The sequence below is a fragment of the Nelumbo nucifera genome, chromosome 7 (genome assembly GCF_055504915.1).
Source record: "Nelumbo nucifera cultivar China Antique chromosome 7, China Antique-T2T, whole genome shotgun sequence".
NCBI lineage: Eukaryota > Viridiplantae > Streptophyta > Magnoliopsida > Proteales > Nelumbonaceae > Nelumbo > Nelumbo nucifera.
This window is the reverse complement of record NC_142655.1, coordinates 10,852,120-10,996,298: the sequence shown is the minus strand read 5'-3', so window position 1 is coordinate 10,996,298 and position 144,179 is coordinate 10,852,120. Positions and strand designations below refer to the sequence as shown.

Genomic DNA, 144,179 nt, shown 5'->3' with positions numbered 1-144,179 from the left:
AACTCCCTAGGAACCCAATACAGGTTTGCTCATCCCAGAATATGTTTAGCCTCGACCAAGTAGTGATCTAATTTTCAAGGGCCACCATCCTTTTCTCCTAAACATTAAATTTCATTTATAGTCTCCTTCAATGGTTAGATTAAATACCCAGTTCTAGCAATGCAGATACCAGTGAGGCGTTTGTGGAGTTAGCAGACCCAATCGGTTGTGGAAATATTTGGATGGGATGGGAAAGAATGGGATGGTATGAGATGTGAAATTTTCACTTTTCATTGTTTGGTTACATAAGAGAAAATAGTGGAAATTTTCTTTTTTCCATATTTGTTTTGAGGGAAGAAAACAAGTTTAATTGAGAAAGATAGAGGAGAGGAAGAAAACAAGTATGATCGGGGAAGATAGATTTGAACCCCTCCCTCAAATCTCTATATTACCCCCAAAGTCAAGAGTTCACATCTGCACCGCACAAGGGAGCGCCCCACAACGTCCCACAGCACATCCCCACCATGTTTTGGGAACATCATCAGGAGATGTTCCATCCCCACCATGTATTGGGAACATCATCAGGAGATGTTCCCAATACACGACAGGGATGTGCTGTGGAACATTGTGGGGCACAAATCTGAACTCAAAGTCAATAGCTGCAAAAAGAAAATGCGATAAAAATGTTAGATATAGGAACCTAATGACTAAATGTTAGATCTGGTTGACAAAAATGTTATACAGATGGAAATCCGCTTAGTTTTACAGTTAGTTTAACGACAAAGAACGTTTTGACTAAATGTTGCGAGAATAGGAGTCTGGAATACGAATCGGATTGGGCCATTTCGATTCTACCTGTTTGGTTGGGCAGAATCAGAAATTCATTCCTATTCCTGCTGGAATGGTATTCTCCCATTTGAGAAAATGGTCATTCCCTCCCCCTCCCTTGGGAATGAAAGTTTTACAGATGAAAATGTCAGACCTAAGAACCTAATGACCAAATCTGCAAATTTTACAGATCTAACAAAGTATGTCGTTTTTAGTTTTACAGATAGAAATCCCACACACATCAATGACAAAGAACGACATGGACACACCAATCAACCAGATTTTACCGACGGGTAGACATGGGAAAAATGAAAACAAAAGGAAATGGAGGTCTCCAGAGAATAATGGAGTTTCACTCCAGTCAAACATTTGCCAAAGACATTGAAGAAAACAATTGGGTCTCCACCCATTGAGGGTAGGGGTGTCAATTGGATTAGATTTGGTCCAATCCAAATCGGTCCAATGTAAGTCTATTATAAATGGACCAGGTCCAATCCAATCCAATGAATGTTTTGGACCAATTTAGACAGTCCAATTCAATGTCTGGACCGTTCAATCTGTTCAAATTCATTTTGATTTAGATTGGTTTCAATGCAAACCCGGTCCGTTGACACATATATTCTTATCTTATATCAATAGACCAGATATTGGCTTAATCCAACCCAATCCAATATAAATTTGTTACAGACGGACCAGGTCCAATCCAATCTAATAAATATTTTGGACCGAATTGGTCCAATCCAATATGTCTTGTTGGTCCGTCCAATCTGTCCAAATTAATTTTGGACTGGACGGGGTCCAATCCAAAACCGATCCATTGGCACCCTTAATTGGAAACAAAAGGATGGGGGAAAAGGAAGAATGGGACAAAAAAAACAAAATAGCAAGTAAGCAAAGTAGAAGATGGATCTGGTCTTGCCTTTGAAAATCATCGGAGATCCAACCATTGGGATGGGTAGAGGTCGAAGAAGAAGAGGCTCTCTATTCTGACAAGACCCGAAATATTTTCTCAGCAGAGTTTTCTCACCAGGGTCACACTGTTTTTGTGTGATCCTGCCTACTTGATTATGGAATCCCTAGTCCCACATTTTTTCCATCCCATCCCCTATCTCCCTCAAAACAAATAAAAAAAAAAAAAAAGACATTTTTGAAATATTCCCTTTTTCCCATCCCCATCCCACAAACTAAACACAGTCACACAGCCTTAGAGACCTTGGGGAGGAGAACAGAAAGTTGATCACATTCCTCTACAGGTCACAAACAGAAATACCTTGAGACAGATCAGAGCTGGTGACCCACAAGTCGCATCTGTGATTAATATGGGAGAGTAAGTCTTCCAGAGATATGGCTTTATTATGAGAAAAAAATACGATTGTTCCTCTCTTCCCAGATGTCCCACATTCTATTTTTTACTTTTCAAATATCAGAATTCAGATTTAAGCTCTATTTCTTTTTCTGCTTTGAACTTTAAGTGAAATTATGGGCAACATCTTTGCAAATTGAGAAACAAAACCAAGGAGCGTTACCAAAGCAGATGGTGTTTAAATACACAAACAACTTACCAAAATGACGACCCTATCGTACATATGATAATCACCAATTGAAGAATAGAGAATAAACATGCAGATACTAATCAACCTACATTTTAAGGGTTGCATAATAATTTATAGTCATATGCATGGTAGGTCAGTCTGAGCTAGGAGTGTCAGTGGATCAGTTTTGGGTTGGACCTGTCCTAATCAAAATCAATTTGAATGGATTAGATCATTGGATGGATCAATAAGACATTGAATTGGACCAGTACAGATGAACCAATATCGTATATGGAATTCGATTGAACCTGATCAATTTTTTATGGATTTCTATTGGACTGGGTCAGATTGAACTAATATCCGGTCTATTGACATAAGATAAAAGTACAGGTGCCAATGGACCAGGTTTGGATTGGGCCCAATCTAAATTAAAACCAATTTGAACAGTTTGGGCGATCCAGACTCTGAATTGGACGGTCCAGAATAGTCCAAAGTATTCAACAGATGGACTGGACCTTGTCCATCTGTAATGGACCAACATCCAGTCCCTTGACAGCCCTAGTCTGAACCAGTAGAGCAGCCAGATTAAGTGATCAACAAAATAATCACTTTAAACCCCTTTACTTGTCAGGTTTCAGCCAAGAGCCTCTTGTACATGGCAAAACAAGGCCCTTTCTCATCCTCTTTTCTTTAAAAGGCTCCTTGCTGTAACTCTTATCAAATTCTGATGATCAGATTGCATATCTTCTCACAGACCATATATCTTATGCGGAGTATCTTGTGGCTTAACCAACTGACCCAGTAGATAGTAGGATATGGGGTATGGGTTCTAAAATTGTGAAAATATGTGATCCATAATGCCCCCCTCCTATAACTCTAAGATTGTCATCTTGGATTGAGACCATCAATCTTAATTTGACAAAGAAACTGCTTTTCCAATAGGGCTTAAGAGGCTGTAGTGATTGATTCAAAAAAGAAACTTGCGCTGAATGTGCACACATAAACACATCAACCCACGCCAGTCTTAACATGGCAGAGAACTGTATAGCAATAAGATATGGAAACTGTTGAATTGAAACAGAAAAAAATTTACAATAATACATAGATGGGCCCATTAATAGCATGTTAATTTATGGCATGCTCTCTATTTTCAATGGCTTTCATGTCACTCTCCAAATTATCATCATTAACAAAAATATCCCAATTCTTGTATTCCCTCTCATAATCCTCCCTGTATCTTGTCAGTAACCGATGGTTCTAATGAACATAAACCAAAGAATCTGCACGATTTGAATTCAGCTTGTTCCTCTTAACATTATGGATATACCAGAAAGTACTCAATTCCCTCTCTACATAAGAGGTTCTCACACTCTGGGACAAAACTCTAATCGCCAAATTGTAAAGCTCAGAGGTGGTCACACCATATAAATTCCACCATGATAGTGCAGCCATTGTCTCTCTATCTTCAATTGCTTGAGAACAAGCAAATGCACCCCTACCACTAACAAAATCACTAAGTTGCTGACGGACCATAAAAGCTTCCTTTGAATCACCAACAGCTCTATCCAGTGCATCCAAGTAAGCCTTCTGGATATCAGGATCAGCATGAGGCTTCTTCCTTTTTCCTCCCCCAGGAGCTGAACTTATTAGCCAAGACTCTGAATAATAATAAGGTGTAAGGACATATGCAAGACTATGTAAAGGAAGATTTGTCTTGTCCCATCGTGTCATAGCAAGATTTTCAACAGCTTGATACATCTCAGAGTTATCAGACAATGCCTCTTTATGCAGTCCAACATGGACATCATCCTTGGATAAATTTCCCCAACAACAGCCTTATCTGAGTCACAAAAGCAAATCATCTCCCAAATTGGCCTTGTGAATGCCAAAATAGCCTCAACCTTCTTCCAAAAGCCATCATTCAAAATAGTTTCTTTTACCTCTTCATGTTCCAAATTTGACTTTGACCAACCCTTTTGGAGAGTCTCCCGTTCCCCACTGGATACCATGTTGACTAAAGTATTTTTCACATGAATAATATGCTCAAACAACATAAAATGATATCCAAATCTTGTCAGACTTGCCTTCTTTATTTTAAAAACATCTAAAGCTGAGAATGTATGAAAAATGTATAAAGCTGAACTATGGTTCCTTGTGTATTTTTTCATTCCCTTCACCTTTTTATAAATTTCACCAACAAAAGTCAAGCTTGGATGCATTGACTTTACAATATCTTTCACCAAAAGGGTTAAAGTATGAGCCATGCAACCAGACCAGAAAATATGAGGATGTCTCATCTCAATGATTTTCCCTGCATCCCTACATGCAGGCATGTTATCAGTCAAGATTTGCACAACATTATGTGCACCAACAATTCCAATGGCATCATGTAAAACTTGAGCTATAAATTCACCAGAGTTCTCTTCTCTAGAACAATCAATTCCACTAATATAAATTGCCCTACCTCCTGAGACAGCAATTACATTTGCTAAAGATTGGTTCTTGGTGTTTTGTTCAGCCATTTGAAACAATTGAAACCCCATATGTTGGCCATTGCTTCTTTATGGACATTAAAGCCTGTTCAATTTTAGCTTTCTCTTTGTCAAGCAGTGTAGTCCTAATCTTTTCTGCACAAGGTGGCTTATATCCTTTAGGTGCTTCATTAATACCCTTTACCATATCAACCCAAAATGGTGATTTTGCCACATTCAGAGGAATGCCATTCCCATAGAAGAATCTTGCAACTAACTCATCCAGTTCATCTACAGGAGATTCTTCAAAGACATCTAGGGTGTTATTCTCTTTTTCTATCATACTAGTAGCTGTCTTGCACATCAGCTGAACCATAAAAATATTTGAACTAGACCTTCTATGTTTGCAACGTCCAAAAATTCTCTTGTCTGCTTCTTCCTCTTTTTTTCATTTTTTCTTTCTCTTCCTTCTTTACCTTTGGACAAAATATCATTCCCTGGGATTTTTGCCCAGGCAGCAATCCCATGAAGTGTGCTCTAATACGAGAATATGTTCCAGTGTAAGGTTCATATCTGCACCCAAAATTACAAGTCCACTTGCAAGCATGTCCATCTCTTTTATCTCCAATGAATGTTACGTATTTCTTGAGAGGTGTGGCTGTTAACTCTACATTCTCATCATCAATTTCTTTACTTTCAGCTATTCCATCTCCAGAGGAAACCCTTGTGACTATCTCATCAATTTCATCTTCAGAAGATGTTTTAGATGTATCAGAAACCTTCCCTTTTTCTGCAATTTCATTTCTACTCAAATTACTTATCACTGAACCAACACCAATATTCTGAATGGGAACTTTAAGTGAACGACCTCCAAAAATTTTCTTAGCTTCTTCTTCTTCTCTCTTCATCTTCTCCCTGTCTGCCTTCTTTACCTTAGGGCAAAGTACTATTCCTTGTGATTTTTGTCCAGGTAATCAAGTATGCTCTAGTACGAGAATATGTTCCAGTTTAAGGTTCAGATCTACACCCAAAATTACATATCCACTTGCAAGCTCCCTCCTTCCTATGTCCAACAAATGTTACATACTTTTTGAGGGGGGTAGAAGTTTGCTCTGGAGGCTCATCTTCAATATCTTCATTGTCAACAAATGGAGTCTCCACCAGTACAACCATTCCATCACCTTTATCCATTTTCATCCTTTGGGAGAGGGGGAGGATGAAGAAATTAGAACAAAGAATCAAATGAATTTAAGGACAGTTCTTATATACACAAACTGATCAAAGTGCAAGACAAATAATCAAACAAAACCGAGGTATCAAAACAGAACATGTTTTTTTTCCTTTTTTGTTTTTATCAAAACAGAACATGTTCAAGCAAAACTGTGGATACTTGAACTAAAATCCATTAAGAGTAACACATAAAACTGCATATGAAAAACCACATACAAGAAGAAACTTTATTTTAGTTTATGAAGCTAAAGTTTCCATGAGGCAATATATTACCTGAATCAAGGTGAATGAGAGAAAAGGTATTCTGCTTTTCTCTATCAGTAAGGTCAGAATATTATATTAATAACAAAGTACAAAAAGAAGACAAGAAGAATAGACAACAGAAACAGAAACAGTACAAAAACACTCACAATGAGTAAATTAAATTCCTTGGTCCAGCAAAACAAAAGCCCCAAAATAAGACACTTTTGTCAAATACCAACCCCACCTCAGGCCAAAGGAATACCCAGAACATTAACATATCCCCTAATCCAACAGAACAAGGTGTTCCCTCTGGCAGTTGAGGATAAAAATCAATTATATACAAGTGTGATATATCCCATTAAATAGGCTGGCTACACACCACCTATCCCTTCTCTTACATAAGCATCTATGTGCAAAAGAAGTTTCTGCCTATTTGCCCCTATTTTTGCCAAGGCATCCACCATTCCATTTGCTGTCCTTTGAACCCACTTAGCATGATACATTGTTTGGATGGATTTTCATGATCTAGATTTTATGTTTTTTTATACTAAAATAGCATGGATTTGTTTTAGAAATTTCCATGCATTAATTGAACGGATGGGATCTATTGGTAAATGTTTGGATGCTCATGATTAATTCATTGCTCTTAAGAGACCACATTGTTAGCATGGATTCTTGGGTTAATTTATCTGGATGGCCCAGATTGCTTGAAACCTCAGTACATTACTTGGATGGTTGAGATTAAATCACTGATCTTAAGAGACCACTTGAATGGTCAAGATCATTGGATTGATCTGGTACATCAGTTACATGACCTGGATTTGGTACAACACTTGAAGGATAGAGATCACTTCACTGATATTAGTACACCATATCAAGGGACCATATATTTAGTTTAATCTACCACTAGCGGGGTGGCCCCTGCATTGCAGGGGCTAATGAGTATAGAAAAAATAAATCTTAAAATATGAGATTTTTTGCTTTGGAAGGGCTACAAGAAGAGTTGGTTGAAAGGTAAATATTAACTAAACGTAGAAACATATGAAAACCTTTAACTACAAATTGGACAAATTGACCAATATGAGTAATATTTAAATAAGCAAATTGAACTAAATATTAACCAAATGAGTCATTGAACAACATGTTAAAGGTGTTTGTCATCTTGTTCGAGAAAGAGTGCATGGTAAAGACATTAGCACTCTCCGTGTCAACTTGGGGGATCAGCTTGCTGACCTATTCACAGTCCATAAATCTACCTCTGGCTTACTTTAGGATTATATAACATGAACTGACCAGCTTGAGGGGGATTGTGGAATTGATATGGCAGGTCCACTAATCCCACAATCTCCTCTTCCTTCTTTTCTGGTTTTCTCCTCTTCTTCTCTACTTCTATGCTAGATGCAGGTCAGATTATTCAAGTAGAATATCAAGTAAACAAATTTTTAGAAAATAAACCAAAAAGAAAAGGACAACCTTCTTAATTTGACTCAAGCATAACAGTAGAGTCCTAGAGTTCAAAATGAGAAACAGAAAGAAGGGGTAGAAAGATCTCCAAATCTTATTGAATACGCTATGATTTCTTAATCAAGGTATCCAAGTTATAGATAGAAGGGAAGAACATCTATAAACACATAATATTGAAGTTACGGTTATAGGAAATTACATAATGCTTTGACAGAGTAAGAATGCAACAAATGTTAAGACAAAGAACCAGGACAAAGACAGAGGAATGTTATTAATAGTTATATATTATACATACCTTGCTTTGAGAAGCAAAAGAATTGTAAAAACTTCTAGACTATTGTAGCCACAATCAACAAAATCTCCCTGCCAAGGATTTAGGAAGACTTAAAGTCTACATAAATAAGTGCATAATAACACGTGACACAAACAAGTTAGAAAATCAGAGTTAATAGAAGCAAGCATTTAAAGATTACCATAAATATGTAATTTGTCTCTGGTACATGACATCCCGTCTGAAAGAGTTTCATTAGATCATGAACTGGCCATGAATGTCACCACAAACAGTAACTGGGCTATTAACCGGTTGGACATTTGACTCCTCAATTAAGATCTTTTTCACCTACAAAGGGCATCATTCATATGTCAACATATAAAGGACACACCCAAGAATAACACAGGAATATTAGAAAAACAAGTAATAAAATGTCATGATAAAGAATAATGATAGACTGTACATAAGGCTGTATTTGGTAAGAGTGCAAATGCAGAATGGAAACGGATTTGCACTCTGGTTCAGTGTTGCAGGTGAATGGTAAGAGTATGTTTTTGTACTGACGATGAAAGTAAATTTCTATTTTTTTCAACTGTTTTTGCATTCAAAATGGGAACGAATTGGAAGAAAACTTTGCGCTCAAAGTTCACCAAATGTAAAATAGGCTGGCTTCTATCACAACCAAACATGACACTGTAAATTTATCAGTGCAAAACCAAACCAAGTTTGCATCCTTCTATTTGAACAAATTTGCATTCATCCAATAATATTCACTGCTTAAACTCTTACCAAACACAGCCTAATATACCCAGCAATAACCCTTCCACAAAATGACAGAGAGGGTGAGAGACCAAAGGAACTCTCAAGCAAAGCAACCATGATAATAAGGAAACTGAAACAACTAAGAATTTAAGAAGGTATTTGCCAATATGAACAATTATGAATTAAATTGATGTCTGAAATAGAACCATTAAAAATAGGTGAAGACAATTTTGGACCTGGCCCTGAGCTCCAAGAACAAAAGAAAAAATCAATGCAGGATAAACTTCCATGCATTTCTCCAGAGTTACATAACCAAAAATAGGAATCATTGATTAGTAGTTTCCTAAGTTAGCTGATGAAAGTTAAGCACTATTTTACAATTGTTGTACCATTCAAGATTGTGCAAAAACAGATGATATATTTTAATTATTCTAGAAGATACAATCTTCCATATACTTCATGCCACGGAGACACGCTCTCTGCTTTCAAGAGCATCTATTGCCACTATTAATAGTCTTTTGAAAAGACCACCAAGCTCCAATATTAGCAATAGGAAATCAATTAAGGTTTTGCTTTTGCCTACCACGTCAAGAACGTGATAACACTTTATTATCATCGCTTTAAAAAACGACCCAGAAACTGAACTATTCTGGTCACCGGTTTCTGGGTCAACGGTTTGACTGTCCAGTTTGAATGCATGGCCCCGTTCTAACAAATAAATTAAAAAGTAAAAAAAATAATTAAACATGAAAATAGTCAAAAACCGTTGAACAGAATAATTAATCAATGAAAAACAAAGGATGAAAATGTATGTAAAAAAACAAAAGATGGCAATGTATGTAATTACCCTTTTATCATGGATAGATAAAGTAAAAAGTAATTTTTCTTTGGGTTAGACTTTAGGTTTATTAGGCAATGTTGTCAACATGGTTTTTAAAAACGAACCGGTCAGGGGTCCGGTTACCGGTTCAAACGGTCTGACTGTTCGACCCAAACGGCCAACCCATTCTGACATTAAAAAAAAAAAAAAAATGGAATACAGTCAAAACGGTTTGAACGGTTAACTGGCCAGTTCAGCGGTTTGCTGACCAAAATCAACGGTTTTGGGGGGAAAAGCGGGTTTGGGGGAAAACGGAACCGGTCAGGTGACCGGTTCCCAGTTTTTCCGGTCCGACCATCTGGTCCGGTCTGATTTTGAAAACCATGGTTGTCAAAGGAGATTAAACAAGATTGATGCAACGAATCCTTGGTATAAAGTAAGAATAACTCACAATCTTTTATTAGGACCAATAAGGTTTATGAAATTGTGCTTTCAAAGTTACAACAAACAACCAGGTCCATTTCAAAGCATCTGGAAATTGCATTCGGCATTTTTCTTGTCAACATTGAAACATATCTTAACATGTCATAGTCCCAAAAATTTTCTACTGTAAATCTCATGTCATCCTTTTTTGTCTATTTACTTATATTTAATATTGAAAATGTCTAAGCATCATTATCAACAAAAAGATGCCCATTTGGGTCTCGGGTGTCCTATTTGAAATACTTTCATTCAACTTGTCAAGAATATTTCTCCTTTGTTAATGCCATTTATTTAGAGGTGTAAAGTGGGCCGTGCCGTGATAGCCCGAGGGCCACCACGGGCTATGCCGTCCTCCCCGGTGAAAATTTTGGGGGTCGGCCCGGCACGGCCCACAGCCCAGGCCCAGGCGGGCCCGTGCCATGCCGCAGGCCGGGCTGACCCGTGGGCCAAGCCTTGGCCCAAGCCAGGCCATGGACCGGGCCAAAGCTATTTTTTTCTTATTTATTTAAAAAAAATGAAAAGAAACTTAAAATTTTAATTTTATATGAATTTTGATGTATACAATTGCTTATATATACAATAATTAAATAAGTTAGTATAATAAAATTGAAAAAAATGTTTATTTTATTAATATATTATATACTATATATTATTATATAATTATAATTTATATAATATATTATATTATATATATATAATATATATATAAATAGCATATATAAAATATATATAAATAGCATATATGGGCTGTGCTGGCACAAGGGCCGCGGGCGGCACGGCCTGCTTGATCATGCTGTGCCGTGCTGGCACGTGGACTTCAAACCCCAGGCCCAGCACGGCACGGACCATCGTGCCGGGCCTGGCACGACCCGTGTGCCATGCCAGGCCGGTCCAAAATCGTGGATTTACACCTCTACATTTATTTGAACCTGGAAATCTATTACTCTACAGTACAGCACACCCATGACCTATCATCAGATATTTTAAGATGCTGATGTGTTTGTGGGAGTGGGGCCAAATTCTATGACCATATGACATGTGGCAAGTTAAGGGAGTAGGGAGGTCAGTTCCAATTCCAGTCCCATATATAACGACTCGCATGCATCGATCTATCAAACAAACCATCAACCATCTCAAGGATTCAGTTGCAGTGACCAACAACTAATAAACCCAGACGGCCAGAACCCCACCAACTGAAGAGAAGTAGAGAACAAAAATTCAAGATCCAAGGATTGGTCAAGAGAAACAAACCGATCTCAAACAAGATTTATTTGTCTGAGAATGATGCCAGGAAAGGAGAAGAGCTTGTGTCTTTGCAAGCTGAATGTCGAGAAGACGTCTCTTCTGCTGCTGCTGCTACCACCCATCAAATCCCCACGTTCTGAAAACGATGGCTGGTCTGCTTTGTGTTCTTTATCTCCTTCCTCCTTCCTCCGCCTCTCGTTCATTCGTCCACCAATTTGCGCGAGAATTGAGGGCAGACCAGACCAGACAGTGATGGGGCCGCCTGCAGACCTAACCAACTACCTTCCTGTTGACGCTTTATCTCCCTTTCTTTGTGTTTTATCATCTTCCTCATGTGGATGTGGGGAGCCCGAGCTCCGGAGAGAAGAGTGAGAGAAAGATAGAATGAGGCGAGAGAGACTCTCTGAGTTTGAGCGTGACAGGCTTCAACTTTCCGCCATGCTTCCTGCTCCCTCTTAAATGCACCTCATCATCACTATCACCTCGTTTCTCTCGAGTCCCGATCCAACGGGTCCAGTCTCTCCACGTCGCTTGCCGATTAAAATTAGTTCTGCATGTCACGCATGGAAGCTGGAAACGACGTCGGCACGAAAGCCAACGTCAGTGGTCAAGACTCCTGCTCTCTCTCTCTACTCTACCACCATTCTTCATCAACCCAGAGAAAGACATTCAGATTCAGTCATACGCAATAAGGAGAGAAGATGTGTCATTACTCTCTCTTTCTTTCTTTGTTATTGTTGTTTATTGGTTTCACTCAGTGAAAGAAATGAATGTAACCGAAAGATATCCTCACCCAACTGAAACCAAACCAGAAAGTTCGTTTCTGGTTCCTCATTTCACCATAATGACCAACCTGCCCTTAGTCTTTGAGTGGGGCGCATACCTGAGTGAGGCGCATCGCAGTCTCTAGAGCAGAGAGACGGTGATCGAAGGAGCCGATAATAACGATCATGTTGTCTGTAATGGTCTAGCTCTTCTAGAGTGCCTCTTTGGTCTGGCTCTTCTAGAGTGTTTCTCTCATGAAGGCCGCTCGCTTTCTTAGGGTTTCTATGGGCAGAGGAACACCCATCTCATCTCTATCTTTCTCCTCCTCCTCTTCTTCTTCTTCTTGTATCAAGACTCCATTGCTTTGAGCCGATGAAAACTATGAGATCTACGAGGCAGCATGGCCAGGCCAGGATCGTCGGCTTTTGCTTCTCCACACCGTTGGAAGGTTTTGCCGCAGTAGCTTTCTGAGCGTGAAGAAGAGGATGGAGAAGGCGGGGTTTCAGAGCTAATGGCACGCGTGTCATAATCTGGATGGTGTATAATCTGTATTGGCACGTACGTGGGAGCTTGTTGGTGATATACAATCTGAAAGATTTAATCATTTTATTTTTTATTTAATATTGATTTATAAAAAATAATTATTGTTAATTGAATATGAATAAATATTTTTTAATAAATTTAATCTTATTAATAATTATCTTAGCGGGATTCGTGCGATGCATGGAATTTATTAAGCAAAATAATAGAATGCATCATATACTAAAATATTCTTACAGTTTCATGGATTTACTAAAAATCTACTATATATTAGCATTTTACTAAAATACCACTTATAATTTGTAATTGATTTAATCAATCTTTCGTTATATGATAGTGGAAAATGATAGTATTCATTTAAATAAATTTAATCAAAAGAAAATATAAATAAAAATACCATTTTGCCTTTAATAAAAATACTATCTTGACTCCATTGGTTATATTTGGCCAATTTTGTTTTTTGTATAAAAAAATGTTGAGGGTATTTTTGGAATAAAAAATTATGGACTTAATAGTAAAACAAACACTTCTTAATGAAAGGTTGATTAAGTAAATAAATTGTAAAATATATAGAATATTTTAGTAAAATAAAAACTATAAGGTAGGTTTAAGTAAATATGTAAAACTATAAGGTGTGTTCTAGTAAATGATCCTAATATAAACACATAAGAGTTTACAATTGTTTTATATTTTCAACTTTTTAAATAATTAATAATTATTCATATTTTATATACTACTTTTAATAATTTTGTTTATAATACAAAAATAATAATAATTAATTTTAATTAGGTTTATTCATCAAACTTATGAAACCGACCAACTTGATCAACTCGACCCTAGTTGGTCGGTTTTCTAATATTTTATATCGATTTTGGTTCAAAAAAATCTCAATTTGACCAATTTGGATCAGTTTCACTTTGGCCATTTGTAAACCGACCAAAATCGAACGACCTAACCATGGATATATATTAATATTTTTATATTTTAAATATAACTTTTAATATAAAAAAGTGAGAAATTTCCCATACATATTAGTATAAAATGTTTCATTTCATAAATCTAATTTTTAAATTTATTTTCTAATAATTGTCATGAGTGAGGTGGTTAGTCTACATTTGGGAGTCTCCTTGAAGGATAAAAGAAAGGTGAGTGTAGGAGGTGGCTAAAGGCTAAGGCAAATGAGGTGATAGAACTATTATCTCATTATAAATTGGACCCCTATTTATAGGGAGAGATCCCAAGGTCCCAAAAGGAATGAGCAAAAAGTGTTTGGTTCCCATTAGGAAAGATAATCTTGGATTTGGTGTCAATTGTTAGGAAACACTGTTAGGGTTTCGCCACATGTCTTATAAGATATCTTAAGGACGAACTTTCCTTTTGTCTGAGAATTCTCATAATACACATGTGCTACTTCCTTTCATGACCCTTTTAAAAATACATGGCATGGGTGATGTTACTATTTAGCTTGCACACTCTCATTAGGCTCACAAGGTGTCCCATCACGTGTGTTATTTAACGACACACGTGTTTCTATTATTTGTTTCTGATCTGCAGTGAGTCTGTGCTCATCGCGATTATGTGATGATTTAAAACTCATCGCAAGTCCGCGTGGGTCTGAAGCCCATCACAGTTCTGCGATGGATTTAAACTCATCACAAGTCTGCATTGGTCCAAAGTTTATCACAACCTGTTTCGGCTATGAATTCATCACAGATGTGTGATGAGTTATGAACTCATTGCAGATGTGCGATGAGTTATGGACTCATTACAGGCATTCGATAGTATTAGTTTGACACCTCCTCTGTTTTGATGGTTTAAGTGACCACCATGTACCTACAATTGCACTGTAATTTTTAAAATTAAATTTAATTTTTAAGTTTAAATCTTTTGAACCGATTTACCTTTTGTGAAAACTGACCCAAAAACCGATACAACTTGAGTGGGTCGGTTTTCACAAAAGGTCAGTCGGCTTTAACTGACGGCTAGTTTGAACCAACTCATTAACACTCATAATTTTAGCTAAATTAATAGTTTTATCTCCGAAAAAAATAACAGTAGTTTAATCTCCAATAATTATTAAAAATTTATAGTGAAAACACACAATTATTGAAAATATATTGATAATGAAAAAAATACAATAATTACAAAAAAACAATAAGTACTAAAAATATATTAACTTAGTCAATAAATAGTATGATCTCAAATAATAGATTAATTTTTAATAAACATTAATTAATCAATAAGTTATAACAAAAATTTAATAAATACAATAAGTACAATAAATTAAATTTAAAAAAATCAATAATAGAAGTTTAATTTCCAATAATTATTTAAAGTTTTCTGTTAAATAACAAAACAAAATAAATTAATACATAATCATTGAAAATACATTTATCACAAAAAACAATAAATAATTACTGAAATACAATAAATATTAATTTTAGTATATGTAATTATATAATAAATATAGATTAAGAGTTTAAAATTTTTATTAATAAATATTAATGTTTTTGAAAGTTATTTTCTCGAATTATTACTTGATAGAAGTGAAATTAATTATTTACAATATTATGTAAAATATTAAATTATTATTATTTTAAATATTATGTTATAATTACTTTTCTACTTTTTTATTTTTTTAAACTTATTACATAATTTCTCTATTTTAACTATTTAAAATCTAGTTATGTTAAATATTTTGTTATTTAAAATACTTAGTTATTTAAATACTTAAATAATATGTAAAATATTAAATATTTATTGAATTTAATTATCCATAAAATTATAATTTATACTATTATTAAATAATTTCATATTAACTTTGTAATATATTAAATTATTAGTATTTTCAATATTAAGTTATAATTACTTTTCTACTTAGAATATTTTTTTTAAATTTATTACATAATTTTGTTATTTTAACTATTTAAAATCTAATTATGATAAATATTTAAATAATCTATAAAATATTTAAAAATTTTAGTTATTTCAATTTCATTTATTTAAAGCTATTACATATTAATAAATATTTGAAAAACATTTAAATTGATAATCCAGAAAAATATAATTTAAATTGTTAGTACATAATTTCATGATATATTTTGTAAAAATATAAAATTATTTTTTGTCTTTTTAATAAATATCTTAAATTATTATATGATTTTGTTAGAATATTTAAATAATTCTTTTATTTTTTAATCCAAACTTTATTTAGATAGATATAGATAAAAAGTAGGGGAGAGGATAAATAGGAATTAGAGATAATTTAGGAGAGAAACTCTATATTAAATTAGATATAATTTTGGAGATAAATAAGAATTAGTGATAATTTTGGAGAAAGTGGGGGAGGTAGTTGAGGAGAAATTTTAGGATAAGAGATTATTTAGGTTTTGGGAAAGTGCATCTCATTCATTGTTTAATCTAATCAAGATAAGGAATGATTACTGTTTTATATTTTTAAAACAAAAGAAAATACAAAAAATGGAGAAAATAGATAAATAACTTCTCTCGAAATGCTGACATGGCAGGACCAGTTTTAATAACTTCCATGCCTATATAAAGTTGAAATTAACCCGATGGGGAGCATTGGGAACAGCGGTGCAGGTCAATGGGGCTACCCGGTAGGAAATCACAAACAACCTACGCCTACCCGATCTCATATGGGACTTTTTATGAGAAGGGGTTCGAGGGATCGGGATTCAGAAGGGACAAGTAGGATGAAGGCAACTACTCCCAACATGGTTTTCAAAACCGGACCGGACAAGACGGATGGACCGGAAAAACCGAAAACGATCAGGTGACCAGTTCCGTTTTACCTCAGAACCGTTATTACGCCAAAAACAATTGATTTGGTCAACAAACCGCTGACCCGGGCATTCGAACCGTTCAACGGTTTGGCCATTTTTTTAATTTTTAAAACCTTTTTATTTTTTTGTCAGAACGGGTCGTCTGTTTAGTTCAAACAGTCGAACCATTCGACCCGGGAACCAGACCCCTGACTGGTTCGTTGTTCAGTTCAGTTTTAAAAACCTTGACTCCCAAAAGGAGAATGGTCAAATGGAGCTCAAGAAAGAGGGGGAGCCAAGTTCGTAGGGAAACAAACATCTTCACGCAGATGTCCATCCTACCAGTACAGCTGAGTGTTCAACGCCTAGGCAACCTTCGGGAGAGGGACATGGATGAGTGGTGGAAACAGAGAAAGATCTATCCTCAGAAGAGTCTAAACTAGAGGAGATCCCCCCATTGGCGATAATCGAAAAAAGGGAGATGCTCACTCTATTGATGCTACCTCCGGCTGAAAACTCTAGTAAATAGGTATGTAATGCTCAAAGGGGAAGGAAGGGACAAAAGAGGGTGGGAAAGGAGGTGGATGAAGGGAATTCAAAAGGGGAGGAAGGAGGCGAGACCAACCTCCTCATGGGTAAATTCAAAATTGCTAGGGCTGGGAAATTTCTAGGAATTTCGATAGAAAGAATGGAAGAAGAAACCATTAAATTTTTGGAGGAGATAGAGAAGAAAGTTATGTTTGAGAGAGGAAGAATGAATGCGAAAAAAGGAGGAAGTTCAATGAACAAAAACAAGGAAATATTTTGTCTGTCTTGGGGTTTAAATAATAGGGCAGGCAAAGGGGAGGGCGTGGTAAGGGGAGGGGGGAAAAAGGTTAGGAGGAAAGGGAAGGGAAGGGGTTTAGGGAGTTCATTGTGTTATTAGATTATTGAATTTAAAATTTTGTCTTGGAATGTGAGGGGCTTGGGATCGGGGAGAAGAAGAATGGTAGTGTGTAATTTGTTGAAAAGGTGGAATTTAGATGTGGTGTTCCTTCAAGAATCGAAGTTGGAAGTGGTGGAGGCAACAATAATTAGAAGTATTTGGGGCCAAGGGGAAGTTAAATGGTTAAGAAAATAGGCAAGAGGAACTATGGGGGGCCTAATAACAATGTGGGATCGATCAAGGTGCAAGTTGGTTGATTATCATGTTGGGGCTTTTTTAGTGCCGGTGGTGTTAGAAATGGACGGAGGGGTAAGGGGCTTATTCATTAATGTTTGTGGACCCTCAAAAGAAGCGGAGAGAAGTAGACTTTGGGAGGATCTGGTTGGCCAAGAGGTTCTTCTGCCCTACCCTGGGTGCTGGGAGGTGACTTTAATGTCACCAGATTTTTAGAGGAGAGAAATGGGGGCAAAAGAGGGGTAAGGGAGATGAAGAGGTTTGCTGATTTTGTCAACCAACACGATCTATTGGATTTACCATTGTCTGGGGCTTGGTTCACTTGGACGAACAACTAAGAATCTCCAACATTGGTTAAGTTGGACAGATTTTTGGTAAATACGGAGTGGGAATCTTTGTTCCAAAATTTAATCAAGGAGGCTTTGCCTAGACCATTCTCAGATCACTCACCTATTCAGCTCTGGTATGGTGTATTTGGTCATAGAAAATCTCCATTTAAGTTGGAACATGCCTGGTTTGAGGAAGAAGACTTTTTCCCCTTCCTAAAAAGTAAAAACTACTTGGATGGATACTCAAGTAGAGGGAACAAGTTCTTATGTCTTAGCCAAGAAATTGGGAGCTTTAAAAGAGGCAATAAAAACCTGGAAGGAAGAGAGGTGGAAAAAATCAGAGGCAGAAAAGAAAAGTTGTCTAGAGGTTGTTAAAGAAATTGATTCAGCTGAAGAGAAAGGTCCCATCTCTCAGGTAGAAAAGATTAAGAGGCAGGAAGCTAAATTACTTTTGGATAAATTGGCCTATAGAGATGAGTTGAAGTGGAGGCAAAGGGCAAAGGTGAAATGGCTTAAGGTTGGGGATAAAAATTCAAGTTTTTTTCATAAGATGGCAAAGGCAAGATCTAGAATAAACACAATTGAAAGGCTAGAGTTTGAGGGGGTAAGTGAAGAAACTGGGCCAGGGTTAAAGAAATTGGTAATTGATTTCTTCTCAGGTTTGTTTAAAGAATAGTGCAAAAGAAGATTGTTGCCTATGGGATTAAATTAAAAAAAAAAAGTCTCTGAAGTGCAAAAGAGTCTGTTAGAGGCTACTTTCTTGGAAGAGGAAATCTGGCAAGTAAAAAAAACCTTAAAGAAATCCCCCACTGCTATTCCATAGAAGCTGTTGGTATGTGATAAAGGATGATGTGATGCAGATTTTCCAAGATTTTGAATGCATCTCTGGAAAGGAGTCTGAAATATGAATGAAACATTCATCTCCTTGGCTCCGAAGATTGAGTAGTTTCTACAAAATTCTAGCCAAAGTATCAGTGGAGAGAATTAAAAAGGTCCCTGCTGATGTTATTTCTTAAACTAAGTTTGTGTTTGTTCCAAGAAGCCAAATGTTGGATATTGTCTTGGTGGCAAATGAAATAATTGATTCTATGCAAAGAGAGGGTTCTTCGGGTGTGATCTATAAGTTGGATTTGGAAAAGGCCTATGACAGTGTTAATTGGAGATGTTTGGACTTTGTTCTAAAGAGGAGAATTTTGGTCAGAAATGGGGGAATTGGATAAAAGTCTGTATTACCTCTTCTAAATTTTCTTTTATGGTTAATGGACAGTCAATGGGTTTCTTCAAAAGCTCGAAGGGACTTTGGCAAGGAGACCCTCTCCCCCCCTATTATTCATGTGTAATGGAAATTTCCACTATTTTCATCAAGTCAGTAGGGGATGAGAAACTATGGAAATGGTTTGAGGTGACTCCAGGTGGGGAAAGGGTGCAAGTTTTACAATTTGCAGATGATACAGGTGTGTTTACCAAAAAATAAAGGAGGATTGGGTATAAAAAAAGTAAGGAACTTCAACACTGCTCTACTTGGGAAATGGATCTGGAGGATTGGAATGGAAAGAAAAGAATGGTGGAGGACTCTAATGGCAGCCAAATACAATACTGACAGTGGGGATTGGATCACTAGCTCTTCTTTCAATTCTCTTGGTTGTTCAATTTGGAAAAAAAAAATCCTGGACATTCTTCATGTCTTTAGCAAAGGATTGAGACCCAAGTTGGGGAAAAGGGGATAGATTGCTTTTTTGGAAGGATCCTTGGTGTGGGAAATCCGCTCTCTCAGATCAATTCCCACAACTTTTCCAGATTGCAGAACCCCAAGATGTGTTTATTTGGGAGTGTTATGAAATTAATGAAGGCTCTGTGATCTGGTGCCCTTTCTTCAGAAGGAATTTTCAAGATGGAGATTGAAAGCTTCATCGAGCTTCTGGAGCTGATTTCCCTTCAGCCCCTGGATATACTTGTGGAGGATAATTGGGTATGGAGTTGGAGTTCGGATGGCCAATTCTCTGCCAGATCTTTTGTTAGGCATTTGTCTAACCTCAGTCCAGCGAATTTTTCGGCTGCTGAAGTTTGGAATTCTATAGCCCCCTCAAAGGTTAATGCTTTAGTTTGGGCTGCATCTTTAGACAGATGTTTAACTAAAACACATTTGTTAAAAGGAGGTAATGCAGATCTAGGAATTAGTTTGTGTGCTATGTGGGCAAAAACAAGAAGACAGAAGCCATCTGTTCATCCACTACCTTGTCTCAACAAAAATATGGAATCACCTTCTTTCAGCACTGGGTATTAGCTGGGTCATGCCAAGCACTGTGAAGGAGCTGTTGAATAGCTGGGAGCTGCAGGGACTGTCAAAGCTTGCAAGAAACATCTGGAGACCATTCCGGCTGTTGTTATTAGCTCTATATGGACAGAGTGAAACAAAAGGATTTTCTATAACACATGCAAAGATTCAGAAGATCTTATTACTTTTGTCTTTGGAAAACTCCTGTCTTGGGTCTCGGATGTCAAGGGGATTCAGACCACCCAATTAGAGGCTAGGTTGGGTTCTGGGAATTTCTGGAATTTGTAATGGCTTGAAATCCATGTTGTTTCGACCCAAAAGATAATATTGGGGGGACCCTCTTGTATTATTGTCTCTGAATTAATAAAATTTTGCTGGAAACTTTACAGGTTCAGAGCATTGACTATAACCAAGATGACCAATGGATTTGGACTTGGTCCAATGAGGGTAGTTTCTTAGTAAAATCAATGGCCTATAGACTCAGCAGTGGAGTAGCAGTGGGGGATTTTCCTTCTAAGCAGGTTTGGAATTCAATTAGTCCCTCAAAAGTGAATTTCCTTGTCTGGACCATGGCCTTAAATAAATTCCTGTCCAGAACTAACCTAGAAAGAAGAGGCTTGCAGATCCCTGATAATTCTTGTTTTGTGAAACACATCAAGAGTCTACGAACCATCTCTGCATTCACTGCCCGATTGCTGCCTAGGTGTGGAACCACTTCTTGAAGGTTGTGGGGATATGTTGGGTCATGCCAAAAACTGTTAAGGATATGTCTGTAGCTGGAAGATCAGTAAAATGAAGAAAAGAGGGAAGCTGGTCTGGACTTCTATCCCGGCAGCAGTGCTCTAGGCTATTTCGTCTAAGATAAACAAAAGCATCTTTAATCATAAAGTGAGAAGGCCAGAGGAAATAGGACAGGTGGTCGTTAGTAAATTGATATCCTAGATTTCAGTTACCCCAGAATTCAAACATGTAAATGTAGCTCAGTTCAGTCAATTTGGTGTTTGTAATGGGGGGCGGGGGGTCCCCAGGCCTGCTGTGTTGTTGGCATGTTTCTGTTTGTATTCTCAAAGTTTATTCTAATAAATTTACCTTACCTTTTCCAATATATATATATATATATACAATGGTGGGGGGAGGTAAACTCTCTTAACTCTCCCCCAAAGAGAAAATTACAATTTAACCCAAAACACATGACTTCTTCCCACCCCTTGTTTGGCCACTGCGTCTGCAAATGAATTGGCACATCCTTTGACCCACTGTAGACGCATTTCTGTTCCCTGAGTCCCTCTTTCAACCACTTTAACCTAGACCTCTGCCTCCAATAGACTTCCTCCCTCCTAACTACCTTTTCCCAATCTTTCCTCGGGGCCTCTCTTCTACTTCTACTACCTTCACTATCCAAATTCCCATTCTACTACTTAACATCTACTGCCTCCAATTCCTAAATTAACTTGTTTCTTCTTCAATGAAAGCTTTGAATTCCTCCTTGCCCTAGATTTTTAACTTTCTTTTTAGATACTTCACCTTTTGCAAGAAACAAAGCCCAACCCAACCTTCTACCTTACATTCCTCCCACCACCTGGCTATGTTTGTCTTAAAATCCTTATGGAGAGTCCACACCTTCTCCATCTTGAAAGGGGTTTTTCCTCCACTTAAAACTTCAATTTGTAGAGCAATCGACCAATGATTTGGAGTCCATCTAGGCTTGATTTCCTTGAATAAATTTGGGAAATGCTCCTCCTAATCTGTAGATAACAAGAATCTATCAAGTCTACAAGACTACAACTAATTACATTTTCCTGCAAGTTAGATCCGGTATATTTCCCATTGTGGAGGGGAAGGTCTTGAAGATTGTGCCTTGGAATAAACCTTGAAAAATCTCTCATGCTTCTAGTTATCTACCAACTATTAGAGATCTCATGATGGTACATTATAACATTGAAGTCTTCTCCAATACACCAAGGGAAGTCTTCAAATTCATGAGGGGAGTCTAATTCATCCCATAATCTTGCTCTGTCAGAAGGGGAATGGGCCCATACACCCCTATTAAAATCTAGGTCAATCCATCTGAGATATTTTTAAACAAAACTAGTATAGAGAATTCTCCAATATAGACTTATGTACCTGACACCTCTTCCCTCCAAGGCCCAATCTATTAAGATTCCTCCCACTATTACATTGGCAGCAAAGCTGCCCACTTTTTTCCCCATACCCTCCAAATAGCTTTTAATAATTTCCTGTCCACCAATGCTTTCTTGATTTCCTGGAGAATGATTATGTCTAGATTTTCCCTCTTAAGGGTTTCTTTCAATTCCCTTCCCAAGCCCCTAAGACCCTGTTTGGCAACGTTCCGCAAGAGTGTTTCTCCTGTTCCCGGCATTCTCACGAAACAGAAACGCGTTTAGCAAAATAAAAATGAGAGAAATGAGCCATTCCCTCGTGAGAACAACACATTCTTTGGGAGTGACAAATCAACACTCTCCAAGAACACATTCCTAGAGAATATGCAGTTCTCACATCGTCCTTCAAATTTACAAACACATATGCCTTGGTTGCAATGTGAGATCAAGGGCATTTTAGACATTTTTCCCAACCTAATAAACTCCACCCTAATGGCTTTCCTCTTCCTTTGACTTCTCTCTACCGTCGCACAACCAAGGAGCAATAAGCGTTGGATTTTTGGCGAACGATTTGGGACTTCAGTGAGCACTCGATTTTGCTCATTGTCGACAGTGAACGGTGAAGGTAAACACTCTTGTTTTGCACTATTTTTGCTTATTGTCAACAGTAAACCCTGCTTTGCTTGTCTTCCTTATCATTATTTTTTCTTTGTTACTGGATACCCTATTTTGCCTCTCATTGGATTTTCCTCCCTACTAGTATTATTTCAAGGTGAACGTTGCAACAACTCTTTGACGTCTGCTTACCGACAACTATCATTTACACGGGTATGGTTTATTCTCCCAACTTCCTAACAATCTGAGCTTCCATCTACCCTAAAATTCCTAATGATATGAGCTTCCATCTACTCCTTTTCCCAACTCCCAACCTGGGTTGCGTGAAATGAAACCAGGTTGGTTTTTGTAACTCTAACTACTTCCTTATTTTTATCAATAATAGAAACTTTATTAAGATTTATGAAGCTTTAGGTACAATAAGGGGGAGATAAAAAGTCTTAGCTCCCCATCAACAAATTACAATGATAGAAGATTAAAAATTAGCCCAAAAAATAGCCTCCCTATTCACCCCTTGCTTGGCGAACCCATCTGCAAAAGAATTAGCAGTCCTTTTGACCCAACTGTATTGTATCTCAATGCCCCTACATAGCCATAAAATTTTTTTCTTTTCATTATTGTAACTCCACAAGCCACTGTCCTCTTTCTTCAACCAGCTAATCACCACGTTTGAATCACCTTCCAAAATCAGTCGACTGGTATTTAGTTCCCTTGTTCTTTGAACCCCCTTCCATGGCTGCAAGGATTTCAGCCCTAAGAGAGTTTCCTTCTCCAATAGGGCCAGGGAAACTCTAACTACTTCCTAACGATCTGAAATTCTGTCTACCCTAAAATTCCTAAAGATCTGAGCTTTCGTATACTCCTTTTCCCAACTCCCAACCTAGGTTCCCCCTAGAATTGATCTTGTAGTTCAGTGTTCTTATTGAATATCCATAATTATTCATTGTTTTATAGCTCAAGTCAAATATAATTAGAAAATGAACACTTATGAATCATGTGACTTGAGACTCACAATGGCACTTGTTTTTTGTTAATTTTAGGCTTAATGACTTGCAACAATGCAAAATATGTTGATAGATTTGCAGAATTAATATTAAGAAATACTTGTGCTATTCCAATGTTGTTTCTATTTCTATAGAACAGAAATCTGTTCCCAAGGAACAAATTGCCAAACACCTTAGTTATTCTTGAAGAGCAAGAAACAAAATTCCTGTTCCAGAAGAGGAATTTCCTCAAGAATAGAAACAGATGGGAGCATTGCCAAACAAGGCCTAACATTCTGGCTTAGGATCTTCATTGAGACTCTGATAGACACTTTCCCTTACCTGTTCTAATCCCTGCACCTGTGGATGACTCCACAACTTGGTCTACAAATCCCCATTGTAATCTTTCCAATTCCCTGTTGGTTCCCGTCTTTTTCTCCATCCATGCCTTGGTCACAAGGCTCCTACTACCATTTCTTTTGGGATCGTCCTCTTCTCTACTATCTTTCCCATCTCTATTCAAGTACACTATTCCCAATTTCCTAGCTAACTCATCCTGGTCCGCCTTTCCTGGGTCAGCACTTCCATTTAGCATCATCTTAGTCTTTTCACTGCTTAACCTCTGTAACTTTCCACCTCCCTAACTATAAAAGAGCAAAAAGGAACTCACCTTGGATTGGGATAGTAGTTCACTTGAACCTAGAACACAAGGAGAAGAGGTTTCAGGGAGAAAAACAGAACTCAAAGAATTAGAAAAACTATAACCAAGCCTAGAGGAAATAGAGAGAGTAGAGCCTAGATTCGAACTCTAGATTCACCAACTGCATCGGGTATAGGATTTCAACACTGCCCCAGTCCTCTCTCCCTTCACCTCATATGTGCCTCCTTTGTAAGGCAAGCTGTGAAACTGTTGATCATCTACTAATCTCTTCTAATTTTTTGAGCAACATTTTTTATTTGTAGTAGTGAAAGTTTTATTGATAAATATGAGCAAATGAAGTATGTATAGTATGTAAAGTGTCACTTATGAATAGGCTGCACACTACCCTATCCCATTAACTTGTTATAATATTTATGTTACAAGTGTGCCCAGTACAATTCTTCCCTATTAAACCTTTCTTTGGTTAGCATATCTGCCAGCCTAATTGCTAAACTTCTCTTTATCAGCAACAGAAAAATTCTTTTATTAATTTAGGAAGAAAATTTACAATATGCGTAGCCTTAGCTACCCTCTATTGACCCCATGCTTAGCAAAATGATCAGCTAAACTATTTGCTGATCTAGGTGCCCTCTGCACATTCACCTGCATGTCTTTTGAGAATCTTTTAAACTTCTTAATCTTATTTCTGAAATACCATGGAGTTTCAACGTTATCTTTCAGCCAGCTGATAATCGCCTTCGAATCTCCTTCAATCAACTTCTTGATCCTTATTTCCCATGCCTTTTGGACCCCAAAAACAGCAGCCTTTAGTTCTGCATCCATTGAGTCCCCTTGCCCTATGGGCCTAGAAAACAAGAACACCAATTTTCCTTCACTATTTCTTATCACCCCTCCCATTCCAGCAGCCCCCGGATTACCAAAACAGCTCCCGTCAAAATTCAACTTGAAAAAAACATCACTTGGAGGTTTCCAGATTGCCATTTGCTTCTTCTTAGCTGAGGATGATGCAGCAATTGTGCCCCATTGTCTTAAAATATCATCAAATGTGAAGTCTAGAAACAATTTAATTGTCTTCACCCAATGTGTCACCTTTACCATTAAACTTTCAATCAGAGCCTATTTACTTCTTTTCTCCTGATCAAAAATTCTCTTATTCCTTTCTTCCCACAATGTCCAGAACTCCAAATCACTGCAGCTCTTGTGCACTTCCAGTAGCCTAGTTGCTAAACTTTGGGTCCACCGAAAGCTTACCACCCTTGACCCTTCCATTTGCAAGCTTATGCCTAATCTTCCTCATGAGGTATCTATGTTTCCATACCATGTCCATTTTATTCTTTAGCTAGCCTAATACTATCCTAGAATCTCCTTTCAATAAAATATTCTCCATATTAAGTTTGTTGGCCATCCTCAGCCCTGCAGTACCGCATTTGAGTCATCTCTCAAGGAATCACCATGGACTAAAAGAGTTTTTGAGCAACATTTAGGAACGTTTCTCTTTTTGATACTAGGTAATCCCCCTGGGGGGGGGGGCACCGTTGCATTATTTCAATCAACTTTCTTTTCTCCAAGAAAGGGGAAATTCTATGGATGTGTATGAGAGCAGCTATCATGTGGACAATATGGAAAGAATAGAGTGCTAGGGTTTTCTTGATGGTCTATAATGTTTTTAAAGTTGGAGTGTAATGAGATACAGATGGAAGGGTGATGAGCTCCTGTCAGTGGAGGTTATGGATCCTTGCAACTTGAGTGAAGTGGAGAAAGGACAATGAGCTCCATAGGGAAGTTACAGAGGAGTCGCAGAGTAAGAGAGTTTCTTGATGAAGTCCACAAGAGGGAGTATGCTCCAAAGAACTATGGCATCAAGGAGTCTAGATCCAAGAGAATGTGTTGAGTTATTAGTCCCCCTCATTAGGTGTCCGTGTAGACGCATATCCCTCCAGGGTGTCACAAAAATCATGCTTGATTTGAGAATCTTCTTGTTAGAAAAGTGTCTTTATTGGTTATACCAGGTCAGCATAGGTGGTTGCAGGAGGGGCATGAGCAAGGTTCAAATTTTCAACAATACGGCCCAAGCCAAATATTAACACTTTTGATATTTTAACTTTAAAACATTAAAATACATGACGTGATAGGTCAATTGTCACTTTGTTAGATAAAATATAAAATAATAGAGAGAGAGAGAGAGAAATTTTGCTTAGCCAAACTCTCGATACACAACTTCAACCTTGGGCGTGAAGAACCTCGATACCAAACAGAGTTTCTTTCTTGAGTCCTTACATGTCCTGCCACATGTCACCCCCTTATGGCATTTCTTTGCTTGTTAGGATATTCATAAAGGTTTGCTTTACAGACTTTTTGGAGCAAGAACAACTGCTTCGCAAGGCTTTGGCAACTCAGGTTAACATTTCACAAGGTATTTTTGTCAACCAATGGTGTTAGGGCATGTCCATGCCCTTAAAAATAGATATCAAACAAAGGATTCTCTGGTAGGATTAACTAAAACAAGAAGTATTCATTGGATGAAAACCATGAGGAAACTTTCTGAATTTTCCATAGACGATATTCAAAATAGATGGTCAACAATTGCACCAACCTCAGTGGGAAGGGCACACCTTGGACATCCCTCCCCATGGAACATGATCAAGATATATTTTGATGAGTGTCTTGGGAACAATAGTGAATCAGGTAAAGGGGTGCATTTAAAGATGCTAGTGGAGAAATCAAATTGGCATTCTCCAGGACAATAGGACACAGCAATTCCATTCAAGCAGAATTACAATCTGTGCTTCAAGGACTGAAATGGGCACATTCTTCTTGACTTAGGGATATTATGGTAGAAGACGATAAAACCATTATATCTTGGTTGGAAGGTGAGTTGGTTGGACCATGGAGATTTCTACTAGATTCCCAAATCTGCTAATACACTAAAGTTAGCAAAATTATTGTATGCAATATCTATTAGGAGAATAGATGGATAAGTATGTGTAGCTCCATGTGTGTATGTGTGTATGTTTTGATCTCTAAAAGAAATTACTTTTCATTAAAATAATGTTAAATCATTACGTAAGAGACTGGAGCTTTCATCCAACAACCCTATCATGTATAAAGTCCATTACAATTTTGCCTAAACCAGTAGTTCCCTATGGACTCCTTGCTTTGCTAGGACATCAACCAGCTCATTTGCCATTCTCTTCACCCATCTGAAAGTAGCTTCCACCTCTGTAGCCAATCTTCTCATCTCCCTTATAGCTTACCTAAACATCCAGGCACCCAAATTATTGTAGCTCCGTGTATTTGCACATCATAAAGAGAGTATGGAAATCCTATATCACTTACTTTCCCAGAAACTTGAAGAGAGTGCCTTATGTGGTACTCACTTTGGCAGGACAGGTGAAGTTAAATCATCTATTCTTTGTGGATGATATTCTGTTGCTTTGGAAATGTTCCAGACACAAAATGGATTGTATTAAAGAGCAACTTGAACTTCAGCAAATGGTCAGGGCAGGTTATAAACTTCCAGAAGTCTGCTATCTATTTTAGCAAAAACACTCACAAGGTTGAGGCGCAGCTTCTTACTTGGGTCATTGGGTGTCAAAGTTATTTATGATAAGTGAAAAATATCTGGAAGGTTTATCACTTTGTTGGCAGATCCAAAGTCAAAGATTGGAGGATAATGGTGGAAATAAAGAAAAAGTTAGACAGTTAGAAGCTCAATTTACTGTCCCGAGCTAGCATAATTGTTCTCATAAAATCTTCAATGGAGCCAGTGCCTCTCTCTATCACATGAAATCCAATCAGCTCCCTAAGGAGATTTGCAAGCAAATGGGTGCTATTTGTAGGGATTTTTGGTGGGATAGCACTCATGGTGCAAAGAAGATCCATTAAAAACCATGGAATAGTATGCTTAAATCAAAGGAGGTGATCTTGGTTTCTATGCAGCAGAGAGCAAAAATAAAGCATTAATTGCAAAGTTATGATGGAGGTTTCTATCAGAAAGAGAATCTCTTTGTGCAAGGATCATTGAAGCTAAATATTTGAGGGATAATAATGTTTGGCACTTGAATACAAGTCCTGGTATTTCTACTATTTGAGCAGGTATGCTTCAATGTAGAAACTTGCTTCATGGGAGAGTGCACTGGTTAACTGGAGACAACTGGAGTGTTGACACCTATAATGACCCCTGGTGTGACTGTGGGATTTTTCTCAATGGGAGATATGATGCCCAAGCTCATTATGGTAAGGTTGCCCAATTAATAGCACACCTCAATGCAGTGGTAGATGGATGCTCTGAATGAAGTGTTCAATTTGAGGAATGTAGAGGTGATCTCTAACACAAAACTCCGCCAGTGTAAGCTTCCATACTCTACCGGTCCCAAGCCCGAAAAAAGGAGGGTTGTGTCAGGTTGGCAGCCAGCACCAAAACTTTTGCCAAACCCTCATGAATATGGATCATGATTTGTCTTTTCGTGCTCATGCTAGGGCGTTCTCCAGAAGCGGCGCATTGTAGCCTAACCTAAGTGTAGTGTTAAGTGGGCAAAGGTTTGCTAGAATGGTCCCTATTAGTGACCCGCCACAGCAAAGCCCAACTGTGGTGTCAAATAGGCAAGGGTTCCTACATCATTCTGGACAGGAGCAAGCAAAAAAATCTAGTCCAAGAAACATGGTTTCGTTTAGCCGCTTGGAATGTAAGAACATTAACATGAAAAACTATGGAATTAGTAGACACTATGAAGAGGAGAAAGGTTAATGTTGCATGCCTACGATAAACTAAATGGAAGGGTAAAAAAGGTAAAGAAATTGATGGTTACAAATTATAGTATACAAGGAGAGGTGAATAATAGAAATAGTTTAGTGATAATAGTAGATAAAGATTTAAAAAATGAAATTGTAAATTTGGGAAGGAAGTCATTAATAGTAATTATTAATTAATACTTATGAACCTCAAGTGGGTTTAGAAGAAAACATTAAAAGACGATTTTGGGAAAACTTGAAAGGATTAGTCCAATAAATTACAAATGAAATGAATATTTTTATAGGAAGAGACTTAAATGGGCATGTAGGAAAAATAAGTATGTGATATGATATTTACATGGAGGATATGGATTTGGGGAAAGGAATGAAATACAAGATTTTCTAGAGGTTATGATATGGAAATTTTAAACACATTTTTTAAAAAGAAGGATGGACACTTAATAACATTTAAAAGTGGATCAAATATAAGTCAAATAGATTTTTTCCTTACTAGGAGAATAGAACGAATGATGTATAAAGATTGCAAAGTTATTCCGGGAAAAAGCTTAACAACACAACATAGATTAGTGGTGGTAAATGTGTGCATTAGAAAATAGAATAGAAATAGGGAAAGGAAAAGTACTAAAGAAACAACATAAAGAAAGTAGCAAATGAGGTCTTAAGAAAATTTAAAGGGAAAAGTACTAAAGAAACTTGGTGGTGGAATGAAGAGGTTCATAATACAATCGGATTAAAATGAGGATGTTACAAAGAATGTCAAAAATCTAAAAATGCAGAAAATTGGAGAAAACATAAAACCATAAGAATGGAAGTAAAAAAGAAAGTGAATGAAGCTAAATGCAGGGCTTATGATGAGCTTTACCATAAATTAGGCACTAAAAAGGGAGAAAATGAATGTATAAACTAGCAAAGCTAAGAGAAAGGAAAGATAGAGATGTAAACCATGTTAAGTGCATTGAAGACGAAAATCAAAGAATCCTGGTAAAAGATAAAGAAATCAAACAAAGATAAAAAAATAAAAAAAAAACTATTTTGAAAAACCATTAAATGAACATTAAGGAGAGGGTGTTGATAGAGGAGAGGTTAGCAATACTAATAATGTTAAAACTAATACACACTTTCGTAGAGTTAGAACTATTGAAGTAAAAGAGGCATTAAATAAATGAAGAAGGGAAAGGCATTGATGGGATTTCATTAAGTGTGGAAAGGTATGAGAGAGGTAGGTTTGTTATGGCTAACTAAGCTATTTAATAAAATAGTAAAAGAAAAGAGGATGCCTAATGAATGAAGAAATAGTAGTGTGGCGCCTATATTTAAGAATAAATGTGATATACAAAGTCGTAATAATTATTGAGATATTAAACTCATGAGTCACACTATGAAACCTTGTGAGTGAATAATTAAATAAAGATTACAATTTGAAACAAATGTATCAGAGAACAAATTTGTCTTTATGCCAAGGAGGTAAACTATGAAAGTTATATTTCTTCCGAGATGATTAATAGAAAAGTTTAGAGAGATGAAGAAAGATCATCATATGGTGTTCATTGATCTAGAGAAGGCTTATGATAGAGTTCCTAGAGAGATAATAATGATGGATCTTAGAAAAGAAAGGGTTCAAAATACTGAAATAGGTATATAGACCTAATCACCTAATTAAGGATATGTATGAGGATGCAACAACCAATGTTAGAACAACGGTGGAAAAAAGGTTCCTTATTGCAGGTTGTTTGCTGATGGCATTGTCTTAATTGATGAAACTAACGAATGATTAAATGCAAAACTAAGTGTATGGATACATGTCGTAGAAACAAGAGGTTTGAAAATAAGTAGGACTAAAACAAAGTATACAACATGTAAATTTAGTAATAATAGGAGTGTAAATTAGGACACACTTAGGATTGGAGACCAGACCAAGAGCCCAAGACATAGCTCAATGTGACCATTTTTTGTGCCTTCTTCCAATAACTCATAACAAGAGATTGAGGAGGATGTCACCCAAAGAATTAAAGCAAGTTGGGAAAAATGCTTGTGGTTAGACAATCAAGGAACACCACTTAGATTAAAAGGAGAATTCTATAAAACAGGCGTTAGACAATCAAAAAACAACATGTACAAAAAATGCTTGTGGTTAGAAATGAGAATACTAAGATGGATGAGTGGAAAAACTATAAAGAATAGGATCAAGAATGAGACCACATGTAGAAACCTAAACTAAGATGGTTTGGTTACATGCATAGAAGACTACCGACATCTCCAATTAGAAAAAACCATTTGTTACAAGTGGAAGGGGCTAAAAGAGTTAGGGGTAGACTAAAAAGGGCATGTGTAGTAGTAAAAAATGATATAAGCACTAATAATTTAACAACAGATATGGTTTTAAAAAGTGTGGCAAAACAGGATTCATGTAGCTAATCCCATATAGTTTAGGGTAAGGCAAGGACGATGATGCTGATGACGATGACGATAACAACAACAATGATGATGATGAGTTGATATCTAACATAAGGCTTTCTAAGACTGGTGCTAATACTAATTACTTGCTGGTGTGGACACCAACTCCACATGGTAAATATACAACTATGACGGGTTTAAAAGTTAATTATGTTTGCATACATAGAATGGTCCAAATAATTCAAAGTTGGGTGGTGGAGAGTTATCGTGGAAACAACTTTGGAAAATGAGGCTGCATCCTCCATCTTTGAAGTTGTTCTTGTATTGGTGTGTGAATAATAACATACCAACAAGAGAAGCTATCGTTCAAAACCACTATCTAGTTGATAATGTTTGTTTAGTCTGGTACTATGTTGAGGGAGAATCCATTAAGCATTTTCTTTGGGTGTGCCCAGGTTTGAAAGTTGTATGGTCTAGGTCCTACCTCGATGTTCATACTAATAATTGAATCTTATGAGACATTGTACAAATTCTAATTCATTGGTGGAAAATGGATAAGTCTCTTAATCATTAAGATGGTCACCTCCTTCTCAAAAGTAGAGTTATATTACAGCATATTTGTAGAGCAAGGAATTAGTTCCGAGTCCAGATTTGACGGTGTGCCTTTTGATCCCCAAAGAATTATCATCAAGGCACATGCATCGATTGAGTTTCTACACTCAAGTCTTGAGGCTCAAAGTTCTATGGTGTTGCATGAGTCATCTCGAAGGGGTGTGGGTGTTAGATGGATTACACCCCCTGATGGTGGAGTGGGGTGAAGATTGATGTAGATGCTGCTCTAGGTTTGTCTACTGCAGGTATGGACCTTGTGGTTCATGACCATGTTGGAAGATTCCTATTTGCACAAGCTATTCCCATTCCTCTTTGTTCAACAGCCATGGCTAAGGCTTCTCCCTTCTATGGAGGCATTTGTTTTGCTTTTGAGCTTCAATTCTTATCTAGTATTGAAGGTGAGTCAGGTGACACAAGATCAATAGATGATCTTCTATTGGTAGATGCAATTGAACCACCATGGGGGCTTCATCATGTGATAGTCAACTACAAAAGTCTATAAACTCACCTTCCAACTTGCTCAATGTCCTATGTTCCTAAGCAAGCTATAAGTACATGTAGATCATCATCGCAGAGGTTGTGACAAGGACCATGATAACACAAAGGTAACCATGATAGCAACTGCAATGAGCACTATATCCATCACCAGAGATATCGCAAAGTGCAATAGCAAAACCCTGCAACTGTATGGAACCGCACAAGAATTGCAACAACACCTACGATGTCACCCACAAAATAGAATTGTGGTTGCCAACAAGTTTATACAAGCCTGACAATAAAGCACGCCATGCGGGTAAGTGCGATGACACTATTACCAACTAGTCACGCGATCACTGAAAGGATTACACCTTCAACAGTTAACACGTGATTACAAGTAAGCCTAAAGGGTTGTAGCTATAAGTGTGCCTTGTTGTTTTCTTGTCTCCCTTTATAGCCTCACCCATTCATTTATAAAAAGTGGAGGCACGAAAGCCTCTACATGAGATCATCTCAAGAGTACTAAGAGAGCTCTTACCTCCTTACTTTCTTTACCGGTATCCTTACCCCCTATACCGAGACCCTCCTCCTTCCCTCACACTCCCAATCATCTTTTTGTCTTTTAGGAAGACCATCATCTGTTGCCTTACCACCCAACCTACACAAGCAAATACTGCTACTCATTTAGTTGCTAAAGTTGTGTTACCACCCAACCAACAAGTTTATACGAGCCAAGCCAAATATCTAGCTATTCGAGCTCAGCTCGCCAATAAACTATGAGGCTCAAGCTTGATTCGAGATAGAGACTTAAGCTCAAATTTGGCTCGAGTTACCCGTAATATGTGGAAGTATCGAAGTAATTTCATAGAGTCATTCGGTTTGAATGCTACATTAAGAACATAAGCCAGATGAGAAGAGATATATTTTACATCCCAGAGGGGCTATAATTTATTCAAATGAACGATTTGAACACCTATTGATTCTAACAACTGATTGCAGAGTTGATCATTGCTCAGCTATAAGAATATATAATATAAAAAAAATTATTTGACATGTAAGAAATTAAGAATTACAAAAACTAGTTATTATTATATTAAAAAATAAAAATAGTATATATATTACATTTTTATTTTTATATTTATTACATATATATGTATATGTATATGTATGTACATATGTACATATTTATTTTTATATGTATATATATATATGTAAAAGCTCGATTAGGCTCGCAAGCCGAGCTTTATTGGGCTCAAGCTTGGCTCGAAACTTGATTTAGGCCGAACCAAATCGAGTTTTTCACGAGCCAAGCTCAAAAAGCTCAACTCGCGTGGCAACTCAAAAGTTGGAATAAGTTACAAAACTAGTCAAATTATAAAATATTAATTACTTATATACTAAAATGTACTTAGAAAGCAAGAGTCGTATCAATTCAATGTCAAATTTGCAGCAATTCCTTAAGTAAAAGATTCCACATTCACACTCCATTAAATCAAAGCAACATAGAAGGGAATCAATAACACGAGAAATTGTTCATCCTGAAAAGAATGCAAGGGAGCTTACAGTATGATATCATATTATCTTCCCATGGAGATCAGTGAGCTCTCCATGCAAGTGTGCTTGCTTGTTTCAAACCAAAATATTGGATTTCAATGGAACTGGACCATGTTGTCGTGCCAATGCTTCTCTACAAAACATCAAATTTTGAAAAGAAATATTTTTATAATCAAATTTTAAAAAATGTAAAAAATGAAGCAGGAAAAAAATAAATTTCTATCTTACGAGACTACCCTCATCTGCAATGATAAGTTCCATATAACACACCATCTCCCTAAAAACTCGCCATTATAACAAAATTAAAAGAGGAAAAAGATGAAGAAAAAAAGATATAAAAGAACCTTTAGAAAGAACCAGGGCTCCTTTTGTCGAAGCACGAGCTAGTTATCGACGAATGTGATCATCTCAGAAGTCGGGTTCACCCACTAGCAAAATATACAAAACCCTAACCCTAGCCAAACCAAACACGGAGCAGGCGGGATCCGCTGGAATACGGAGGGTTCCGAGTAAGACGAATATGCCTCAACCACGCTTCAGAGTGATGCTTTGAGAGCGTTTGGTTCGTACCTAGTTCCTTCAGACTCTTTAGTGCGCCCGCCTCTAGCTGAGCCCAGATAGGCCTATCCATCATTCACACAAATTCCACCCACACTTTATCATTTCGAATATTGTGTGTTTGAACTCGCCATAATTTTTTGGCATGTTTATACAAGCTTATGTTGCCATGTTAAAATTGACTAACTTGCCATTAGCTATGCCACTTCCACCCCGGCAGGTGTGCCCATGTTGGTACCATGGTGTTGCTTAAGAGAGACCGAATATGCTCCTCACACCGACCTTACACGCACATCTTACCATTTATTGGGAACATCTCCCATACTTATAAGTTATTATTCACGGGAGATGTTCCTAATGCATGGTTGATATGCCTGTGATGCACCCATGTGTGAGGAGCGTTTCTCAATTTTGCTTGAGACCAAATCTGCACCTCACACTGACCTCACATGAACATCCTACCATGCATCGGAAACATCTCCTGTATTTGTAAGTTATTATTCACGGGAGATGTTCCCAATCCACGGTGGATGTGCCTGTGAGGTTCCCCTGTGTGAGGAGTAGGTCTCGTTCCGTGTTGCTTTCGGTTTTACTTCCACGTAAGTATTACGTAGACAATTTGACTTGTAATAATGCATAAAAAGCACATTCGGTTAGAGAGTTTGGCTTCAGTCAGGGCAAAGCCTGTTTGAGTAGCCTTTACTGCCTTGCATTGAGAATATCTCCCAATGACCCATAGCTATACAATACCACATCACCATATCAAAATTTAAATTGACTTCTTCAATATCAGTCGCTCAAATTCTAATGCTGAAGAGTTCATAAGAGTGAATGTGCCAACTAGCCTACTCGTAAATTTTCTATTTGGTTGTAGTTGAGACTTGAGATTGCATCTCGCCTTCACTTGAGTTGTGGGTAGTCTAGGGGTACAGGGCAAGGTTGACCCCTTATTGTGTAGCTCATTGCTTAGGGGGGCAAAAGGATTTATAAGAGTATTAGAATTAGGGCATGTTCGTCTGCTTTAAAGTCTGACATTTGATAGTACAATAATTACATTAAGAAATATATTGGTATTTGTGAATTTTTCTTTCCTCTGAACTCTAAATGCAAAGAATGTTGTTCTAAATTATAATTCCTAAAAATTATCAAATATCCATTTTGACCCCATATATGAGAGTTTTTGTTTGCCTTTTTGGGGGTATCATTGAAAAACAAAAAGTTGTATAATTGCACTTTAAGAGATAAGAGGAAACAAACAACAATTTTTCTCTTAAAGTTAAAAGATTCCTCTTAAGAGATAAGAGTTAAGAGGAAATGAGCATGCCCTTAATCACTCGAAAGCTGATCAGATCATAGGTCAAACTGGTTTGGATTAGCACCTTAACAAAAGGGGCATAAGACTTAACATAGGCATGAGAAAGCTTATCCCTTAAATAACCATTAGCAAAATGAATACCAAGGATTTTATTTGCATATAACTCAATAAATATATTCATAGTCAAGTCTCCCATCTAGTTACAAGTGTTATGGTTAGGGATGGAAACGAATCGAGCTTTTCATGAGCTATTTGAGCTCGACTCGTGAAAATATCGATTTGGCTTGGTTTAAACCGAGTTTAAGCCCAATATATATAGGCTCATTTGTTAATTGGGCCAAGCTCGGCTCATGTGGTTCATGATATATATATATATATATATAATTTTTACTATATACATACATGCTTATATAACAACAATTTTTTATATATAAAATAAAAAATTGTATGTAAAATAAAAAAATATTTTATTTGTAGAATTTTTATTTTTTATAGGAAGCTTGACTCGTAATCAAGCTTAAGTCGAGTCGAGCTAACTGAGCTCAAACTTGCGAGGTTTTGAGTCAAGTCGAATTTGAACTCAAATCTCTAGCTCGAATTGAGCTTGAGCCTAGCATTGTTTTGGCAAGTTAAGCTCGAATAGCCAGGTATTTAGCTCAACTCAACTCAAATCCACCCTTAGTTATTGTTAATTAGCATACTAAAACACAGAAAGGGTCATTAATACAAAATCTAGGCCCCATTACTCCAAAATCTTCAACTAAGTCTATGTTTGGTTTGAAGGAAAATGTAGGAAAACGAAGGGAAATATCGGGAAATCTATGCGAAGTTTATAAATGGTTCCCAAAATTTCCTTTCATTTCCATACTTTTTCCTTCAAACCAAACACAGTCTAAAGGAATCCACAATTCACCCTAAAAGGATATAACACTCTCCATTATTAACTCTCTACAAATACTTTTTTGGGTAAAACTCTAACAAATACCTTTAAGAAGCAATTTTTAACTTTGCATGAATGATCTTCCAACGATTAAATGTAGGTTGTGTTTGGTTTGAAGAAAATGGTAGGAAATGAAGGGAAACTTATATAAACTTACCTTTCCCTTCAAACCAGACACAACTCGTGGATCACCCCGTGGAAAATTCAAATGGAGCTAAAAACGCAGGTTATTATTATGTATAGTCATTATGATGCCATAACAATATCTATCTTAGATATGAAATATGTGTGTAGCCAATACAAGAAAATTGAGCTTTAGCAATGGTTAAAATTGTCGCCAACAGTAAGAAAATTGTTTCCAAATGTTTTACGTACAATTAAAGTGATTGTTTCTAGTGATGCCATTATTAAAAGTTTTTGACAACAATCAAGTGTTGCAAAGTATTTTTTAGGAATAATTGGTTTATTTGTTCGCAACAATCTATTTCGATTATTGCCAAAAAAAAATTGTTTTAACATCAATTAATGAAAATTGTTACCTATATGACTTTTTACTAATAAGTAATATGTCGCCTAACATTACCATAGACAACAATCAGGATAATTGTTATCAATTGTAAATTTGCAACTGTTAAACAATTATTTCTAATAATCATCTTAAGCAACAACAATTGTAGATTATTGTTGAATAAGCAACAATCAAGTAATCGTTGCCCCAGAGTTCTATATACAATAATTATGTTAGTTGTTGTCAATTTACAGTTAACACCAACTAAACAATTATTTGTTATAATATTTTAGATAATAATCATTGCAAATGGTTGTTTTATTACCAACAATAAAATAATTATCGTCATAAAATTCCATACACAACAATCAAGTTTATTATTGCCAAATCTACATTAGCAACAATTGAATTCTTGTTTATTATAAATGTTTTAGGCAATAACTCTTATAGACCATTGTTAAATATGTAACAATCAAGCAATTGTAGTCAAATGTGAAAAAAAATAATTTATTACAATCAGTGACAATCATTGATTAAATTGTTGTTTATTATAAGTATTTTAGGCAATAACTCTTACAAATTGTTGTTAAATAGGTAACAATCAAACAATTGTTGTCAAATGTAAAAAAATAGCAATTTATTACAAATGCTAACAACCATTGATTGTGGTCAATAATCATTTTGATTATTGCTGTTAATTTAATAAACTATTACAAATATTATAATAGCTATTGTTAAAAGACCAATTAACTGTAAAATATTAATATATGATACTCATTAATGTATTTTCTATTAAAATGAATGATATTAAGAAAGACAAAAGTTACATCCCATGTGTGATGTATATACAACCATTTGTTCAAAATATATTATAATTTCCTAATTGCTTTCATATAAATAATACAATTAACATTTATAAATTTGATTCAATTTCTCCATCCACGTATCTGAATTCATGCATTGTGTTTAAAAATAATGGTAGCTAGTTGGTTGAAATACCACTTACATTGTACCAGATGATTGTTTTAATTAATACTTGGAATGTTAACTATTAATATAAAAGATCATACATGAACTGTCCATAATATATTAACCAAGGGGCTATACAATTCCATTAACCAAACTACACACCCCCCTTATGAGGGTGGGATTCAACCCCACATCTCCACTACAATATTTTTCTTAAATGTTGCAAATTTATTCTATAAAATATATCTTTGATCATATACTTATAGATAACATGCCATGGTCACTTATTGAACATTATTTTTTTACTTGGAGATATGTTGCATTTGGATCACATGTAAATCAAAATCAAGTTTCACTTTCACCAACTGATATATTGGAGAACAAATGACTAAATAATAAATATTAAAACTAGCTTTATTACCAATCTAAAAGAAAAAAAACGAAAAACAAAACAAAAAAAAAGTAACAAACTTTTAGTAAACTGAAAATTTCCACAATATTCAAATTTGTGAGTTGGTCGTCTCTTTGTAGATAAGAAGCATATCAAAATGAAGATATTATTCCATTTGATAATATATAAAACAGGAATTCAGAGCATCTTTTGAGACTAAAGTGGACACATTTGTATCCTTAAAATAAACTACCAAATATATTAAAATTTATGTGAAGAGAAATAGAGAATAGAGAGGTGATGCCATTTAACAAAGAGAGAGATAGATAGAGTGAGAGAGAGTAGCAACATTAGACTTGATCAATGAAATTAAACAAAAGAAAACAACTAACACCTTGTCAAGACATTTATTGAGCTTGCCTCAAGGACAGGTTTATCAATAGATTTTTGCACAACAGAATTGACAATGGCTTTTGGTACCTAGATGACATCCTTGCATTGTAGTTGAATTAATAGGAAAAAATAAATACATTTCTAATAACTTAGGTTCTTCTTAGGTGTTGTTTAGAGCAATGTCGTAAGAAAAAAACATATATGAATTGGAACCTAACAAGTGTCTAGAAGTCAGCACAATATGTTTGAAACTTTAGGTAAAAAATAGTTTTATAAGGGCTTAAGTGGTTGAACTGCCTGACATATTGCTTTGCCTTTTAGTGGGTGAAAGAATAAAAAAAGAAAATTGTGCAAGGGTATAGTAATCTATTCAACTTCAGCTTCAGCTTCAACCATTGAAGAACCCACAAACTCCTTAAAAACTTATTCACTAAAAGACGAACAATAAGCTTTTTTAGCAAGCTTTTTTAGCAAGCCATTTTAAATAGTATCAAATAGTAAGTATTGGATTTTCACAATAGAGGTTTTTTTTTTTACTCGAGAAATAACTAGGTGGTTGGCCATTCTTTCCTCATTTGCTCAACATATCTCCCACTTTATGTTGTTATAATATAATTATATGCAATTAAGGTCATAATGCAATTTCAAAAAACTACTTTTACCATTAATCTTGTTTAATAAGTGAAATGCTAAATATCAATGCCCACTTGCACTTGCATAGTTTTCTTATTTCAAAAAAAATGAGGGCCTATGTGAAGTGAACTTCAAAGACTAAAATTCATAAAATTCAGACCTTTATGACAAACTCCACATAAAGACATAAGAAAGTTCTATTTCTTACTCGGTGTCTTTTAAACAATGCTAGTCACTAAGTAATGCAAAATAATATTAATCTTTAGTGAGAATTTTGACTTAAAATTCTAAAATACCCCAAAAAATTCAACTTTTCATCATTGTGGCTCCTATCAATAACTCTACTAACATGCTTAATTATTTATACAATAATAATGCCATTGTGGTTCCTATCAAATTTTCATTATCTATAGACTAAACTAATTAAATGAAAAAAGTCAAAGGAGATTGGATCTACCCTTTATGCATAAAATTTTATATTCTAATGTTAGGAAAACAACCCAATATAAGTTTAACGAAGTTGTAAATCATTTGCAAAATATATAGTAATGGTCTAAGAGTTGGGGTAGGGTGGGGGCTTCACTCCCTATCACCATCCCCATCCTTGTCCCCACCAAGAAAATCTTCATCCCCATTCTGATGCTTCAAGGAGACCAGGTACCTAGCAATGATGGAGAAAATTTCCATCCCTACTAAGATCACTCGACGTTCTTCTAAAAATGGAGGTGTAGGATCAAAATCCACAAAACCATAAGCTCTCCTTTGTAAAGTTAAGGGTAAATTACACATGTGTAACATATGCTTTGGAGTAGTGGTAAACAGGTAACCCAAACTTTCAAGTGCAACACTTAAATACCCCTAAACATTTAGAAATAAACACCCTAGTCTAATATCATTAACCCATGTTATAATATGCAATAAATTTATCAAAATGCCCAATATATATAGCTTTAACTAAAGCAACTACAATTAGTGTTTTCAACCTGTTAGTGGTAGGGGCGGAGCCATCTATATTGGGGGGGCGCTTTTATTAAAGCCATTATTTATACAGTTACTTAATAAAGGATGGGCCAAATTTGTAATAAAGTAGGTCCTTCCCCACCCCTCAAAAAGAAAAACTTTAACTAAAATATAAAGGATCACTTTCAAAGGCTCCTCCAACTCCCAAAGTTCAAAAAGATATTTATTTCAACCTTACTAGAATTATTTTCCCCAAACCCTATCTAGGGGTGAGCATTGTTATTGAATTAACCAAACATTATTATTTATAACATATAATTCTATATTAATGCTGAGTTTGGAAAGAATACAAATGCAAATATGTACTATGCAAATGCATACAAAATAATGCAAAATATAAGGTTTTGCACTCTATATATTTGCACTTGTACTCCTTCCAAACTGAGCCTAAAGAAATTGTTTTAATCAAAGACCAAATTGAAAATTTTAGTTTTGGTTATTTTGGTTTTTCATTAGTCCAGCTTATTTGGTTTGGTTTTTAACCGAATAAGCCCATTGCTCACCCCTAAACCCAACGTTGACTTGGCCAGTTAGACCATTCGAACTATCACTGACCATAATTTTGGGTTCGATTCTCCTAAAACCTTGACTTTGGTAAAAAAATGTTGACTTGGTAAAAAACTATCCAAGTCGGGCAATTAGACCATTTACTTGTTCGACCTAGTGACTAGGTCACAAGTTGCACACTAAATGTGTATGAAAACTTCCAAATGCCATAATTTGCGTAAATGTTTGAAGGAACCTTGCCCTGCTATTTTCACAAAAACTTAAATTTGTGACTTCCTCTTCTTTTTCTTTTGGTATCACCATCGTTGATGTCATCATCCTTGGTGAGTTTAACTGGGGTTGAGTTAGCCCATACCACCTTAAACTCTAGTTAAGTTTAACTTGGGTTGAGTTAGGCCATACCACCTTAAAAAATAGTTGGTGAGTTTAAGTTAGGGTTAGGATTGAAGAATATGAACTTAACTTTGGGTTGGTTAGGGTTAAGGTGTTAGGCAACCTAGCCTAACCCAAATTGAGTATGTCTTCATGGTTGTATGTAATCATATAAACATTTATATATATACATGCATCTATATGCACATGGATGCATTATCTATATCTGGATCAACAAATTAAAAGTAACCATTTGTTTGGTTAGAAGAAAAAAATATGGAAAGGTGGGTTCCCTTTCCTTCCCCTACATTTTTTCTTTCAAACGAAGCACAACCCAAATGAACACCTTTGGATAGGAATATGAGGTGAAGTTTTCTCATAGTTTTTATATGGGGATATTAGGTTGAGTTGTATCTTTCTTTATATTAAGGGAATAGGGAAGAATACTTATCATTGCTACTGTAGTAAATGCTGCCATCACAAGTAAAGTGCAAACACCTTACTACACCTTTTCATCCTCTTGTGTTTTGCAAACTTGCTACGCCTTGCTCGCTTATTAGTGGGGGGTAAACTGATCAACCGGTAAATTGACCAATATCCCCATGCTCATTTGTTGCTATTTTGGAACCTATAGTAACCAAAGATACCAAAGAGTATCAGTTAAGTACTGATACCCTCCAAAAAGGTGGGTAAGTAACTTACCCATGAACCAATAATGCTCTCTCCTTCCCCCTCTCTCTTGGGTAACTTGTATCGCACAAGAACGCTGGAACCTGGGAAAGTGTTCTTAGGTAAAACTTGTCCGGGTAAACGTACTTACCCAGGTAAGTAAAAATGAACGGGGCCTTAGAGTCATTGAGATGCCAATTATCTCTACTCATGTTGCTGACACTTTCCTTCCCCTCCCTTCACTATCTTACCAGAGATGGTAATTTGGCCCATTCTCATTGGGGCTCTAACTCATAATTAGGGTGGGTTTTTGCCCGCTAATTGGGTTTGGGGCAGGTTTTAGACAACCCCAAAAACTTTGGTGAGTAGGGATATGTTTACAAGTAGGAATTGTCGGAGTGGGGCAAGACAAATTCGGGGTCCCTATTCCACATGGGGACAAAGATGGGATTGTGATATCTAGTCTTGTTGGTATATGGGGATGGAGACGAGGTGGGATGTTTGAGTTCGGGGTTGGGGATGGGGTATGTAAAACCCGATCTTTCCATGCCTCTTGCCATTCCTATATCTTACACTTCCTTCTCAATCTCAATTTCAAACTCCTTTGTTTTGTTTCTCAACCACCTTACTATTATTACTTAATATTTAATTTATTTTCATTTGTTTGAATTGTGACATACGAATGGTTTGAATAGGCTATTAATTTAACCATCTAAGTCAATAGGTTTGCAATAAAGTCAACGATACTTTGCATATCACCCAACTTGGGGCAAAACAAACTAGAAATCCTAACTAGGTGATGGATTGAACATTCTAACTAATTGTTAAAAAATTGCACATCCTATGGTTCCATCTCTAGGGGTGATCGTTTCATTCCGGCCTACACAAAGCCCAACCTAGCAAATTTCAATTTCAAGCTTGGGCCTAATACTTCAAGCCTGACCTAACACACATATATTTAAATATATGTATCATGTATATATGTTAATCTATGTAATGTTATATATTTTATATATAAATATTATAGTACGACATACGACACTTATAATAGGTAGGAAAAAATTCTTAAACTACCCATAAGGTTTAGGAAATTGACTAATTATACCTTTGCTATTTAAGTATTGTCTTAAAGTACCCCTATTGTTTTTGACAATTGTCGCATAGCTCCCTTCTTGTTAAGTCTCCGTTAATGATTGTTTATACGTGACTTCACCCTTTTAGCAAAGATCATTGTATTCTCCACTCAAACCAGCACTGCTAACCTTCCATCGTCCTCCTCTTAGACCTCTCTTCTCTAGTTTTCACTCCCAAACTGATGTGCACAACAACCTATGAAAGGGGGTTGAGACAATCAACTGAACTCGCTGCTGCAACATCTCATGGGTAGCTCGAAGGGGTTTTTGGCGTGGTGTGGCTGTGAAGGGGTTGTCACCGGTGATACCAATGATCAAACCTTCTTGCGCCCTTGTATTGTGAAGGGGTCTTCGGTGTGAGTGGATTGCAACAACAGATCTGGATCCAGAGGAGGTGTGGTTTTTGGATGACAAGGAATAAGATCACCTACAAGGGGTTTTGAGAATCGTCGTTTGTATTGCCTCTACGGGGGAACCGCCGTTGCTCAGCAAGCTATGTTCATTTGCCCGTGGTTCGAAATGTTCATCTCTCGCTATGTTCCTCTATAGTTCCAGTGGCTTTCCTATGGCATCAGGGAAGGTAATGAGAAGAAGAGGGACCTCGCTTTGGTTGCCTCAGTTGTCGACTTCGACATGGCCACAACCACATCTACTACCCGAGCCTCTAGTTTCGTGGAAGGAGTAGTTTACTTGATTTTAAAAAAAAATAGAGATGGAAAAACTCCATTGGCGTAATGGGAAAAGCTATGAAGCAAAAAAAAAAAAAAGGTCAGTCCTTCAAGTTGCAATACCTTCACCAGGTTGTCTCTCAGGGATGTTAGTGTTTCCATCGTTGCAGTCATGACGGTAGCTGCAAGGAACCCATATTTGAAATATGAGAGATACTCAAATATGCGGTTACTCAATGCACATAGCCGGTGGTAGTTGCAACAACGATTCCGTCAGTTGATGTTTAACACCAGATTGGGCATATTCAATGGCCAGTCCATCGGTAGATTCTTGAGTGAAAATCTTTTTTCCTTCAAGTCCTCGATCTCATTGGAAACAAGCTCACTGGAAAGATTTCTTATGATCTACCTTTCTGTCGTTGCCATTATCAGTCACAACAGAAGCATGTAGGCTTAGAGTGAGTCATTTCTTAAGGTTTCCTTTCTCTTCGAGTTTTGGTTGTTCTTTCTTGTTGTTGTGATTTCCTAAGGTTTTCTTTCTCTTCGAGTTTCGATTGTCTTCTTTATTGTTGTTGTGATTTTCCATATGATCTGATTTGGTTTTGTGTTTTCTTGGTCTGACTTTGCATTGATAGACGTTTACCTTGAGTGATGATTTTACTCAATTGGATGACTATCACCCAGTCTGAAGGTGGCTACCATCGTCTCTCTGGCAACCAAGCGAGAGAGTCGAAGGAATACATATTCTAAGAAGATGACACTGAAAGGAAACGAAACAAAGCTAAGACACACTCCCTTTATGCCTTTCAACCGTCTTTTCCAAATCCAGTGATTGCAAATAATCTCTAATGTGTCCTTTTTCTAGCTTATTTACCTTGAAGCGTAAGCAGGTCTAGCATTGGACTCCTAAGTCCTGATTTGACAGTAAGGCTGAGAAAGCCAATGTTGTAGAGAAGAAACTTCCTAAGAAGAATGATGGGAAAAATAGTCTTTTTAATCATTCTATTAACAGACACTGACGATAAGAAAGATTTAGTCAATTGTTAGAAAAACAAGGGTACTTTAAGACAATACTGAAAACAATAAGAGTATAATTAGTCAATTTCCTAAACCTTAAGGATAGTTTAAGAAAATATATAATATTATATATTTAATAATGCATTAAATAATTGTATATTTTGATGCCATTCAATATAAAATATTATATAATTGTAATACATTATAGATAAAAGATATTGGATCAGAATCAAGTCCAGCCCAGCCTAGGTTATAGCCCTTATCATAGTGTTAAGCCCGGCTCGGGCTGGCCTGGCCTGGCCCGACCCATGATCATCCCCACCCCTCTCCCAAACACATTTCTTGACTCTTGCCTCCCTTCCTAGTTACCTCACCTCCCTTTTATTTGTGACGGCTGAACTGTTGTCATGCTTGGTTGAACCGGCTTCCTGTCATTCAGTAAAGGTAGCGGGTCGACCACCAGTCTAGGTTTATACAGACATTTCCCATTCCGCTCGCGCCCCCGCTCCCGCTCCCGCTCCCGCTCTTACACGCTTTGCTCCCATGTATTGCACAGAACTACCCTTAAAACCTTGAACAAGGCATTACGGAAGAAAGCCCTCGTTACATTAAAACCCTTAATTTCAACCGCACAGCCGCGTCGATACCCCTAAAGGTTCGAATACCCTACACCGTAAATCGGACGACATTTCAACCCGCCGGAGAGAGCTTTGCCACGTGGACCTATTACATTCGCCACCGCACACTTCCGGCAACCTTTAATCGGACTAACGGCAGACTAAATCTAGAGAGAGAAACTAGAGAGAGAGTGTATATAACACGTATCTCCAAACAAAAATAATAAAAGAAATGAAAAACAAATCCCCTGCATCCTCTTGATATCATCTCTCTCTCTCTCTCTCTCTCTCTCTCTCTCCGTTTCATTTCGTGGACATCGTCGACCGGAAAATCGAATCGTCCCATCGGAGACTCTGAATCGGTTACTCTCTTACCATCCGGCTCAGGTTAGCCGCCACCCCTGTACTAATATTTCAAAATATTTCGTCCGAACCCGAAAATCATTTTTTAATCTCCGTCGGTTCTTGAGTTCCCGACGGCCGTCTCTTCCGTTAACGTGTGCACGATTATTAACCTGCGCACACCTTCTTTCTATTCATCTTCTGCGATTATTTCATCTAGTTATCGTGTATCCGGAGGTAAGTTTATCTGATGCTCTATTGGTTATTCTAGTTGTCTGATTATCTCCATTTCCAGTTAAATTTCTCGGCGATTTGAGGTCTCTAATGGTGGATTTAGGGTTTTCTCGAGTTTAAGGTTGGGCGATGGGAGTTCAATAGGGTTTTTGGCGGTCGATTATATCTGCTTTTGTTTTATGGTGACCGATCCGCTGTTTCCTCTATTGGTCTGCTTTGTTTTGGTTGTTCACTAGCATTGATCACTTTTCAAGGTTTCTGGATCGGATTCGATTTGATTTGAGATGTTTTTGGAGTTTGAATTGAATTGTCGGGTGGAGTGTGTGTGGAAATTGTGTGTTGCCATGCCGAAAAATTCTAGCTGCTTTCCAGACTTCATTTGAACTCTCGTAGATACTTATTGTGGCGATGGTTGGATGACTAGAATAACTTTCGATTCCATCAACTCCTTGCCACCTGACTTTTGTTGCTCTTTCCTCGAGTTTCTGTCATTCTCGCTGTCTTGGCGTTCCAAATGACAAAGCATCATATGTAACTTCAGTTTATTGTCATTACTTTTTTAATGCTTTTAGTTGGGTAGAGTATTTTTTTGTTGCAATTCCAGAGAGAATTCCCGTAAAAACGGTTGTGGATTGAACTGTAAATAGTCTTCATTCAATGTCTGGCTGTTCATGTGTTTTTGCTGAATGAAGTTTGAATGAGCAAGAGTTGCTTGTTTCCTTCATTCCCACTCCAATTGCTTGATTTTGTGTTGTTATTTGAGCATGTCTAATAGTTGACATGGTCTGCTTGTTCTTCATGCTTTTTTTGAAGAAAAATATGACAGTTTTATAGCAAATCTATTTTGTTGTTTCCATGGATTACTTGTCACATTCTGCTTGTATTGGCTTTGCAGCACAGACTTTTTCAGACTATGAGTTTGACATACATTTAGTTCCATGTAAAAAAGAGATGGCATTCTTTAGAAATTACTCAAATGGGAAAGATTCACGCACTGTCCTGGATGATAAAGGCCATGATCACAGTGTTGAAAGAGTTAATAATTCAGTAGGTGATGAAGATTTGGATGCAAGTTCAAGCGAGAAGGATGGTGAGTTGAAGATGGAGGAACACTACCAGAGTGAGGATGAACCAGATGATACCAATAGGCCACGGGATGATAGATCTGGTGAGAATGGAATTGCCGGACAAAAACAGAATTTTCAGCCATCAGGAAGAAGAAATGCTGTGGTTGGAAAATGGGGTTCTTCTTTTTGGAAGGACTGTCAGCCCATGTCTCCTCGGGAAGGATCTGAATCAGTGCAGGATTCTAAGGACATGGATTCTGATTATAAGAATGAGGAGGGATCTGATCATCATTCCTCAGATGAGAAGGAAGATAGGTCGGAGTCAGAAGATTATGAGGGTCAGAAAGAGGTTCAACTTCAGCGAGGTCATACTGATGTCCCCACAGATGAGATGTTGTCTGATGATTATTATGAGCAGGATGGAGAAGAGCAGAGTGATTCTTTACATTACAGAGAACTCAACCGGTCAACCACTTCAAGTTTTAGGCCACAATCCACACCTGTTGCTGTCAATAATAATGTGTCAAGGAGTTCAAAGGCTGCAAATGCTCATAAATATGACAATGATGATGATATTGATTATGAAGATGAGGATGAGGATGAGGATGATGAAGATGGTACTTTTTTTTGATGTTAATTACTTAACTTTCTAGACTATGATTGAAATTCTAAAGTTCAAGAAAGCTTTAATAATTTGTCGGCTTTTTCAGCATTATGATATAACAAATATTAATTTTTTGATTGCAGAAGATGATCCAGATGATGAAGATTTTGATCCTGATTATGGAGGCACAAGCAGCCGCAAAAGGAACAAGGTTAAGTTGTGATGTTTTTTTTTTTCCCTGTATCACACTACCATCATACATTTCAGTTGTCATCACAGCTTCTGAAAACCATGCATAAATAAAAATTGTGAAATCATGGGGGTTGGTTTACAACCTTATTATTGGTATCTCATTACGATCACTTGAAAATATTTTTGGGGAGAATTGTAAAAAACACAAGTTTTTGGCCAGGCATCAGAAAGAATTTAATATAAAGGAACAATCACACATGTACATTTTATAACTTGGTCATTACAAATAGAAGGAACCATTTGTAGTAAGTTAGTTTGGACTTGGTTTAACTCATTTAATTGCCTTGATTTCTAGATTTAACACCTCATTCTCACAGAATAACCTACACTTTTTTTTCTTATTTTCTTTGTTGGCACTGTTCTTTCTGTTTGGTGTTTTCTCCTTGTTCCTCTTGTCCTCTCCCTTGTGTTTAATAGTATTTTTTGGTTAATCATGATTAGGGATTAAAATTTTGGTTTTCTGTTTAACATGCATTACTTCTCCCCATTTTCTGTCCTCCCTAATTATTGAAATGTGTAGAATGCTGAATTCATATTACCTATAAAGTATTCCAAGTTTAATGGACATGGGGGGGGGGCTTGATTGGTCTTTGTCACCTACTGATTACATCAAGTTGAACTTTGATGGGTGCACTCTTGGTGATTCTATGAACTTGAGATCTATACCATTGTCCTACATGGAATAGCTTTTTTTATTATTTATTGGGAGTGTTTGACTTGGTTGTGTATCTTGTGTTGCATGAGTATGGAGGCAGGTGTCTGAATCCAACATGTTTGGGGAAAGTTCCATTAGTTAGTAGCCTTCTGAAGCTCAAGATTCGTGTATGCATGAAACAAACTATAGTTATAATTCAAAAAAAAATCTTTCCATCTAGGTGTAGAAAACTTGTAGCAGTGATGTGTGGTGGCTGTTGATTTATGTCTCACTTGTAGGAATCGTATGCAGAAGTGTAGGAATCCATGGTATGCTGGAGTCCAATGCATGTTCAGCATGGATAACTAATTCATATATAGGATTCATGCAATACTTGTCTATTGGTTCTCTATATTTGCTTATTGATTGGCATGTAGGTTATAGTTGTCATTTGTCAATGTGCCAAGAAATGGGTAGGCGACAAGATGTCCACCTAGGCATTACCTAAATGATGGTTTTCCATAAAAAACTTGGCTAGTTTAAGGTTCTCACCTATACTTTAAATCATTGGTTTTTGGTAACAAGTATTAAATAATAAAAGTGGTGTAACATTATTCATAAAAAAAGTGGTATAACATGAAAGGATCAACCGTTAGAAGTAGAAAACAAGAGGATGGAGTCTCAATTTTGTTGATGCCAGAGAAAGATACAAAGAGAATGCAATTTTGTTAGTGTAAACTGGAGAATGGCCTAATGGGAGAATAAGTTAAAAAAAGGCATAGAGTGTCGAATATGGCAGTGAAACAAATGGGTGGAGAGACAGTATGTTCATGTGTATGTTAATACTTAATACTAGAGAAAGTGGGAAAAAAATAAAGGGCCAGAGCCCTTATTCTGCCATGTATATAGAGTGGAATGAAACTCTGTTTGGTTCACAGATTTTTTTTTTCTTTGAGAAGAAATTAACTTTATTCAAAGAGAGAAAAGGTTCACAGAGATATATAGAGAAGGAAGTAGAAGATGCCTCTTATGAAATATCCTGATGAAAACTGGTAGCTAAAGTATTCATAGAAAAAGCTAGTAGTTGAAGTATTTATTTATTGATGTTTTTTAAACCATTTTATTTCATTTCGTGTTAGTTTTGGATGGTTTGTTCACTAACTATAGTTTCTGGTTATAGGTATTTAATTTTGGATACTGAATGATGAGCCTTGCTACTTCACTCTGTGCTTTCATGCTTCTGAATTCCAATCGTAAACAGCAGATTGAATACTGGCACACTAACCATATGCCAGGTTTTGTCTTTTTTTTAATGATGACAGGATAAAGAGTGGGATAGCTATGACTCAGACGAGGATGACTTTAATGAGGACGACCTTGATATCTCAGATGAAGATGATGCAGATTATATGGGGAAACCCAAGCGCAGGGGAGGATATAAAGGTGGACGTAATTTGAAGTCTGCCAGGGAACAGAAGCCTTCTGCTGCACATAATCGTCAAAGAAGAAGAAGAATGTCTTTTGATGATGATGAATCATCAGCAAAAGACACAGAAGATGACAGTGATGAGGACTTCAAAGGTAGAACAAAGAGGGGTGCACATCTCCGTAAGAACAATGGTGGTCAATCCACAATCTCTGCAAATGCTGGTGTGCGCAGTAGTGAGCTTCGCACTTCAAGTAGGTCAGTGCGGAAAGTATCATATGTTGAAAGTGAAGAAAGTGAAGAAATTGATGAAGGAAAGACCAAAAAACCCCAAAAGGTCTGTACCATTAACCATGTCCATGATAATGTTTCATTGCAACTATTGATGTATAACAAACCTTTTACATGCTATGTGTTGAAATATGCGTCCATATGGATTGGAAATTCTGGAGAATTACAGAAAATAAATTTGAATTTCAAACTTTCAGTTGTGTAAAGTATGTCTATATGGCAGAAGTAAGATATCTTTTGAGTTTAAATTTTCAGATCCATGTTTCTTCTGTTTGGTGGAATGAGATATTTAATGGCTGAATAAAGAACTGACCTTTTGTAAATCCAAAATGTGGTTCATGTTCTTTTATACCTTCAGTGTTCAATTCCTGGAAGTGAAAGCTTTACCGCAATTCACATGGGTTAGTTAACATGGGTCAGCCTGCTCTTACTTTTTTCCGCCAAGTTTGTGCTAGATGACTTGCACAGTATAAAAATCTCCAATTGATGCATTTCAGCTACTCAATACTGTTGAATCTTCTTGATTTGGTTACTAATAAATGCTCAATACCATGGCCCTAGTGCCAAGAATATTAATCACTTGGCTCACAGTCACTCTAATTCTGCACCTTCATCATTTCCATGTGGGGCTATTTAACCATTCTATTCATTCATTACTAATATCTTATGAAATGAAGGTTTCAGGAAGGCTATTATTGTTACTACCTTCTACCATTATATGTATTTTGCCTTTTAGTTTACAAACTTCACCACATATTAATGTATGACTCCTAGTTACTTAAACATGCTTAGATGCCCATATTGGCAAATTATGTTATTGACATTGTTACTCTAGTTTGCATGTCAATTTCCAAATTCCTATTGTATTCTATCTATTATTTCAGTTTGCCCCAATCTACCCACTTGTTTTGTAAACAAAAATAAATATTTAAAGGGCGTGCGAAAGCAAATATTTCTGTAAGGAACTTATTGGTTCCTTGAACTTGGCAAACATGAATGCTGGAAAAAGTCAAAAACATAGATAAGGAAGAAGGAAGCATGTTATTTTTTTGAGATGGACTTGCTGTATCAAAGGATTGGATTTTGTAAAATAACATGTTCTATTATGTTCATTTCATTTTCAATGTTCATGTTCCTCATGCTATCTCTAAATCAGAGTCCTTTTTAGTAGGGCTGTGAATGGATCGAATTCAAATTGGATATACCTAGATCCATATCTAATCCATTAATTCCATTGGATTCAGATTATTTGTCAGATTGGATTAGGATATTTGCATACCTTTGATAAATTAAATTAGCAGATATTACCACAATATATATTAAAATGAACTAGTAACATATTAAATGCAAAATTAGACCAATTTTATTAATGGATACATACTTAAATGTATCAAATTTGTTTTGCCTTAATTGAATTGGATTCAGATTAGAATTTGAATTTGGAAAAAACAGATAATTTACTACTTATATAAAAAAAAGTACAGTTTACAACCCTATGCTTTTTTATTGATCAGATTTACAACCCTATACTTGTTACAAATATCTTTTTCATTTCTGTACATTATGATATATTACTCTTTCTCTAACAGGAGGACCTTGAAGAGGATGATAGTGACTCAATTGAGAAGGTACTGTGGCACCAACCAAAGGGCATGGCTGAAGAAGCCTTGAGGAACAACAAATCGATAGAGCCTACTATTTTGAACCACTTGTCAGACTCTGAAATTGATTGGAATGAGATGGAGTTTCTTATAAAATGGAAAGGGCAGTCATATTTACACTGCCAGTGGAAATCATTTTTTGATCTAAAAAATGTAAGTCATTAGATCATTTTGGGGGTAGCATTTGGATATAAGCTCAAGAATTTACTATAATGTATTCTTTCTCACATTGTCATTTTTTGGTGTTGAATATGTTATTGACTCTTTTTGTAAACTCTCAGGTTAGTGGATTTAAGAAGGTTTTAAATTATACAAAAAGGGCAATGGAAGAATGGAGTTATAGAAGCACACTGTCACGAGAGGAGGTAATATACACTTATTTCCTTCTTTCTTGGTGAGTGATGGATAATTGACATGCTTTAATTTTATAATCTATTAAGACTCCCTTTCTACTTTGAGATTTATCTAACAATAAATTTACATATTACTTGTCCTAACTGTATCTTGTCTTCTTCCAATTGTTTCGTATTTGTGATACAACTTTTGTAATTATTAAGTACTTAAATTTATTGGCGAGTTCAATTCCAAAGTAGGTAAAAATTGAAAATTCTGTTGGTCAATTGGGTTTCTCTCAATAAGTTAATTTGACAGCCATACCGGTTGAGTTATAGTGGCCCCATCTTTTCAGGATAATCAGTAATAGGAGACACCTTCCAGGAAGTTATATCTGGGAACTCAGAACTTTTCAGCTTTCAACAGACGGAGCAGAACATCTTTGTCTTCTGTGACTAAAATAATGACATGGAAATATGTAATATGTACATTTCCAGACAACTTCATGATGAGAGTTGAAGGCTATCCAGTTTGATACATCTTTAGTTATATGACTGCCTTTTGAACCAAAGAACATGCTTCCCATATGGTTGGTACAAATACCAAAAAGGTAAAATAGGGGATATTTGTTGGCAGAAAATGTTGGACGTTATGTTCATGGCCTATTTTCTCATGGAATGCTTATGGTGTGTAGACAACCATACAATGAACATGGACTAAGATACTTCAGTTATCAAAAAAAGGACTACAATTTAAATAGCCCTCTTAGTTTTTCGTCCATGTTCTTGGAACATTTTTATCCATTGTGATTTTCTAGAGTACTATAAACCTGAATAAATGAATTTAAAAGTTCTTTTTGATATGTAATAAGTATTGTCTTAATGGAAAAAGGGTTATCTCACTCTAAAACTGATATATTCTAAGGGTACATCCTTGAGACATGATTTAACACTTGTACAAAAATGTAAGAAATTGATGATAGTCTTTTTCAACTAGATGAAAATAATGGGCTATAATCAAAATAAGAGAAGAAAAATGATAGTAGGGGAAAAAGTTCCTCGTGGCTATCACTCAACCACTACGATTGGAGTTGCTCTCTGAATGAAGATAGAACCCTGAACCCCACAACTCCTCCCCCCCGCAAATATACATTAACTGGGTTCTTGTCTTGGAAGTTACCTTAACTAACTCATCAATGGTACCATCTTGTGTATTCCGTACCAAGGTTCAAAATATTGTTATGTATCGGCCAATATGTATCGTATCGGGGCCTTCCTGATACGCCCCTACAGGGGGTGTATCGGGTCAGGCCATGGTTCAGAGGGTACCCGGGACTTAAACCGGCCCCTCTGTACCGGTTTTGAAAAAAAAATAAAACATAAAAAAGAGCACCGATACAGGTGTATCGGCCTGTATCGATATTTAGAACCTTGTTCTGTACAATTTTGATACTTTTCTAGACCATACTTCACAGTTTCAAAAAATAAAGTTAGTTTTCAATGGGAAATATAGCAATTTCCATAATATCTCATGTCAATACCTATGGAAATAGAATTATGTCATGGGAGTATTGGGAAATATGTCAACATTTTAAAACATGATTACATGCTTTATGCTTATTTAGCGTCAATACATTAAATATGTAGACCCAAAACAGCTGGTTCCTCTATACTCCTTTTCTACCAATGCATCTTCCTTGATTTGATGATATCTGCAGCCAAATAAAAGTCATTCTTAGTTGTCTAACCAGATGCTTCACCTCCATTACAATGTCTCAGCAAGCATGTCTCTCTTTGAAAACTGTATGCTTTAAGTGAAGAAAGAGCTGGCAAATCAGGGCCTCTATCACTTTCCATTGTTCAAAGTTATATATATGAATACATTAATAAACCATTTACTTTTGACTTTCAAGTTGACTCACTAGATTTGCAAGTTTACTCAAACGGGTGGCTTACTTGGGGGGTTTTCACCAATATGTATTATTTTGTTTTTTAAAACAAAAAACAACTGCCATGTCAGTACACCCTTTTAGAGGATGATAGTTGGGGTCCAAGTGTCCAACATGCCATTTGCAAGGACTGTGCTTCTTGTGCAATGGAATCCACCAAGGTATTACCAACAGGGGGGGGGTCTGTACTGTAGATATTCTGTGGATTACTTGGTTCTGAAACACACCATACCCATTTGGCGTTCTTTTAGGAGTGTGGCATGTTTAAAATCCATTGAAACACAAAACATTGCAATTTTTCTTCTATGCCGAAATCTTGTGGATCAGTGTGAACCATGGTCAATTTGGATGATTACTATACGTAATGTAATAAATGACTGAAATATTTTAGTATTTAAAATTTTGCTAATAGTACATCCACACCAAGTGCAGAACACCTTATGGAGTGTGATGTGGTCCAAACCATGTAATTTGAATCACTCAACAGTAGGGCCCAGTAGATCTAAGATACCTTATCCGTGCCACAGTGCAGAACACCTTATGGAGTGTGATGTGGTTCAAACCATGTGATTTCAATCACTCAACAGTAGGGCCCAGTAGATGCAATCATCCAGACGCACCACACCTTATTAGAGTACACACTACTGAACAAACTGAATTTTAATGGATGCAGCACTGGAACCAGGGTGATCAGGTATAGGTGGAGTGTGTGGGGAGATGAAAATAGGAAAATACTTGCAGTGTACTTTGGACTGGCCAACTTTGGGAGCTCTTTTTGAAATGGAAGCTTTGGGAATTCTACAAGGGCATAAGTACCAGCTGTGCTGCAAGGATTAAGAGCTGGAATCACTATAGATTTAAAAAATGTAATACTGGAAGGGGACTCAAGGTAGTGGTAGGCCAGATGAGAGACAGCAATCATGGACTATGGAAGTATGAATGCATTGTAAGGGAGGCAGGAAATTGGCACAGGAGATGGAACCTATTTTTTTCTAAGATTTTGACAAACAATTTGGCTGATGCCTTGTCCTAGCATGGAGCAAATACAGGACACTTATTTTTATTTTTATTTTTGTTGAGGGGTGGGCTCAAATGTAGTGAAAATAACATATCAGGTGTGTAGGCTGCTTGCTATGCTAGTTCACAAAAGGATGCTTGGCATATTGTATATTTCTTGTTCTTTTTATAAAATCTAATAAAGTCTAATAGTTACACACAAAAAATTAATCTTTTGATTTTTTAACACTGCCTTCACAAGTAATTAGAGAGAAAAACAGCTCTGAGACCCTAACTAATTAGAGACCCTAATCCTTCATTGGTCAGTCCTATGAATGCCATAGGGAAAGGACTATGCCAGTTGAGATTAGAGCTTTTAGTTGGGAGGTATTTCATAACAAACACTTTTGTGAATCCCCAATGGAGAATGCCCTTCTGGAATCTATCACCTTGTGTGTGCTCCCTGTGCAAAGCTAATGAGCACATACTTTCCACCTGCTGTCTCCTGAAACTTGGTGTTTGCTATATTGGAAGAATTCCCTCTGCCTTTGCTTGCAAATGGTCTCCTCTAGGTGATTTGAGAAGTTTATTTCAGACATCTTTCTTCGCACCACCAAGGAAGAGAGGCAAGATTATGTGGAGATGCACTTGAATTGGCATTATCATATGTTTCTTCCTGTGTTGAATAGGGAGAAAAACTTTCCAAAGATTTTACCCTGTGAGCCACCCTAGTAGTAATGCATTCAATTATTGCTTCTATGTTTCTATCCTTTTACTTAAAAGACATCCAAGTCTGGATGTCTAGTCTTGAGGGATCCAAAAATGCCTCATCGAGGTCTTGCAGAAGCCTAAGTACATTTGGAATCTCTGAATCTCTAAAACCCCTTCTAAAACCCAAGTTCCAATCAAAGCCATTTTGAGGAACTGAGGGAATTGCAAATTTTGAGACAGTTTCCCCTTTATAAGCAGACAAAGCATATAGAAAGGGAAATTGGTCTTAAGGAAGAATGCCCAACCCACTCATGCTCCCAAAGTTTGACACTGTTACCATAACGAACATCATGCCTGATGCAAGGGAGGATGAAATGGGTAGCCTTCCATGGAGAGGCCCACAAAACCTTAGTAGATAATCCAGCATCTTGTTTGTTGTCCATCTGCCCATAAATACTTGTTACCACTTTGTGATACAGTTTGCCCCCATCTTCAGGCAACCTCCACAAGCACTTCCTCAACCATGTACTATGTCTATTGTAGTCATTTGGTAGTAACTAGTAAGGGAATGTTTCACATATGTACTAAATAAATTTGGTTGTTTTGGTAATTTTTATTCTCAACTCCAACTTATGTCTCTATGTTTCCATCAGGTTGAGGTTCATGACGTGAACAAGGAGATGGACTTGGATCTGATAAAGCAACATAGTCAGGTTTTTGATTTCTTTCATTCTATTTTCAGTTCACTGCTTTCTTTCTATCCTATACTTCCTCTTTCAACTTCTTAATAATTTGTTGACTATGAAATGAAATTACCAGGTGGAAAGAATATTTTCCGACAGAATCAGTAAGGGTGGGTCGGATGATGTGATGCCAGAATATCTAGTCAAGTGGCGAGGACTTTCATATGCAGAAGCAACCTGGTACATTTTTCTGTTGTAGCATGCATAGGTCTTTGTGTGTGTGTGTGTAGGTATGCATGGATGTTTGCATTACTTTCTTTGGTTAGTTGTGCAACATTGTCTTTCGTGCTTTGTTGTGGTTGGGCATTTCTTTAAGAGCAGATACTCTGATGATTATGATGGTTACTGTTATGATGTTTCAGGGAAAAGGATGTAGATATTGCATTTGCTCAAGATGCAATTGATGAATACAAGGTAATATATTCTAATGGGTTCCTGTAATACTTATCACATGCCCTCTCCCAAAAGATCTTGTATATAAAATTAGGCCCTTGCATCAGAAGTCAGCTTAGTGAAGGTTGTAGGAGATTGTCCACACTATGTGATGTTAATGCTTAATAGTCCACAAAAAGTCTCAGATCTTATTTACCACATGCATATTTTATAGGAAGTACCACAAGAAATGGTCATCACTGTAATACAACGTTTTAAAATGTGGAGGCGTGATGCGAGGCGTTCCACTACCTAGAGGCGTGAGGTGTAGTTCAGAATGCAAGAGGCGTAAGCCTCCTTAAGAGGAGGGGGGTTAGGAGGAGGAAGGGGAGGAGGATGAAGAGGAAGGGGGATCTCATTTTTTCTTTATTTTTAATAAAAATCTTTTATATTAAAAAGAATAAAGATGCATAACATTAGTTGAAGGGGGGGGGGTCTTGTCGAAGCGGAGGGCCCCCCAGCCGAAGGGGCAGGGGGCAAACCAATTTCTTTCCCCTTATCTTTTATTCTCTTCCCTTTCCTTTTCTTTTCTTTCCTTTTCTCTTTTTTTCTTTCTCTTTCTTTTTCTTTCCCTTCCCTTTCTTTTCTTTTCCTTTCCTTTCCTTTCCTTTTATTTCTTTTTTTTTCTGCATTTTTATATAAGATGTGCATGCGGCGTACGCCTCTAGCATGCCTCATGAAGAAAGCGCATGATTTGAGGCGTATGCCTCAGAGGTATCAGCGCTTCTGGCATACACCTCAGGGCGTTTTGGGAGCACCTCGCCTGGAGGCGCTCCTCCAGGCGTACGCCTCCCACGCCTTTTAAAACACTGCTGTAATAGAATCTCATATTTAAACATTGCATGGGAAGTGTTGTTTCTCTTCAAATTTTTTGGATGCCCTATTTGCTAGCTCTAATTCCTTCTCCCCTTCCCCAGCCAATGTATTTCACAAATCCCTTGTTGATTTGTTAAAGAAATGCAACCTTTTACATTTTGAGGGATGGTTTTGTATTAAATTCTTTTATTTGATATATTTTATTACATCTAAACTATACATGTGAAACCTAAATATTCACTATTTTATCAATTTTTTTTTTTGCGAGAATGTATTGTATTACATTGCAAGTTATAAATTGGGATCATGTACAACAAGATGCTATACTCAAGGGCAAAACAAAAGCTGCCCCTGCAGCACTAACCCTCAAAGCCCTGATTTACAAAAAAATTTCCTTGTACAGAAAAAGAAGTAAAAACTTTCTTTAGACATGCCACTCCCAGCTAGATTATCTTCCACTGCATTGTATCTTGATAGCAGTTGAATGACATGTTTATTTTAGCAGCCAAGTTTTAGTTCTCTTTGACATTTTTTTTTGAAAAAGGTAAGGCAAATATTTATTAAGATGGAACCAGATTACAGAATACAATAGGCCCCTCAAAACAACAAACCAGAGGCCAATAACCCAGGAATACATTACAAGTTAAACATCACCATCTATCAGCTGGGCTCCCAAAACCCTTGGTTGAACCCCTTTCACAGAAGCAGTCCAGGAGACTAAATTCCCAAAAGTAAAGGAAATTAGTTGATCCACTTCCCTGTGTTTGTTCTGGAAGATTCTGCTGTTTCTTTCAGCCCAAATGGTACTAATTACTGCTGCAGGAATGGAGGACCAAACACTTTTTGCTACCTTGGACAGTCGTTTTTGTTCCCAACACCATAAGAGGTCAAGAAGAGTCGCTGGCATAACCCAATGGAGATGCCAGGAGGACAAGAAGTGGTTCCAGATTGTAGTGGAAATAGAGCACTACAGAAATAAGTGGTTACTATCTTCCACTTGATTGCAGAACACACAAGACAGGTCCTGGAGCTGGACTCCTCACCAGATTCTTTTTGGTGAGATGCTTATTCAAAGCCACAACCCAGAGCAAGGCATTTAGCTTTGAAGGGACAACCGGATTCTAGACTTTTTCAGCAGGAAAATCAGCTTGAAGACCACTTTCAAGGTTCCTGGCAAATGAGTTAACAGAGAACAAACCATCACTATTCCAATTCCAGTTCCAGGTGTCATCTTCAAGCAAGTTCAGGTTCTGGTTGGACAACAACCCCAGCAGATTTGACACAAGGTCCAGTTCCCAATTCTGAAAATGTCTTCTGAAAGAAGGGCACCAAACATAGATGTTGTCTTGGACCTCACAGCAGTCAGCCACCATGATATCTTGATTCTCTTCAATTTGGTACAACTGAGGAAACATCTCTGCTAAAGACATGTTACAGCACCAGATATCCTTCCAAAAGCTTACCCTTTGTCCATTTCCCAGCTTAACTGAAAGACCCTTACTTATCAGAGGGAAAACTTCCATGGTTTTCTTCCAGATGGAGCACCCCAGAGAGGTCATAGAAGTAGTGGTCACCCAATCCCCACTGTCTGTGTTCTATTTCCCAGAAGAGCCTTGTTAAAGACCTTCAATTTCCTAACCCCCAGACCTTCTTTTTGTTTAGGGGCACAAAACCTGATCCCAGCTGACCAAGTGAATCTTCTTCTCTTCCCACCATTTCCATAGGAAGTCTCTCTGCAGTTTTTCCACTTTTTGGGCCACTTTCCTTGGCATTGGGAAAAGAGACAGAAAGTAGGAGGACAGATTTATAAGGAACTTTTTAGAAGTATAATCCTACCACCTAAAGAGAGAGATTTTGTTTTCCAGGAAGCCAACTTCCTTTGACCTATTTAAGCACCAAGTATCATCAGAGTAGTGGACATTTAACAAACTAAGTGCGAAGGAAAATATACAAGAACATTCTATTCACTGTCATGAATACTCCTCCAAGCTCCAACCTTGAATTTTCAGAATACCTAGAGAATGGCACAAACATTAAGTTTGATGAAACTGGTCGTTGGTGGATCCTACTGATGATTTTTTTTTGATAATTGAATTAGATTTTTTTATCAAAAGAAGGAAACTGATTCAAATACCCCAAGGGGGGGGGCGAGGTGTAGCTATACCCTTGTGCAACTATATCTCAAAATTGGAAATTACAACACAACCCAAAAAAGAGAATTCCTAAAAGCTGCTTGTTTTGCTAAGAACTCTGCCATTGCTTTAGCCGACCTGCTTACCCATTGTATCCTAGTTGTCACATGCCTTGCTAGCCACTTGACTTCCTTTAGTAGGTCGCCATAGTGCCAAGTAACAGAATCCGTATCCGACATCCACCCCACCACCACATTAGAATTGCCCTCTACAATTGGACTGTTTACACCAAGTTGATTTGCAACCTGAATTCCTTGTACGACAACTAGCAACTCAGCCCTAGTAGAATCTCCTTTACCTATTGGCCTTGAAAACAATGACAAGATAAAGCCTTCTTCATTTCCTAGAACTCCACCTACTCTTGACAAACCAGGATCACCCTGACTGCTCCCATCAAAATTCAACTTTCTAATCCCTTCCAATGGTGGATTCTAATCTACAAAGGACTTGTTTCTTCTAGTACAACTATTGAGCACTACCAACCAATTCCTCCATGGGTCATTGAAAGTGAAAAATTGAAAGGACTTCAGGGTTTTCAGCCAATGTATTACCCTTGTTAGAATGCCCCCCTTTAGTTTTGATAAACTTCTTTCATTCTTTTGGAAAATTTTGGTATTCCTCTCTTCACAAATAGCCCATAAAGTAGCTGCTCTAATACTCTTCCGCATGATTCTCCTCCCTTTTGTGGGCTAAACAAAAGTGGCCGGATCATTTAGTAGACTAATTTCTGTTGGCAAATTCCTCCTGCACCCAAACGAAGCAAAAATCCAACTTCAAATAACTACAACAACCAGGTAGGAAATTAATAAATGGTAATAGATCTTACTATTAGCTTTGCAAAGAAGATACTTGTTAGGGGACAAACACAAGAAATGTTGCCTCTTTTGCAGGTTTTTCAAAGCGTTAATCTTTCCATAAAAAAATTTCCCAACAAAAAACAACAATTTTAGGGGGAATCGACCTAATCTAGACTTCCTTAACAAGGAAAATGCAAGGAGTTGATTGAGAAAAGAAGGATCTAAAAAAAAAAAAAAGAACAGCAACCCTTCGGAATCGGTGATCCAATCCTTTTATATGGTTTAGAAGGGCCCTGACAGAAAATTGCCAAGAAAAAGTAAGAGCTTAGAAACACTAACAGCCTTGTCATCCCTCAAACCTCTTAGGAAGCCAAAATTCCAATTCAAAGACAAAGGGAGAAGAGGAGGTGAAAGGAAGTTAAAAACAACCACTTTCTTATACAAAGAAATGGAATAAAGAGAGGGAAAAAGATCCTTGAGAGGTTGGTTGCCCACCCAAGTGTCTTTACAAAAAAAGCATTGAGTCACCAGAACAAACACCCTACCTAACAAAATTGAGGAATTAAGGAAGAATGCCATGAATTGCTTTCTAGTGAGTTGCCAAAGTATCCTGACGAGAAATACTAACATCCCAACCATTTTCCAGAACACCCTGTATGCTTGCTACTATCTCATGCTACAACGTCTCTCTCTCTCCAATAGCCATCTCCGTAACCACTTCCCTAATAAGGCTGCATTCCTATGGACTATGTTCCCTAATCCCAAACGACCTTCCTCTTTACTTCAACATACTAAATCCCACCTAATTAGATGGTCCCATTTCTCTTCGATTCCCAAAGAAAGTCCTAATCAACTTTTTACTTCTTAGCTTCCCTAGGGGTAACCCTAAAAACCGAATGGAAGTAAACAAGGAGGTTAGCTGGTGTAGCTTTTATCAATGTGAGTAGGTGACCTACCACCTCCCCTTCCACCCAAAGAAATGTAACTTTTCTTCCACAACACTAGTCCTTTTTTTTCAAATCTTTCTACCACTAGGTCCCAAAATCGGCTCTCCTTTGGGTTAGCACCTAGGGGAAGGCCTAAGTAAGTCAAAGGCCAAGGGAGTTGCATGTGCTTGAATGAATGTTGTTTGCTGACCATGTATTTCTTTCCAGGTTAGAAAATTGAAGACAAGTTTGTTTCTGTTTATCTTTGACAATGTTGATGAAGCAAGTGAGACTTTGGAACAAGAACAAAATCTGGTTTGCTTTCCCAAGCTTAGGCTTGGGAGATGGAGTCCATTGGTTGTAGTAGTTTGAGATTTGGGATCATCGAGTCTAGTATATATCAACATTTACAGTATTCCATTGCACGATTAGTGTTTTCAAACATTCAAAGCAATGGGAGATGCTTGTGTTTTCAAATGTTCAGATCGGTCGGTAACTTGGTCGAAGTGCGTGAGATTCATTTGGTACCTTTGTTCTTGTTTGATGGATAAGAGGGGGTGGAGATTGGGCAGAGGGGTAGGGTGGAGGAGAGTGAGCTTGCTAAAGATGATCATTAGAGAGTTGCAAAAAGTGAATATGTGTCTGAAAAAGGTATAGCCAATGTTGTAGAAAGTTGGACTTGTTTAGAGGACCAAGTTGTCATCAGATTATTCTTCTTCTTTTGAGGAAGTGGTGGTTGGTAAGTTATGTATAGATTTGGAGCGTTGGAGGAAGGTTGAGGAAAGAGATGAGGTTGTTGTGAAAAGGTAGTTCCTAAGAAGACTTGTGGCTCAAGCCACACATCATTCACGCCACTAAAGTTTCTCTTGTTCGATGTGTGGTTTGATTGGAGCAGGGCCCACAAAAATTTATAAGAGGGTGTATTTTAGAAAAGGGGGGAAGACAAAAACATTGACATCAATGGTTTCAAATGGGGTAGGGTCTCTTGACACCTTTAGTTTAGACTCTAGTTTGGTGAATTTATCTCAAGAGAAGAAGAAAAAATGGGGATTGGGATGAAAGTACGAGGGAATTGGTTGGTAGGACCTTTGTTGAAGAAGTGAAGAAGGAACAATGCTTGGCTATCGAGAAAATTGTTGAGAAAAATATTGAGGTGGGCAAAAGTCTTAGTTTGTTCTTCGGATGGGGAGGCATTTACTAGAAAGCCATTGATTGAGTTTGAGAGGAGGGAAGAGAGTGTAATAGGGGAAGGAGGAGAAGTCTGGAATGAGGCTGTTGATGGACAGGAGGAAATGCTTGAGGGGGAGGAAGTGGTGGTGTGTGTTCGTTGTGTCTTTGTTTTGTTTTGTTGGAGTCAAGTGCCAGCCCTTGGTTCAGGGGTGTGGTGTCGAAGGTTGACGGTTTGTGGGAGGTCAGTGTTGTTTTGTATGTTAGGAGCTCTTTTTGTTTTTTGTGGCTGCTTGATGTAGTTCAGTTGGTGTTCTTTTTCTCTCCAGTGATAGCTTGTCACCTTTCTCTTGTATTCTCTTTTTTCTCTTAATAAATTTTCTTTTATTATAAAAAAGGTCAGAGGTAACTCTTGGCAAAGCTCTAGCAACCAAATCTCTCTAATGACTTTCCAAGCCTTAATTGAAGAGAAATCTATGTAGTTTTGAACAAATGGGAACTTCCTGGAAGTTAGATTGTGTGAAATTAGCTTGCAGCAAGGGGATTTCCTTTAACTCACATGTATTAATAATGTCATTGAACTACCTCATCGTAGTAGTTCTGGAATGATGAGGATTGTTTGATTCATTACAAAATCTAATCACATCAAAATCTCCGCCCAAGCTCCAAGGACCTTCTCACAGACCTTGAATTCCAAATGGTTCCTCCCACATCTCATATGTTAGGTCCATAAATTTTAGTTAATACCCGGATGAATCCGTCCAAATTTCTGAATTTTAAGTAAATTGAAAAGCCACCTATTAATTCTTCAATTGGTTCTAAAACATCATCATTTCTCCATAATGTAACCAGCCTCCCTGAAGCTCCCCAGGAAGGGGGTGAAGTTCAACTCACTCGTGTAGTCATCTTGCTCTCCACACACTTCTCACCTATCTTCTATCTAGTTCAGCTAGCTTAGTTTCTTGCAACATCACTATATCTAGTCTAGTGTTTTAAAAGCGAAAGGCGCAAAAAAGGTGCAAGGGCCATTTTGCGCCTAAGGCGCAAGGCAAGGCACACGCCTTTTTGAGCCAAGGCGCACAATTTAAAAAAAAAGCTAAAAAATAAAAAAATTCAAAAAATTATAGAACATAATATTAATAAAAATATAAACTTAAGTTTTAAAATAAATGTTTTAAAAAACCTGTTATCTAAAGTTAAAATACATAAGCATAATATGTGAAGCATATTCAAATGAGAATTTAAAAATGAAATCAAACATATAAAACATTTTCAAGCATATAAAACCCACAATCTCTTTTTTTTTTCTCAATTGCATCAAGTAGCTAATGTGACATATTACATTCCTAATTCTACGAGCCGCCTTTGTGCTACACCCCTCAAGGCACGCCCAAACAAGTCCATGTTAGTGTCTTAAAATCTGAGTTTTCACACAAAAAATAATGATTTTATAGTTTTAATTGCTTTTAAGACCATAACATGGACTTGTTTGGGCTTGCCTCGAGGGGCGTGGCACGGGGGTCCGGGGGCGGAGCCCCCAGCCCAGCCGCTAGACTCAAAAAAAGGAAAAAGCGGCAAATTTTTAAAAGGCACAAGGCGCATCAGGCGTGCGCCTTTTGAATGGACTGCGCCTTGGACCTGGGCGAGGTGCCTACCCTAAAATGCAGTGCGCCTAGGCACGCCTTTTAAATCACTGATCTAGTTTTTCTCTTTTGAGCAAATCCTTGATAGCCCTTCTTTTCCTAGCACTTCCTAAGCCCCTCACACTCCAACTGATACTTTCATTGGGAAAAACTAAATAGTGACCCACCTTTATCAACACTAGCTCCTAGCCTCCTACTTAAGCACCTTCTTCATCTCACCTCTTCTACTAGATTCAATATCTCACCTCTTCTTTTCTCCCCCACTCTTCTTGACACGCTTATGATTCCTCGAAATTTTAACTTGGTTGACATCTGTCATAATGTTATTATAGGCAGAGATTTGAAGTGTTCTTGGAACAAAACTGGACCTAATTTGAGATTGAATAGTGAATATGGTTGAAACTGTGTTGAAATTTGATATTTCATTCTGAACAAGACAAAATTTAAAATTCAACATAAAGAGAACTTAAAATTGGCAACCCGATTTGAATTTTACTTGTCACTGATTTTAACACTGACACTAGCAATTTCCTGCATCTTCGCCTATAATTGTTACAGATATTGGTACCTTTGCTAAATGATATTGGCATATACAAGCAGTTACTATTTAAATAAATACATGGCTTCAAAAGCAATTGAATAAATACATGAAAAAATATTATTTTCATGGAGTTTTTTTTTTCCGATTTGTTTTAGAATATAATAGAATATTGTTATTTATCAAATAAAAAAATATAATAGAGCATTGTTATAATAGAACTGTATCTCTGCAGATCATTGATCCTATTCATAAAGTGAAGTTCTCTTCTGTGAGTTGTAGGCTGTATGTGTTTATAGCATTACATTCATTTAGAACTTAATCATCATCATCTAAGCCTTGTCCCAATTATATGGGACTATGGTAGTGATATTCATAAAAAAAACTATATAGGACAATGATCTGCAGAGAAATGATTCAGATTAGAAGTTACTTGTTTATTTTAGGTCCTTCTGTTCTCTTGGGGTTATCATTTGTTTGTGTCATTTGGTTTTGGTGTTATCATTTCTTTAATTTTGTGTCATATGCATAATAAATGGGCCATAAACTCAATTTATTAAATATATTATTATAGTAGTGCATGAAGGCTTCACAATTTATGAATAATTGTACCATGTCAAGGTTTCTGATATTCTTTTTATGAGCAGGCTCGGGAGGCTGCAATGACTGTCCAGGGAAAGATGGTTGATTTCCAAAGGAAGAAGATCAAAGGTCTGTATTTTGTGCCTCAACTTTGATTATCTCTCATTTCAGAAATGTCTTTAAAAGCTAGATCTTATATGTGTATGGAGTTCACAAGAAATGTCAACCAATGGTAAAGTTATGTTGTTCAAAATGTCTGTTAAGGTGTCTTGGCAATTCTAGGTGACGGGGGAGTGCCTAGCTGCCTAGGTGACAAGAATTTTATAATATAACAAACTAAATTTTAGGTTAGTTCCCTATTTTATATACCAGTGAGCATGCATAATAATTTTAAAATTAGCAATTTTCTTTATTAAGAACATTAAATTTCGTTCAAAACATGGCAAATCATCATATGTAAAAGACAAATAGTATTTTAGACAATGCAAGTTATTTTTTATTGTTACAAGACAATCCTTATTTTTGAATATAATACACGTTTTCTTTTGTAAACAACAGTGTTTTAATTAATATTGATTTCAATACTTTTAAAAATAATGCTAATATAATTTTTTTAAAAGAAGGTAAAAAAATAATGCAACAATTTGAGAATAAATACTAATATAATAACTATTTTAATAGAGTATTTTCATGCCAAATTAGCAACTAAAGAATGCAATAATTTTGTATAAAATTTTAAGATAGAAAGTAAGCTAAAGAGAAAAAAGGGGTGGTTCTGTTGTATTTAATGTAAGACGGGATGTATTTGGTGAGATCTTGGGGCTGGATAGTTAGAGCTTGCTGTTAAGTAGCATATCATTTGAGAATTAATACTTGTGAGCTTCAGAGGAAGTGAACTGAATGGTGTTTGTTGAGGAACATATCATTTGAAAATTACTACTTGTGAGCTTCTTCATAAGAAGAGAGTTGTATGGTGTTTATCTCCTCAATGTGTGCTCTTTGCTTCACATGTGAGTAGAGAGTACTTATCACGTGCAAATCTCCTGCCATTTTGTTAGTGGAATTAGGGAATGGTTTTTGCCCTTTTTGGCTGCAGGTGAATGGACTCTTCCTCTAGATGTGGTTAGCTTCTTTCATCCTAATTTTTTCCACTTTACTAAGAGGGAGGATGCTTTGGTGATGTATGAGAGCAGCATGCCTATGATCCATTTGTGAGGAAAGGAATCAATAACTTCTTAATGGCAAGGCAAGGTCCACTGGTCCTTAAGTGATATTATAGAAACCTCCACAATTAAGGTAGCTCGTTGGGTGGAGACAATCAGTCTCTTTGATCTCTTCTTTGTAGAAGCCATCATTGGAAGTTGCTTTTGGGTGGCAAAATTTTCAGCTGTTAGGTTGCAGATCTTTTTATTTTGGGCACCTCCTGAAGATGGCAGGGTAAAATTGAATTTTGATGGGTGTAATAGCCTAATAGGGGCAATTAGGGATCACTAGGCATTGGTGGGATTTTTAGGGATTGTAAAAAGGGTTCATATTGATCATCTTTTCAGGACAGGTTTGCAGCATTGTGAGGGCTTCACCAATGAAAAAAATTATAACATAGAGATAGAAGGGGATTAAGCAGTAGTGATTAAAAGCTATGGGAAGAGGAGAATCCCGTGACATGAGTGTCATGAAGGAGATGAAATTGTTGAAAAATGATAGGGTTGCAAATGTGAAATGAACACAAAGATTAGCAAATGAGATGGCTGATGCTTTGGCAAAAGAAGGGGTAAAACGAAGGGAGTTGTTTTGTGGGAGGGTGGAATGTTGTTGTAATAACAACTTATATAGCATACAGTTTGTTTGGTGGTGTCCTCAGCTATCATAATTGTGGATACTGGGTGTATTTGTAATTTTTTTCATTTTTCTAATATATTTATTTGATGTTATCTATCAATTGTGGATTTCTTAAAAACGGGAGAACATGCCTTCCCTCTATTTTGGTTGAATCGTTCTAATATTTTTATTTATTTATTTATTATTATTGTTATTATTTTTTTTTTGATTTCTCTGTCCTTAATCATTGTAATGCAGGCCTAAAATGGTGAAATGAAAATTAATTGGTTGCACAGTTTTTTTGATGTATTTCTTTTTGAGAACTATCATCTTCTGGCTCAAAACATTTAATCTCTGTGAACATCCTTTTTTAGTCTGGTAGCAGATATCTCTGTTCACCTTCTGGCTCAAAACACTTAATCTCTGTCAACATCCTTTTAAGGAAATATCTGCCATACAAATACAAAATGACAGATGGAAATATTGTAATAATTCTATGAATGGTGGAAAGTGGAAACATTGTGAAATATGTGGAAATATACAATTATATGTTGTGAAATGTTAAAAGAAGCATAGACTCTTTTATCTATTGACCAAAAAACTTGGGTTAATAGTTAAAATAATATGCTATGAAGATGTCTTATAGAATTTAGTTAAAACTATATGGAGTAAGTTTAAGCAAAGCTTAAATTGATAAAAAGTGTAAATGATTCTTATAGGTCAACCAAATGATCAGTTACACAGTGATCATTTCCATTTTGTTGGCAGTATTGCTGCTCCACATATCTATAGTATTGTTGCCAAATCATGTTATAGTACCGCCTCATGTGCTCGACATAGTGCTGGTGGTTTACATTGGGGAATATGTTGGTTCCCGTAATATATCATGTTGATACCAATGGAAATTGGAAATATGTCGTGGAATTAGGAAATATTTGGACATTGTAAGCCAGAATCTTATTGAGGTAGGCAGATCGGATGAAGAAACAATTTTCAAAGGAATGAGTTTGCACCAGGTTAGATTCATAGGAAACTCCTGATTTTCTTTCCTAGTCATCCTGTTATAAAAGGAGCTCACATTGTTCTTCCCACCCAGCCAAACTCTTTTATCCTCAGTAGTATGGTCATTATGGGTACTATAAAGCTTTTTCAATAAACGAGCAAAACGATTAATCTCCCAGTCATTTAAAGCTTTTCTAAAGATGGGTTCCAGACACAATTTCTATCGGAAATCTGCACATACTCTGCTACTTTTGCTTCCACACCAGGGAAATCATCTTTCAAAAGACTACCTCCACACCAGCAATCCTTCCAGAACTTGACCTTGGTTCCTTTCCCCACTTCAAAACTGATTTCCATACTGAAAAGACTCCAACTTTTCTCTATCCCTTTCCAAATCCAAACCGAGCATCCATATGACTGATTTGCTTCACTTGGACCCCAACTCCCACTTCTTAGGCCATATTTTCTTTTATTATTTTTCTGCACAGGCTGTTTTATGTCTAACCAAATCTCCAATACCATTTGCTGAGGAGAGCAATGTTCAAATCTCTTAAATTTCTGATTTCTAACCCTCCATTTTTCTTATGCTTGCATACCCTTCCCCAGTATACTAGATGAATTTTCTTAGCCTCCTCCCAGCCCTTCCATAAGGACTTCCTTAGTTTCTTTTCTATGGAGGTTGACATCTCAGCTGGAATTGGGCACATGGACAGTAAGTAGACCAGGACAGAAGTCAACACACTTTTAATTAATGTGAATTTACCCCCTTTTGATAAGTATTTGGACTTCCATGATACCAACTTCCATCCCACCTTCTCTACTATAAACTCCCAAATAAATTTTACAATGCATTTTGCCTCTAGAGGCATGCCCAGATATTTGATAGGCAGATTCTCCACCTTGAAACCCCAACAGTCTGAAAGCTTTTTTATTTGCCTGCCTGTTTTGCTATCAGGGACTGGATCTCTGTGAATAATATCTGCTGTGTTTTTTCTGCTTTTGCCAGTGGTCCTTATTAGCAAGAGTTATGATCGGTTAGGATCTTACAAATACTGTTATACATACATGTAAATAACATACAAAGAATAATGAATAGCACTGTTGTTCCAATTGTAAATTTTGTTGCATTATTTTTTTACCATAATACATTTTTTTTGATAATTATTTTTTACCATAATACATTCTGCTATTACTTAATGAACTTGTAAAATCATTATGGGATATTGAAAAATAAAAGAAATTGGAAGAAACTTACAACGTTATGAGTGAACGAGTGTCAAATACCACATTGTTGCCTTTGTTATTTGTCATTTGGACATTGCTGAACTTTCAATATTTTGCTAACTCCATTTCTTTCATCTTTTGAATTTTGCCTGGTTTTCCATTTTTTTTTTGTATTTTCTCATTACTGTTAAATCATTCAGACATTGACTTTATGTAACTTTTGAAAACAATTTTGCTCTTTAGCTAGTTTGCGGAAGCTTGATGAACAACCAGAATGGTTGAAAGGGGGAAATCTTCGTGATTATCAGCTTGAGGGCTTGAATTTTCTTGTTAACAGGTAAATTGGACTTCTTTTAGTCCAATCTTATTACCATGAAATTTATGTTCGTTGATTCTGCACCCTTGGCAATATTCTAATTGATGGCCTTTTCATGTCACAGTTGGAGAAATGATACAAATGTTATTCTGGCTGATGAGATGGGTCTTGGTAAAACTGTTCAGTCAGTTTCAATGCTTGGTTTTTTACAGGTAATAATGCTTGCTCTTCTTGTTTCTGCTAGGCTCCTAGACCATGATGTTTCCTCATAAGAATTAATTAGCTCATTCTGACTGCAGAATGTTCAACAAATCCATGGGCCATTTCTTGTTGTTGTTCCGTTGTCCACTTTGTCAAACTGGGCAAAAGAATTTAGGAAGTGGCTTCCTGATATGAACATTGTTGTGTATATTGGAAACCGTGCCAGTCGAGAGGTGAGTTATGACCCATATGTGGGGAGGTTAGTTGTTCTTTGTGATGCATGCATTTTTTAGACTAACATTACAAATAACTGTATTGTATTGTTTTCTGATTATAGTTAAGTTGTTATCTTGCCGATACTTATTTTGTGTATAAAGGGGTATGCCTTTTGGTTTTTCAATTAACCTGATTGTGAGGGGGTTAAGGAAAAATCTTTTCATATTAGTATTAGATGTACATGCATTTCCACACATAAAACTCTCTCTAGCCATATGGGAAAAATGGTCAAGGTGCTGTGATTCCTATCATGTTGGTTGTTTTCTCTTTGAAATAAAAAATATTAACATCTGATATGTTATTTGGTGGATAAATTATCAAAAAATATTTTGTTTGGTGGATAACAAGGATATTAACTAATTGTGAAATGGAAAAAGAAATTTACAATTTGAAACTAGGTCAAACAATAGGCTTCCGTGACAAACTTCAAAGGGCCAATCTACCAAAACAAAGGTGAAAAAGAGCTGGTTAGACTAGTGGGGTGTTGCTAGGAAGATAGAAAAATTATGAGGGAGTTCTTGTGGGAGCTGGTTAGACTAAGGAGATTTGATAAAGCGGGAGGTGGTCTCTTGGAGCTAGGAACAAGGGGGTTTAGGCATTGGTAATATTAGGAAGAGGAATTTAACTTTATTGGGGAAATAGATTTGGAGGTGGCCCCTTGAGCAGGATAGGCTGAGGCATAAGGTGATAGCAAGTATTTGTGGCAGGGAAGCTAATGGATGGGATGCTGGTCTTGACCCTAGGGCTTTTTGTTTGTCCCCTAGAAAGCTATACACGGGACTATTCCTTCCCTTTGTTCTTTCCTCAGGTTTAATGCTTGCTTTGGCCTTGTTCTTTTTGGGAGGGGAGAGTTTTGCTAGGAAAGCTTTGGAAGCCTTTGAAAGGAAGAGGAAGGAAGAAAAGAAATATGGGATGAGGAAGGAGGTTGGAAAGAGTTTGGAGAAGTTGAAGATTAATTTGAGCTTCGTTGGAGCCTATTTGCTTCTGATGTTTTGGTGCAAGTTTGGTTTCATTCGAGCTTTTATCTGTAATGTATTTTAGTTTGGCTGGGAGCTTTTCTGTGGTGTTATCTTAACACCTGTCATTTTGTTGTATTTAGTTTTTTTGTATCTGTACTAAAGTTTCCTTTTATTTATCAAAAAGAAAAAAAAAAGAAACCACCACAAGCTTGTAGAGAACAGAAAGAAAATAAAGTCTGATTTTCATTCTGTTCTCCCTATTGGATAATGAGGGTAGCTTGAGTTACACCCAATTAGGAGAAAACACTGTAACTATGCACCTATTGGTCAATGACTTTGGAACTTCAAAACCAACCCTAAAAATGACCTAACTAATAACTTCCAGTGACTGAATCCCACATCAAAAATATATAAAATAGCAATCCCCAACTCAGAATATAGAAAAGAATTCGAGAAATCAGAAAATTTGTAAACTGAACTTTAGAATCACTTGATGGCCACATCACAAATGGTCTTGTAAACTCTGGGGGTTAGGAGATATTTTTTAGAGGGATGGGGGGGGTAACATAAATAAGGTGGTTCTGAGGCCATTTAAACATCGAATACAAAATAAATTTGGCAACCCTTCCTCCAGTGAGGCCATTTACCAAGAGAGTCATTAGATCTGGGGATCTATCTAACACTTTAATTGAGGTGTTGGGTGTTTACTCTGGATCTCAATTCTGTTGCATACTTGCATCAATATGGTGGCTCTGACATAAGCTGAACAATTCCATCCTTTATCCAGCCAATAAGTACTTGGGAACTATCCTCTACATCAATATTCTGAAATTCTCTTTGGTGTGGGGAATGGGGTTTTAGGGGTCCCTGAATTATTACCAAGTGCCAACATGAGAATAAGAGACAAACATCCTCAAATTTCATTTCTTTTATTGCTTAATTGACTTTGTTTCACGCCTTCAATTACAATTTCTCATATTCTGTACTCCCAAGGAATATGCTGGTCCTGTAGTCCTATTGAGAATTACAAATCCTGAAAGCAACAAAACAACATAATAGATCAATCTGATATTGCTTGAGAATCATGTAATATATGATCAACTAGGTGTCTTTCCAAGTTCCACCTTGTCTTTGATCCATGAGTTGAGGATTCCTTGGATGCACTTGTTGGCTATAAGTAATACTAGCACTCCTTGAAGGCGTTTTGTACTTCTGGGGGTTTGGATGCTGGTACCCTGCATATTCTCGTCTGATCTAATATGGTTTCTGTTCAACCCTTTTTCTTTTTTCTTGTTGTCCTATTTACTGTCGTATCCATTTTTCTTATAAGATAGGTATGGATGGACTTGACTCATTTGTAGATGGATTTTGGTACGGCTTGCTTCCTGAGGATGAGGTTGTGCAGCACCTTGTAGAGAGGAAGGTAGAGGGAAGAGGTGTTGCAACCAGTTGAAAGATCCTCAAGTGTTCAAATTCCATGAGTTGCCTTCATTCAAAAGTCAATCTTTCTTTATGTACTCCAGAAGGGAAGATAATAAAACTATTTTAGAAATATTAGAAGATCTGATCCTACTTGCTACCTAGTAATGGGAGGGAGGGAGGTTTGGTACTGACTGGGAAATCCTCCTTAAATATTCAAACTTCGAATGAAAGTAGTACAACTATTTTTAGAAGGACAAGAAGCTCTCCTACTTCCTACTTAATTAAATAACAATAAAACAAAAAGGGTAAATATCTTCTAGCATAATTCTGCTTCCAGTAAGCTTGGACCCGGCTAAGAGGCTCATTAACCTTGAGTGAAGGAACTTCCCCCACTAACTGTGCTCTAGGGGGATTGGATCAGGCTTTCATCAGAATGTTTATAAGAAAGTGTGCTGTCAGTTTTAGAAATTTTTTTTTATCAGCAAAGGTGATTTTATTAAGAAAAATGAGATGAGAATTAGTACAGAAATTGAGTAGCTTGGGCTACCCCATTAGACTTTAAAGTTTCCACCTAAGATTTTGCTTTACAGCCTTACAACTGAGCCCAAAAACAATGTTCCCTATTAGTCCCTTGCTTCGCTAGCTGGTCCGCAAACCCATTTGCTGCTCTTGGAGTCCACTGAAATAATAACTGCATGTCCTTGGTAATGTGATTAAGTTTCTTGATCTCATTTCTGAACACCCATGGAGTCTTTCCATTCTGCTTTAGCCAGCTTATAATTACTTTGGAATCTTCTTCTACAACCAGCTTTCTCACACCTATTTCCATGGCTTTTTGTATTCCAAAGACCACTGCTTTTAGTTCAGCTGTAATGGAGTCTCCCCATCCAATAGGGCCCAAATACAGCCCCACTACTTTCCCCATGTCATCTCTTATGACCCCACCAATTCCAGCCACACCTGTGTTGCCAAAGCTGCTCCCATCAAAGTTTAATTTGAGGAATTGAGATTCAGGAGGATCCCAATTTCTTAAAACCTTCTTTTTTGCTGATGACGAGCATGCTACAGTCCTCCAGTTCCTGATTATATCATCCGCAGTAAAGTCTGAGAATAATCCCATAGATTTTACCAATGAGATCACTTTTATCATAATCCCTTCTATCAGTAATTCCTTGCACCTTTTCTTTCCTTAAAAATTTCTCAGATTTCTTTCATCCCATAACATCCAAAGCACTGCTGCCCGTGTGCATCTCCACAGAGTTCTTCCTCTTCTTTTTGGCCACCTGAAAGTGGAGGCGTCAATGAAACTGCTCATCATATTTTTGTTTCCTGTCCTGTTGCTAGCTGCATTTGGGTCTGTTTTAGAATTTTGGTAATATCTGGTTTTGTCATTTTGCTATTTCATATTCTCTTAGATGTAACTTGATCATTGGTGTCCTGCTGCAGGTTTGTCAGCAATATGAATTTTATACTAATAAAAATAGTGGCAGGAGTATAAAATTTAACGCCCTTTTGACAACATATGAAGTAGTACTAAAGGATAAAGCTGTCTTGTCAAAAATCAAGTGGAATTATCTTATGGTTGATGAGGCACATAGGCTAAAGAATAGTGAAGCTGCTCTTTACACAACACTTTTGGTATAGTGCCTTTTCCAATATTTGCTTTTCTTAATTTTTTATGTCAAGCTGTTACAAGTATGGCGCATTAATGCTATAGTTAATGTAGTGACTGTGCAATTTGGTTTAAGCAGGAATTTAGTACCAAAAACAAGTTGCTTATAACTGGTACACCTTTACAGAACAGTGTTGAAGAGCTATGGTAATTGTTTGTTCTTTTCTTAATTTTTTTTTTCAATGTAATATAGATAATTTATGTTCATATCAAAGTAGATCCTTTATAATAGTGATAAAATGCTATTGTTAATATCAACTACACCTTTATTCCCAATTCAGTATTTTACTAGTATTTGATGCTCAGCTGCTGATGCTGCTAATCTTTATGCTATTTGTTGTTTATTATCATTCTGCCATATATCTTATGTCATCTGTTGGGAGTTTATTTCTTTTATTTATATGCCTTTTAAATTCTCAATTATTACTGATTTGTATTCTTTTATATTATTGGACTGACCTGGTGTATATATTTTTGGTCTTTATACGTCCTTTGTTTTCAGATTGATATAAATAATGTAAATGGACGGGAAAACAAATTATACCTGTGTACTTGATTACTTGCATAAAGGAAGAGGGTTGTGTCAGGTTGGAAGACAGCATTAAACTTTTGCCAAATTCATATGGTCATGGGTCCTAGTTTGTCTTTTCATGCTAGGACATTTACACTACTCATGATTTAACAATGAATATGACACTAAAAAGAATGAAATAGCAAAAAGGATTCATATGGCTGACCTCTTATAGTTCGGATAAGGCTTAGATGCAGATGGTGACTGGCATATAATTTTCCTTGTTAATAACCAATAAGAATGATTGATACTGATGAAAAATTTAGTAATTGAGCTAATATGTTATTGCATCTATTTTTTTTTTGAAAGATAAAAAGAAATTCATTAAAAAGAAAAAGAGAATAGAAATAGGATGGTGATAAGGATATAAGGTATCACCTGAGAGAGAGTGAGAAATACACTGAGACACAACTTACAACCAAAGACCTCAAACTATAGAACTCTAACAGAGACAAAGACCGAATAACAACTCCACCTGCTCTGAAGCCAAGCACCACCATGAATGGCCAACTCCCTAATCCTCCCACTTGAACACTTCGTCCTGCCCATCATCATCCTCATTTCAAATCTCTCCTGCTATTGCAACTTTCTTCATCCTCTCTTCTTTCTTCCTCTTAAATTCCTCAAAGGCCTATTGATCCAAAAAAAAAATCCTCATAGGCCTTACTAGTAAACACTCCCCCCCCAGGCTTTTCCCAAATCCCAACCACTGCATTTTTCTCAGCAATTTGAGAAAATTCTCAATAGGTAGACTTCCAGAAGTCTCCACCTTTTTTCCAGGGCTTCTATCCAGATCTCTCACAGCAGACATGAAATAAGTTTCACTGTTCTTTGCCTGCTGAGAATTCCCCAACTGAAAATTTGATTTAGTGATAACCTGAGAGTCATCCCCACCATCAACTTTGATTGTTGGCACATTTATCTTCGGGTCCTGCCAACACCAAACCAAGCTTCAACCAAGAGAAAACTTTAGTAATGTGAATAGTGTGCAGATTCCTAGCTCCATGTGATTTCTTGGAGGCCACCACTTCAGCTGTTTCCAAACATTTCTCTACCACCGCCCTACCCAAATTCACACCTATTCTTTCAATTAATACTTCCTCAAATAGACGATGGAACGATGCTCAGCATCATTGCACTCAACTTGGTAGAGTCACAACAATCCACTTCATTGTCACCACTTTCATCTTCACCACCTCCCAGAATACTTCCAGCATCAACACCCCCTCCCCCTGTCACAACTTCCTTCGGTCTCTCTCCCAACCCAATCTTCTCTACTTTTAGAACTTCCTAGAAGCACTAACCTGAATCTCTTCAGTGTCAAAGATAACACAGCCTGATCTGTTACTATATAAGCCATCTTATGAGTTCCCGCATCAGACACCAAAGCAGGCTCACCCATGTTTCAATCACAATATACCGGGGCAGAATCAACACAACCACAACTTCACTCAGCTTCACAATCAACGTGCACCACCTTATCTTTCGTGATGACCTTCTTTTCTTCATTTCTAATGTAGTTGAAAATCACCTGCTCCCCTTGACCTTTCTTCCCCCTTTGATCCTTACCCGAAATAGGCCTGCTAGAAGTCCCATGCCTTTTCACCCTTGTGGGTTTGAAAAAGTAGGTATTCCCTCTAACAACTGGTTCGGCTTCCTTAGACCATTAAACTTGATTTTCGAAGAGTGGACCCCACTCACGCCAGTAACCAGCCTCTATGCCATTAATAACATTAAAGTAGGATGTGTAGTGATTCTATATGTTTAGTTACAGAATATTATGCCATAAATTCATGCCTGAGCCTTTATTGTTTATGTATATATAAATTCATGCCTGAGCTTTTATTGTACTTAATGCTTATTTCTTTATTTTTTTCTTCTTTGATAAATCAGGGCTTTGCTTCATTTTCTTGATTCTGAAAAGTTCAACAATAGGGAAGAGTTTGTTTTTCGTTACAAGAATTTAAGCTCCTTTAATGAAACTGAGGTATAGTCCTTGGCTATTTACTACATGTTCACTTCATTTCTGCCTAGCGCCTATTTTGTGAGAGATCAGATCTGGCTGGTCCTTTTGTTTTCTTTTTTAACCACTTAATTCTGGGTTCTTTTTTGTTCAGCTTACTAATCTACATAAGGAACTGAGGCCTCACATTCTAAGAAGAATTATCAAGGATGTTGAGAAGTCTTTGCCACCAAAAATTGAACGCATCCTTAGGGTTGAAATGTCCCCCCTTCAGAAACAGTAAATACTAAACTTTTAATGCTCCTCTGCTTTTGTTACCATATTGTTCTTGCTAATTTTAAATGACTTTCGGCACTTCTGGTGTTCATTATCTTCATTTAGGTATTATAAGTGGATTTTGGAACGTAACTTCCACAGCTTGAACAAAGGAGTCCGTGGGAAACAGGTTTTTTTTTTTTTTATTTAAATGTTTTACATAGAATTGTCTGTTTTTTAAATCTTTAGACATAAAGTCCATTAGAAGTCCAACTTACTTGCTTTTTTTACCATTTACCATGCAACATAAGCTGATATGCCACTTTAGGTGGATAAATTTGTGTATTCTTCTCTCTGACTACCAAGAAGAACCAAAATGAAAATTAAGTGGAAGAATTTAATTTTGGCATGAAAAGAATACGTTTCCTTTTATTGTACTGCCTGACTTGTTTATTATTGGTCCCTGCTTAACTGTTACTTGATATGGATTATTTCTCCCAAACTTGCAGGTTTCTCTTTTAAATATTGTTGCGGAGTTGAAGAAATGCTGCAATCATCCTTTTCTATTTGAAAGTGCTGACCATGGTTATGGTGGGGACAGCACCATCGATGATAGCAGTAAACTTGAGCGTATCATCTTAAGCAGTGGAAAGCTTGTGATACTTGATAAGTTGTTAGTACGATTGCGTGAGACAAATCATCGTGTTCTAATATTTTCACAGGTTTGTTCAGATTGTTTTTTGGTGAAGGTACTTGGACATGCATTTTTCTGTTAGAGATTGTCATTGTGCTTTATATGCAACCTTATTCCCCACTTTAATTTCCATTTGCTTATGTATGGAATTAGTCTCCCTTTTGCTTGCCATTGGCCCAGATATTGTGAAGTTCTATTAGGATTTGTTGTTTGTGTAGTAATGCTTGACTGATCTTCTAGCTGGTTTGTTATCCGTATGTTGTTTTGTTAGCTAAAACTAACTTTGGTGACAAGATGATAATCCTTATTTTTCTTCACTGATATTGATCATGTAGAAATCACCAAGTCTTCCTCTCACTAATCATGTTGTGCAGATGGTTAGGATGTTGGATATTCTGGCTGAATATTTGTCGCTAAGAGGTTTCCAGTTTCAAAGACTAGATGGTAGTACAAGAGCTGATCTACGCCACCAGGCTATGGAGCATTTTAATGCTCCAGGAAGTGATGATTTTTGTTTCCTTTTGTCAACTCGTGCTGGTGGGCTAGGAATCAATCTTGCCACAGCAGACACTGTTATAATATTTGATTCAGATTGGAATCCCCAAAATGATTTACAGGTTTGCGATGGGACTCTCCACTCTTTTATATATAGCATGCTGTCAGAAAATTAATTTTGATAAACTATGTGATTCTACTAATCGTTTTAAGTTTAGATTTATAGAAATTGTTGAACTTGGAACTAGCTCAATTTCTGGGATCACGCATAGCTTTATTTTTTGTATTTTGACAATGAAATTATCTTCCATATGTTAGTTACATGGTTCTACATTTGTTTGCTAGGCAATGAGTAGAGCTCATAGAATTGGACAGCAAGAAGTTGTTAACACTTACCGGTTTGTTACAAGCAAAAGCGTTGAGGAAGATATTCTAGAGCGTGCAAAGAAGAAAATGGTAATTAATATTCATTTTTTGTGTGATGTGAGTGATTTTATCATTTGTAAAAAATAATTAAATATGTTCATCTGACATACATCACACATATACTACTATTCCTGGTTTTATTATGATAAATGTATTTTTTTATGACTTGTATTGTGCTACTACATCCTTATATTGATGCATATTCTTATGTTTATATACATGTTATATAGGTTCTAGACCACTTGGTCATTCAGAAATTAAATGCAGAGGGTAGACTGGAGAAGAAAGAAACCAAAAAGGGGAGTTCCATGTTTGACAAGGTAAGGATGATAGGGTATGCTTTTTAGATTAGCTTTTCTGGATGTGTATTTAATACACATAGGTTGTTTTAAGATTTAATACTATTAGTCAGTATTTTCAGAGTGAAGATGTTCGTTTTTTTACATCCTCTTTATAACTTTTAATGGGTCCAATTGTTGCATTCTCTTACAGCTATATTATTGACATATTTTGGTTCCTTTGAATGTGTTTCCTACTTCCAGAATGAGCTCTCAGCGATTCTGAGGTTTGGGGCAGAGGAACTCTTTAAGGAAGACAAAAATGATGAAGAAAGTAAGAAGAGACTGTTAAGTATGGATATTGATGAGATTCTTGAGAGAGCTGAGAAGGTTGAAGAGAAGGGGGCTGAAGTAGAGCAAGGAAATGAATTGCTAAGTGCTTTTAAGGCAAGAATATTACACACATTTTTGATGAATAATATGGTTTGGTAGGACAATGTGTTTGATATTTGAATCATTGATATAGGCATAGCCCAAACTTGTTTCTCTAACATGTTCTTTTGTGCTTGTCATTCCATCCAGGTTGCTAATTTTTGCAGTGCTGAAGATGATGCAACATTTTGGAGTCGTATGATTCAACCAGAAGCAGTAGCACACGCTGAAGTATGGACTCTTTACATTGAATATGATATTCCATAAAAATCCAGGCGCCTATTTATGTTCATGTTTCTTATATTATTTATTTCTTGTTTCTATTATTAATTCCCAATTTCATGTAAAGGGTTTTTTCTAGTGTTTTTTTTTTTTTACTCAAGTTATCTGCCCCATTTGAAATACAGGAGGCTTTAGCTCCTCGTGCTGCAAGAAATACCAAGAGCTATGCAGAAGCTAACCAACCTGAGAAAAGTACCAAGAGGAAAAAGAGGGGCATTGAATCTCAGGATAGAGTCCAGAAGCGCCGCAAAGCTGATTCATCAGTATATTCTGCACCATTGATTGAGGGGGCAGCAGCTCAAGTAAGGAGATGGTCTTGTGGGAACTTGTCAAAGAAAGATGCTGCTCTATTTGCACGTGCGGTAATATAATGTTTTTATCCCTAGCATATTATTTAATGGCATCCTTTGCCCTACACTGTGTTTCTCTAATATAGCCATGCGAGATGCTTTTGAAGTCGAGCAATTAATTTATGAATCATGAAATAGTTTACTTTGATGTCTATTTTTATTTGTTTTCTCCATTTTATATTCTTAAATTTTAGTAGGTGAGGCTGTAAGCTTATTAACCATACACGAAGTTTGTGGCAACAAAGTTACCTCCTATTACTCTGTTTATGTCATTGATTCTTAAGCTTGGACCTTTTTCTCCTTGATTGGTTGCTGCTTTTTAGGAAAAGTAAATGATAAACGAGATGGACTAGGTGAGAGGCTGTATGCTTCTGCAATGCATATTAACAGAAAGACAACTTATTTCCTAATCTATGAAATTACTTGTATGGTTTTATCAATGATTTTTTTTTTAATCTGGTTCTCTATTAACCATTTTATCTTGTAACATGTACTTGAGTTGGGATGTTGTTCATACATGTTTAATTGCTTTGAATATGGATAGAGACGGGCAAGCTTTTTATTTGCATGAATTGTGGCATTTCTGTGAAATTTCAATGATTGTTTATGACTGCCATATTTGCTATTATATGATATTAATTACTTTAATGTATTATTTTTCACTACTTTAGCATATTTTTCATTATCTTATATCTATTGTTCTTTAAACTATGTTCAAAACAAATATGTATATACAGGAGAAAAAGTTCCTTGATTGGGACAAGTATGGGGCTTTCCCACAGGACCTGGCTTATTTCTATTGTGCATAGGGTTGATGTGGTTGATCCAAGCCAACCGTTAGATAGGGGACCCTCTAGAGATCCATATTTACTCCCCACTATTAACATCAGTGCTTGACCTTGTTTTGATATTTAACCTGAACTACATGGATGCTCATGCTAATATTTTTATTTAAAACCTGCCTACATGAGGTGAATTATTGTTGATATGTTGCTAGGACTTTTGAGCTGAAACTGAAACTTTTCCCACAAATTGAGGATTCAACAAGCAAAAGTATTCCCTTATAATAGAGGATTTGCCCACATAAGTTGGGAAATTCTTACAGATGAGTTTCTTTGAGGTTTACAGTTCTATAATGATATGACTAATAAAACCATTCCCATATATATTTGTCTATAACTATTTTATTGAGTTATTTGGTTTTGGTTTCAATGAAACTATGAAAATTTTATTGTAGTTTTGCCTGGTAAATGGTGATTCCTTTCGTTGAATTTTGATAAAGTTTGAAATTGCAGAATTGTATCATAGTTGTAGTGGTGGAGACAATCCAACTACTTTGAAGATAATCCACTTCTTCACTTTTATCTTCGAAATTCTGATAAAAAAGTGTCTTCATATTGGTAGTAAAAACAGCTCTGATGAGCACGACATTGCACTTATTTAGATCTCAACAAGTCAAGTGTTGTTTTTGTTGGGATTGAAATCCCTTTTTAACAGTGTGCAAATCAATAATGTAAATAACAAATAATAGCCAAAGAGAAAAATAATCAAACACCACAAGAGAGATAGCACACCAGAATTTTTAACATGGAAAAACCTTCCAATATGAAGAGTAAAAACCACGGGGCACTAACCCGGAATTTTTCCACTATCAACAAGATTAATGGGAATTACAACTACTCCAATTCCAACTAGAGAATAGCAACTTCAAGAGACAAGAACCTCTCTTGAATATAAGAAAACAGTCATCAAACGAGACATATTTCAATCAACAAAACATGAGAAAGATCTCACCAAACAAGCTGCCCAAATCCTCTCCAAAACCACTGTTGAAGAGCCAAGAAACCCACCAAAATCCTTGGTGAAAAAGAGTAAAACAGCAGCCACAATGGTTGATTGAATATGTTCTTGTTCACGTACCAAGTAGTTTGAATCCTTCTTCTCTTGTAAAAGATGATTTTTTGCCCACTCTCTTCTCTCTCTCTCTTTTTTTTTCAAAGAGGATACCAACTAGAGTGTCTAAAATGCCAAGAAACTCTTCTCACCAAGACAAAATGAGGCTTGTAGAGAAAGCCAAGGATAGTGGAGAGTGGGTCCCACCATCTACTAACATGAAACAAGACACGGCAATTTGTCTCTCTCTTTCCATCTTTCTCAAGTTACGTGTTGGACAAGAAACCCAACAAATCTCCCCCTCCCGACTCATGAGGAGTGTGCAACTCACAAGAAACCCAACATTATGTGTTGGACACGGCAATTTGTCTCTCTTTCCATCATATCTGAGCCATTCTTGTCGGTATGGATATTTTCTAGTTGCACTAACTTTTGCTCTAACACATCTCTAATCCAATGGTATCTCACATCAACCACTTGGTTTTGTTTGGTATAGTGAGTATTTTTGCATTATTAGTTCCGATTAATAAGCTGTTGTTAACTGTTGTGTTGTCATCATAACCTTTGAGTACTTTGCATGTACGTACAAAGTATAATTACAGCTCTGACCTTTTTGTAACTTAGGTTAAGAAGTTTGGGAATCAGAGCCAAATTAGCTCAATAGTGGCGGAAGTTGGTGGTACTATTGAAGCAGCTCCTTATGATGCACAGATTGAGCTGTTCGATGCATTTATTGATGGTTGTAGAGATGCAGTTAAAGGAGGGAATCTGGATCCAAAGGTAGGCACTTTGGCACGAGATTGCATTTCCTACCCATAAGAGCTCAACCCACACTTACCCACATGACATCATGTCCACACATAGGGAACATCTCCTGTACTTGTATGTTATTGTGCACAGGGGGATGTTCCCAATTCACAGGTTTAGTGTTTTGTGGGTAGGCACTTTAGCACGAGCTTGGATTTCCTACCCATAAGAGCTCTACCCACACTTACCCACATGACATCACATCCACACATAGGGAACATCTCCTGTACTTGTATGTTATTGTGCATGGGGGGATGTTCCCAATTCACAGGTGTAGTGTTTTGTGGGTAGGTGTGGGTAGACTTCTTGTGGGTAGGAGATCCGGAGTCCTTTGGCACTTAATGGGAAATTGCATTCATGAATACTATATTTGGAAGTTGTTATTTGATGTATTTGTGTCAAGAATTGATCTATTTAGCTCTGTAATTTTGTAAGTTTAAAGTTCCACGTGATTTTGCCTAGGGGACTCTCTTGGATTTTTTTGGTGTTCCTGTAAAGGCACATGAGGTACTAGATCGTGTACAAGAACTTCAGCTCCTAGCAAAGCGCATAAAAAGGTACCAAGATCCAGTTGCACAGTTTCGATTGCTAATGCACTTTAGGGGACCCCAGTGGTCTAAAGCTTGTGCCTGGAATCAAGGTAGAGACTAAAGCCCCTTCTGCTGCTATTATTGTTGTTGTTGTTATGATAGTGTTGATGATATTGTCATTTATTTTTTCATTTTTGTAGTTATTTTGCTGCTGTTATCTAATGCAATTTTCTTTGGTGGAACTCTTGGTAGTTGATGATGCTAGGTTGCTTTTAGGAATACATTACCATGGATTTGGAAACTGGCAAAAAATAAGGTTGGATCCAAGGCTTGGCCTTACAAAGAAGATTGCACCTCCAGAACTTGGAGATGGTGAAACTTTTTTACCACGTGCACCTAACTTGGACTCGCGTGCTTCTGCACTTTTGAAAAAGGTTTGCTACTTTGTATTCACAATCATGTTAAGTTTCTATTTATACTGGTACAGTGCTCTATCTAAATCAAGGCTGGTCAACTTTCCGGTTCTTGGTCTGTATTGTTATTTAAAGTAATGCCAGCATGCAAGATTTTAAGCCTAGCATTGGTTGTCAGAACTGAGAAAGCGATACATATTTACAAGTTACAACCAGTAATGTGGTTTATCATCATATCCCTCAATATCAGTGTCTTTCTTTGTGGGACAGGCAGATGATTAACATGGCTTGTATGTTAGAGTATTGTATGACTTAGTTATCTGAGTTTCTTCACCTAGATTTTAGTGCTCTTTGTTATGATCTTGACTAATTTTTTTCATTATCCAAAAAAGTATTTACTATGGATGGAATTACCAGATACTTGTATATTGGCATAACTACAATTTTATAAAAATAAATAATTTTTTATGCCAAGTAACTTAGAAATAAATGCAATTTGTTTGTTCTATAAACCCTACATGGTTCTTTTCCTTGAAAAAAAGTACAATTTCTTTTAGTAAAAGAAGACAAATCATTCACATGGGCTAATGTACATAACATTTATAAAGAATTTTAGTGAAACTGCATACTGGAACAAAAATTAGGGAGTGCAGAGGCGTTGCTATACAAAAAGACCCTTCCTACTCCCCTCTAAGCTAAATTCTTTAATGCCTGAATATGGATACTGATGTGGACACATAACAATGCGGATAAAGTTCTCAATTTCCTAAGATTCTGGGCATAGATTTGGTTTAGTTATCCCATTCATTATGCGAATATTGTGTTTTTGTGTCTAGTTTGTGAAGCTGAGTGCCATTTTTGAATTCCTATAGGTTGCCAAATTTGACTGAACTTCTAACGTGTACAATTTTTGGTATAATTTCTTGAAACATAAAATGTGTTGTATTGAGTATGTAATATGTTGAACATTACTATGCTATTAGATGTGCTGTGCAAGCAGGATTAGCATGCTCTGTGAGCAAGATTCAGAAAGTGCTATTATATGCACTCTCTTAGTATATGGACATTTTTAATACCTATGCCTCTTTTGCTTGTACTCAGCAATTCTTGGCTCAGTGAGCAAAACCATATTTAAGAGGCTCCATCGTATTAGGACACTGAAACCATATTTTGTCTACTGATACTGAGAACACTGCCAACCAAAGTTGATATTTGGCATGGCAAAGCTATCATATTGAGTAATGTATAAATGTTTCACAGTCTTAAATGCTTTCGGTATTGGTGGTTTCTTTGTGGGCCTTCCAACTTCTGAGGTTCCTCCTTTACATTTGCAAATATCTGATACTAACTCAACTCAGCGAAGTCTTGTCGCTTGTTGGGTCTGTTATGTAAATTCTGTTCCACCATTCAGAGAGTAAGAAGACAATTAAAAGATTTTAAAGGCATAGCACGTGGAGACCTCTGCCATCCACATGAAGCTTTACATTTCACAGATATAAATTTGATTAATGTTGGGTCTGTTATGTAAATTCTGTGATTAATGTAAATTTGAAGAATATTTCCTGTTTTTATAGGATTAGCAAAAAAGAAAAGATTTTTTGTAGGCAGTTTTATGAAAAAAATTATGTGCTTAATAAATAGCCATATTATATATGAGGCTTTGGTGATTATGTCTTTACTTGATATTAGAAGTTTCTACATTGACATGTAGGCACATGTACTGATTATTGAGTTGCTTGTTATACCAGGAATTTGCAGCTGTTGGTGGAAAGAATTCAAAGGCTAAAGCAGGACCTAAGGGTTCTAAAACTGAAGGGGACAATATTCTAAAAATTTCAAAAACTCACTTCAGGGACGTGAAAGGAAAATCAAGTTCACCCAAATCTAACATCCGTGCAAACAAAGACACACCTCAGAAACATCAAAAAGTTGAACCTATTGCCAAGGAGGAGGGAGAGATGTCTGATACTGAGCTGTATCAGCAGTTCAAGGAAGAAAAATGGATGGAGTGGTGTGCAGATGTCATGATTGATGAGCAAAAGACACTGAAACGTCTTCAGAGGTTGCAATATACCAGTGCAGATCTTCCCAAGGAAAAGGTTAATTCTTGTTAGTTGCATATTTTATTGTATTACTGTTTTCACATTTTAGCATGATATTATAACTTTTTATTTGTTCAGGTGCTTTCCAAAATTCGGAATTATCTACAACTTCTTGGCAGAAAGATAGATGAAATTGTACAGGAACACGAGGAGTCATATAAGCAATCTAGTATGTAAATAGTTCTCATCCTCTTACATTCTTTCACAGTTGACTTTGGTGCTAAACGATTTAATCATACATGCTTGTTTACCTTTATCATAGTAGTTCGATTATTATTGTTGATCGAGTTAAAGTGTGCTTTCCATGTCTCTCAGCTCCAAACAAGTAGACCAACTTAATGGAGATTCTTTTTGTTTACAGGGATGACTATGCGATTGTGGAATTATGTTTCCTCCTTTTCTAATTTGTCTGGTGAGAGACTGCATCAGATTTATTCTAAACTTAAACAGGAGCAGAATGCTGTGGCAGCGGTGGGGCCCTCCCACCTCAATGGTTCTGTTTCTGGCCCCATGGACAGAGATAGTGATCCCAGTCAGTGCCCCTCGTTCAGCCACAGTAATGATAAGCCTAGAGGGTACAAGAAGTTTACATCGCACCAACCTTCAGAAGCATTTCACAAAGAGCAGGATACTGGAAAGTCAGAAGCTTGGAAACGGAGAAGAAGAAATGATGTTAATGTCCAGTCCTCGTACCAACCTCTCAGCAATGGTAATCGGTTACATCAATCAAATGCTTCTGGAATTCTTGGGCGGGGCCCGACAGACAGTAGATACTTTGGTGGTGAGAGACGCCAGACTCGTTTCCCTGCTGGGCAAAGTCGACCATCAGATATCAAATAGTCTTACCAAACCTTACACAGCAGTACTGGTCAAAGCAGTGGTGAAGCCAATTGGCTTTCACCAGGGGGCATTTGCTACTTCAGCCATTAATTGCGTTTAGTTGGGAATTCTTTTTTCACCCACAGGAATAAAAGTTGGCAGATTCCACTGTGGGATTGGGTGCTGATCTAAAAAAGCTCTTATCCAATGGATGGAAACTGCATTGTTAACAGCGAGCAAGGAAAAAGTGCTGAGATCCTCTAGTAGTGCGGGAAGAGCAGGGTGCATGGATTCTTTCTATATTCTTTTTTTTTGAAAGATGAGATCAGTGTCTTGGTTACATATACAGTGATGAAGTGCCAAAGAATTTACTTCTCACATTGTCAAATACAACCATATAGAGATGCCATATGTAAACAGCTTTTAGGATATCCGGCTTACAATATTCAGCTTCTGGATAGTAGATTTCTTAACCTCTTATTTCCCTCCATGCATAGTGTCAGCTCTCTCCATTAAAACGCTGTACACTTTTCTCTGCTGATGTACTTTGTAATTTTGAAAATGAAAAAAATAGGGTTTTATTTTTAATTCCCATTGGAAATATGGCAAGTCAATTTGTAAGACGTCTACATCTGTTCATGCTATCTGTTTTTTAGGCCAGAAGTAGTTTATATTCCTGTATTTGATTTTGATGCAAGACTCCTTCGGAGAGTTGGGTCTTGCAGTATGTGGTCAATGGAAATATGGAGAAAGCTCGTTGTTCAAAGACTGGGTCTGGAGTGTCAAAAGTATTATTATGGTTATGATGGTTCACTATGTCGTATTTGTATAGTGATCTCGGATGTTGGGTTGGGCTAATGAATGTTTTGAAGATGTTCCCAAATTGTGACATGCTTTGTGGATTTGACTGGAGTTTGTCCAATACAGGGTTCTTTACTGGTGATGTCGTGTGAAGTCTCTTATATACCATGGTATTGAGTATGGGACTCTAGAGACTGTAGTCCCGCCTTTCCTAGCAAGGGGGTCAAGTAAGAGAACTGGAATTTTATCTTTTGATTCTTGATGTCTTCCTATTCCATTACCAGCACCGAAATTCTCTCTTTTATCTTTTATATGTTTTGTTGTTAATATATCCTTTTTGTTTGTCTTTCTTTATCTTTTTAATTTCTTATATTATGTTAGTAAAACTGATTATACGACTTTCTGCAAAATCTTAGCCCTCAAGATGGCCACTTGTCTAACTTTATTTAGTAGCTCGTCTTGTCACCATGAGTTTCACCATATTTGCGAGACAATTAGGGCAAGGTTGAAAATATCGTTACACCTGATACATCGATAGTTTTTTTTAGCTTCTTTAGTTTTTTTTCCAAATCCGGTTCAGGGGGCTCTGTTTAAGGTCCCGTCCACCCCCTGAACTGGTTAAAACTCCGATACACCCTCTGTAAAGGTGTATTAGGAAGCTCTCGATATGATATGTATCGGCTGATATGTATTGATATTTTGAACCTTGAATTAAGGATAGCAACGAGGTGGCTTTGGGGATGGTTTTGTAAATTATAGACCTTACCCGTTCACAAACCTATACCTTCTCAAAATCTGCAGTGGGTTGGATTTTCAAAATCAAAACCTTCCCTTATGAAAATGCAAAATCCCAAACCTTTGCTGTATATTAAAATTCAAAATCCCCCGACTTTGAGGGTGAGCTGGGTTGGGTTGGTGGATTTGGTTTATAACTCCATCTAAGTTAACACACATAAAAATTTCTAATATTTGATTATAATATATAATAAACTACCAATTATCCTTCTCATACATTTTAAAATATTATTAAATTCAATACCTAATACATAAGTTCACATTGCCTTCCAACAATATGCAGGTTGGGAGAGTGAAATTTAGCCAAATACTATACCTTAATTGTACTTGTATAGAGACGATGAATTCTTGGAGTTCTGTTGCATAGAGCTTTGGTTGCTGGTTGCTACAATCTAGTAGCCCCCTTTCTTTCGGGATAGATGCTTTTGGGATTCAAACGAATTGAATTAGGATAAAGGTATTTATAAGAATCCAATCTGATAAGAAACCAGGGGAGTTGAATTCCATCGTAAAACATAGAGTTGAATTAGATCATAAATTGGTAGGGTTGTCAATGGGTTGGAGTTCAACCCAATGGACCCAAACCGGTAGGATCGATTCTGGTTCTAAGATATGGTATTAATGGGTCGACTTTGGTTTTTGATTTATTATCTTGATTATTATTGGTTTGAAATCGGTTCTACCAAGTCTTAAATCGACTCAGATCCGATCCAAACAATATAGTTATATATATTAAACTTATAATATTTTCAATAGATTTATTATGATTAAGTTCATTGGATCAGACCTAATTGTCTTGAGAATCGATTGATTCGATATTGAATCTAAAATTGTAAACCCTATAAGATTTGTTTCGGTTTCGATTCCTTAATATTTAGATTGGATTCCCAAATAGGCATTCACACAGGATGTTTTTTTTGGGAGTCTTCCCTTCTTTTTTTTGGTAATCTTTTTTACGACCATCAATAGGGGTGTCAATGTGTCAAACTGTCAATTTAAATGGTAAACCTAGCTTGATTTGACCCTATAGATTGGGTTCGGGGCTAATCAGTTGGGTTAGGGTTTTAGAAGTCTGATTTGCTTCAATCTATTAGGTCATAATACCTTATTATTACCTCCTACTTGTAGAGGGTATCGTTGTAATTTTGTACGGTCTAACCCCATAATCCAGGTAGAGACAGATCCGTGTCGAACCCGACGGATTGACATCCCTACCCACACCAACCCAAAATCCTAAGCCAGATTCTTGGCGCCTTGGCCCTTGGCGGTGGCTGGGTTTTCCGTGTTGACTTGACCCGCCAATCCGGTCCGCTCTTATTACGTTTTTATTTTCTTTTAATCTCTGTTATTACTTCAACCAATACTCAGAAGTTGGAAGGCAGAGACATATAGAAGGCGCCGGCGCCGCAGATGCTTCATCGTAAGTAATGTATGAAAGCTTTATTCAGCTCTGACTCTGATAGGTTTTGCTTCACCGGTTCGAGCTTCTCAAGTAGTCAGAGGAAGTTGTTTCACGGTTTCAGAGGAGTTTGCGAGTATGTTGCGTAGAAATATACGACTGAGGAGAGAGTACCTCTACAGGAAGAGCTTGGAAGGGAAAGAGCGACTGTTGTATGAGAAGAAGCGAAAGATAAAAGAAGCTTTAGAAGGTTTGATTTCCCATCTTCTTGTCCCCCCCTCTCTTCCTCCCTGGTTTCTTTCTTTCTTTTCTTTTTTTACTTTGTCTATTTTTTTGTTTATATACAGCATTTCGTTAACAAATGTTATCTTATTTTGGTTTGGCAGAGGGAAAGCCTATCCCTACTGAGCTCAGAAACGAAGAGGCTGCATTGCGCCAAGAGATTGATCTTGAGGATGAACAGACTGCAGGTCAGTCTTTTCTTTCCTCCCTTTTCTAGGATTTAAAATTAATATGTTTGCTTGTAACTTTTCGATTTGCTTCATGTGTGAGGATAATGCAATTCATATACCTGTTCCTTTTTTTTAATCAATAACTGTGAATTGTATTAATATTGTTAAAAGTTACATTGCAAGGGAGCTAAACAATCTTAGCTCCCAAGAGCAACCATTGAACACCAAAAAACGATTACAATACAGCCCAAAATATAGAATTTCTGTTCACCCCTTGTCTAGCTAGACCATCTGCCAATGAGTACTCACTTCTTTTTACCCATTTGTATTGAATTTCCATGTCCTTAGCCAGTCATTTAAATTTCCTCTTCTAATTGCTGTAATTCCAAAGCCTAGAGTTATCATCTTTTAGCCAGTTTACCACCACTTCAGAATCTCCTTCTGTGACCAGCTTGTTAATATGCATATCCTTGATCCTTTGTACCCTTCAAGAGCTGCAAGTATCTCAGCCCTCAAAGAATCTCCCACCCCTACTGGTCCAGAAAACATAGCTAACAAATTCCCTTGTTCATCTCTTATTACTCCCCATATTCCGGATGGCCTTGGATTACCCATGCTGCTGCCATCAAAGTTCAGTTTGGTAAAGCCATGAGGTGGAGGGAGCCAACAAGAGTTTGAGGCCTTCCTTATTGGAGCAAGTTCTGTTATCTCTTTCCATTTTCTTTGCAACTCATCAACTGAGAATTCTGCAAACAAAGCCAAGGTTTTCTACCAGTGTATAACCCTAATATGGATGGCATCCCATATTGCTTCCAAACTTCTCTCCTTATCTGAGAAGATCCGTGAATTTCTCTCCTCCCAAATAGTCCAACAGACTGCAGCCCTCATACACTTCCACATAATCTTGGCCCTTTTTGTTGGCCAATTCAGCATAGAAGTGAATAAGCTTTGCACATTTGAAGGGGGGGGGGTCCACTTGCACCCAAACAAAGAAGTACACCATTCCCAAATGACTTTAGTAAACCGACAGGAAATTAGTAAATGATATCTAGACTCACCATCAGCTTTACAGAAAACACACTAATGAGGACAGAAACAACTATTGGGTCTTTTTCTTTGAAGTAAATCTACTGTATTAACTCTTTTCAGAAAGGCTTCCCAACAGAAACTCCCAACCTTAGGAGGTATAGGATGACACCAAACCTCTTTAACAGGGAATGACAAACTAGAAGAAGGGGATTGTGTTAGAGCTTTAAAGAAAGAGGCACAAGTGAAAGAACCCAAGGGAGTGAGTGTCCAAATCCTATTGTCTGCTTTTGTTGGCTCTAGGAAAACCCCTTCAAGAATGGATAATAAGGATAAAATACAAGCAAGCTCTGTGTCCTTGATATCTCTTATCAGGCCCAAGTTCCAGTTGACCCCAGAAGCAGAATTTGAAGGAACAAGGAATGAGGGAACCGATTCATTTTTAAAAGTGGAAAGAGCAAAAAGGCTCGGGAGTTGGTCTTTTAAGGAAGAATCCCCAATCCAAACATGTTCCCAAAAATTAATGAGATTGCCTAAGTGCAAGTCATACCTGATCCATGAAGAGAACAATGGCAGAATAATTTGGATAGCTTTCCAGGGAGATGCTCTTGTAGTCCTTGCCAGAATCCCAGAATCCCATCCATTGTTTGCAACCTCATAAATACTAGCCACTCTCTTCACCCAAAGTTTGTCCTTCACCAATGAGAATCTCCATAGCCATTTCCCTAGTAGTGCCAAGTTCCTATTCCTTATGTTTCCAATACCCAAACCTCCCTCCCTCTTGCTCCTACAAACCATCTCCCACCTCACCCTATGGTCCTTCTCTCCCCCGGCTCCCAGAGAAAGTCTCTCATTAGTTTTTCTAATCTGCTAGCCACCCTAACCGGAATCTTAGTTGTGCTGGTTGTTCTGGTAGGATCCTTTTCTGAACTTGTAGGTTATAATGGTATGCCCTGCCTTGTAAATATACCTATAAGGTTTACATGCAGCTGATGTCAAACTTCCACTTTGCATATATACATAACTTATGCCTAAGTTTGTCCGCTTATCAAATATATACATGTGCATAAATTTGTTGTTTGTCAAATTTATACATTAACACAAACAATTATTTTACATGTTTACAAAAACTGGTATGAACATGCATGTGTTGGAGTAATCTGGCAAGACATTTTGGAGAACTAGTTCCTCTATTCTGGCTGTTGCCTTATACGTAGCATTATTAACGCTTAATTGTCTCATTAGCTGAAAAGTGGCTTTTCTTGGAATCTTATCATTGTCATTATCATCCATGCCTTATCCCAACTATATGGGGTAGGGTTTGCTCATATCATGAGAGTCCGGCAAAAGTTTTAGTGCTGGCTGCCGACCTGACACACCCTCCTCCTTTATCTGGGCTTGGGACCGGCAGTGTAAGACAAGCTTACATTGATGGAGTTGGCTTTTCTTGGAATCTATCTTATGTATTTAGTGGAACCTATCTTATACTCTTACTGAAATCTGAATAGCCAAGAATTTAGACATCTCGAATTTGACCATTGAAGGAGACTCTGTAAATGCAATAAACTGGTTAGGAACAAAAGAAAGTGGGCCTTGGAGGTTGGCTCATTTCCTGAATCAGGCTAGGGACATCTTAGAAAATTTAATTTTGGTAACATAGGTGCCACCTTTCTCAGAATGCAAAATCCACTTGTTTTTGTGTGCTTTCCATTGCTAGACCAAGTCGAATGGGAAGCTAGTTTTGTTTTTTTTTTTTTTTGATTTTTTTCTTTTCTGTGACTACCTTTGGTTGTGTAATTTCTCTTCTCTGTGTTGTTTTTCAGTTTATTAAACACTGTACATGTTATTGTCTTCTTTATTTTTTCAGTTAGGGGGATTGAGTTTTTCTCTTTGCTAACTTTTATAGTTTTATCTTATAAAATATAAAAGAAAAATAAAATAGAAAGGAAAGCCAGGTATGATTAGAAAGTATACTAGGCTATGCTGAACTTATGTTGCATGACATTAAGTTCTTTTATGTAGTTCTTTGTTGCAGAATCTGCTTAGTATTGGAGATTCTGTTTCTAATGTAATATGGTAGACTTAATGAAAATGCTGTTAGATGCAGCACAATCTGTGGTCTTATATGTATTAATCAATTGAACTTATTGGGCTGTCCATACTTCTCAATTAGAAACTTGATCGTGACATGTTTGGAAAATTTTACTTCAAAGAGTCTAAGATGATGACACAATAGAAAATTCCTAGCATCATTCAATTATGTTGAGCTTTTTTTTTGAGTGGTCCAATTATGTTGAGCTTTTACTAGAGGGCAACTATCAATTAGAAACTTGTTGGATGGAATTTTAACTTGCCAATTGGTGCATATGCAAGTTTGTCATATTACTAGCAATATGCCAAATTTAAGTAATAATCATATATTATCTTTCCCAAACTTCTTGGCAGTGCTGCAGAGATTATTTGGTCGCATCATATAATTTTTCTTTGATAAATACACATCATATAATTTTTTCCCTATATCTATTAATTGCTAGCTTTCAACAAGAATATGATTCATGTTATATGGTTAGTTTAAAATGATTGGAGGTTTATTTTATTCCTTTGTATAAGTATTTTATGCCTTCTTGGAGTCCTTTCTGATATGTTATTGATTTATGTTGAACAAGTGTAGTACCAAGAACACACATTGATGATGAGTACGCAAATGCATCACAAACTGATCCTAAAATTTTGATAACCACATCTCGTAATCCGAGTGCCCCTCTTACGCAGTTTGTGAAGGTTGGTCTGATCTTTCTTTTCATTGGCTTGGATTTTTTTCTTCTTTTTTTCTTTTTTGGTAAGTAATAGGAATACATTATTTGAGAAAATATAGGTTTGATGTTAGGTGGTGGACAAAAGATGACATGAACATGGTAGTTGACTGGTCCATAATATTCTGCCATTGGACTCTCTTTTGCTGCATGGTTCATGGTGACCTTTCAGCCTCTTCTCAGGAGCCAAAATTTGATCTTAAATGATAAAGATAGGTGGCTGGTACAGATTCAAATAATGCCCCAAAGACCTAGCAAATCTCCCACTAGATTCTAATGACCACCCTCAGATCACCTCTAACTACAGAGATGTAATCATCCTAGATTATATTAATAAGGAAAAAGGTTGCTGGCATCTTTTTCCCCTAAGGCCCCTATGAAATCAGTGATCTTAATAAGATTTGATTGAGTGTAAACTCTAAAGGCCATTGCTGGAAATAAGAGAATTTTGTTAGTAGGCACTTATAAAGATGATGGCACATGTTCCTTAATGTTTCTTTAACCACCCAAAAATCTTCATAAATTTTAATCAAGATCCTCTGAGATCATGTGCATTGCATATGTTTTATATTTTGTTTTGAACATTGATTTAATAAAAATTGTCTTTTTCAGGAACTTAAGTTTGTCTTTCCCAATGCCCAGAGAATGAATCGTGGTGGACAGGTAAGTCTTTTTGTTTTTTACCCTGTTCTTCCCTTGCATCTTTCAAAAAGGCTTGTTGATTATATGTCTTCTCTCATGATAATAAAGTTATTTGTTACCATTAGAAGGGTACCACAAATTTGAAGTATTAATAATGGGAAAATGTTTCTTTTCTTCCTATAACTTCATATGGGCATGCAGATTAGCTGACGCTATGGCTGGCTCCATAGCAAAGGAAGGTGTTAACAGGAACAACTTTGCACCCTGGGGGGGGGGTAGAGGGGATCAATAAGCTGTATATGTTTAATGCCTTCAATTTGTAATGGTTCTTCTAAAAGAATATGTAAGGGTTAGGTGGTAGTGACCAGCCTAAATTGAGGGGAATCGCCATTGTACATAGCATGTTTTTTAACTTTCATAACCAATAAAGTTGACAACAGTACCAATAAAAAATGCTACTTTCTTCACAGGCCTTTGTAAGGATCATATTGTTACAATATTGGGTAAATTTCTTAAAACTACCCTTATTGTTTAGCTAATTGACTAAGTATGCCCCTACTATTTGATTATTGTCTAGCGCTACCCCTACTCTTTCTGACAATTGTCAAAAACCTCCTTGCCATTAATGTCTGTTAATGGAGAGATGAAAAGGACTATTTTACCCATTATTTTCTAACTCCGATAAAGGCGAGAAAATTAAACCCCCGCAACCCAGCGTCGTTAACTCTGGGGAGGAAGTCTTCCTCTCCGGTTCTGCCCATCCCATCTTTTTCACTCAACAAATTCGAGGCAAACCCTAGCTTTGAATCCAACATTACTCTCTGCAAAACCTAGTCAGATCTGCAATACTCAGGCTCCAAAGTTTTCTTATCTCCAAAAACCAATGCTCATCTGATAATTTTCTGTGAATACTGTTCATCTTCTTAGCTCCAACAATCAAGAATCACCCAAATTACTGAAGAACTGTTCATCGTCTTCATCCTTAAGGCGGGAACACAGCGACGCTAGCCTCCATTTTTCCAATTCCTTCCCCCTCTTCTTTCATTCATCTTCTCCATTCATTCTTACCCTCTTTTCCTCCCTATCTTCTTTTCCTGCTTCTTCCCCATCCCAATACTCTGGTTACAGAAAGTAGCTTCCAGCGGTGATGTTTGCTCAGTTCCCAGTCAGATTTCGGTGGTTTGTTATTGTTTTCTGGATTACATCCTGATCTAAAGTGCTTCACCGGCTTCCTCTGTTGTTTTTGGCTCCTCAGATGCATCGTTAATCCTCTGTTCTTCGCCAGCGTGGCAGAGGAGTTAGTAGCAGCAGTGATCCAGGTTTCTGTTCCTCTAGTGATACTGAGTAGCATTCTTGACTATAGATCAATCCCTCTTCATCGTCTTTGGTCATTTTTTGGTGGAAGTCTCTCTCTAAAGACAAGCAATCGAAACAGAGCCAACTGAATCTATCTCTTTTGCAGCATTGACAAAGTTCATGCCGAAACTTAATTAGGAAGGTTCCGTTCACTGTATTTTCCTCCGGTTTGTCTCCTCTCACCTTGTGTCCCTCCCTTGATTTTTCTCAATGGAATGATGGGTGCTCGGGGACGTTACCAGAGCTGGTGATGAGGTCATCACTGAACCAGTTCCTGCAGAGTCCTCAAATGGATGAAATGCACCTCCACTTTTCTTTGTCTCAAGACTCTCAATGAATGGCTTCAGGTTTGGTTTTTGTTTCATATCACCTTCGTTTTGTTTTTGACTTCTCCCTCTTATTTTCTCTCTGATTTGAAGAGAGAGGGAGGGAGGGAGGGAGGGAGAGGGATCTGCTGCTGCAACTCATTGCAGCAGAGAGAACGAAGGGGAAGAAGGAGAGGTAGGGAGGGGTTGGAGGTGGAGGGAGAGGGATGAGGGGTAAAATTGGGTTTTAAAAAATTTCTGTCACGTGGTGTCACATGTACATTCCTGGCTGTCAGCCAAGGACTCTTTTAAGCATTTCCCCCATCATCAGTATTTTGAGCTGGGTTTTTTGTTTACTTGATTTAGTTGGGGGTCTCTTGTATATTTCCGGAGAGACCAGTTTTTGTTGGCTTTTCTGTATAGTTTCTGGCTGTACATGGAGCTTTTGTGAACTATGAATGTTTACAGAGTTATACTCATTAATACAATTACCTTTTTCTCAAAAAAAAGTCAGGAACTGTAGGGGTAGCGTTAGACAATAATCAAACAGTAGGGGTATACTTAGCCAATTAGCTAAACCATAAGGATATTTTCTAGGTTGCTCTCACACCTTAGATCAATATGTTTTGGTATTTTACACATTGCCAGTTGTGCTCAAGTATAACTTTACTAGGTACTGAAGGGAAATTATGAATTTATGACACAGTTCCTGTTTTGCTCCTTTGTAGGTCATCTCAGAAATTATTGAGACTTGCCGTGCACATGATTTTACAGATGTTGTGTTGGTTCATGAGCATCGTGGAAAGCCAGATGGATTAATTATTTGTCATTTACCATTTGGTCCAACAGCATACTATGGATTACTCAATGTGGTATGTCTTTGAATATCTTCTCCTTAACTTTTTTTTTTTTTTTTCTGTACTTATTTTTCTCGTACCTGGTTGACATTAAGATTCTTCTTATATGCCATTCATCTGCAGGTAACAAGACATGACATCAAAGATAAGAAGTCCATGGGAACAATGTCTGAGGCTTACCCCCATTTAATTCTACACAACTTCTCTACAAAGGTATAGTTCGATATATATCCATCTCTTTGAGGGCAAGTTTTTGACTTTTTATCTTGACAGTTGTGAGTTATTCTAATTGGTTTGGTGTAGTACTAGATGTTGGTCTCTTAGGTTAACTAAAATCTTTGGGATGACTTGCCTGGGCTACTTCCCCAGAATGATTCTTTTTTTTTTTTTGATAAATGAATGCAATTTTATTAATCAAAGAAATAGTGTACAGTCAGCCTAGGAGGAGGCACGAGGTGTTACCTCTCCCTAGGACTGAACCATATGCAAATAAACACACACAAGACTGAATTACAATTTCAAGGTAGCCCAAAACAGGTCTCTCCTTGATATCCCTTGTTTAGCCAAAGAATTAGCCATTGCATTTGCCAATCTGCCAACCCACTGAACCCTAACTGTCATATTTCTTGTCAGCCAATTAACTTTCTTTAACAGATCCCTGTAACCCCAACAAATTGTTTCTGGATTTGTCAGCCAGCCCACTACTAACTTGGAGTCCCCCTCAACTATCAAGTTTTCCACTCCAAGTTGACTGGCCAGCTGTGCCTGTGTGCCTTGTACCACTGCCAGTATCTCAGCCCTTATAGAAACACCAACACCCACTGGTCCTGAAAATAAAGAAAGGATCTGCTGTCTTTATCTCTCAAAATCCCTCCTATGCTCGATGGCCCTGGGTTACCTTGACAGCTTTCATCAAAATTCAATTTTACCATTCCTTTCGGTGGGGGTTTCCAGTCTGCTTGTGGTCTGTTCTTTGTGGAGGCTGTGGATGCCATTGCTGCCCAATTTCTTCTTAAATAATCAACAGAGTAATCCACCAAGTCTGAAGATTTCAGCCAAGAGGTTATCCTTGTCATTATACACACTCCTTGACTTCAGCAAGACTTCTTTCATTTTCTTGAAAATTTCTAGCATTTCTCTCCTCCCACGTCCACAAGCTAGCAGCTCCAATTCACTTCCACGTTAGCTTCCCTCTCTTTGTCAATCTCCCAAAGGTAGACGGAGTAAACCAGTGTTTTAAAAGCGCAAGGGCCAATTTGCGCCTGAGGCGCAAGGCGAGGTGCGTGCCTTTTTAAGAAAGGTGCAAAATTACAAAAAAAGCTAAAAAATAAAAAAGTCAGAAAATTCAAAAAATTGCCAAAAAATTTTAAAAAATTGCAAAAAATATTAAACATAATGTTAATAAAAAATATAAACTTAAGTTTTTAAAATAAATGATTTAAAAAACCTATTATCTAAAATTAAAATACATAACATAACATGTAAAGTGTATTCAAATGAAAATTTAAAAATAAAAGCCAACATATAAAGCATTTTCAAGCATGTAAAACCCACAATCTCTTTTTTTCCTTAATTACATTGCTTCAAGTAGTTAATGTGATGTAAAACATATTGCATCCTTGAGGCAAGCCCGAACAAGTCTATGTTAGGGTCTGAAATTCTTATTTCTCACATAAAAAATAATGATTTTATAACTTTCATTGCCTTTTAAAAAGATATTTTATTGCAATGAATGAATGAACAACATTAGCAAATAGGGGGTTCTCGGAGTTGAGGCGCACACCTTGGCTGAGGCGCATCAGGTGCACCAGGCGCGCGCCTTTTGAAAGGGGTGCGCCTAGGACCTAGGCGAGGCGCATACCCCAAAATGCGCCTTGCCTATGTGCCTAGGCACGCCTTTTAAATCACTGGAGTAAACAATAACTTTACTTTAAAGGGCAAGTTCCACCTGCACCCAAATAATCATAGTTGTCAACTATATCTCAAAATTGGAAATTACAACACAACCCTAAAAAGAGAATCCCTAAAAGCTGCTTGTTTTGCTAAGAACTCTGCCATTGCTTTAGCCGACCTGCTTACCCATTGTATCCTAGTTGTCACATGCCTTATTAGCCACTTGACTTCCTTTAGTAGGTCGCCATAGTGCCAAGTAACAGAATCCATATCCGACATCCACCCCACCACCACATTAGAATTGCCCTCTACAATTGGACTGTTTATACCAAGTTGATTTGCAATCTGAATTCCTTGTACGACAACTAGCAACTCAGCCCTAGTAGAATCTCCTTTACCTATTGGCCTTGAAAACAATGACAAGATAAAGCCTTCTTCATTTCCTAGAACCCCACCTACTCTTGACAAACCAGGATTACCCTGACTGCTCCCATCAAAATTCAACTTTATAATCCCTTCCCATGGTGGAGTCTAATCTACAAAGGACTTGTTTCTTCTAGTACAACTATTGGGCACTACCAACCAATTCCTCCTTAGGTCATTGAAAGTAATAAATTGAAAGGACTTCAGGGTTTTCAGCCAATGTATTACCCTTATTAGAATGCCCTCCTTTAGTTTTGATAAACTTCTTTCATTCTTTTGGAAAATTCTGGTATTCCTCTCTTCACAAATTGCCCATAAAGTAGCTGCTCTAATACTCTTCTGCATGATTCTCCCCCCTTTTGTGGGCTAGACAAAAGTGGCCGGATCATTTAGTAAACTAATTTCTGTTCGCAAATTCCTTCTGCACCCAAATGAAGCAAAAATCCAACTTCAAATAACTACAACAACCAGGTAGGAAATTAATAGATGGTAATAGACCTTACCATTAGCTTTGCAAAGAAGATACTTGTTAGGGGACAAACACAAGAAATGTTGCCTCTTTTGCAGGTTTTTCAAAGCATTAATCTTTCCATAAAAAAATTTCCCAACAAAAAACCCAATTCCAAATATTGGCAGCAAAAGAGCAAGATATCAGCAAATGGTTACAATCCTCATCCTTTACTTTACACATAAAGTACCAATTTGGGGACAGGCACATATAAGGGGTGGAACATAAAACTTTGGGGACAGCACACATAAAACTTTTGCAAGTTTTCCACGGTATTGATCTTACCATAATAGGCTTCCCAATAGAACACAACTATTTTAGGAGGTATTGGCATTGACCAGACTTCTCTAAGAAGGAAGACCTGAGAGGAAGGGGTGGAACAGAGGGATTTAAAGAAAGATGCACAAGTTAAAGAGCCAACTAGGGTTAGAGACCAAATCCTTTTATCAGGTCTAGGGGGGTCCAAACACACAGCCTGGAAGCAACAAGAGCTCTGAAACATAAGCAAATTCATCATCCCTTAAACCTCTTTGAAACCCAAAATCCCAGTTTAAAGCCAAAGGGAGAACCGAGGGGAAGGAACCTTGAAATCGGTTTCTTTTTAAAGAGGGAGATAGAATAGAGGGAAGGGAAACAATCTTTTAGGGGTTGAGTGCCAACCCAAATGTCTTCCCAAAAAAAGAACTGGCTTTCTAGAACAAGCATCATACCTTACAAACCTGAGGAATTTGGGGAGAATGCCAAAAATTGCTTTCCAGGGTGTTGTGAGCAAAGCCCTTTGAGATACCTCCACATCCCAACCTAATTCAGAACAGCCATGGATACTCTTCACCACTTCATGCCATAACCTCTCTCTCTCTCTCTCTCCAGGGGGCACCTCCAAAGCCACTTACCTAAAAGAGCTTCATTCATACTCACTACATTCCATAACCCTAGACCTCTTTTTTTCCTTTGACTCACCACCTCCCTCCTAATCAGGTAATCTTTTTTCTCTTCCCTAGTCTTCCATAAGAAGTCCCTCATCAATTCTTCCAACCTCTTTGCCTCTTTTTTAGGAACTCTAAACACTGGCAGGAAGTATATTGGCAAGTTGGCTAGAGTTGCCTTGATCAAAGTTACTGTACCCCTGAAGGATATATAGTTTCTCTTCCGGGCTGCCAATCATTTTTCAAAATTTTCCACCACAGGGTTCCAAAACCTACTTTCTTTGGATTAACACCTAGGGGAAGCCCTAAGTAGGATAAAGGCCACGATGACCAAGTGCATTCCAAACAGGCTGCTATAGACTCCATCTCCCCTCTGTTCAGAGGTGGTGTCTCCTCTGTCTCGTATCCTTCAGTGAGAAAATGGTTTGAAGGTTGGGGAGGCATGCCTTAACAAGAGTCATTAAATGGAGCCCCGTCTCAATATTCTTTTGATAAGGAGTCAGCTTCAGTTTTGGCCATTTCCAAATTTCTATTTCAATCAAAGCTTTGAGGAGTTCTATACATGTAAATCTGTCTAGAACAACAGAATTGAATGAATGAATTTTTTGTTCTCTACCATCATTCTTTTTCTCTTGAAATCAGTTTTGGAGAAGCATGTGCTTTCTTCTTGTCTTTGTCTTCTAGTGGTTCTTTGCTACTAGAAGAAAACCAGCAACTATTCTCTGGATTTTCTCTTGGATTTTGTGTACTGTTGGATTTTGGAGCACTCATCAACCTTGCCCATCCACAAGCCCCTACATTATACCCCTCCTAACAAGGAAAGAAGGATGGGCTCTCTATTGAAATATATCTTGACCTTATGGCCTTGTTGAATGTGCCTCTCTTAGTAACTGCTCCTCTCTCTCTCTCTCTCTCTCTCTCCCCATTAACCTGTTTTAAGCCTGTACCTCTTATTGCCTTCCTATCACTATTTGCTCACAGCTGCAAGAAAGGCTGCTGAGTTCAGCAGTGGTCCTACCTACCTCATGTCTCACAGGCTAACCTAGTTAATGTGCCAGGTCCAGACAAAGCCAAAATGGATTTAAAAGGAAAAGCTTGCAATAAAAGGTTTGATTGATAAAGATATTTAAACAAGAAAGCACAAGAGAAAAAGACATCTTGAGTTACAATCCCAAAATCTGCAGTCCATCCATGCTATCTTTTTCTGTCCTGTATCAGCATAATATTGTTTTATATAACCTCTTTATTCTATTTGAGTGCAGAACATGGCTATGGGTTTATTAATTATTGAATTGTCTTCTGTTTCATTTAGTTGTTTCTACACAATGCTTTTACTGGTTGAAGTTCTCAACTATCTATGATACTGCAGAAGCATGTGAGATTTGCATAGTATGAATGTCTACTATATATGCATTTTTTGGTTAATTACATTATATTTCATGTATTTTTCCAACACATTTTTCTTTAATCATGTTTTAGAAAATAATTTTCTTTGACTAGTTACAATCTGTGGATGTTTGTTCTGGATATGTTAATCAATTGTTGCTAAGTAAAAGAGAGCTAACATTCTTAAGCATCTGTTCCCAGTAGGCCAGTACTGAAGCTAGATCAATTACATAACCTGCATTCTAATTCTGGGTATATTGATTAATGATAGCTAGGGGAAAGGACAGCAAATATTCTGAAATATCTGTTTCCAGTACCCAAGCCAGATTCAAAACGCATCATCACTTTTGCCAACCAGTCTGATTATATCTCATTTAGGTAAGTTGCTTTATGCATATTATATACCTTATTCAACTGATGAGTCTTATACTCTTATTCTTGTTTGTAACTCTTATTCTTGTTTGTAATTTGTTTAGTGCTTTAAGAATTCATTCCTCAGTTTTCAATGACCATCTGGATATATTTGTTTCTGCCTCTATTGAGAAACATACATGTTCCATATGTGGTGACATTACAGAAATCACATCTATATTTGTTGTTAGGTGCACTGTTTTAAAAGGCATGCCTTGGGGTATTATGCTTAGGCACACAGGTGAGGCACATTTCAAGGTATGTGCCTAACCTTGGTCCAGGCACTTCCCCTTTGAAAAGGAGCATGCTTGATGTGCCTTCTGCCTGAGCCCAGGCATGTGCCTCAGCCCAATTTTGTGTTTTTTCAAGCATAGTGGCTGGGCAGGGGCTCTGACAACCCCTTTCTAAAATCATATTTCAAGACATGAACTTATTTGGTCTGGCTCAACTAAAATTACAAAACCAATCTATTTATAAGTTTGTATATGGACAGGGAATTTAGGACCGTCTCATGAACTTGTTTGGGCTTGAAGTTATGCGATTTGGAGAGAACTAAACAGATTGAAGGCAGTGTTTTAAAAGGTGTGGGAGGCATATGCATGGAGGCATGCCTCCAGGTGAGGTGCCCTCAAAATGCCCGAAGGCCTATGCCAGAGGTGTTGATGCCGGCATATGCCTCATGCACCTTATACAAAAAGACTACGAGAAAGAAAAAAGAAAATAAAGGAAAGAAAAGGATAGGGAAAAAAAGAGAAAGGAAGAAAAGAAGAGGGAAGGGAAGGAAAGAGAAACAAGATGAGATCCTCCTTCCTATTCTTTTTTCAGCTAGTGTTATGCATCTTCATTCTTCTTAAAAAAGAAATCTTTAAATGTTTCTGTTGAAGTTTATAAGTTTGGTCCACATTGTTAAAATAAATAAATAATTATTAGTTATTTTGTTAGAAATTTCCAAGGAAAAAGAAATACGGCAAAAATTATGGCTGAAAATGCAATGTCAGCCATGATGTCTGGTTCTTATGGAGTTGTTATTTTTTCTTTAATTTTCTGAAATTCTCTAATTGACTGTCATAAGTGCAATAGTAAAAACTTATCTGGTTGTAGTGAGCCCCTAATTTTGACATGGGATTTGGTTAAGGCTGGTCTCAGGAAAAGAAATGCAAGTATCTGGTTCAGTACATGTAATGATGTAAATATCACAAATTACTCATCTTAGCCATTCTACTTGTTTCCTTCTGATTTCTGTTTATGATAGGAAAATAGTTATTGAGGAACTCTCTCTCTCGCTCTCTCGCTTGCTCTCTCTCAAGCAGTAAACATGTCTTCTAGATTCATTGTAGCCGTAAAGTTTTATGGCATTTCCTTGACATGTCTTCTTAGATGCAAAGCAGCTGTATGCTATTTTGATTTCTGGTGTTACTACTTTGTTGAAAATACAGGCATCATGTGTATGAGAAGCATGGTAAATCTATTGAACTCAAGGAAGTGGGTCCTCGTTTTGAATTGCGTCTTTATCAGGTGATTAGCTTTTATCCTTTTCTTTTTTCTTTCCCTTTTGGTTTACCTGAAGGACACACTAATCGTTTTTTGGATTGGTAAAAGACATAAGTCATATATGCAATGCATGCGTATATGTATGTATGTATCAAAGGTTGGTTTGGGGTTGATCCAAGCTGGTATCATGACTTGGTGATGGTTCGAACAGTCTGACCGGCCTGGTTAACAATGGGTTGAAAACACTGATTGATACTTGCAGATGTTTGTGATAGTTATCAGTAATGTGCAGAGATAAGATGGTTGCTTTTTTTGTATATTTATCTATTTATCTTCATTAATTTCATGCTTATTTGTGGATGTGAAGTTGCCAACTCTTGGATTAGTCTTGCTAATAATTTTTTATTTTTTATTAGTAATACCTAGAGATAAGATGGGATGCCAAATTACCAATTGGAATTCCAAACTTAAATATCTATACACCGAACACTTGGAAGTGGAATTTGGAGCTTCAATTTGGAACTGGGACCAAATCCAATTAGAACTCCACCTGAAACCCATGAAACAAGTGCAACCTCAAGTCTTTTTCTTTTCCTCTCTACTTTTGAGTTAATTATCGAAAACAAGGTTATTGGAATGCCATACGTGGAGACAGCTTGGTCATAATTGTTCGTGATTCATATACAACAATTTATCGTGGATGCAATTATTTTTTCTTCGTATACAAAATTGTAAAAGTTCTATGCATGTTGTACATAAAATTCATATATTTTCTCTCGCATATGTTCTAGTGAATAGAAAATGCCACCAAGTGCGCAATGATTTAGCTTATGCTGCCCATAAGGTGATCAGATGAATGCTTTTATTTGTTTAAGCACGGTAAACAAGTTTTGATATCTTTCTCTTCTTCATGCCACTCATCATGTAGAACTAAATTCAGGCCATTTTGCATATGTTGTCTTTTACTTTTTCACCCTCTTGCTTCTTGTATGTCAGATTAAATTAGGAACAGTTGACCAGAGTGAAGCCCAGAATGAGTGGGTCATCAGACCGTACATGAACACAGCCAAGAAACAGAAGATTCTTGGAGATTAACCCAGTCTCAACGTTCAATTTTATGGTTTTGATAGTGATCATCCTTCGGCTAATGTATTTATGGTGATATTGCCTACTGAATTTATTTTTTATTTTTTGGTTTAATATTCAACTTATTTAGATTTTTATAATTTTCTGTTGTAGTACATAAAGTTTTGGCAGTTCCAAATTCCAATACCCTTAAATTTGTGGGTCGGCATCGCCCTAACAGTGAGTGAGCCATAGATGATAGGTATCAAATTTGCAAGTTATGTATTTGATATTTTGATCCTTCTTTGATAAATGTCATGAGTTGGTCTCACAGTTGGGTCCTTCGCGTTTTATAAAAACATAAAATGATTCATCATGCAATGCCACACTTGCTCAAAGTAGTTTTGCCCGCCCGAACCGAAGATGAACTGCTGTTGTGTTATACATATTACAGTGGTCTATTCAACAAAGCCTTGTCCCGACTATGACACGCCTATGCTAATAGACTAATTCCATTTGCCATTGCTGTTTGTTAAGGTTAAAGTCCTGTCGAAGATGGTTGCCGTTTGTTTCAGAGTGGGCTTTAACTTTGATCCAGCAATGGGGTTTTACTGTAAATACTGGAGCTAGGTTTCACCCAGGGTAATAATGGCTGTGAGCTTTGTTGAAATTCAGTGGTTTATGCTGCCGTTACCACTAGACCCAAAATAAGATTCCTTTTTCTTTGATGTGGTCGGTATCTTTCCTTGATGGTTAAGACCTTAGCACTCACTTTAGCTGCCACACTTGTGGCTAGGAGTAGGGCTGTTCATAATAAGACCCAACCCGAATCGTTCGGGTTTTCTTCAGCACCGGTCGGTTCGGGTTATAAAAAATCATAAATCGATGGTTGGAGTCGGTTTTGGTTTTCATATGTGAAAATCGAAATCGATCCGAATCGAACCGACTTAATAGTTAGTAGTTAGTTCTTAGTTAGTATTTACAACGTATCTAGTTTCTACTTAACTAAGTTGTCTCTATCCTAATTACAATTACAACCTAGCTTAATTTCTAGTCTTCTAGTTAGGAATGACATTAATGGCATGTATTGTAAGACAATTAAACTAGGAATTTTTTAGGAAAAGTTTAAAGAAAAGAATCAAAGGATCATAGTTTTTATGGTCTTTTATATCAAATAGGCAACTAATTACAATTAGAATTAGGTGTCATTTTTACTTAGATTAGAAGGTTTCTTGAAATATACAAATTTCAGTCTTCTTTCTCTAATACAGTTTGACTTTCTATTTTCTTGATAACTTCTATTCTAACTTGGTCCGCCCCCTACCAATTTCAGTCTTCTTTCTCTAATAGAATTAGGTGTTATTTTTTACATCAAATTTCAGTTTTCTTTCTCCAATCTACCAATTTATTGCCATGGTTGAACTTAGAGCCAAAACCGACCCAAATCGACCCAACCTAACTCAAACCGATCAAGTCGATTTTGTTTAACATAGGGTCGGTTTCGGTTTCAATTTCAATTTCAAGTAACCCGACCAAATCGGATTGGTTGAAAAAATCTCAATAAACCGACCCAACCCGAACCGTGAACAATCCCAACAATGAATTTGTATTGATCAAGATTCTCTTGTGAACAGTTGTGAATCAAATTCTTTCCGGTTTAGTTTTTAGGTTTTGAATTGATGATGCGTCAAGCAGAATCAGAAGTTGTTACCAAACTTTAGGCCCAATGCAAATGGCACTACAGGTTTCAAATTTCCTTCCTTATCTTCAACTTGAGGCTCTAAGTTCCAATCCAACTTATTCATAAGATTGGGTTGGCGTTGGCTAGAGAGAGAGAGAGAGAGAGAGAGGATATACAATTCCAAGTTTCATACACATGATTTTCAAACCATAACCTCGCACGTCTGCATTGACCAATCCAATTGTATAGGCAAAAGCCTATTAACTCATCACGTCCTCTACGGCTGTTAATGGGTGGGGCAAACCTGATAGAATCGAACCGATCCGATTGTGTAGGGTCTGGACTCTGGATACCTTTCTCATGGGCGATGGCATACTTACAATATCTTCCTTTTAATTTTACAAATGAAAGGATTCATTTCAAATTACATGTTAAAACTTAAAAAAAGTATAGCTGTCAACCATAAGCGGGTCTTATCAGGTCAGACCTGACAGTCCCAATTATTAATTGGGTCCATTCCAGGTGTGGTTAAGTTGGTTCGGAACTGGTTCTACAAGCTTCTTTTTCTTGGCCAGGCTCGGTGAGCCCTGTCGTGAACCTTTTTTTTTCCCCCTCTTTCCCGTACAATCACCATTTACGTACCCATAAATTTTCTGCAATGACACATTTAGTACTTATTTTTGAAAACAAATCACCATTAATGGACCTTCTTGTATATTGAAGTTGTCAGCAAGGTCCATTAAGTTGAAAGACATTTAATTATTTATCATACTTCTCAACTCAATCAAATACACCCCATAAATAAATTGCATAGGCAGAGGGATGTAGAGCCACACTGATCCTCCCAACCTTCAATTTTCATTTGGTAGCAGCAGGGAAGTTGTGACAACTGACAATCCCAACTTTTTATGGGTAAAATAAAACAAGAGAAAATTTACAGGATACAAGATTTATAAAAAACAAAAAATTATCTCTACTGTTTAGCTTAATACCTAGTACGTTTAAGTTTTGTCACAATTGACTACCTCTACTCCTCTCGTTAATATTCATTAATTTTTTTTTATCGAAATTCATGTACACGTCACATGTGACACGTAGTACGTGATGTATAATTTTTTTTTTTTTTAAACTCAATTTTACTCTTCGTCCCTCTTTCCTCTTCTTTACTATTCCTCTCGCCGGTAGTAGTTACAGTGAACCACTCTATAACCATTCCACTCTCTGTTTTTCCGTCGCCATCACCACCACCATCGTCGTCCGTACCTAACCACTTTCAAAATAAAACAGAGAAAAAGAGAAGAGATGATGATTCATCAAAACCCTAACCTTTCAAACCCAGAAGTTCCACAGCTCTGTGGTGAAGACAATGCAGAGAAGCAAAAACAGAGGAACCATTGAAATGGAGGTAGAAATGTTCTTTTCCGCTAGAACTTCCCTTGAGTCCAAAAGGGTGTAAGAAGCAAAGCGGAAATAATGTTCGGCAAGCCCAGATCTAAACAGCAAGCCTAGATCCCAGAAGGAACCCAGATATGAGTATCTCTCAAATTCGGCAAGCCCAGATCTGAGATCTAAGAAATACTCATATCTGAGTTCCGGTTGTCATCCGCCGTTTTGATGTAGGTACTCAGATCCGGTTGTCATCCAGTGAGGAAGTTGCTACCGCTGCTGGTTCGAGTTGCAGCGGCGGTGGCGGAACAAGGGAGAAAGAAAAAGAAAAAGAAGAGGAAGAAGGAGGGAGAAAGGAAGTTGCTACCGACGCTGGTTCGAGTTGTAGCGGCGGTGGCAAAACAGGGGAGAAAGAAAAAGAAGAGGAAGTTGCTACCGCCACTGCAACTTGAACCAGCGGCGGTGGCGTATCCCCGATACCCATACTGGAGAGGAGTCTGAAGCATACATCCGATATCAGGCCTCCACGGCTTTGATCATGTTCCTCGCAAATGGCACCACTTCCATTAAGATGAATAGCTCTGCCATAAATGCCCGATGCGAGTTCTGGTTCTTTAGTATTTCTGCGATGCCCTCGAGCTATGATCGCCCTTTCCAGTCCGGTCTAGGTGGAGCTCCGCCGCCTGTGTTTAGATCTGCCACTGCAAGTGACGGCGATTGAAATAGGGGAGGTATATAAATGGTGGCACAACTCCTCCCCGTTTTTGTGATGCATTCATCATTTACAGTCTGTGCAGTTGTTCTTCTCTCATGTCTGTGCATGAATTCGGTATTGCGTCCCATAGATGTCACCACAGCCAGCGCTGCCGTTGCCGTTGCCGGTACCGGCACCGATCTCGGTGGAAATGAAACAGACCTGCTGGCCTTTGCTTGCCTTCGATTGCCTTGCCTGACGGTGAAACTGGAAACCTCAAGCCTCTGGGGAAGAATTGGCTTCCCATTCCTTGATATTTTGCACCATTGAAGAGGAAGAAGAGTCCCAATTTCCCCTGAGACCTTGCTCCATTGAAGAGGCATTTGGTTTCCTTCCGTTAGCAGTGCTAACCGCAATAACTAAACAGTAAACAGTAAGGATAGTTAAGAGATTTACCCAAAAAAAATGTATTTTGTTTTATGAGAATCTCAATTATTTTTTTTTTTGTCTGATAAGAAAAGATGAATTTAACAGAATAAAAAAGAATATATTAGATTGTATTTTGCACACCAACCATTGTGAATAAAATCAGGAGAGAGAGCTTTTGAGACAGAGGGCTTCAATGACATTCTTGGCGTCAGACAAAGCAACAACAGATTCCCTTCCTTGAGTCTTAGCAAAGCAAAGGAGACAGCAGCAAAAACAACCCCAACTTTGAGCCATACATGATACATTCTTATATGTTGTCAGATATGTTTGCTGTTCACTTCCCTTTTTAGTGCAAATTAATTTCAATTGGAAGAATTTTTATTTTTAACATAGGAAATTGTCAACTTGAAATGAGCTCTAGCCACCGGTTTTTGTTTGTCTTGTGATTCTGGCTCTAATGGAAAGGTCTCTCTCACCTTAGAGATCTCCTATACCATAAAATTAGCATCATCAGATCATTTCCAACCAGTTGATCTTTAAAGAACCTTTTCCATGCATCCTCATCAACAATCTTTCATTATCAGTTCAGTGCGAGGCTCAAGAGGAGAGAAGACACCTGGGTTGTTAGTAAAATGAGTTTGCACATGGCTAATAATCTATTCTGGATCATCATGAGCATAAGCTATAGGGGCAATTAGGGTTTGGGGAATGTCTTCCACTTGATATGTACAAAATAAAACCGTTATGGTAAAATAAACCCAAGATCTAAAAACGATTGATAAAAGAACAGAGAACAGAGGAAAGAATAAGTGGAAAACTTAAAATAGAGAAATCCAAGAAAAACATACATGGGTTTACATGGTTCAGAGTTTATAGCCTACATTCACTAAGAAATCTGTAATGAAAAATACAAAATTGTACAATCTCTCTCTCTCTCTCTCTCTCTTGAAAACCCTAAACCCCAGTACATCACACTATCAAACACAATACTTATTCCATGCCTTCTTTTGCAAGTCAAAGAGATACGTAAAAGAGAAAAGCTCCACCAATATAGTGGGTCAGACCCAAAATAAACCACCATGAAATGATACGATACCTTTGGATTTTTCTCCAATAATACAGGGTAGGAGGACATGTAATGAGGCACAACAAAGAACTCAAGACACAACTCAACAAGAGCGGTACAAAAACCCAAAAGCGGAGTTACCCTCTTGCTACAAAGCTATAGTTACATAGAGAATCAGACAAATTGGAGTTTTTTGCTGAATTTATTAAGTGCAGCTGATTCATAACAGGTATATCGATACATCTTTGGTTGTTTATCGACACTTAGATTTCCATGATTAAATAAATAAATAAATAAATATCCTTCATTGAGCCCCTTGTTTTTATTCTTCCTTGCTTTGATTCTGACGTTTGTGCGTTCGAGACTGACTCATTACTGATTATTCTATTCTCACGGCGAGAAGATGAAAAAGAGTTGTTGTGGAATGCATGTGATGTAGAGCAGAGAAGAGGTGCCCAAATGGATGATACTCTTTGCTTCTCTCTCCATGACTCCATGGTTTGTTCATGGGTTGAACTTCAGCCCCTAACACCCCAAAATAATTCCTTTTCCGGGGAACATTTATCTTAGGAAAACAGTATTAATGTTGCAAAAAGCTCGACCTAACTTTCAACCCCTGAAAAAGTTATTTTCTTGACTTACATTATTCAACAGCCTGATACGTATGTTTGGTCAATTATTCGAGCCCTGCCGTCAACCATTTCTGTGGCTCCTTTGACGATTCCCGGACCAAAGTTCTGACTGTTTGAAGTTTTCACTTTTTCTTATGCTTTCAAATTTGAATTCTTTCCATAAACTGTTCTGAGAACCCATTGTATAACTATAGAGAGAATAAACGGGTATAGAAATGGAAAGAATTCTAAGGGGGATTACTACTCGTTTTAGAATCTTATATCATCTATATCTCACTCACTCTACATCACTTTAGTAAAGGTCTTTTGAAAATTAATGAAAAATAAAAAAGTGTTTGAAAAAAATCCAAAATTTTGAGCTTAAGCAAAGCGGGCTTTTCTTTTTCTTTTTCTTTTTTGATATATGAACTTATTTTTCAAATGCATATAAGTAATTATTGGTGTAACGTAATCCCGGAATAAAATAAAACCTTTTTCTATTAGGTGCTTAAAAATAAACACTCCCAAACAGGGGCTTAATAGAATTTGAATAGATTAATTAATTATAGGATTTTTTAGACTGCACTCCACCTCAGAATTCTGATTTATCCGGCATGGTTTGGGGCCACAGACTATTGATGGGGCTCAGGCTTTTGACAGACCATGGTAAGCAAAGTCCAATGTTGGGCTTTGTCTCATCTTGGTTCAGTTCATTCAACTCCACTTTTAATATTAAGTCATTCAAGTCCAATACTTGTACATATTTAGAGACAATTAAAAGCCCACATAGAACACACAAAGGTACACAAACAAGACGTATTTAAAAGAAGATGGGCCCACCCAAACTCGGTTTGGGCTAAAATAGCTAGACATGCGCAGAACTGTGCCTGGGCTTTTCTTGCACGCCTGAAATTGAATCCATTTTAACTTGTTTGTGACCTTACCACCTAAAATAGTTGAGTTTGGCTTGCCATTAAGCAATAGTCCAAGATTAAATTATAAAGCTTACAACTTTTTTACTTATTACCTTTTTGGTTAATCAATTCTGCTTCCACTTTCTCTTTACAAGGTTTCATTTTATTTTTCCCTAGATGATATACATATCACAATGCAAATGGAAAAAAAAAAAAAAAAAATTGAACATAAAGCACATAGGCTAACTCCATTAAGACCCGTTTGTGAGTGCTTACTTTTAAGCTGTTATTGGAAAAAGGGCTTATTTTAGGTTGGAACCACATCAATAAACACTTATATATGCATTTGGGAAATAAAGTCTGAATAAGCTCTTTTTCAGGAAATAAGCCTGTTTTGAATAAGCTAAAAAATTTGTTACTTTTTTTTTCAAGTGTTTTTTGAAGAAACATTTATTGCGTTTTTGGCCCATTTTGGCCCACCACATAATTTTCAAAATACCTATACTATCATCCCGTTCGACAGAAGTACTTTTTCACCCAATACTCATAAGTGTTTATTAGGATAAGCACTTATTTACCCAATAAGCATTCCCAAATGACCACTAACAACTGAAATCAGATCCACGCTTACAGCTCTCGTCTGAAGTCTGATCCCCATTACCAATGGCATATTAAGAAATAAGAATACAATGAGCTGCAGAGTTCAAGTGCAGAACTATGGATTAGGGGAAGCATTGAATGGTTCTTTATCAGGCGATGAGGTGCTTGATTCGCCATGGTGGATCTGACAATAAAACCCCCAACAGATGTTTTGCAATCTGTGATACATCTCTTAATCTCCTTCAATAAAGCCATGTTTGGTTTGAAGGAAAAGGTAGGGAAAGACAGGAAAATCAATATAAGATTTGTAAAGGTTTTCCTGCCTTTCCCTTCTTTTCCCTACATTTTCCTTCAAACCAAACATAGCATAATAGTCTTGGATAACTCAATTTCAGCACCCAGTTTTCAGTTCATTCAAGTATGCGAAGACCTCCTCTTTGATAGCTGAACATGGTTTGATTGTCGTGGCTTGGCTGCTATCAGTTTTTCCATTCGAATCCTGACCTGAATGATAACCCCTGTAGCCGCACTTTCCCTTTCAACAAAGCATTCAACTGTCATTCAGAATAAAGATAATTCTTGAATGTATAAATTGGGAGTTTTCAAAGAAATTCTTTTCAAAAGAGATGGTTCTAAATCTTAATGTACATATAATAGAAAACTTTTTTTTTTTAATTGCTTCTCTCTCTCTCTCTCCACCCATCCCCCAAATGGGCTACCAGCTAGAGACATTACCAGCAAGCCCCACAATTCATATCAAACTTCTAAGTTCTATCATGGAACCAACTCTTACACTTCCAGAATCTTTGCAGTTAGTTAATTGAATTCCTTGCGTTCAATGCATGCAGTTGTCTTTACTATATTATTGGGTTTTGATTTGTTACTTTTTTATTCTCAATGTACTTTTCTCTTCTTTTCCTATGTGAAATGCTAGAGCGAAACCAAGTCCTATATGAAAAGTTCTCTTATACTCTGCCTTGCCATGAGCCCTAAACTGTCTATAGCAGGCTTTTGCAGTGGATCCTTACACTGATTAATTCCAAAGATAATCTCCACCATAAATAATTTTACTATTTTCCTTTTTGATAAATATTTTAATTGTTTTGCTTTATTTCCTCTTAAAATGCATTTTAATCATTCACTAATAAAAATTTGTTTCAAATTCAAATAAATGCAATTATTATGATGATGTTAATGGTGATGTTTTGTTGCAGAAGTTTAGGTATGTTTGGTTCAATTCTCATTCTTTCTCATTTTTATCCAAGATGAAATCCTAAAATGAACAAGAATTGATAAAAATAGGCAAAATGAGAAAATATTGCTATGAATCAAACATTTTTTTTAAATGAATTCTTTTCAAACTGACAAGTGTCCTATGTTGCTCATTTTCATTCTTCAAAAAAAAAAAAAAAACTGTGCCAGTATTCATAAACCGCCAACCTAGGTCTCCAAAATTGTCGGCATAAATGTTTTGTAAAAGTGCTTTCATAAAAAGTTTTTTTTTTAAAAGTGCTTTTGTAAAAAGTATTTTCATAAAAGTGCTTTCGTAAAAAATATTTCTGTAAAAATTCTTTTATAAAAGTACTTTGGTAAAAGTACTTTCACAAAAATGTTTTTATTAAAGTGTTTTTATAAAATTTCTTTGTTAAAGTGCTTTCATAAATGTGCTTTAATGTAAAAGCGCTTTCATAAAAGTACTCTTCTAAATATGCTTTTGTAAAAGTGCTTTCGTAGTAGACAAAGTTCCCTCAAAAAATAAAAATGAGCAAAGATGAGATATGATTATTTTTCATGCTGTAGCTAGGCTACTCAATTTTTATGATGTTTCATTCTAAAAAGAATATGATTCATGACAAGAATTTTGTAATCAAACATTGTAATTCATTTTTTTCCATTATTTCTTAGAATAAACAAGAATTAAAAAAAGGCCGAAAACAGTGAACCAAACATGACGTTATCTGTTAGTGAATGGAAATTAAATAAATACACTCTTGCTCTATGTTTTTGCAGGATTCCATTAAAGTGAACCAAAGCACCCTCCAATTCTCAATTTGAGGGTTTAAAAGAATAAAAAAGATATTCAATATGGATGTATGTGTAGCACAACGAGAGGACATGTCTATTCCTACACATGCTAGTAGTGTTAGCACTCACATAAGGAAGGAACTCTTTCGGTCTTTATCCAAACCACACAGAATGGAAATCACTTCACGTGTACAGGTGAGAGAGAGAAAGAGAGAGAGAGAAAGAGAGGGTCTGTGTGACTGTGTCTAGGGTCTAGACAGACAAGCATAGAACAACTTTGAGAAGTGTCCTCCACACATCTCTTATTAGGTATTAGCCAAGTATCCGACAGAAGGCAAGTCAGACAGAACCGGAGAATACCATATGCCATGTCAGCCTGACATGTGGAAATCACGTGTACAGGTGACGTGGTGTATAATGAGTAGGCTAGCATCAGCAATAAGAGTAGAACTGTAGACGATCGAACTGGACAGAAGGCCCTCTTTCCCATGTCACCAGAGACGTAGCCAACTTGTTGTACTAAAGTGATTAATCTAAATCGGCCCTCCCCCCCTCATCAACAACTGTAGACGACTCGAACTCAGATGGATGGACAGACTGCTTCTGCTTCTGTCATGTCAATCCTCCAAAAGTCAGGAAACGTCTTTCTTCGTTGCAGGATCCGGAGCCTGCATTGCCAATAAGAGCGTACATGATTACGTAAAGAATGGTGTTTTGCATCACTTTGTTCTGATTTTCGAGCCAATGACTGATCGATTAACACAACACCGTAGCAAATTCATGGTTCACTCAGAACGCGCTCATGAATCATCACTTACACGTAAAAAGTTGACACTAAACCAATCTCTCTCTCTCTCTCTCTCTCCACTTCGATTTAGTGCCTCAATGAGTTTATGAACGAGACGAGTTTCTGGCAATTTTAATGGCGTCGGAAGATATAACTTCAGAAATCACAGTTAATATATGAACAAAGAGACTTTTGTAACTGGAAGCCCAACATCGTCCAGACTTTACCAACTCCTTTAACAGATGCGCGTGAGTAGTTGAAACTAGAAAGAGCCTCCTAGCCTGTAGCCAAGCCCTACGTGATCTCAGGCTCCATAACTCGAACTGGGTAGAAGAGCTGAAAGCCAGATTTTCGGGGCCTCAAGACAGCTTGTTTCCAGCATGAGACGTTTGAAACTGTTCTTGCTCGGATGTGGAGTAAGGCTGTTTTTGTGTCAGACAAGGCTGTTTTCTTTGTCATGCATGCATATAAATCCTGGTTCCTGTATTGTTTTTCTTCTTTTTTCTTTTTGTTAATCACCTTTATCCTCATCTCACGTGTGTATATGTATGTATGTCTTGTTATTAACTGTTACCAATATAAAGTTACTATTCGATATTAATGCAGAAAGCAGATTTCTTGTTTCAAAGAAAACAAGTATACAACGAGTGTTGAGATATATATATATATATAATAGAAGATGGTTCCTTCTCCAAAGTTTATATGCAAAAGAAGATGGTTCCTATCACATTCATGAATTCTATTAACCCCCGTCCAAAAAATGGCTCGGAAATGAAAGAAATCGATCGAGTTTTACTTTCAAATTTGTGTGCTCTCTATTGCATATTCATTTTAACTTTTATGTCTTGCTATCTATGAATTATATATAAGAAGTTAAGAACACACAAAAACACAGAAGTATAAATTGGATCCAGACAAATAAAAATTTCAGTCTTTTTAATCCATTGTATTGTTACTATTTAATAGATTTTGCCCAGAAAGTACTACTTGTCCTAGAAAATGTTGTCCATCATGAATCATGTGGGACAAGTTCGTGAATAAAATAATTTGTACCAGTGTACAACCTAATTAGCACCAAAAAATACAGAAAAATAAAAAAAAAAAAGAAAAGAAAGGAAGTAAACAACAAATATATCCTCCAATATAGTAATATTACACCACTGAATTCATGGACAAGGAATCAACAGAATGGTATGGAAATTTGAAAAACATGCATGGGAGGAATTAATAATTCTGCTGATTCTGAAAGATGAGCTTAACCTTAGAATTGACATGGACATCTTTTTACAAGAGTTGGATACAATTAGCAAAAACCATTCACACTTTTTTTTTTTATTATTTCTGATTCTTTTTTCATGTCGTAGTACTACTATCTGAAACATTTTAAAGATAAAATATATATAATTGTAGCATGTTCATGAAGGTGATATGTGCACTGCTTAGAGTAACTTTTGTCATCTTGTCTCTTAGACGTCACATTGGCTTCAGCACATAGCTTGGACTAATTACACATACAAACTAGAATGGAATGAATAAATAAATCCTTATTCATGGTCATATTTATGCTGGTAAATATGAGAAGTTACATATCCACATGGATGAACTGAAGCCTATTAATGGACGGGCGTATCTAGTAGGAAGAATCATGGGACTTGAAGCATGAATATCAAGAGTGCCTCATCTAATGCTATGTCTACAGTATCTTCATTGGCACTGAAAACAATTAAAATGCTTTTTGAAGTTAAGGCATGAGAGAGAGAGAGAGAGTAAGCCAACTGCTTTGCTCTCCTACTTTTGTTTGGTACAAAATGCTCTTTCCTTTTTGTTCTCATACTTCTACAAGATTTTCTCATTTAGATTATTATAGCGCCAGTTAGTGTAGCTATATATGTACATTTTCTGTTATTGTTAAAGGTTTCATGCAACTACATGAAACTTACTCACCAAAAGATACCAATCAATGAGAAAATCCAGAATGCAAAAATAGAAACCTCTCTAATATTGCTTTCTAATACAATAGGATCAAGGGTACTATCTGTTCTGCCATTAATTAATTTGTTGAGGATCTAGTGCAAAAAATGCCTTTCCATGACAACAACTTGAAGTATATAAACTCCCAATCTTTTCTTCCCACTTTCATGTCAATATGCTTTCTTTATAGTCACTCCATATATTTTTCATAAAGGTTAAGCTGAAAAAATAACACTAGGTTCAAACAAGTGGAGTCTTTTAGTTATAATTCAGAGTTTTGCAATTAATATTTTTATATTAATGACCATTAGAATTCTTCCCTAGATAATACAAAAGGAGAGTCTAAATTATCACCCACTATAAACTTCATTCCATATTAAAATCATCACCCACATACTCCAATATACCACAGACATGCCATAAATGTATGCAAACATGTAATTACTCTCCAAAACTAACTGAGATTATCAAGGAAAGAAGATGCTTGTAAACAGTGTTCACAAAGCATCTGAAGTGACCCCAATAATTTTCAACCATTGCATGAAGATGTCAATCAACCTAGCTTACTGCACAGTCCAGAAACTCAAGTCATATAAATATATCTCCCCAACAGCCACATCAGAAACAGGTGCATATGATAGATACATGAGTGTACTACAAACCACCAATTTGCTGGTACTAAATATTATAGAATTTGTCTATAGATTTTCTTGATTGCATTTGCATATATTATGATTCATACCTAATTCTGTTCCTAGAACACATTCTATTTAAATACATGCCCTCAGCCCTATTTTAAAGCTCCCCCTTTTCAAATTTAATAATTTATGGTGTAATGACATAGAATGGGAAATCATGAAATTCATTCTATTTTAATATATTTTACATTGCATATAATTCCACTAGAATATATTTTCTGTAAATGGAAGCAAGCAAACAAGCAAATCACCCACAAATGACAAGTCATCCAAAAATTTTTACCAATTAAGTCACCAGTAGAAATCGTTTAATTAATTATAGCTAGTCAATTAAGTTGCTAAAAAATTTATCAAAAAGAAGCAAGTTCAATGAACACCATTGCAAGGGGAATGATCTCACGTATTAACAGAACCCTTGATCTTGAGCTAGGAAAGGCTAAGTTTACTGCATGTGAAGTGTGAACATTATTGGATATATAGCCATGATTCAATGTAGATGGCTGAACTCGCTTATAACCAACCACAGCCGCATATATCAATACTAACAAAATAGGGGACAAAGCAAATTAAATCCTAGAGTGCTAAAGTGAATTTCTGGTTTCCTTGGTTATAGAAAAGAAATTGTCGGTGATGTATGGGTACTTTTGGCATCTTTTGTCACTATTCCTCTTCTGGTCTTTATAAATCATCATCAACACCTTGATATAATTGAGAGAACTTTGTCGAACAATTATATTAGACACAAGTCATGCCAACCAGCAATCCAATCAATGAGTTTGCATGCACGGAGAGGGGATGGTGATAATGCTAAAATATTGTTATAAATGACAAAGAGTTGTCCATTGCATAATACACATTTACAGAGTTGCATGTATATCTTGTTATCAGTACATCTGTGTGTGAAGCAATGTAGCTAGGAGGAAATGGCAAAGCTCTCAAACTGAATAACTGAGAAAAGTAACACCTAAGAATATATATAGGAAAAGAACATTTGCGCTCATCTATACATGCTTTAATTTGTTCTATATACATACATATAAATCAATTCTAGAGTTGTAATGTCAAAGACATTTACTCAGTTTGTTTTAGACTACTCATTCTGTTGCTTTAGTGTAAATAATTAAAGGAGTTAACCGTTTTGGATGTAGAATAAGAGAGTAGAGAAAATTGAAGCATCTAGATGTGTAGCAATGGTTATGGAGCTCAAGGGTTAGACCAATAGGGGTAGAAGTTAAATATTCAAAACCTAGGGTTTAAGCTGTAAACTGTTGCAGGTATAAATATAAGAAGCCAAAAAGGCAAAGGGGGACAAAAAAGAGGATTACATGGAGGGAATCCAGATTTAGATATTATCAATACGTTGGTGTGTCGTGTGTAGTCACCCTCAGTGTTGGATTCATGCAAGACAACCTATTGATTTGTCCATAGCTCGAATGATTTCTTTTAATAAAATCAGACCAAAAGCCAATCAAGTTTCTTGTGAAGCCATGCTAAATAAAGAAGATAAAGGGAAGAGACAGCTCATTTCCCTTAGTAGGATATGTAATATCCATATCCAAACAAAACCTTAAGAAAAATAACAAGGAACCCCACTCCACAAAAGAAATCAAAACAACATCAGACCCACCATCTCCTATAGGTTTGATTTTCACTGCTAAAATTAGTAGAAATAGCAGTTGTTCGTACCATAGATGGAAAATATTTATATATGACCGACTATTTATACAGAAACATTTTATACATTAACAATATTATATTCATTTTCTATATATATAAAGGAGAGGTTGGTGGGGAGACAAGAAAAATAAAAAGTCACAATAAATAGCCCATGATATAATAGATAATAATAAATACAAAAGGAGTTGACAGGCCGGGTTGAAAAGATTGACCTGCATCTCCTCCCATTACTCAGAGCAAACTTAGATTCCCGTTGTCTTCTCCCACGAGAAAAATCCATGTCCAGAGGCACTGCACTGCATATGATCACCAAAACCCTACAAAAATGAAAGACACCCACAGGCCACAGAGAAGAGAAAAAGAGCAGAGAGAGAGAGAGAGAGAGAGAGAAAAGATTAAGAGGAGGGAGAGACAGAGAGAAATGGCAAAGAGAGGATAGTAATCTCTAATAATCTCCATAAGTTTTAATTGACTTGGATTGTCTTGCCGATTCACGGATGCTTATATAATTTGCTAGAAGTCATGAGAGTGATACATTGATGGGTCACAGCCAGCTTGTGACCCATGTCGGTTCATGGCTTCTCTCTGGTTACTGTGTCCATTATCTTCCCCGTCCATTCTACAACCCAACTGACCCGCGGCCGCGGCTCCGAGATTGAGATAAACCATCCTCGAATCAAGACTTAGGCTAACCATGTTGTTATTGCTGTTGTTGCTATTAAGATCGTTATTCATCGGTGGATAAATGGGAGTGGAGGAGGGAGGATTTCCACTGCCTTCTTCCCGGGAGAGTACGAGAGCCGCCGATTGAACAAGCTCCAGACAGAGTCTCAGTTTGTTGGGCTCTACGTGGGCTAACCCAGGGACTGCCCCTTTGAAGAGGAAGTCAGAGGTGAGTTGCCGGAGAACGTCGAGCGGCGTCACCCCATCCACTGTTCGAACATTGGGATCGGCATGGTGGTCGAGTAAGACGGCTACCATATCTGGGCACACCATTTCAGCTGCAACGTGAAGAGGAGTCTTTCCGGCTGGGCCAGCTGGGTAGTTGACATCAGCCGCACCAAGCTCTAACAAGGCTTTGACAACCTCACGGCTACAATTCTCCACTGCGTAGTGCAAGGCGAGGGCTTCATCAAGATTCAGACCTTCCCCCATGACCATGAGCTTGACTAGCTCGACATCGGATGAGTCGAGGGCACGGCGCATGCGTCGGATCTTCTGGTCTTCGAGATCGGCTGCAGCTCCAAGGTCGTGGTGGTGGTGGTGATGGTGGTGAGGAATGAGAGAGCGGCGATGGAAGGAAGATTTGAGGCGGAGCTCTTCAATCTTGGCTACAACATCAATTGGTAGGTGCTTGGCAAGTACTTCAGGTGGAAGACCAGATTTTGCAACGAGGTGGGAACAAGTAGTCCAGAGCTGGTGCATGTCTTGTTTTCTTGAAGCTATTAGAACTTTCATTACGTCCTCTATTGATGCCTTCTCTACCATGCTTGCCAATTGCTTCTGCAACCCCCAAAGCAAAAGATTAGTAGAAAAATTATCTTCAATGACATAAAATGAAACCCTATTCAGGAGAAATCTACTTCAGAGCCACTTTAAATCCATAAATAATGTGTTTTTGAGGCGAGGCTTAGTTAATTATGATCCATATCCATAACAGTCTTTCTGTTCATCTAAATGAGGAAAGTAGAATAGAGGAAGATTTGCTGTTCTCTACTCTCCCACAGAGAGAGAGAGAGAGAGAGATTGGTGTGTCTAGTCGTTACTGTACGAGACTATAGCTAGATGAGATCAAAACCCCAATTTAGAAAGTGATGGGTGTTTAGCAGAAAGTTGAGAGGAACCCAATTGAAGAAACTCAAAAAAAAAGAGAGTTACATGAAATCGAGGCCAATTGATCATGTAATATGATTAAAAGAAGTTAAAAAAAACCGAAAAATGCCGAATCTGGAGTATTATAAGAAGAGACGCATCTATCACAGAAAATGTTAAATATGAATTTAAAACCAGGATCTCTTTCTTCTGAAAATGAAAAAACCCAGTTGAGAAAAAGCTCCGAACATATATGAGATCAAATCTATTTGCTATAGATGGAAGAAAAGGATGGCTAGAAACATACAAAAGCTTAGATTGCTGACCAAAATCCAACCCACCCACTTTATCAAAACAAATAAAATTTCGAAGACAAACAGATCAGAAAAATAAAATAAGTACCCACTTGAAACATTTTAATCTCTTGCCAAAAATCAATCCCAAGATTTCTCCTGTAATCAGAGTTCAGGAGAGAGAGAGAGAGAGAGAGAGAGAGAGAGTACTGATCACAATAATTCACCTGAGTGAGCAATGCGAGCTGCTCGACTCCGAAATATCGAGCGGCAGCGAGCGTATCAAGAGCAAGATCAACGGCTGAGGTGCAATGGGTGTGCCAGCAACCCCTCTCCCCACAATTAGGCCTTGGTTCATGCTTCTGAGGCACAATTGAGACCTGTCCACTGTATAAGAACTGCAACAACAACAAGAACACCTCATAACCAACGGAACTCACAGGGATCACCTGAGAATTCCCTCCTCTGGGTGAGGTGGCCAACGATGCGGAGTTCATTCGTGATCCTACCGAGTCGAGACCTGCCGGCGGGTCAGGCCCGCAGAAGAACTTGCGAAAGAAGAGGCTCCTGGCTGCCAAGATGCACCGATGTGCATGAACAAGACGACCCTCAACGCTGAAGGTTACATCACTGAAGGCTTGGCCGTTGATGAGGAGGTTGAGGTAATCAAGCGAGAGAGACTTGAAAGAGTCCTCTAGGTTCATGGTTTGGGGTAGCTGAAAAAAAAAAAGAAAAGGTTTTTGGGAGATGGGTTTGGAGTAACTTTTATTGGCTGCTTACTGGGTGTAGATTAGGAAGAAGCGGCTGAGGATAATATAGAGATGAAGAAGTGGGAGGAGAGGAAAGCGTCTCTTCATCTTTCTTCTTCTTTCTTCTCTCACGAACGGTTGTTTCTTCTGAGAATCTCTCGATGGTGTAGTGGTGTTTTTGAGATTTTTTCTGTGCGAGAGAGAGAGAGAGAGAGAGCAATTTGGGTGGCTGTGCTGGGCGGCTGTGCTATTTAAATAATGAGGGAAGGAAAAGAAATGATGAGAGAGAAAAAAGAAAAAAAAAGATTTCTGTGGCTTTTGATGCTTAATTATTTAACCAACAACCTTTTCCACTTAATCACTTGTATAGACGAATAAATTGTTAATATGAGGTGAAAAATATTAATCAGCTAGCTATTACAATGCTATAGTACAATATTAGTAATACTTGCATACATTTCTCTCTCTCTCTCCTTATAACCAATTTCCAAGGCAAGAAAAGTGATTATAGTTCAAGTATTTAGGGTTGCAGAGTTGAATTTTATTAGTTAAGAACAAATTTAAATTTTTAATAAGGAGATGTTTTTAACTTAACCATTTATAGTTTATAGGAGCTCTCTTGTGTACTTGGATTTCTAAAGAGTATGCCTTCTATCCCTCAATCTTTACGACAAATAAAATCTACAGGTGGCAACCCCTCCACTTTGGATAAAGTTTGGGGTGAAAAAATTCTTACCTTCCAAATAATTATGTAATATATATATATATAGTATACTAATTATTTTGTTAATTGTAATTAGTAATTATTAGCCATTAAAATTCGATTGATAAGACATTTGAACTCTATAATTAATAATTAATGATGTTAATTCCTTCTTGCAAAAATCCAAGCTTCTCAACTGGTTGCATGTGAATGCGCTTTTTTGTGTTACTATTTGTGGTACAAAATGAGTTCATGTTAGATTTACAATGAGAAGTCATAATTGTTAGAACCATTCGATCCTTGAATTGGGAAAAGCACTTATCTGGTTCCATATGGCCAAGCCGACAAAACTAACACAAATAATATCATTGAAGTTCCATACAAGAATTTTAGCTGGTCTAATAATAATAATAATAATACCATGAGACGATATTGTTTAAAAACCCTCTAACAAAAAGAAACATTTGAAGAAAAAGAGAGAGATATCTGATTAAAATGGACAATCAGGTTCACTTGCCTATATCAGTTGGTTAAACACAAACCATTAGGTTCATCCATTCAACAAACCAGTCTGAAACCAATCTTTTTAGAAGGGAAGAAAAGTAAAATATTGAGATAGAAAATTAAGATGCAACATGCAACCATTTATACAGACAGCACCAGGAATCCTCTGGAACATAAATGAGATGGTCAAATTAGTAGAAACGGGGTATATTCCACAATAATGTTATAAAATCTTGACAAAAAGCCAAAAGCAGCAATTGTTTACTCCCAATATTGCCAATTTGTCCAACAGTGTTATATATATGAGATTTATATTAGATAGAAGTTATTGAATGGATTTGTGTGAAAAAGCTTGAATATGTTAACAAGTAAGGCTAATCACTAACAAGCATGGTTTTTAAAATCAGATTGGACGGTTGGACTGGAAAAACTGGGAATCGATTAGGTGATTGATTTTGTTTTTCTCCCAAACTGGATTTTTGCCAAAAAATATTGATTTGGTCAATAAACCATTAACTCGTGCGGTTGAACCGTTGACCTTTTTTAAATTTTTAATTTTTTTGTCAAAATGGGTCAACCATTTGACCCAAAAACCGGACCCCTAACCGATTCGTTATCCAAGTCGATTTTAAAAATTTTCAACAAGGTTGTAGAAAAATTTCTCTGCCAACTACTTTTCTATGTAAAATTATATTTGGGTCATCAGCATTGGCTCAATTGGATGAAGGTGTTGATGACCCAGTAGCTAAGATGGTCGCTTGAAATACAGAGGCACGAGATCAAACCTGCATACGTGTCAAGATCTGATAGGACCAGCCATGTGTACCCTGCAGTTCCACCCCTTAAGCCCGCCCATAATCTATTAATATGTAGATGCCCTCCGTGGTAGGATCAGTGGGCCTCATGTCCACTTCCGCCTCTTAATCCTCCTCCTATAATCTGTAATATGTGATACCTAAAAAAGATAGGATGAAAGACAAACTGGATGAGAACAATATATTGAGTCAACAACGGGACAAGCTGGAGCGGTTGGTTAGGGGCATGTTCTCGGGTAATGGGTTCATTCGCCATCTTGGTTTGGTAATTAAATGAAAACATTTCTCTTTTACCTTTTTTTTATTAGTGATAATGTGATACGGGCACATCTCATTATTGATAAATGGGGCATCCCATTTTTGAGTGAAGAAGCCAAAACTAAAAGTGGTTTTTTTATTCTTGAAAGACAATAAGACCCTGTGTACAAACTTTTCATATGGGTATTTTTTGTCATTTAACATAGGATGTGCCCCTTACAAGAAATGGATGTGGCCTAATCAGTAATCACTCCTTTCTTTCTTTGTTTTTTCACTTCATTACTATTTGGTTGTAAAAATGTAAAATTGTGGATGGCAGCAAACAACCCACTAAATTTTGGAAAAGAACAAAATAAAAAAGGACATTGTATCAATAGGGCTGTGGCAATATGGTAATTCCCTGGCAGACAAAAGTCATTCTCAAGCATCTGGTTCAACCCAGAAATTGGATCTGGATGTATGAGAGGAGGGAGAGAGAAGGGATGGAGAGAGAAAGGGAAGGGTAGGTTGGGAGCTTTGGGGAGCGTGTCGGTAGTGGCTGAGGTGGTCTGGTCTGGGGACTCGTGATGAGGGATCAGAGAGGAGAGGGGTGGGAGTGAGTGGCTGCAGCACACGTGAGATGAGTACACACGTGTAGGGAGAGTAGCAAGCATGAGAAAGGGTCTCGCCAGTGAAAGAAGCTGTTGTTTTGCCCCCACATAACAAATCCCATCGATTGACACATCACTGACTGTCTTATGATTTGAAGACCTTCGATTTGACGTTTGACTACTCATTCCTCCCCCTCCCCTCCCCTCTCCTCTCCCTCCACCCTCTCATCTCATCTTTTTCCCTGTTATACGCTCTCTCTCTCTCTCTCTGACTGTCTCTCTACGTACTGTATTTCCTACTGTTATACGTTACTTTATTACTTCAGTCTCTACAAGGAACAACTAACAACAGAGATCAGACTTCACCACTTCAGAGAGAGAGAGAGAGAGAGAGGCGAGGCGGGAGTACTGTATTGAGTTTAGTTTAGTTGGAGACTAGATAGGTTTAGAGAATATTCTACTTCCGACGTCACCCAGGAAATTTTATTTGTTAAGAGCTTCTTGGGCTTTGGCCTACATGACTAAAGTGGTCGTTTGGGATCCCAGAATGAAATTTGCTTAAATACTCAGAAGATAAAGGACTCATCATCCAATGAGATCTGCTTAAAAGAGTCCCTATCTAAGACATTCATTAATCACCATGTATCACAGAAGCTAGCTTTGATTGTTTTGAGATCATTCATTCTTGGAAAACCAAATTGTCCGGATTCTTAGCTTGTTTTTGTACGTATTTATTTATGTAGACATTTTGTTGCTTCCTCCTGATTTTCCTCTGTTTATGAAATCCACAGATGTAAAAGTAGTGCATAGATAAGTGGGATCTGCCTTAATACCTGCAGTTTACCCAATAGAAGAAAGGAAAATGAAGGAGAAAAGAAAACCCAGATCGATTTCTTCTAAAACTTGATTTATGCAGTGTTTGAAACTTTCTTAAAACCCCTGTTTATTTCCTTATTAGGACTGGTTGAGTGGTACGATCACAGCAATCTATTGGGAATTGGGGATCAAGACCATCATCTGGGTCTGGTAGTCCTGGACCTATTCTTCTGTCTTGTTCTTGTCTAATTTTAGTTGCATTTTTTTTTTCCATTTTATTTTATCAAAGGAAAGGGATAGTTAGGGATATCAATGGACAATGGGTCTTCTTTGCTCAGCCCAATCTCGTCCCGGCCCAACTAATTAAGGATGGGAATATCCAACCCAACCCGACCCATCCTACGTATAATATACCTGATAATCAGATATATATCCATGCTAATGGGTCAAGTACAGTACGAGTTCACCTCAACCCAAAACCAGATAGGGTCGGATCATTGTGGGTTTTACAGTCAACCCGACCCACTGACATCCTTGACATCAACAGCCAAAGTGATTAAATTCCAAAATCCGGGTTAGGCTTGACTTGACTTCAACACTTTTTTTTTCCCCTTTTAAATCCGATGGAATTTGATTACTCTCTCCTCCAAGACTCCAACCAATTGCCACCCCTACAGGCTATGAAAGCTACGCCTATGCCCCCAGCAGAAGCTCACAAGGCATATAAGCTCAATCTTGACTTGCATTAGACTTATGGTTTGTTGGGTTACGACAACAACATTGCGTCACTTAGTTTTAACCATTAATGAGCTTTTTCTTTATTATTTTTTATCATCTAGTGAATGACATTGCCTTCAATCACTTTCTTGCAACTTGGTGTGAATGGATGGGTCACTTTCAAAACAAAATAAATAAATAAATTACACCGAATTTCAACTTGATACAACCCCTGAACCCTCCCTCCTTCATCCAAACTTTGGGATACAGCAAAAAGCTCTCAACAATATATTACACATAATAATGATGAAAAAAGAATGGAGAAGAAGCCTTTTATCCGGAACCCTAAAATTCTCCTACCCCAAAAAGAAAGGGAAGTCTGCTTTGCTTGAAAGCACAAAAGTTTACAGAAACAAGGTAGAGCTGGTTGAAGTATAACTAAATTCTTTGAGTCAATCCATCTAATATTCTAGGGCTTGGGGTTTGAACATTGAATCCCTTTTCTTTTTTTTTCTTTTTTATTTGTAAACAGGGTTTGAAGCTTTTGAAATCAAGGTTCAAGGGGTTTCTTTTCTTTTTCTTTTCTTGTTACGGGTAATTCTTTCAACATCTAATGATAAATATATCTGTCATATTAGTTCTGGGTGATGGACAATGTCAAGGAAGTGATGGATTTAATTCAAGGTCCACGGTAGGTTGATATGGACCATATAAAAGACATCTTAGAGTTGAACTAGCTACTTAAATATTTCTTTTTCTTTGTTGTTGTTGTTTTTCTCTTTTTTTTTTTTTTCTGGGATGTGGGTGGCTCTAAGATTAAGAGCTATTTTGCAGGAATCCAATTTCAGCACTTAGTTTCATCTTCCATCTCCTCATGGCAATTAGCAAATTAATGTGCTTATTAATAAAAAATGAGACGAGCCCAAGTCATCAGATTAAATCAAAAGATGTTATCTGCTAAAAAACAAATTATGGTCCAGAGAAATGATTAAAATGTTTTTCAGAAGTTAGGCCAAATTAGGTTTTACTTAGAAGATTAGAATACGCAAACCGGATGTCTATGGGTCAGAATTGTATATTCTATATAATGACAACTCTGATGAACAATCCATTAGTCCCGGTCGATTCTTAAAGTTTGGTTCTAAGTTATAAGTTCTAACATTGATTTTGTATTCTATATCTTTAAATTATTTTTGCCTTGTAATTTTTGTTTTCTCTTTTATAAAAATGTCTTAATTTTCTGTTGCTTGGTTGGACTACTGTATGATAATGTGAGAAGAAACTAATAGCAAATCATTAATAAGCATTTTTTTTTTTTGCTTCAAAAAGTCATTTTTAAGCATTTTTTTAAAGTGGCTGTTAGATAGGGTCAAAGAAGTGAATGAGGCATCATAAAAAGTAGAAGTGATATCACCTGCTCTTTTTGTCCGGTGAGGAGTCGTTTCACCTTTTTCTTTTCTTTTTCTCTCCACCTTTTAACTTTTTCTGATGCTCACATCTTGATAGATCACAATCTAACGGCCAATATGCATTCACAATCAACTTTATTCTTGTGGGTACATCATATTCTAGCATTTCTTTTTCTAAATTTTATGCATGGTTCATTGTAAAGTCTCAAGTACTTCCCTCTTCATTAATTGAGGATCACCATTGATGGGTAGGATTCGTGTCAAAAGGGATTCAATGATTAATACCAGTATTATGTCCAATTTAGCTTTGAAGAGAGAGAGAGAAAAAAAAAAAAACAATCTTAGATGTGGGTAAGGAAACCCTCATTTAATTTGATTTTAATTAACCTAATTGAATATATATTATATTTTTAACATTTTGGGTGGAGGAAGGAAGAGATGAAGAGGAAATTTAAATAGGGAAAGGAATCTAGGGTTTGCTTAACCTAAAGAAGATTACAAAAAAAAATCCAAGTGAAGTAAAATAAATGGTTCTCACCAAAGTTTGGAGTTTGGAGAGGCATTTAATTGTTGATTGACATCCATTAATGTACTTTGTTGGAATTTTATTGTTCATGTGGTTTCTATTTAGAATATTGGGCATGATATATTCTGCTGATTGTGTACATCTGATTTCCATAAGAAAATGTGGTTACGAGGCACTTCTGTTTATTCCATTTATTTCAATCTTTCAATGACGTGACATTGTTAAGACGTTTCATACAGTCTTACAACCTGTATGTATACCTAAAATTTATTTGTTGGGATTTTGGAAGAATGTGGAATAATTTATTGTACCATACTTGTGTATTGATTATTGCCAAAGGTAATTGTGATCTTCAGGAGAAGATCAATGATAGTCACCATGTGGGTCTTTGATATGATGATTCTTAGTCAATAGTCATACGCATGATTTGATTTCTCTTGATGATTCCAAGAGTTAGTTTGGCATACCCACCAGAAAAAAAGAAAGAATTAGTCTGACATTTGAAAAGATGCACCAGTCTTCAAAAATAGCAAGTAAAATGATGTCCGAGTCTCAGATACACAACTCTCTCTGCATGCTGATTACAAGAAATGAGGAAGAGACTATAATATATATGCCAAACTGAGGACCCATCTCCAACTATTAGATTAGATTAGGTGAAGAAAGATCAGAAATCCAGTTGTTAGGCTAATTGTCTTTACTCACCCTCTCATTGTCCAATTGCATGATACTGAAATTCTTTACTTTGGGTGATGTAATTAATCAAATTAACGGACAAGAAAAAAAGAGCCGCATAGGAAGTAGACAATATGCTCTAATATATAAGCCATTAGATGAAAAAGTGTTTTTAATACACCGGCTGGATAGAAATAATAGATTGGAAATTTAATGAAAATAAGAACCATAGATAAATCAAATTAAAATGGATGAGGGTGATTGAATTTCAACAATTATTGGTGATTTCAACAGTTAGACAAAAGGAATTTCAACAATTTTAGCGATTAAACAAAAAAGAGTAATTGGAAACATGCTTTAATTTCAGTAGTGATACCATGAAATGAACCTTATTAAGTTGTAAATGTTGCACTGGTTTCAAAAAAAAAAAAAAAGTGTGTGTGTGAGAGAGAATAAAATTGAAATAAATGATATACCTTTTTGAGCAACTTGAGTTGTGTTTCCTCTTCAAAAAGTTGACATCAATTTAAACCTTTAAGAAGATACACGTTGAGCTCCAATATTTTTCCGAGCTCTGATATTGTAGAATATTTAGGTACTTATAAATTAAAGTTACTGAGTTATAGTTGGAAGAGTTACCCCAGGTTTGTGTAGTTCATCTTTTGCTATAAAAAAAAAATTAAAGATATTGAATTCTTAATACTAGCTTTCTTGCTTATTAAATATTTTAGAAGCAGGGGTGGAGTTAACAATTTTTTATAAGGGGGTCGAGGGGGAATAAATATGGATGGTCCCATAGGGGAGTCAACCATTGGGATAGGGAGTGGGAGGAATGGGAAAATTTACATGAAATACCATATACAGATGGGATTTCTGGACGATAGGAGGGGCTAAGGGTGTTAATGGACCGGTTTTGGATTGGACCCGTCCAGTCCAAAATCAATTTGGACGGATTGGACAGACCAACAAGATAAATTGGGTTGGACCAATCCAATCCAAAATATTTATTAGATTGGATTGGATCTGATCTGTCTATAACAAATTTATATTGGATTGGGTTGGATTAAGCCAATATCTGGTCCATTGATATAAGATAAGATATATGTGTCAATGGAATGGGTTTGGGTTAAAATCAATCTAAATCAAAATGAAATTGAACAGATTGGATAGTCCAAACATTGAATTGGACCGGTCCAAATTGGCCCAACACATTCATTGGATTGGATTGGACCTGATCCATTTATAATGGACTCACATTGGACTGGATCAGATTGGATCAAATCCAGTCCAATTGACACCCCTACGAGGGGCCATGTCTCCCCGCTCTGCCCCTGTTTGGAAGTAAGAATCACAAAGAAAATAGAATTTGTAAATGAGAAAGAAGGAGTTCTTTTACCATATTATAAGATATTTAGAAAAATACTTGCTTTAATCAGTAATCTTAAATTTGATGTCATGAAGAAAGAAATCTAAGAAAACATTACCTTCATATTTTCTATCTTTTAGCAACCACTACTGGTTCCAAGACTTCAAATATTAAAGAGATTACTTACAATTTTTCTTAAAGGATAAATTCTTAGAATAACTTTCTTGATATTTTCTACTTTCTAATAATTGATGGTGTGCGATCTAGATGCTCCTAACTGGAAGATGAGTTGGACCAAGCTGCAAGATAGAGGATTAGAGAACCCGGGATGGCTAACTTGGCGAGGTCGCTCTGATGCTTAAGTCAGTATTGCATTATGGTTGCGCGCTGAATATTTGAGTGCTAGAATGTTAGTGAGCAAATAATCGTGTGTGCCTTCTCGTGTCATTGAGGTTGGTGCCTTTATATAGGATTTGTTTGGCGTGGGCTTCACACATCGCATCCGAGATTTCCGGGAGGTCGCCTAATCTATCTGAGATCCCCGAAGGTAACCGCCATGCACGTTGGCCATCCTCCGGAACACTCGGTATGTGGGACAACTTCTGAGAAACTTGGGAGTGTTGAGATATACATACCGAATTTGTTGGCGAGCACAACTCACAGGTCGCCTCCTGGACCTCAGTCAGGTCGGCAAGCCCTCGAGAGAGGTCGCTCCTCGCGTCGAGGTCACATTGGCTAGTGACGAGGTGCTATAGGTCAGCCCTAGATGAGGTGCTCCTAACCGGCCAATGTTGTGGTTGAAGTCATTAGGTTGGCGGTAAAGACAGGTCGCTAGGTCAGGGCAAAGACGAACTATGATCTGGGACTCCAAATCATCGCTTAGGTGGTGTCTGAGTGTCGTTCAACTGTTTTAGTATGCCATGTCTCATAATGTCATTGGAGGGTCAAATCTACCCTCATCAATAATAAACTATAAGTTGTCATCTATATAATTCCGAGAGAGAATGATTTACAAGTTCCTTCATATTTTTGAACTTTAAGCTGTAAGAAGATTTTATTTATAAACTTAGATATAATTTTAAAATTTTATTGTTCCTTATTTCTTAAACATTTGAGAAAATAAGGTGGGAATAAGATCACTAGTCAAACAAATAGATCTTTATTAGAAGCTTTGGATCCATCATGGATCCCATACCTTTTTGGCAAGAATCCAAAAGAGAAAGATGGTTGATATCTTTAATTTGATGTGATCTATAGCAGTTAAACCTCGGAACTAAATAGATGGTTACATTTCAAATATAGAACTAACAAAAACCTTATCCATGAGAAGTTTTTGAAAGCGAAAAAGGAAATTATTTTTTTGTTACCAATTTACCCACTGTGGAATATGCTTTTGTCTCTGCAATATTCTGCAGAAATTTTGTAGTAAAAAAAAATATTATATTAGCTTCCCTAACCCATATCTATTTCTTCCTCATTATGAAATTTCAGCCTGAGGAGATGATACCATTAGTCGGTAGAACATTTTACCGAAAAAAAAATCATAATTCAACTCACTAATAGAGCTTAAAATTCTTTAACTTCTAAATTCGAATCAATAGCTTGATTGGTAACAACATGGTCGATCAATCCCTGTTAGTACTTAATTAATGTGCTTCATGCATGAAGGCCTAAAGGTCTGTTTGGTTTGTAGTTGAAATCGGAATCGGTATGGTTTATTCACATAATCTGTTTGGTTCAGATAGAAATGGGAATGAGAATTGAAATAAGCAGGAATGAGATTTCATTCCCAAGGGAGGGGTAGAGATGGCCATTCTCTCAAATGGGGAATGCCATTCCAGTATAAATGGGAATAGGATTCCGATTCAGCCCAACCAAACAGTTGGAATTAGAATAGCCCATTCTGATTCTGATTTCGGACCCCTATTTCCGTGAACTAAATGAGGCCTATGTCTTCAAATAACATTTTTATTTCCTTATTCTTTTTTAATAGTGTTACAAATATGGTAAAGTTGAATATATTTCTTGGAGATATATTCAATCAATCCATTTTGCAAATTCTACAATATTGAAACACTTTTCCTAGTACTAATGCTACTAAAGGTACATAGTGTACAATGGTCTTTAGTGCTTAACCTAATTTTTGCAACATTTTCAGCTTTGAGTGTACAATGGTCTCAATGTGCAACATATATAACCTATCTTTATAAGATTTATAGCTCTATAGTGCTTTCAAAGTACTGGTACCATAGAACATGTTTTTGTACTATACAATTGCTTAGGCTGTGTTTGGAAACAATGCAAATGGAGTGTAAATCCTGGTTCAGGGTAAATTTGCACTCTGGTTCACTTTTGCCTGTATTTGGCAACATTACATTTATGTATTGACAAATGACAGACCAATACATATTTACATTGATAATAAGATGTAAAAGTACATCAATAAAGGAGAAGTAAATTTGCATTCAAGTGGGCCTTTTGATAAAAAAAAAGGATATGCTTTATTGAAATTCATGTTTGAATCCATTACAACTAAAAGTCTGTTTGACAAGAAGGTAAATTTGTTGGTGCAAAACTAACCCAATTTTGCATTTTATATGAACCGTTTTACACTTTACATATTTACATCCACACCTATTTGCATCATTTCCAAACGCAGCCTTATGATTTCTATCTTGAAGCAAATCATGCAATTTGTATGGAGTTTATGTTAAAGGATTTTCAAATCTACTTGAATGACAATTTCTCATAAATTTGATATAAATGTCACATTTTTTATAGCATATTTAGTAATTTAATATGAACATCATATTTTTTAGCAAAATAATTGTATTTTGGAAATGGCAATATATTTGAAGTATACAAATAATTAGGTCTAGCTAGAAGTGTTTTGCAAAAAGAACTCATAGGAAATAGAAAGATCGTGCCTTTTTTTCACTACTTTGTTAGCTTGTCTACTTAAAGCTATCATCATAAAAGAAGTATCAATAGTAAGCCTATTATCTGTTCTGAAAAAACAAGTGTTGCCACACCATTACTGCAAGTTATTCAATATTTTGTGATCTTCTTCACTAGATTGGGCATGTCTATGCTCGTATATAACTGATATAAATGGTATGTCTACATAAATCCAAACCCATATGAACTTTTTTATAGTGTCACTTAGGGAAGTTATGTATGTGTGTATTTTCAAGAATGGTTAGATTTTATTTGGGAAGAAAATCTATGTTAATTGTCCAACTTATGGTTCTCAGAACTGTAAATTAAAAATAAGATGTTTTATATTGTTTTCCATCTTGTCTACTAATTTCTGCATACACCTTTACCAATTCTATATTAAGGTTGAAAAGAACCAAATAGAAATAATAGAGGCATTTTCACTCCATTAATGAGACAAATCATAGATTTTATGTTGATGATGCCAAAGGAAATATCAAATACATGAAATTGGATAATTTGTTAGATTGTGTTAAGATGTACAGCCTTTAGAATCTCATGAGACTGCTTCTTTTTGTGGCAAAATTGATTTGAGGAATGGTTTTACACTATAGGGTCAACTATATCCAAATTATTGATAAGAGTTCTATGATATTATCAAAATGATCATCAACCCGTAAGCTTTTATCTTTCCAAGAGAGGATTGGATTTTCAAGTCCCAGGGGAGTCTGGATCTGCTCCTCACAAAGTGCATCACACACTGACTTCGGCGTGTTTTGGCCACACATTCGGAGCATCCCCCATACTTATATTTATTATTCATGGGAGATGTTTGCAATACACAGTGGAAAGTGATTATGAAATCTGTGTGAAGAGCATTCTGTGAGGAACAGATCCCAATTCATCTAGGAGGGGGGGGGGGGGGGGGGGGGGCACTAGAATCACTGAATCTTCTTTTCCCTCTTACTTTCCTGCTCGAACCTATAACTCCTTCAAAATTCAACCTTACTCTTTTCTATTTTCCATTTCTTTTGGTTGTTTGCATTCATTTTCATTTCCCATAAGAACATATGATTTTTCTTAATATTTTCATGCATTCTGTTCTAGTTAGAGGTGTACTTTTTGAAAATCAGCCCCCTTCTTTTATTTATGCCTCAAGCTAGATTGGCTACTAGCATTTTCATATCTAGCCTACTACTGATGCATTTGATAATCCATGCTAGTCATTTTTTTTAACCCTAAACTCTATTGCAGGTTGTGGGAGCAGTCTTCTTAAATTTTTATTAATAAAAAGGACTAATGTTTACTAGAAGAAAATGAGAAAACTATATTAATTGAATTAATAAGTAAACCAATAGTATAAAAGAATCTTTGGTGGGATAAATGAAAAGTTTCGTATTGACTACCAAAAAGGGAATAATTTTATGTTGACTTTTAGTTTACATGGCATATCATTAGTGTACATAGTTGACTATATCCTATATATAGACTCTCTCATACAAAGTCATTGGTTCGAATGAGTTTGATTATTGACCAAGCTAGCCTTCCTACCACAGGGGAGACTTTATGATCTAGTAATACTTATTTATTTTGGTATATAATATTTCATTGGCTAAACTAAGAATATTAAAGGAATGCTTTTTTTTTTCCAAGGCAAATATTCACATATGCATACTCTAAAATTAAAACAGAAGGACAGTTTTTTTTTTTAATATAGAAATAAAATAAACACATTGAGTTTCTAAAATATTCTTCACTTCTTTGGTCATTTCTTTTTGTTCAAAAGGATCATACCAGGGTATAATGTCGACATCAGAAGTTACCTCTTACCTCTAAAAATTTTTCTAATAATTTAAGTTTGTGAATATTTAAGGGTCCGTTTGGTTTGAGGGATGAAAAGAAAAATAAAATGAATATTCTCAAATATTCTTCCCTTCTCATGTTTGATTTGTGGGATTTCATAAGATGGAATGAGAAAAAGGTGAGGCCAACACTTCTCAATTTTTGAGATATAGAGTCCAACGATTTTGGTATGAAACAAATGGGAAAGAAAGGAGAAACTTGTCTAACAAACTCTCCTAACAAGATGATAATTGTGATGCTGATTTTTGGCACAAGTTGTCTCCTTGGATGACCCATTCATTGAATGGTAGGTTCAACTCCTTTGGCCTTTGCCCATGAGATGGGTGGGTCAAGTAAGGAGGCAAGCATGAATATCAACAGTTCAAAAATGGATATCGTAGTACTCATTCTTTAATTAATTTTCTCTAGCTACCTTCAATTTTCTTTCAACGGAAGTACATCTTAAGGCTCTATTATTAGCCCCCTTGTTAATTTACTTTATAGCATGAGAGAGAGAGAGAGAGAGGTCATTTTCTTTGGGCACACCTTGTTCCTACGGTGGACACCCAATGTCTAGTAATGGAAGAATACTGATACGAAAAGACAAAAATATCCTCCCATAATTTTTATCTTAGGCACTGATTTGGACACATTGTTATAGCAATGACAAGTAAATGACTCGATAAAGGATACTAATTATTTATGATGATAAAATCAATACATAAGGGTACTTGTGTCTTTTAAGGTGGTGTTCGATAGCGTGTTTATATTGTGGATGAGACTGTTTTGGTCCCGTCCACGATTATAAGTAGTATTCAATCTATTGGTTGTGGACGGTCCTCATCCCCAATAACTCGTGGACAGGGATCATTCCACATCAATTTCTTGTCAACGCTTGATTTTCATGGATGGGGATTCATGAACAAAAAAGATCATGAAACATTACACTACACTGAGAGGTTATGTTTCTTTTCCTCCCTTTGTTACTAACAAAGCAAAGATCGATTGTTGACCAATGAAACCTATAATTTGATAATATATCTTTTTATTTCTTAGCACAAGTTTTATTACTTTTATTGAAATTTTAAATAATTCAATAATTGTTTATTGAAACATTTAAATTTTTAATAACAAATATTTTGTTATTTTTTAATTATTTTCTCATTTATTTTTTGTTCAAATAAATTTTTATTGATAAATATGAATTTATTGATAATATTTTTCAAATTAATTGGGATTATTAGGTATGCTACTTATTTATAATTGATTGTGTAGCTATTTTACAAATTGTATTTAAGATGTATAGAATAATAAAGTATGGTGAAAACCACATTTATAAAACTTAATTGTGGGTGTAGATTGATTCAGTCTAAACAATCTATCTACAATTTAGAACAGTTATGAATTATGATATGATGTATATTAATACCTGCCGGAGATTTGTGATATAAACTAATTCACACCCATCAATTTCTTATACACGTTACTATGAACATCTCCAAAACTCAACCTTTAATCTAATAATCGGGGTATATCAAAAATTGGATGTGCCTAGATTAAGATATAAAGAGTCATGGCTTTTCGTCTCCCTACCTTACGGCCGTGCCCACTTGTAAATAATTATAAAAGCGTCTGCCTAAAATAACTATTTTTCATTTATTTCTTTAAACTTCTTATTTATTTCTGCCTTATACGAATATTGTACTCTTTCGTTTGTCTCTATTCACCTTACATTTTGGAGGCAGTAGATCGGATCGGGTCAGCTCAGAGACGCAGAGAAGTTCAACTTCTGCTCCTCCATTTATTAATGGGGTTCCCTTCAAAATACCAACACCAATCCAGAGGAAGAAAAGGGTGGGCTCTGCTAGGTTATTCGGGTCTACTACTCTGAAATCCATTTTATCAATTTAGGATTTGTAGAATGGATCAAATTAAAACCCAGATGGGTTCCATGTAAGTTGGGTCTGTATCAATCAATGCTGTTGATAAGGAAGACCGGGACGGATGCAATCCGGAAGGCTCACTGGGCCATGATCTACTTCCGGATGGTTCAACCTGTAAAACCCGCCAAAAACTGTGAATTGAAAGGTTGTGACAGAATAATTAACCGGTTCATCAGTTGGGCCATCCGATCTGGTCCTTGTCTGACAACACTGATCAATAAAGGTCAAATTCAATACGAGTCCAATTTTTCTCGGGGTATGGAACTAAAACCAAGATGGTTTTCTCTGGCTCTGGGTACAAAAAACCAAGATGGGTTTTGGTTTTAAGAGCTGGATGGTAATAGCTACTTTTTATACAAGAAGATGACGCATTTGGACAAGATGTGGATCGGAGCATTGGATCTGAACCTATCCTTGTTACATGACATGACATACAGAAGAAGGCCAGGTCATTTCAGTCCCAACTCCCAATCAATGGATCATGTATAAATCAGTCCGGACCATTTGATGGAGTGGGACCCGGGTGTTTAATTAACCGAAATGGAACATGAATGCAGTAAGTTAAAGGCATGGCAGTTCGGTTCGGAATATGGTCGGACCGGTAGAACTCTATTCCTGACTGACAGTCGACAGAGAGGGAAGAGAAGGTTCAGGGGGGGTTAGGCACACGGTAAACTGCACAGGCAGTCGTCTGTCCAACAGGTAATGGAATGGAAGGAGAGTTGTTCCAAGCCAAATGAGTCGGATAAAAATGTGATGGGCCACCTTAGACCAACCCAGAGCCTAAAATCTTACTGCCAAGGGAGAATAAGAAGAGTTGGTCCACAAATTTGGGTTGATAAAATCTGATTGTACGTTTCTGCCCTTGAAAGGGTTTGCTCATTAATGAATATGCATGGGTGGTGGGCCATGTATGTTGGAGGAAAGAACCACCAAACCCCAATTGATTTTGGAACTTTGGGCCCTCTCTCCCCCCTCCCCCCCTCTCTCTCTATATATAATATATCTAACAACTTAATAATATTAAGTATGAGCTTTGAAGGAGAGCATATTCTATGATCTATGTGATGCCAATGTGCTACAGGACCAGGAAATCTGTTGGGACCCACAACTTGTCATTTCTCATTTTCTCTCTATATTTATATAGATGGGGACCCACCCTTTAATGGGTCCCTTGAAAATATCGACAATGTTCAAACTTCAAAGTAGCAAGATTAGATCCAAGTATCCAATTAACAAATCTTGCTTTGCTCTCTCTAGGGTCCTAATTAAAGGAAGGATTTATGGGTGAATAAGCAAGTAAAACATTGATTGGTGAGCACATAATTGAGTTGCAGAGGAAGCTCACCTCCATTTATCACCCAAACAAAAAGGAACCTTCTAATAATTCCTCTCATTTATGGTCGAAAATACAATAGTTGCAGAGCTCTCAGTCTCTTACTCGTGCATCAGATGGAGCTACAGGGGTTTTCTCCTTTAAATTTCTTAATTCGTCCAGGCCGTGCCTTCGGGGTCATGATAAGGATTGCCACTGAATTAGGGGATTCGCACTAGAAGAATATTAATCAAAATTGTAGATATGAGCACCCAACTTTTGTGTACACCTAATTCTGCTAGTTGCGCTAGCTGTAGTGACTAATTTTCTTTTTGGCTGATACTCTTGAGTAGCTAGACCTTCATTGTCTTGGACAATCAAAGATCTCATGGAAGACAAAGAAATTAGTACTTCTGTTCACCCTCCTCAGTCATCACCAAATGGTCCCTTGGAACTTGATTCATAGTATAGATAATTCTCCAGCCTCATTCATCAATTGATTTACCTTCCAACCTTTTGATTTTCTAAAAGATACATCAATGCTCCTTAGATAAGATTAGGGAAGAGGAAGAGAGAAAGAGGTGGGATTGATGGAAAAGCAACAATGGGGAAAACAAGAACTTCTATTTGGGTTCTTCAATATATCTTATTTTGGAAATATAGCTAAATGCCAGGAGTTAAAAACCCCTCTGAAAAGATGGAAAGTGAGAAGAAAGAACTTTAATCAACTTCTTAATCGAAAATAAAATGGTTATTAATCTGTATCGTCTAATTTAATAGGGTAAATAAAGAACTTATGAACTGGATAATCTATATGAGCGATAGATTCTGACCTACATATGCGTTTTTGTTAAGAAGAATTCTAATTTCGATCACATCCAAAGTTAAATGAGGAGGTTTTGAAATCATTTGATAGCTAAGGAATTTCTACCTCCTAGCTATTCCAGTCTAAGAATGAAGACATTTCCTCTTTTGGTTCCTTTTTTGGGAAACCCAAAAGTTATCAAATTACAACTGAAATGTAATAGGTTAGGACTTAGGAGGACATAGGGTTTAGGTAGGACAAGGCTTGGTCATTCATAATACTATAATTCTCTTTCCATTGAAAGACATATAGACCAGTGGCTGAACTATAGCAAATTAAATTAAAAAGAAGAAAAGGAAAACTAGAAGAAAGTTCCCTTATTTTAGTTTTGGCTAATAAGGGAAATCAAAGTGAAAATGAAAAGTCAGACACAAAAGAAAGGTAAGGTTTTTCTTTGACCCCTTTTATTTTCTCTTCCAAAAGGGTAGAGAAAACAAAAGAAAAACAGTAAAGAATGAGAGGAAGCAAAACTGGTCCCACTCTCTCCTCAAAGAAAATATTTCTTTTCTTTTGTTTTCTTTTTCTTTCTTTTGTTATATTTTCTTCTTTTTTTTTTCTTATTTCCTTTACAAGCATATACGATACAAAGAAACTAAAAGCCAAACAATAACAAATTGGAACTAGTACAATTAAGAATGGAAAATTAATGGAGGATAAAGAAAACCACAGTAAACTACACTGAGAATATTACAAATTTGCAGTGAAGAATTAACTCCAATTAATCTTGATCAATGTTTTGAAAGATAGGGAAGTTTAAATCTTGTTTAACCAATTCAACTGTGATGTAGCAAGACATCATAAAAAGTTAATCTTTATATATACTTACAATAAAAGGTATGAACGATCTTGTGGAGTTTTTTTTTTTTTTTGACTAAAATACACCTCCTGTTGAACTTAGTCGTATCTAATTGTAAGGGTGGGAAATGTAATTTGAACTACTACTTTTCATTTTATTCAACTATTTTTAGTTAAGTACCATATTTAAGATATTAATTCCCATTCTCTCCCATTGAATCCTATATTGAATATATTGTTTCTCACTAATAAATTCTATTAATTAGATGCATACCCAATACTTTTAATATGCAATAAACCATGCTTAAAAAAATTGACCCAAAACAAAACTTTTCTATGCAATTGACTAGTAAGCAATTCAACAATTTGGGTTGTCCATAATGCCATAGTTAAATAATAAAAATTTTAAAAATAAAATGAAAAATTATGAAAAGATTATATAAATTTTGTAAAGAAATTGGACAAATCTATAATATTATACATTCATCATAATAAACAAAAATAAGTGATAGATAAGAATTATTTTTCTGTGCATAAAAACATGAAAAATTGTAAAAAAATTTTGACATATATCATCATCATCATCATCATCATCATCATTAATATCATCATCATCATCATCATCTAAAACTGTCATTCGAAAAGCACATGGACACCATATAGGAATGGAATTATGAAAATGCCATGGTTCAACCAAGTTTGGTATAAAGTAATGATTTTTTTTTACTGTATTTATGGAGGTTCATATTTGAGAACTAGAAATGTATATCCAGCTCATGTAAACCCAGCTCAACCAGACAATTTGGTCAATCCAATTTAAAGCATTAATCTTGACAAGTTAAAAAAAATGAAATCATAAATTTCAAACAAAGAAGTTGTAGGTTCAAGAACTAAAGCAAACAACTAAAATGCATGTAAAAGATTAAAAACAGCAAGCCATGGTGCACAAAACATCAGAATGATTATACACAACATGTTAAATCATGGTTTTCGAACCGCTATTGACTTGGATGGTCGGACCGTTTGGCTTGAAAACCATACAGGTAACCGGTTCTATTTTACCACAAACCCAGTCCCTGGCCAAAAACCGTTGAATCGACCAACGACCCATTGGGCAGTTGAACCATTCTACCCATTCAATGGTTTTTGGCTATTTTTAAATTTTATTTATTTTGTCAAAATAGGCCATCCATTTGGATCAGATGGTCAAACCATTGCGTCAAAACCGGTGGGCAGAATGGTTCAGATTCCGGATCGTTTTTTAAAATATTGTGTTGAATCAACATGATAAACTCTACTTTCAAATTTCTTATCCCTAAGAAGGGAGGGGCTTCTGAAAGGAGGGAGTTTAAACCAATAATTCTAACAATAAGTCATTATAAGGTGGTGGTTAAAGTTTTAGCGGAAAGGTTAAGAGTAGCGATAGGGTTAGTCACAACCTTGAATAGTGTGCCTTTATTAGGGAAAGCAGAGTGGTGATAAAGTTGGATATGGAAAAGGCATACAATAGAGTAAATTGGAAATATTTGGGGTAGTCTGCTGAGAGTAAAAGGTTTTGGTGATAGTTGGGTCAAGTTCATGATGGGTTGTGCCAAGAATTCTTGGTTGTGAATGACATCGTATTTCCTTAGAAAGACAACGAGCATGCATCTTCTTTTGAAAGGATTTGAGGTAGGAAGAGACCTAGTAGTGGTTAGTATGTAGATGGCATCGTATTTTTTCTTGTAGTTGACCATGTAGGATTGAGGCTCTGGATCAAATCATTCAAAAATCATCTTGATTGGTATAAACATAACAAATGAAGACCTCTTAAGAGCCTTAGAGCGATGTTGGACTATTGAGAGTTGGCCAATAACTTACTTGGGATTACCACCAGAGGAAAATCGAAGAATTTACAATTCTAGGATGTAGTGATTGAAAACGTTGAGAAAGACTAGTAACTTGGAAGAAAATGCATTTGTTAAAAGGAGGTAGGATTACATTAACAAAGTTAGTTTTGTCAAACCTCCCAACATACTTCGTATCAGTGTTTACAGCTCTAGAAAAAAGTTGGGAACATTTTTTGTTGAAAAAAGTTTGTTAATAATCAAAAGGGGGCATGAGACCTTACCCTTGTTTATTATAGAGGATCTATGAACATTTTCTTATTAAGGTGTCTCTTGGATCTTCTTGGATTTGGAGTTCTTTTTGTTCCTCTTTCTTTCCACTATGACCCATTCTAGATTTAAGCCATTTGTCTCCTTGGGTATAGCAGTTTTAATTGGGTTCTCACCTACATGATCACCTTTCTTTGCAAAAGTGGTCGTATGAATAGAGAGATTATCATGTATCTTTGGGAATACTTTAAGCTTCATAACAATGGGATCTACTAAAAAGGAAGTACACATTTTCATGGATTCCAATCTCCTGTTCTTCACGATTCCATTGATTTACCCTTAGACAAGGAAAAATGGTTTTTCTCCATTCTTCCTGATTAGAGGTGTAAATTGGGCCATGTCAGAGATAGCATACGGGCCATACCAGGCTTAGTACGATGGTCCGTGCTGTGTTGCGCCTATAGTTTTAGG

General features: G+C 36.8%; 3 protein-coding genes and 2 long non-coding RNA genes across 9 annotated transcripts; 2 read left to right on the top strand and 3 right to left on the bottom strand.

Annotated features, from left to right (window-relative positions):
• Positions 1-3,140: 3,140 nt before the first annotated feature.
• Positions 3,141-12,527, bottom strand: LOC104608856 (uncharacterized). Its single transcript, XR_737167.2, has 4 exons — positions 11,335-12,527; positions 8,221-8,366; positions 8,043-8,110; positions 3,141-6,008 (listed from the first exon to the last, which is right to left on the bottom strand). It is a non-coding gene; the product is annotated as an uncharacterized LOC104608856 (long non-coding RNA).
• A 33,758-nt stretch (positions 12,528-46,285) lies between these two features.
• Positions 46,286-88,182, top strand: CHR5 (chromatin remodeling 5). 5 transcript variants are annotated; one of them, XM_010274965.3, is made up of 31 exons: positions 46,286-46,446; positions 47,531-48,319; positions 48,450-48,517; positions 50,515-50,955; positions 52,499-52,723; positions 52,852-52,935; positions 57,212-57,271; positions 57,378-57,481; positions 57,664-57,715; positions 66,460-66,523; positions 70,682-70,775; positions 70,879-70,966; positions 71,054-71,188; positions 75,059-75,250; positions 75,364-75,431; positions 77,749-77,842; positions 77,973-78,097; positions 78,200-78,263; positions 78,583-78,795; positions 79,142-79,384; positions 79,608-79,718; positions 79,919-80,008; positions 80,231-80,413; positions 80,549-80,629; positions 80,806-81,042; positions 83,548-83,703; positions 84,193-84,370; positions 84,513-84,694; positions 86,422-86,772; positions 86,854-86,944; positions 87,137-88,182. In XM_010274965.3, exons 2-31 carry the CDS (start codon positions 47,587-47,589, stop codon positions 87,613-87,615), a joined length of 5,286 nt encoding a protein of 1,761 aa, XP_010273267.1. In that variant the 5' UTR covers positions 46,286-46,446; positions 47,531-47,586; the 3' UTR covers positions 87,616-88,182. The 5 variants fall into 5 exon arrangements, with proteins under 5 accessions (XP_010273267.1, XP_010273268.1, XP_010273269.1 ...); XM_010274966.3 differs by having other exon boundaries at positions 46,289-46,638; XM_010274967.3 differs by having other exon boundaries at positions 46,295-46,638; positions 47,536-48,319.
• Positions 88,183-90,534: 2,352 nt separating this feature from the next.
• Positions 90,535-106,476, top strand: IMP4 (Ribosomal RNA processing Brix domain protein). The gene is made up of 9 exons (XM_010274968.3): positions 90,535-90,839; positions 90,976-91,059; positions 94,739-94,848; positions 95,493-95,543; positions 97,912-98,055; positions 98,164-98,253; positions 103,448-103,554; positions 105,024-105,102; positions 106,075-106,476. The coding sequence occupies exons 1-9, from the start codon at positions 90,728-90,730 to the stop codon at positions 106,171-106,173; spliced, it is 876 nt and encodes a 291-aa protein (XP_010273270.1). The 5' UTR covers positions 90,535-90,727; the 3' UTR covers positions 106,174-106,476.
• A 2,657-nt stretch (positions 106,477-109,133) lies between these two features.
• On the bottom strand, positions 109,134-110,614 carry LOC104608859 (uncharacterized). Its single transcript, XR_737168.3, has 2 exons — positions 110,479-110,614; positions 109,134-110,323 (listed from the first exon to the last, which is right to left on the bottom strand). It is a non-coding gene; the product is annotated as an uncharacterized LOC104608859 (long non-coding RNA).
• A 10,196-nt stretch (positions 110,615-120,810) lies between these two features.
• LOC104608860 (BTB/POZ domain and ankyrin repeat-containing protein NBCL-like) lies at positions 120,811-123,763 on the bottom strand. The gene is made up of 2 exons (XM_010274969.3): positions 123,015-123,763; positions 120,811-122,185 (listed from the first exon to the last, which is right to left on the bottom strand). The coding sequence occupies exons 1-2, from the start codon at positions 123,489-123,491 to the stop codon at positions 121,196-121,198; spliced, it is 1,467 nt and encodes a 488-aa protein (XP_010273271.1). The 5' UTR covers positions 123,492-123,763; the 3' UTR covers positions 120,811-121,195.
• Between the last annotated feature and the right edge of the window lie 20,416 nt (positions 123,764-144,179).

Excerpts from the sequence above, each read along its gene's own strand:
- CHR5 (XM_010274965.3), top strand. The coding sequence starts at position 47,587 with ATGGCATTCTTTAGAAATTACTCAAATGGGAAAGATTCACGCACTGTC. Across the intron at positions 70,776-70,878 it reads TTGAATTTTCTTGTTAACAG|TTGGAGAAATGATACAAATG; the intron begins GTAAATTGGACT and ends TTCATGTCACAG. Across the intron at positions 86,773-86,853 it reads CAGATCTTCCCAAGGAAAAG|GTGCTTTCCAAAATTCGGAA; the intron begins GTTAATTCTTGT and ends TTATTTGTTCAG.
- IMP4 (XM_010274968.3), top strand. The coding sequence starts at position 90,728 with ATGTTGCGTAGAAATATACGACTGAGGAGAGAGTACCTCTACAGGAAG. Across the intron at positions 94,849-95,492 it reads CTCTTACGCAGTTTGTGAAG|GAACTTAAGTTTGTCTTTCC; the intron begins GTTGGTCTGATC and ends TGTCTTTTTCAG. Across the intron at positions 98,254-103,447 it reads TACACAACTTCTCTACAAAG|CTAGGGGAAAGGACAGCAAA; the intron begins GTATAGTTCGAT and ends GATTAATGATAG.
- LOC104608860 (XM_010274969.3), bottom strand. The coding sequence starts at position 123,491 with ATGAACCTAGAGGACTCTTTCAAGTCTCTCTCGCTTGATTACCTCAAC. Across the intron at positions 122,186-123,014 it reads AGCTCGCATTGCTCACTCAG|AAGCAATTGGCAAGCATGGT; the intron begins GTGAATTATTGT and ends TGGGGGTTGCAG.